At 35.0% G+C, this 121896-nt stretch overlaps 3 protein-coding genes and 1 non-coding gene across 4 annotated transcripts; all 4 read right to left on the bottom strand.

Annotated features, from left to right (window-relative positions):
• Positions 1-13142: 13142 nt before the first annotated feature.
• Positions 13143-55919, bottom strand: LOC138704563 (N-acetylated-alpha-linked acidic dipeptidase 2-like). The gene is made up of 15 exons (XM_069832597.1): positions 55456-55919; positions 48661-48873; positions 38606-38753; positions 37982-38107; positions 36145-36267; positions 34722-34878; positions 33652-33712; positions 31715-31893; positions 29687-29803; positions 27311-27460; positions 25750-25918; positions 24165-24255; positions 22175-22458; positions 17814-17906; positions 13143-15241 (listed from the first exon to the last, which is right to left on the bottom strand). The coding sequence occupies exons 1-15, from the start codon at positions 55638-55640 to the stop codon at positions 15034-15036; spliced, it is 2304 nt and encodes a 767-aa protein (XP_069688698.1). The 5' UTR covers positions 55641-55919; the 3' UTR covers positions 13143-15033.
• Positions 55920-66259: 10340 nt separating this feature from the next.
• On the bottom strand, positions 66260-77042 carry mtTFB2 (mitochondrial transcription factor B2). Its single transcript, XM_069832596.1, has 7 exons — positions 76554-77042; positions 76280-76440; positions 73982-74129; positions 71834-71973; positions 71269-71430; positions 68516-68673; positions 66260-66656 (listed from the first exon to the last, which is right to left on the bottom strand). The coding sequence occupies exons 1-7, from the start codon at positions 76948-76950 to the stop codon at positions 66398-66400; spliced, it is 1425 nt and encodes a 474-aa protein (XP_069688697.1). The 5' UTR covers positions 76951-77042; the 3' UTR covers positions 66260-66397.
• Positions 77043-85792: 8750 nt separating this feature from the next.
• TRNAN-GUU (transfer RNA asparagine (anticodon GUU)) lies at positions 85793-85864 on the bottom strand. Its single transcript has one exon. It is a non-coding gene; the product is annotated as a tRNA-Asn (tRNA).
• Positions 85865-105723: 19859 nt separating this feature from the next.
• LOC138704561 (optic atrophy 3 protein homolog) lies at positions 105724-107514 on the bottom strand. The gene is made up of 2 exons (XM_069832595.1): positions 107191-107514; positions 105724-106803 (listed from the first exon to the last, which is right to left on the bottom strand). The coding sequence occupies exons 1-2, from the start codon at positions 107330-107332 to the stop codon at positions 106241-106243; spliced, it is 705 nt and encodes a 234-aa protein (XP_069688696.1). The 5' UTR covers positions 107333-107514; the 3' UTR covers positions 105724-106240.
• Positions 107515-121896: the final 14382 nt, after the last annotated feature.

Raw genomic sequence — 121896 nt, 5'->3', positions numbered from 1 at the left:
AAAAATCGCAAATGCGAAGGATATTTTTATCACTCTTAAAAATCAGTCGAGTTTGAATCCTCGAATCTTAGTGGCTATGATGATAATTTTTGTCTATGGAGGACAACTAGAAGATACAAGTTTTAAAGAATATTTTATAACCAAAAATTTTGCCACATCATTTAATGAGTATACTTCAATGACGATTCATCCATGGATATTATATCCTACTGTACAGGAGTGAATATTCTTTCGTACCGGTATGCTCTATGTCATTGAAGTAACGAAGACTGTGTTTTGGGAATTTTGGAGAGAGGAAATTATTGTAACTTATTTGAGCAGATAATTAATAATCTTTATGCTCGACCATGCTGAAATGTAGTAATTATACACCTGGTAGCACCCCTTTAATGGACCTCACTAAAGTACACTTATTCATTAAAGTTCAGGTGTTCCACCAATCAGAAAACACCATTGTAGCAACATGAAAGCGCAAGTATTGATTATTCTCGGATATGCAATCGAAAGACAACTAGCAAAACGTCACGAAGGCTGGAAATCCCATACTGTCGCAGAAGGTTATGTTCTGTTACTATAATAATTAGCGTTAATTGTAAATAATATTCAAATAAATTCAATTTGTCATTTCGTTTTTCAATGTCTAAATAAATTTCAAGGTTACACTATTGTGCAAAAGTCTTAGGCAGGTAATAAAAATGGTAAAAAAGAACAAAAATGCCATGAAAAATAAAGTATTTATTACCAAAGTATTTAGAAACACACAAGAAACAATAATATCACACAAAAGAGTCACTGAGTAGGTTCATGACACTAATATATGTGTGACCGCCTTTAGCCAACAATACCTCTGAATTCTCTCAGATATACTTTTTTGCAATTTATGGAAAACTGTGGCAGGAATATTCCTCCATGTTTCCGAAAGCATCTGCCACAGTGTAGCAGCAGACTTTGGCTGCTTTTTTACCTTCTCTCTGCCCAGACAATCCCAAAGACACTCTATACTATTTTAATCTGGACTCTGAGGAGGTCAGTCTAACAAATGAACATCTCCTCGAGCTTGTTTTTGCTGCAAGTAAGTTTTCACTATATTAGCTGTGTGCTTCGGATCATTGTCCTATTGAAAGACAAAATCTCTTGAAATTAATCGCAAACCTGACGGGATTGTATGACGAATCAATATTTGTTTGTATTTAACAGCTGGCAGCTTATCTTCAATTCTTATTAAATCAATCACTCTATTAACCCCATACTTGCATACTACCACCCCCGTGTTTCACAGTTGATTGCAGACATGCCTCCTTTAACCATTCTCCTTTCCTCCGCCTGACATACTGCCTTCGATGACTTCCTAAAATTTCAAATTTTGATTCGTCGCTCCAAAGGACTTGTTTCCATTGATTGGCTCCCCATAGTTTGTGTTCTCTTGCACATGATAATCGCTTTGTCCTATTACCCTTCCGTAAGAAAGGATTTTTTGCAGCAACACGTCCATGGAGACCATTTTTGATGAGTGACCGTTGTACTGTAGATGCATGTACTGTAGTATTACAGTTTTCAGAAAGTTCTGCTGCAAGTTGTGCACTTGAAGCTGCTCTACTTCTCAGGGCTGTCATTTTCAGATATTACTCATCCCTTGCAGTCAATTTCTTGGGCCTGCCAGTCCACTTTCGATCATTTACTGTCCCCAACTGTAGCTTTGTCTTCAAAATTTCCTGTACCGCGCAACGCGATACACCAGTTTGTCGTATAATACTTGCTTGAGAATGATCCTGCTCACTCAAAAAGCAAATTTTATATCTCATTTCAACTGAAATTTTCACCATAGCTGCTTTTTTTCTTGTTCAACCTACCAAGAAGATTCACAGTCTATTACTAACTTCAGTGTTGTTCTATTCTTAAAGAAACACATTCATTTCATTTAGCACACAGTGTGGACTGCAACTTGTTCTGTTTATATGTAATTTGTAAACACAGCACTCAATATACCCCAGCGAGAGTTGTGTGATGGATCTACAGAGGAATGTGGTGTTTCCATGGTTTTACATTAAGCTTGGTTTTGATGACGGAGACGAATTTTTGTACCTATTTCACTATTAAGACTTTATTCTAACTTGTTTTAGACTACTTTCATTCTCAATTCTAAGAACTAGAACACAATATTTACGTACTGCATGAGGTGCCTAAGACTTTTGCACAGTAGTGTATATCAAGATTAATCTTTATTTTACTCTCTAGATTATATCAAGATCAATGACATTTGTTTCTAGGAAAAAAATCAATACTTTCGCATCTGCGCACATCTCACAATTTACGAGATATTGCACAAGGTCAGTTCCGCTCCCCAGTCAGATAAGAATACCAGAATAACATGAATACTTATGAATAATTTCAAGTTAGAAATATGGTCGAGCATAAAAAGTCGCATGAAACTTGCCTATAATGGTAATTAAGACACTCGTATAAAAATTATGAAACTCGCTTGCGCTCGTTTCATAAATCTACTCGCGTCTTAATCACTACCATTATAGGCTCGTTGCATAATGAACTATTTCCGCCAGTCTCAAATTATAAAATATCTCAGGCAGAAGACAGCAATGCTTCTAAACTAATTAAAATGAATTAAAATACCTGGATGATGCTATGTCACTCAATCCAAACATATTTATATGAAATACACTTAAATACAACCATAAGGCACACTAATAAAACATAACATCAATAAACAGTGTCATATACCTACACACTAATGTTCTACACAAGTGTTGTTCAACTGTTTTATTGTGATTTGTGATGTACTGAAAAGAGGCAAAGTATGTGCAAAGGCACAAATGCTTACACAATCGTTGATAAAATGCAGAATCAGAACCAATAAGAAATTATTATATATTTAAATGGAGATATCGTGTCAATATGAAATTATCTTAAGGTAAAGTATGTTTTGGAACATCAAACAATTTGTTTCGTGAACTTATTTTAAAATTATGAAATCACTGTAGGTGATAGTTATGTCTAGAGCACAGACTTGTATGCAAAATGTGTTGCACAACACAATCTGGAGCAAATATTTGTTTCACAGTTAAGTCTTGGTCGACAATTTTATATGCATATTTTCCTATTTCTACAAGGAAGTATGTACTTGTCACTGAGGGAATTCCAACTTTGCTCATGTGGTACGAAGTCCAACTAAATGTGTCGCAACCTTTTTATTTCAGTTTCCTTTACTTCTAAGAAAGACACTAGTGAAATGCTTTGTGTAAAGTGTGGCTTCTTGTTAAAGTAATAAATAAAATTATCTATGTAGCTTGTGTGTGGTGTGGATCTCCTTTGCGTTTGTGTAATTTTAGCATACATCTATGGCTCGTGTTGATGATCTTTCCACTCAAGCAAAAAAGCTCTACTTGACACACAAGTTACATAAATAGCTATTATAGTGTTCTGACGGAATAAACTTCCAAAATATTAGTAATAATGTCAACGTAGTTTAGAATAATATTCCTGACAGAAAATATTACATTTCCATGTTATAATTTTATTCTTAACAGTATAATCTATAAAGCTAGAGACATGTTATAAGAACAAAATTATTATTATTACTATATTACGGACATTAGCAAATCTTATATAATAAACCTCAGTTCATCAATAACCACAGAAAAAATTACTGATAAGAAAAGTAAAACAATACTGATTTACAGGAATGTAAAAGCTCACATGATAACATAACCTTAAAATAAAAGTCGGCATTTTATCTTTAGTCTATTTCCTAATGTATAAGATAGAGATAAATATATTACTTTATCTCTAGATTGTATAATGAAATATTTCTTAAAAATAAATTTTTCAGGTAAGGCCAATAAAGTTTTTACTGTAGGTCACTGACACCAAAAAAACTGTAAGTCTATTTTATTCGTGTTCATTTTTTTTTTTTTTACTTTGGTTAAACCTTTTAGTAACAGATTCTGTAATGTACAAAATTGTTTGACCAAGTTTGTACTACACAATATACAGTATGTATGAGCGAATAAATCAGAGAGTTTAATAACAACAAAAATTACCTTCTTTGCTAATAACAGAATGTACAATAATCTGATTAATGTTCAACATAAAGAAATAATTTGAAATATTCGACTAGAAAATAAGGGATTAGATCAGTGTATGTAAATCATTTTCACTTCAGCAAAGAAACATTTTTTCTCAATTTTTTTCTGATCTTCAAATGAAATTTAACTTATAAAAGTAGGCATTATTTATTCTACTTTGATAACTTCGCTTCTATTTTTAATATGTATGAAAATAAGTTAGGATAAGTTTTGTTACTATAACATCTTCTTGAGGAATAACAATTATGACTCATCATTCTAAATACTGACAAAGAAGGATATTGACCATAAAGAAGACATCCCAATACACTATCTTGTGTTTGGCATATTTTCCCTGGAAACCTACGCTGAGCAATACATGAGTATTAAAATTGTTAATAATCAGAATTTCATTTTCAGTATCGTCACTTTCATGAGGGTTATCAACTTGAGCAGTGATTGGCGATTTGCAGTAAAAAAACAATTCCTAAGAAATCTATGAATAGTAAAGATTGTCTTCAGATGCCACAAATACAGTTGTGAATAGATAAGAAACAATTTATACGAAGTTAGCAAGTTTTACATATTAATTCAGGAATTACCATATTTACTAATGTCACATGAAATATATATGGACCACATAACTTCAAGGAATTGGGGAACTGACCAGTGTTAAGATTTTTCTTTTTCCAAAAAATAACTGTCACACAGTATGAAATTTCGAAAGTAACGAGGCTACACAGATAAAAAATTTCGTATGTACAGAGTTGAGCAAAAACATCTGGTGGTTTCAAACGGAAATAATCAATGAGTCAGCCAATGTATTACAGTACCTGTAAAACATGTTTGTATCCAGAATCTCTTTTTGCAGATATTTTTTTTGTATTAAAAGTTAATTAATACGAAGCAATTTGTATTTTATTTCAGTTTGAAAATGATCACGTTTTTCTGCTCAACTTTGTATTATAGTCTACAGTACCAATATATCAATTTTCTGTTCTTTCTGAATCAAATTCAAAGAATTCATATTCCTCTCAAATAAAATGTAATAATGAATATAATTTTAAGGAAGACAATTAAAAAAGATTAATTCAATATCAGAACTTTGTGACGTTTTTGCAACAAAATAATAAATACAGTATATCGACAGAAGAAATTTCACATGTTTTATAACATTTCATATTTATCATCTTAAATATATTTGAAAATACATTTAATATCCTGATATATTTCTGAGATTTCTCAAAGTAGGGATTATAAAATTTCTTTTACATTTGAACAAGTTATAAATTACATTTCAAAACCTCTCCAAAAATATTATATTTACTCACATATAAGCTGTACCAACATAGAACTAAAGACATAAATAAACTTACAACGGAATTTTCTTCAAAAATATGCCTGTAAGCAGACTTTATAGACGTGTGTTATGAAATACAATAATTGGGCTTTTAAATCTCTGCAAATAACACACTAAACTTATTAATACACAACCAATCTGCAGCATATTCGAGAGGGTACAAATGTAATGACTATGAATTCCTTGCAATACAGTATGATCATCTACGACTTTCCTGGACTTTTGCTTTCCTGGCAGTATGAAGAATTCCAGTTTTGAGATAGGGACACCAATAAGGCGGTATTTAGGCCTATTACTCCCAATAATAGGATGATGAAGATAATAATAATAATAATAATAATAATAATAATAATAATAATAATAATAATAATACTGTGAAAGTTTCTATTGCAAGAGATGTATAAAGTACCACATACAAGCACCAATAACAAAACAATATCTACTATTATAGTAGTATTTAATTGTTACAAAGTATTGAATTCATGGAAGTTTACAAATCTTATCTTGTATAATTTATTAACAGTCATCTGTAGGATCAATAAATAAATCAATCAAAGGACATTATTGAGCATATTGACGCCATGTCGATTTCACAAAACACTTCCACCCTGTTTATCTTTTGCTAGTTCCTACCAGTTGGTAATTCTCATTTCAATTATTCATTCTGAATTTCATCTTTCCATCTACTTCGAGGTCTTTCCAGTAGCCTTCTGTTGTTAAAGGTGTTCATATATATTTGTTTTGCACTGTTGGAGTCATCCATACATATAACACGTCCTGCCCAATTTAATCTTCTGGTCTGTATTACATCTAAAATTGACGGTTGATTATAAAGTTTGTGAATATCATTATTATGTCGAATTTTCCACTTGTTTTCAATTGGGTCAAAAATTGAATCTGTAGGAGTAAAAGTAAATTAAATTATATTTAAAATTATGAAGATCAAGTATGATAGTGTAATGGTTAATACATCTGCCTTGTATTCGAAAAGCCCGGGGATCGTTTCCAACAGCCAGCTAAGTTTATTTGGATTACTGTGTCAAATGCCAGGAAAGTGCCTATTTCAAATGGCCACAACCTGTTTCTTTCACAATCCTGTAACCACTCATTATTACGTAACCCATATGGCACAGGTTGTAGCATGAGTAACAACCAGTGCTATTAAGAAAGGAGAGAGAAAAAAAATGTGTATGAAGTCTCTAATAAACGCACTTCTTATATGTGAGTAAATATGAAAACCCTGCTCCGATGTGTTAGTTCTTTTCCAGTATATAAGAGCTATAGAGCAATCTATGCATAAGTACAATATTTATCTTGCTTTGTATTAAAATCTATCCAAGATCTAATGTAAAGTCTTTGTAGCTGATGTTATGTACGTAAGAGAATAATTTCATTTAACAGCATTTAATAAGAATCAATTCTTATATTTTGTGATATTATTAACAGCACTCGTGTGTTTAATATTTGAAAGCTCTCGTCTTCAATCTTCAGCATGTGCTATTTTGAGAAATGCTGCGATATACCTCAACTATTTCAAATACTTGAAAGTTCCCTTCGTTATTAATAATTACCTCTACACAAAATGGTACATTTCAGCGTTCTATTACCTTTCACTCAATCCTAAATAACAATTACAGCTGCTAAACAATGTCTGTGAAACATGGTCTAACTTTAAATTAAAATAATTTACAATAATGCATCTCATTTTTCTCTAGTGTTTCTTGCTTTATCCTGCTGTGATAGCGGATGTTTAAATTGATATTTTGGCTCGCAAAGCAAGGAACTTCATGGTGCAAGAAACAGCTGGTCAGTAGTTTTGCCTCAGTCGAGGTTCTTTCACGTGGTGTAAAAGTATGACATGTGATTTCTGATTGCAGTACCCCTCCAAAAGAAGTCAAAATTCTTACTTATAGGTTAGTGTGCACCAACTGAGGGCTAAGACTACTTAAGAAGTCAATTGTTGCAAAATAAAAAAAAAAGTGAGAGATTTCAAGATAAATTTATCTGAAAGTTAGTCGAAAAATTATGATCTATGGTACATACTTTTACAATGTCAACTTTTGATTTTTACAAATCTACTGAGCTTGTCTGAGTCAGAATGTGACATCTTGAGATTCAAGTGGAATAGAGTTAAAGATTAAAATAGATTTTTACACACTAGAACAATACGAAATATACAGACACTCATAAACACACCCACATCAAGCAAATCTAGTCTTTCAGGTATAGCTTCCTGTAAAGCAGATTTGAATAATTTCAAGGAAAAATTGTTCCGGGGCCAGGTATCGGTCCCGGGACCTCTGGTTGAACGTACCAGCACTCTACCAACTGAGCTACCCGGGAACTCCACCCAATACCGTCTCAACTTTTCCCTTTATATCCACACAACTCGCGTGGGCTGACGAAATGCCAGAGACCCACATCGAGTGCACACAATCTCTGTGTGACTTGGAATTGTGGTTTCCTGTTAATGTACACAGTGACGTATATATTATGCAAATCTAGTCTTTCAGGTATAGCTCCCACAATTCCAAGTCACACAGAGATTGTGTGCACTCGATGTGGATCTCTGGCGTTTCGTCAGCCCACGCGAGTCGTGTGGATATAAAGGGAAAAGTTGAGATGGTGTTGGGTGGAGTTCCCGGGTAGCTCAGTTGGTAGAGCGCTGGTACGTTCAACCAGAGGTCCCGGGATCGATACCCGGTCCCGGAACAATTTTTCCCTTGAAATTATTCACACCCACATCAAATCCTCAACACACAATTCAATTTCAGAACACACACACTATTTGACTCTACATTACACTACACAAACGTACCCCCACAGGAAATGGAATCAGAAGCACGAAGACCACCCAGTTCTTATGATGGCCCACAAGCCGAACTAGTCAACAAGATAACCTAGTTAATTAACACGTGAAAGTATATATACACTTCATATATATATAAAAGTAGCACTGACACAAAGAAGTTATGGGAATAGAACAAATCGAAGGATCCAATCCATTATGTTTATGATGATTACTATAAAAATAGATTATTTCATCAGTATGGAGTTTTAGTGGCCACTACTTCTGTAATTTTAACTCTTGGTTGGTGCACACTGACAATAGAGGGGATTCTTGGATCAAAATTATATCAAATACTGTCATAAGAAAAGTTTGAAATGGAAGGAAACAATTGAAGGTCAAAACTGCTACGTTTTCAAAAAAATAATTTTCAAGTTGCCTGTTACAACAAAATATGAATAATAAAAATTCATGTACAGTTGAATTCCTCTTAACTGGCACCAAAGAGGCCAGGCTAGTTCTGGGTATGAGATTTTACCAGATAATTGAATAAATATTTAAAAAAATTATCTGTTCGTATTTTATGATGCCAATTGTTGAAACTGCAGCCATGTGAGGCTTATTTCTCAATCACTTCATCATAATTAAATAACATAAAATCTGTATGGACTTTCTTTATTAAAATACATCACACAACACAAATAATACACTAATTTTGGGTGAGAATATTCACTGAATATGAAAGTTCGTGAGAACTTCCTAATGTGACAACACTGACGGTCCAGACTGTGGCAATATTGCAGATTTAAACTTCTTTCTTTTTTTTCCCAACCAAAAGTGTCGTTGTTTTGGTACTGCCTGTTACTTGGGTGCTGGTTAAGAGGGATTTTAATGTAGTACACTTTTTATACAATATATAGTGGTGAGAGACAGACAATATGATCAAGATGTTCTTTATAATAATAATAATAATAATAATAATAATAATAATAATAATAATAATAATAATAATAATAATAATAATAATAATAATAATAAACATAATTTATGGACAGATTAAGAGAATGGCGATACTGCAAGGCAAGCAAAGTGAGTATTTTATGCTGTGATAAATAAGATAAAATATCAGTTTATGACAATCACATAAGAAGAACTCTAATATTGAAGAAAATATGCTTAGAAGCAGTGCTTTTCTTCTGGAGAGAAGGGTGGCAGAACTCTGTGTAGAATATATTATAATGTATGCAGAGATGATTACTGTCCATTGCATGGGGAATTTGTCTTTTTAACCTTCTTTTCGTTCAACTTTAAGATTTTCACCGCCTAAGTTAGACTTCAGAGGAAAATTATGTTAAAACATAATTATTAATACATTTCTCGGTTCTGTTATAAAAAATAAAACAAAGAGGTGCTGAATGCCTTTTGACGCATTCTGTCAGAAAAAAAAGGACTGCTTAAAAGTAAGTCCCAAATGGCAGCATATTCAATATTCTCCTTCATGAAAGTAGAATTCTCAACGCAGATTTTCTGCTGCATTCTATTACTGTTATTTTTCTTTTGTAATGAGAAAACACGTAAATTATGTGGAAAGAGAGGGTTAACTGCTGACTGATATAGCAGAAACCTGATATAACATGGTTGTTGGGGGGGGGGGGGATCATACTTCACTCACATTACTGTATGACTTAACTGCAGTATATCACAAGATAATCTATACAGTTACGAAACTTCTAAATTTATGTTATATTTTTAACCTACCCTCTACAGTAATTGTTTCTTCTGGGCCTCCGCACTCAAGTTATAAATTTATCTTTGACTTTCCGTTCTTCACACAATCAATTATTTTGAGTTTATCTCTCACTAAATAAGTTTTTTTTTTCTGAAACTTCACAGTGCATTGAACTCAAGATTCATAGTACACAAATGTACTGTTCGATTAAGATTAAATAATGTCTGTGGACTAGGGGGTAAGGATTGTTGCCTTCAATCGTTTGCTAGTGATTAGAGAGAGTAAAAATAGAATTCTATTTCAAGACAGTTTCTGAGAAAATAGCCAAAATTGGCTGCTATAGTCAAATCCCTATTGTATATTTATCTGACTTTTCAATATTACGAATTCCATATACTTTACAGAACTATTCAGAATCAAAACATTCAGTCATGCAGAACTACAGCTATTAAGGGGCCAGAAATGGCCTGCCCCTTCTCTCCCAACTGAAGATAGGGTGAGTGATAAATTATAATGCAGAATCGTTCTACGTAGGCTAATTTACTGAATCACTACAAATTAAGAATTTACTATAGTCTCATCGTTCTTATTTCCGGCAGCCAATCACGTTGCAGGTCAGCTACATTTAAACGTGTGGGTCTTGTGATTCGCTGATGACGTTATGCATTTTCTAAGGCTCGATAATACTTAATATAATCGTTGGTGTTCGCAGAAAGCACACGAGGACGTTATTTTCCACTCAATTATTTGCTCAATTACAGTGCCTTTGATTTATTATCTTAGGGCTATACTACACGAACGTTAAAAACATTGCGTTGACAACGTTCTTTTATCGGAACTTGGTTTTTGGTAATATAATCACTTGTATAATTGCATGACTATACTACACAAGCGTTAAAAATGCTGCGTTTGGTTGCGTTGCTTCGACGTTGGGAAGTTTCAACGCAGTGGGGCAATGCCATCTTTTGCAAACGTATTCATACTACATGTGCGTCACCAATGCAACGTCAACAACAGACTGGATATTGTCAAGCAAATGCAGTTTTTACTACCTACTCTTGGTGAGAATGAAACCATTTCGAATATACCTCCACCTAAACAAGAAGACATACCGGATGGTATTATTTCTCAGGCTACTTCGGGTCATGAGAGTAATGTAAAATCAAAACAAAATCGGAACAATCTCTTTGCTCGGCAAGGACAGGAAGAAAAGAAAAATCGGAAAATATTCTAGTAACTGCAACAAGGGATATTACAAATATATTATCAGAGAGCGTGGCCATACAAAGACAAGACAGAGAGAATGACAAGGATGGAAACTAAGCTTTCCTATTATTTTTCAAAATCATGGACAATTTACCTCCAGAGCTTGCAATTGAAGCCCGTTTCAAAGTTGCTGAAGCATTCAGAAACCTGCTTGTTGAGCAACGGGCAACATCAAGAATGTCCCAATTGTCAGATATGTCGCCGTTGAGTGTTACTGCCGATGGTTCAAATGATTCTGAATTCATTGTTAATTTCAGTCAGTACTGATTTCTGCAGCTTGTAATGTTCTTAATTTTCAACATATTATGCATAAAATAAAAATATAATCATTTTATGCAGCTTCTAATGTTCTTAATTTTCAACATATTATGCATAAAATAAATATATAGTCATTACAAATTAAGGCAAATTTTATTACTTACCTTAATGTTATAACCAGCTTTTCGACAGGATGAACTGATTCCCTCATTACAGTATCAGTTTTCCTAATTTTATGAGAAATTAAATTAAAAAGATCATCAAAACTTTTTATTGACATTCTGTAATAGAAAAAAAACTTGTCGGAATACTGTCGGTGATTTTCAAATGCAGTACTGTATAAAACTTTCCTGTCGAATGTCTCTTAATGTTTGCGGGATGAATTCACCATCTCCTTTTCCTCTTTTTTTGAGACAGACTTATAAATGGAACACATAGCAGAGCTACATATGCAACTTGTATAACATCCATTGCAGTTCTGAAACCAAACACAGCGTCACTAACGCAACGTGTAGTTTATACATTTTTCACACGTTACCAACGCCTGTCAACATAACATTTTTAACGTTCGTGTAGTATAGCCTTTAGGAGCTACGACATGATGTTTAACGGTGTGGCAAATAGATTCCTCGTCTGGTAGCTCGGCAACGAAAGAACAAAAATGGCGAACGATACTGCCTACCTATATTTTATAGAGCCTTCACATCCTAAGGCATAAGCAAAGAGAAGGAGTCACGCCGGGAATAACAGCATCGTGACTATAATAATGGTGTTTTTTTTCTTGGGGGCATACTCTTCACCTTATAACCAAATCTGCAGTGGGCCCTATATCAATTCACACTATATCAGGCTTCTACTGTAAGTGATATGGTTCCCAATCTGGAAATATGGAGAGATTCTAAGAAAGTGTCACTAATTATTAACAAAGGTTATAATTAACATTGATTAAATAAATCCCGAAATATGTAGAGATTCTAAAGAAAGTGTCACTAATTATTAACAAAGTTTATATAATTAAAACATGAACTGCTTATCTGCAAATTCAACTAAAATAAAAATATAAGAATTTTCATCAATGGACAGATTTCACGAATATAAAACTTAAACATTATAATAAACAGTGAATTAATTAAATGCACGTTAATATTAAATTGAACAGTGGTAGAAAAAAGTATTAGGAACTTCAAAACACTCAGGAAATAAGAGTTCATTAGTATAGAGAAATGAGTAAAAACAATATCATGTTTGTTTTAAAATTAAAATGTGTACTGAATTGAAAATGTAAATTAAATTTCGTGATGTAAAGTAAATTATTACAGGTACTTTGAAAATATACAATAAAGCAATGGAAAAGCAACTTCCCACCACCAGAATGAGAAAGAGAAAATATTAAAAATAATTATATTAAAGCGTGATAACAATATTTTTCCTTATTATTTTTTAAGTAAATATTGGGTATATCCGTAACTGCTAGAGATTTCACAATGTATTCTGAAAACAGCAGAATAGTTACTTCTGTAACCAATTTTAATTTCCTGGAGGTCTGTTGAATATGACTAGATTTAGGAGACTTCTTTTGTGGTTAAAATCTGTTTGGCAAGTTTTCTCAGAAGTTCGCAGATTTTAACATGAGAAATTGGTTGGTTACTGATACCTTCGATCTTCCTGGACTCTGCTAGTCTGGTAGAGTAGAATTTAATGTCTGATTCAATGTTAAGATTTTTGTGAACAAAACTACAAGTATTGCTGAATTTTTAAAAAATTTGAATTATGTCTTTTTTTGCGTTACATTATATGAATCTGCCCTATTTCGAGATTCAAAATTGTGTTTCTTTTTGGGGTTATGAGAAGAAGTATAAAAACGGTGCAAAAAACTGAAAAAATGCGAACCATTTACATTTTACGAATTTCAAATGGTCATCAAAAAAACAAAGAAAAACAAAAGTTCACTGAATTTGCTGGGACATTAGACAGTGTAAGTACTATGTTAAAAGGAAAATAGACTTCTTTGCTATCATACGAGCCAATCCCTTTTAATTTTTTTTTTTTTAATTCCTTGTTCATAGTGGTTTAATTGGGATTTTTTCCCCCTATTAATTCCGAATAATCGAGAATCAACTACATCTACTATAAAAGGAGACTCAAACCCAAATTAAATATATTTCTTTTGATGACACTGAACTACCAAAAAAACTTTCTTCTGCACATCTATGCGCAAGAAATACATTATTAATATTCTGACTGTGTTATATCATTATGTAATGGTTGCATAAAGATTCAAGTCATGATTTTAAGATATAGCATTTTCATGTCCTGCAATTTGAACCAAAGGACATCATATGATGGCAAGCTTGATAACAATCACCATCAGAGATGTAGCATAACTTGCACACTTTTGAAAAAGCACGATTAAAAGAATTATGAATTGATGGCTATGCTATGAACTTGGGCCCAAAGGCATGCAAATAACTATTACCAGTACATTACCAGGGATGATACAATTTGCAATGGAAAACTTTTCTTAAAAAGTTAAGTCCCCAAATAACTGAGGTACACATCAGAACAAGCTCGAGAACCAGATATAATTTTGGTTAGACTTTCAGTATACCATGAGCATCAACATTTCTATACAGAAATTTCTCTTCTATATTTTTGGTCGAACTGTACACAGAAAGAATATAAAACAGGCATCACGTTAAAGAAACATGATGACTATAGGTAAAAGTGAATAAAATAAACTAATTTTCTTATATGAAAATGGTTTCTTCAGCTGGCTACTCATAATTCCCACATTATACTTCTTTCTCACCATATTCTATGAAAAAATTATCTCACGCTAATAGTTGTTTGTTAAATACTTTTCAATAACTTTTCCAACTAGAAAACTATTTACACCAAGTAAACATATATTTTTAAACAACGAATATATTGTCACACACTAAAAACGAATTTAACGCTTTTTAATGACACTTCTAAATAAAACACTCGTAGTAGCTTAATGCTTATTTTAAAATAACGAATATATTAAACTACAACTTTCAACAATGGGAAGAAAAGCATGATATAAAAAACGTTTCAGTACACGCAATTCTTTTGCATGTTGTTCAGTATTTATAATGAAATATTACTTGCCTCATGTTCGTAATGTTATTTTAATAGTGTGTTTATCAAACCTAGTTTGTAAAAGTTCATAAATAACAGTTTTTAGAAAGTGTACTGTAATTACTACGCAAATAATAATTTATACTGCAGCCCTTGCCAAACAGACAGGAGGCAAATATAGTGATATGTCTTTATGAAATACGCTATCTTACGTGGTATTTTAAGTTATCATTTTCTCATAAAAATTCCAGTAAAAATGCGGTGGATATTCTAAAAAACACACGTCTTCTGCTTTTCCCAAGATATTACATTGTAAAACCCATCTCAAATCTCTCAAATTCACACATTCCATTTTCTTTCTATAAAGTCCTGACTAGAAAATTCAATATAACTCCTCAATATGACAATAATTTTAACACTTCCAGCTTAAAATTTAGTCCGTTTTACTCGATCACAACACAGGTGGTTGGATAGGAATGCCCAAACCATGAGTAGCACTTGAAATGCAATGAACCAAAGATTCTAGGTGAGCCTCAACTTGGGTTCGTACTAATGCACTCAATGGGGAGGCAGACAAGTCGTCCATCAAGTTCTGCAGGGTGGCAAACCCCACTGTGCTATTCACACTTATTGATTCGACAGGTGAAAACACTGCATGCCTGAAAGAGAAAGGAAAACATGTTATAACTTGCAGAATGGAGATATCACTGATCTTTCCCACTGAAGTTTGTGCTCTGAAACAAAAAGGTAGAAAGGGTTTGTAAGCAGATAAAATTATATTTATTCACTAGCCGTACCCGTGCGCTCCGCTGCACCCGTTAGAAATAAATATAAAGTAATTACATAATTAAAATAGGACATTTGATCCAGGGAACATTCGTGTTTGATAGAAGAATAAATCGTTTAGATGTTATTTAATTTAAATTGTATTTAAAAAAATTAAAATGCGATCATTTTGATCCAGAGACATAAACATTATTTTAGGAAATACAGGAAACGAATGCACAGAATAGCCTATCAAATTTTCTGCGCATAAGAAGCTATTTTAATCTCACCTGTCCTGGATTCACTCAGAAGTTACTGTAATAACATTATAGCATTATGTCCATCTAGAGCAATAGTGTCAGAGTTGTAAGCTCCGAAACCGGTTGTGGAGCTAGAGACGTCCAGTCGGAGCGTGAACTTGCTTATGTCTGTGGAAGCACCGGAGCACGCAACGAATAATAGTGTAGCGCTCCGCTCCGTTTAGGCTGTCTGACAACGCTGATCTAGAGAAACTACACTTTTATTTCATTACACCGCCTTAGATGGCGTTGTTATTGCAATTTTAAAACTCATTTATCTCATTAAATATCAGTCCTATCAAAATTTTTCAAAGAATAAAACTTATCGGAAATCATTGTTAAAGAAACTTTTGTTATGTAATATTTTTCATGAAAATTAATAATAAGGGAGATATTTCGATTTATTTAATTCGAGCCCCCTTATAACCCCCCTTTCAAATAAAATATTTTGAATGCCATATAGCCTAAATTCTAAGTTACGACGAACTTAATTTATATTCCAATTTTCATATAAATTGGTTCAGCCATTATCGCATGAAAAGGTAACAAACATCCAGACAGACAGACAGACAGACAGACATACAAACAAAAATGTCAAAAAAGCGATTTTCGGTTTCAGGGTGGTTAATTATATATATTAGGAGCAATTATTTTTGGAAAATCGAAAATTACCAGAAAAATTTCGGCTACAGATTTATTATTAGTATAGATTCATCCATAGCGTTCTGCCCAAGGGCAGGTCTTTCACTGCAAACCCAGCATTCTCCAGTTTTTCCTATTTCTGCCTTCCTCTTAGTCTCCTCTTATGATCCATATATCTTAATGTGGTCTATCATCTGATATATTCTTCTCCCGTTCACCATTCCTTCCAGTGCATCCTTCAGAAGCCAGTTTCTTCTCAATCAGTGACCCAGCCAATTCCTTTTCCTCTTTCTGATCAGTTTCAGCATCATTCTTTCTTCACCCACTCTTTCCAACACAGCTTCGTTACTTATTCTGTCTGTCCATTTCACATGTTCCATCCTTCTCCATATCCACATTTCAAATGCTTCTTTTCTTTTTCTTATTAGCATTACTGTAAAAAGCAAAAGGTTACAAGCTAATAAGAAAAAGAAAATTGTGAAAATAATTTATAAGGATGAAACAGGCCTACAGATGCATTAACCATAATTAAAAATAAAAATTGGGTCAGAAGTGGCTGTCTGTCTGAAATCCTCTTTATACAGAAATAAAGATATTTTGTATGTTGTAAATCTAAGGCAAGAATATACTAGCTTAATTTACCTTTCGAAGTAAGCCATGCTAAGGAATTTTATCACTCTTAAAAATCAATCATTTTCGGCTGGATTTTAATCTTTGAACCTCAGACTACGGGACCGCATTAGGAGCGACGACATAAGAAATCAGTGAGAAGTTGAGGAGATGACCACAGACGTCCAACATTATCAACGTAAATGGAGAAACCACCTTCTTAGGATGCCTGAACATCGTTTACCAAAGAGACTATTGTATTACCATCCACGAGGACGAAGAGATTTAGGCAGACCTCACCGACGTTGGATGGGCCAATTCCATTTGTAGTTCACAGACGGGAAACAACCCAAAACTGTGTACTGGCAGAAGAAGAAGAAGAAGAAGAAGAAGAAGAGGAAGAAGAAGAGGAGGAAGAAGAAGAAGAGGAAGAAGAAGAAGAGGAAGAAGAAGAAGAAGAGGAAGAAGAAGAAGCTCAGACTAAGTGACAAAGTATAGTAACCACTACATAACCGAAGTGATTTTCAGAATATTTTAACAACATTTCTTTTCTAGATGCAAAAATTCCGAGTGTGTAAAAAGTTACACCTGATTTTGAATGCAACCTCACTTTAGGACGGATGATTTTAAATAAATCTCTCTCCCCTTATTTATTTGTTTCAACACCATGGATACTATATTCTAGTCACACTCAACAACAGCTTCAGAAAATAACAACAATACAAATAATACTAATCCCTTTACACAGGATATGCTTGCATGAATAGAAATCGGGCACAACTTTGTACACACCCAGTATATAGCAAATCTTCTTCCAAAAAGAGTTAAATTTAGGGTATCTTGATTTTGCCAGATTACATGTGTAATGTAGTGAAAACAAGCTTTCGAACCCTAAAGATCTACATGCAAGCTTTACCTTGGAGGTGGAGACATGTGAGTGCCGTGGTGATGAAGGAAGGCTCTTTCAAGTCGCAGCTGTTGATCATTCATGATTCTCATTGCAAGAGGTCTTAAAACAAAATAAACAACAGGTTAAATCAATTACACTTCAGACTACTCATCATGTTGGATTACTTACGTGTGTGAACACTTTGGCAGTAAAATTTTATATTCAACACAAACAAGTTCTCTGAGTAATAATAATTCAGATTTATTTACTCACGTCTGTTCTAATAAACACTTAATGTAATTAATATAATATTTCGTTACATGACAACAGTTATTGACCTTTCACTGTAATATGTGCAGTAAATATACACCGAAAAAAAATCGACGGGCAAGTTCAAAAGGGAAACAACTCAAATTTTAAAAGTTTTCGAGAACAATCCAATTAATATAGTCTAATTTCAAACTTATAGTACATATAAAACATCACTAAAAGAATTTGGATTAATTTCAATGATTCTTGGATTTTTCACAGCAGCATGAAGTTTTAAAATGAAAGTTTCTAAAAACTTTAAATTTTGAGTTGTTTACCTTTTCAACTGGCCTGTCAAAATGTAGCAGTACTTTAAAAATTGTTACAAGTAATTTCAAAACACTGGCCAGACATATTACGACTGAAAACAGGATTATGATCAACATTCGTTTGTGTTACGTTTCATTACAGTGAAGTTCACTGAAGTTGAACAAATACAAGCACCGTGTACTTGATTACGGTTAACGTTAAAATGAATTAACGCAAGATGGCGCTCAATCGACATTGCCAAGGTCTAACTTCCACAAATGCAAAGAAACGTACGTTGAACTTCATCCAATCATGAATCAGAAGTGCAGCGACACACTTAATTTATTTTCATCTCTTCTTTCATTGTAGATGCGACTATATTGCTACTGAAATATAAAATAAAATAACAACAACAACAACAATAATAATAATAATGATAATAATAATAATAATCATTCAATTCAAACACTAGACCTAGTGGTCTGTTGCGGTCTCAACAGTCTCATACATAAAATAATATTAATTAAAAATTACATAATATGAGGAATGATCTTTGACTGAATATGTCAGGTCACATGAATATATTTCCTCTATTGGCATAAAACACATTTTTGTTCAAAATTAAACACAATAGGCAGCAAACATGAAAGCATTCATAACACCTAATTCAACAATTGGAGTACCTATACTTGTTTTTTTGAAAGATGGGACATGACAGTTAAGCGGCCGAACTTGGAACTACAGTGCTATGTTGCCAATATGGACTACCACGCTACCAGCTGATGGAAGGTATCAATTGACGTTAAGATGGCTAACGTTAAAACATTCATTGACAATTGACGCGAAGGTAAGAAAACAATACAAAAATCGACAGAGAATCAAAGACGAAACCAGTGGCAGCTTGCGGGTATTGAATTAAGGGGGGCTGCATATAAAAATAAACCAAGCAACTTACTTTATTTAAAGATTAGTTCCATGCGCCTTATCTTGTAAGTTGTGTTTAAATGAGACAGGCTTATGTTAGTAGATTTACTGGCATTTAAAAGAATCCTGCAGACAAAATTCTGGCACACCGGCGACGCTGATATAACCCCTGCAGTTGCGAGTGTCGTTAAATAAACCATAATTTAATTTTTTATATGCAGATTTGAACCTTAGAAATATCTAACTGGTGATGTTGTAGTTGGTTGTGTAATGTATATATACATGATACATCAATAAATGAAAAAAATAACTGAGCCAGTATTGAATTCAGGATATTCAAGAGTACGCACCGGGAAGCTTGCCTCATTTATTGCGATGTTAGGTGTTTCAGATTCCATTATGGTTTGAAGACATTCTAGCAATGGCTCAGTCTTCTCATGAACAACATTTACTGTTCTTATTTTAAATCCATCTTGTTGCCCCAGCTGATGGAATTTTCTTTGAAACACATTAATCTAATACAGACTGTGTGGACTGTGAGAGAAGAAAGCAGGGATACTGGATAAATTAGCAAAAAATAGTCGAGCCTTTGTATTATGTTTAGCGGCTCTTTCCATTAAGATATTCAACTGATGGGCACTTAATTTCACATTTCTCCTGAATTGTTAAGGTACTGAACTGAATAGACTGTAAATATTGCACAGAATTAAACAATGTTGCACTTGTTATACTCACAACATTAAAGAAAATGTATTTAAAACTGCGCGCTACTGACAAACTGCTGCAAATTTTGCAGCGCCTGGAAACTCTGGATTCACAGCAAGGGGCAGCAGGGAGGAGGGATAAAACTAACGTGCACAGCGTCCGAGACGAGACTGGCAGCTCCAGAGGAGGAAGTGGCTTCACCCTATAGTCCTTTTCTCTGGTTTCGCTCTGGCAGCACCAGGGGAGGAAGTGACTTCACTAACGATTGCGTGCATGTCATTGAAAGCGAAATTTTAAAAAAAATTCGAGCCGCTAAATAGAGACTGTATAATAAATGTTTTTCACAACATAAAACGAGACAAGAGCCACAAATGTCTGGGGGTGCTGCAGCTCCGCAGCCCCTCTTCGAAAGCCGCCCCTGGACGAAACGTACCAATGTTAACATTGTGTGCACAATAAATGTCGCCAAGAGAGCTACTAAACACTTGCCATGTGGGAACGGTAAGTTTGGCAACTCAACCGTTCTTACCGTAGCAACAGGCCTATCATGCTATGTGACATTCAGTTGTTTTTCCGATCGCAACGCTTCTGTCATGTCCCATCTTTCAAAAAAACAAGTATAGTCCAGCTATTTAGTAGTATATAGTTTTATTATTATTATTATTATTATTATTATTATTATTATTATTGCTTTATCATTATCGTCATTTTATATTATTCTGTTGTAACATATTTTTGTAATCCCGGTATTTCATTTATGTTGTTTCAAACAAAATTGCCATAAAATTCAATGTTTATCATAAACAGCTGACTGTCCGGTGTGTACATTTCAGTACTCAGTATTCATTGTCATGAATGTCGATCATAATACATAACCTCTGAACGTTCGATAGACGTTCAACATACGGACTAACGCAACATAACATAATGTAAACGAATGCTGATCGTAATCCCAGCCTAAGCAGCTTTCAATGATAGTGGTGGTATATCTTTGAAAAATATTGGAGTGCAAGAGGTCAAATGACTTTATTGTCAAATGCCTGGCATTAGAAAACAACAACATGATAGTGGTGGTGATTTTGAATATTGTGATGGTAGAGGAATGACAGCAGGAGAAGAAAGATGATAAGAAGAAAAAAAAGAAGAAGAGCGAGTCAAAAATGTTTATATTAAGGTGTATTTCACACTGTTAATATAAAATGGATTAAAAAGATTCAGTTCCCAAGTATAATTGAAAGCTCTCACAATAGAGGCCTGTTTGCATCTATGTATTTTACAGGAAATATAATCTAAATTTAACAGAAGAAATACTGAACTCAGAAGTAAACACTGAAATACTGAAACAATTGTCTTTAGAGACAATTAATATTAGGTACCCTCCACAAAACTGGCTTCATTTATACACCGACAGATCCTTGATCTCCAGAGAACAAGGTGCCGGTGCAGGTGTTACATGCTGTCTTTTCTCACTTTATAGATCTCTTGGATATGGAACAACAAGTTTTGATGGTGAAATCATTGCAATAAGTGAAAGTCTCAGGAATCTTCTATGCCACATCAATAAATTTAGGAATGCAGTTATATTATCAGACTCCAAAGCAGCTATTCTAACAATAGTCTCTAAACACACACCTTCATCTCAAACAGCAGAAATAACTAAAATGCTCTCTCAATTAATATCACTCAATAAAAGAATTGTATTCCAATGGATACCATCCCATTGTGGAATCCTGGGAAACGAGAATGCGGATGCTTTAGCAAAGAAGGGCAGCACTGCTACTTACAGACCTGTTACTAAATCTACGTATTACTCTGTGAAGAGATTTATTAAATCTACATACTTAGACTTCAACAAACAAAATTTGATAACTCAATCCCAAGGGAAAATATGGAACTCCCTGCATCAAAATCCACAGTTAATTCCCGATTTACCACGAAAATCGTCTGTAGCTGGATTTAGATTGGCAACAGGCCATGATTGTTTGGCATAGAATTGGAATATATCAGTCCCCTAACTGCCCATTGTGCAACTCAAACCAAGAAATGGATTCGGAACACCTCAAAATCTGTGCTTCAGTGGTTGGCCATGATAATATATTTGAAAAATATTGGAGTGCAAGAGGTCAAATGACTTTATTGTCAAACGCCTGGCATTAGAAAACAACAACAACATTTTACAGGAAATTTTCTCCTATACATACTTTGATTTATCCACAAGCAGCGTCTTTTTTTGGAATGCTTCTGCTGCAATTGTGAAGTTGTGTATAGCATCCTCTAGCTGCAGCAGTGGAAGAGCATTACTCTTTATTTCTTTTTCATACTGCAGTGACACTGAGTTCACAGACTGACTTAGGAATGTGGCATACTGTTTTATATCGAAAGGCACCATAAGACTGTCAGCCAGCAACCACGTCAGCATTGCCCACACTTGAGCTATAGCTCTGTGATACCTGAAGTCGTCATCTACAAATCCACCGTCGTCATTCTGAAATAGTCAAAAAACGCATTTGCTACGAGAAGCAAAAAACTGACAGTACTCAATGTGAAATAACATACGAGGCACATCCAGAAAGTAAGTTTCCCGATTTTTTCCCCTTGAAAGTAAACGTAATTAGCCGTGTCAATTGCACATGCGTAACAGATCTATGACGTATCAATCATATGCCAGCCGGACAGGTCCCGCCTGGTGCCAGTAGCGTGGCAGCAGTGGTCCGAAATGGAAGCTCTTATTCCTTCTCCCGCCGCCTGCGAGGTTCGGTCGGTGATAAAGTTCTTTAATGCACAAAGCATTGCGCCAATTGAAATTCATCAGCAGCTCTGTCAGGTCTATGGGCCGAACATCATGAGTAAGCAGATGGTGCGTCGCTGGTGTAGGCAGTTTTCCGAAGGTCGTCAAAGTGTCCATGATGAAGAGCGCAGTGGGCGAATGTCCCTCATCAATGATGATCGTGTTGAGTTGGTGCGGCAGTGCATCATGGAGAACCGTCGCTTCACGATTACGGAGCTGAGCAGCCATTTTCCGCAGATATCGCGATCCTTGTTGCATGAAATTGTCACTAAGCACCTGCTGTTCAAAAAAGCGTGTGCCAGGTGGGTGCCGAAAAACCTGACACCTGAACACAAAATGCAACGTTTAGGAGCAGCACTGACATTTCTGCTATAGTATCATGATGACGAGGACGAGTTCCTCGACAGGATCGTCACGGGCGATGAGACTTGGATTTCGCACTTCACCCCGGAATCCAAGCAGCACTCAATGCATTGGCAGGATAGTGGATCTCCGGTCAGGACGAAATTCAAACAGATGCTGTCGGTACGGAAAGTGATGTGCACGGTGTTCTGGGACAGGAAGGGCATTCTGCTCATTTACTTCCTTCCAAGAGGTGAAACAGTGAACGCTGACCGTTACTGTGAAACACTGCGAAAATGACGACGTGCCATTCAAAACAAGAGGCGTGGAATGCTTACTGCAGGTGTTGTGCTCCTCCATGACAATGCTCGTCCACATACGGCTCGGCGCACAGCAGCTGTTTTGACGGAATTTGCCTGGGAGTTGTTTCATCATCCACCCCACAGTCCTGATCTTGCTCCCAGCGATTTTCACGTTTTCTTGCACCTCAAGAAATTCCTGTCCTCCGGTGAGCATTTTGGCAACGACGAAGAGCTGAAGACGTATGTCACACGCTGGTTCCATTCACAGGCGGCAGAGTTCTATGACAGAGGGATACAAAAGTTGATCCCATGATACGACAAGTGTCTCAATTCTGATGGTGGCTATATTGAAAAATAGCTGAAACATTGCTGTACCTGTTGCCAATAAATGTTTTCCTGAAAGTGTGTGTTCTTTTTTTTTTTTAAATAGGGAAACTTACTTTCTGGATGCGCCTCGTATTTGCATGTGGAAGGGTGGCAATCGCCAACCTAAAAGATCAGGTGCCACAATTCAACTTGAGATGGATATACTGTATATGTATGTGTCGCAAGAGGGAACAGTTCAAGAATCACTGCTCTACAGACATCACTAAGCACATATTGTAGCATGAAAAGAAACATTGTTTTTTAACATTTTGATTTTTCATAACTATACTCCTCCATGATTACTTCCTCAAATTATTAATGAATAGCAGAATATCGATAAAATTGTGTTGTATTTCTTTAGGAATAGTTTTATTTGTAATCCACGTCACATACCTTTGTACTAGCATAATGAAGATCTATGCTTGGTATGCCAAGATCATATAAAAAGGTCTGGAAATTTCCTTCTCCTTTCACATTGTTAATTCTGAAAGAAAAAGAAGCATTATATTTTGACTACATAATTACAAAGTGTTCATCTAGACTCCCAGCCAGGAACACGAGCATAAGACATACTTGCATAACCAGCATAGACTGCATCATTATCATGTAATCTTCCGCGCATTATTATTCACATAACTTTAGTTAATAATAGCATGCTCACTTACAAATGGCCTTTAGAGAACCTGGAGGTTCATTGCCGCCCTCACATAAGCCCGCCATTGGTCCCTATCCTAAGCAAAATTAATCCAGTCCCTACCATCATATCTCACCTCCCTCAAATCTATTTTAATATTATCCTCCCAACTACGTCTCGGCCTCCCCAAAGGTCTTTTTCCATCAGGCCTTCCAATTAACACCCTATATTGCATTTCTGGATTCGCCCATACATGCTACATGCCCTGCCCATCTCAAACTTCTGGATTTAATGTTCCTAATTATGTTGGGTGAAGAATACAAAGAGAGCAGTTCTGTATTGTGAACTTTTTCCATTGTCCTGTAACTTCATCCCTCTTAGCCCCAAATATTTTCCTAAGAACCTTATTCTCGAACACCCTTAACCTCTGTTCATCTCTCAAAGTGAGAGTCCAAGTTTCACAACAATACAGAACAACCGGTAATGTAACTGTTTAATAAATTCTAACTTTCAACTTTTTTGAGAGCAGAATGGATGACAAAAGCTTCTCAACTTAATAATAACAGAAATTTCTCATATTTATTCTGCATTTGATTTTTTCCCCGACTGTCATTTATATTTGTTACTCCAGCTAGTTATCCCTGAGCTATGGTGGTGGTCTCTACTTTTAGATTTTACGTAACAGATATGAATACTTACCTAACTGAAGACTTGCTTCAGACATTAAAATTTCTGTTACAAAAATGGTAATTCGACATTGAATAATTTAAACAAAATAAATATTCATTCCCCTTGAAATTCCCATTAAAATCAATGTTAAAAATTCACATTTTATTCGAACTTAAGAAGTTTACAATTGTATAATTCGAAGTCAGGAATTCATTGATTTCGACGAAAATAGAGTTCAATCTGGAATCCAAGAGGAAGTCTGAAAGCATTTCGAGCTAGCCTCAAATTCCAACAATTCAAATTCTATTCTTAAACTTCATGATGAATGGGCAAAAAGTGTAACAGAAAAAGGCCGTTGCTACTGTTAACAGATGTTGTCATTGTCCAGTGATTGACTACAGATAAGAGCAATACTATTGTTTACAGCTATATGTCCCTCTCTTCCTTACCCACAAGTCAATAACTTAGAAGAGAACAAGTTTGTGGAAATCTTCATTGTGCATGTAAATTATCATCTGCACTGCTATAATTGTATAAATTTAAAGTTTACATGAATTACTCCTAGACTAGTTTAGAAGAGTCAATGCCTACTTTGTCACATGTGCAATACCGGAAAATCAAATAGCAGGCTAGTAAGTGTAAAAAAATCGAACCTAGGTCTCACATTAAACTTACTGTGGGATTTTGGTATTAAATAGTGAAGGTGAAGTTTTGATCCAAGTGTCATACACGGTGACCAAGCCTTCTTTGGGTGACCTGGTAGCAGGATTTGGCACAAGGGAACTGGCATCAAAAACTGCCTTTGACAGAAGAGGCGTGGCTGCAACACTTAAAGTCCTGTTCCCTGTGAAATGATAAATTTACAACCATGAAACAATGACTTAAAATTAAGCCCGAAAGCAACAAGTCTGTCAAACTTTTAATACTATGGATGAATTTATGGGTGAAAATTGAACTTCTGAACTTTTCATTTTCATTATAAAAGTAATCAATCTGTTGAGCGACATATGTAAGAATGTGGTTATGTACTGTAACATATGTGGCTGCAAAAGGGTATCTGTCGGATACAGGGGGGAGAACCATTAATCCTTCCCATTGAAGGCTTTAAGGAACCAACCTGGACAAATACCCAATGTCCCATCCCTACCTTCCCGTGGTGCAGCTGTCAGTAAGCGTAATTTTACAAGCTGAACTAAAGGGAGGGGCTACTCACCAATTAGCACTGGTCAGCTTGATGAGTTAATGACTGAATTTGGTATAATTTTCCTCTATTCAATACCTAATTCCCTCTTGACCCTCTCCTATCCAGTCCTCTGACTGAACTCTTACTTTCTTCGATCCCGATGGCATTAGAGCATTTGAGGCCTAGGGGTTCATTTCACTTTCCTTCCTCCTCTTTCTACTTTTCTGTTCCTAATGCTGACCTGCTATGGCACTAAAATCGTCCTCCAGTGGCTTAAGGAGGGAAAGCTGGTGATCAACAAGATCTCCCAGCTAGGTCCAATGGACCCGTCGACCAACAGCAGGTGTGGTCCTCCAGACATTCTGGGGGTTGTGTGTGAATGAAGTAGCCACCAAAACGTTAAAATATGGTGTTCACTTAAATCGGCTACAACTTGCCATTTTGTGTGAAATGGATTCGGAACACCTCAAAATCTGTGCTTCAGTGGCTGACCATGATAATATCTTTGAAAAATATTGGAGTACAAGAGGTCAAATGACTTTATTGTCAAACGCCTGGCATTAGAAAACAACAACTGTAACATATGTAGATAGGAATCCAACTAACAATGTAAGAAACAATTATTGTTTCGGAATGCGCAAATGAGAAAATATGTATCATCTTGATGACAATGTTTACTTCATTTCTAGAGCTGATTTGAGAATTTTTTTATTTTTCCTGCTTTTTGGAAAGTTTAAATCACTGTGATTTGCATCAGTAATATTAAAAGTTTCAATTTCAATTTTCCTCTCACTGTATAATTTTTAATTTCATTTTTTCTTGACAATTCTCCTATTGGTTTAAAAAACTCATTTCGATTGCTTTCATCTTATTTGTTGTTAACAATCATAATTGAAAATATGACTAATTTAAATTAATGCATAACTTCTAATTTATTTTGATATTATATTTGATGTGTTTATAATAAATTTCATAATATGTGGACTTAATAATCTGCAGTGAAATTTAAGTGCTTCTTTGACTAACTAAATAAATTTCACGGTGTCCCCTCACCTCTAACAGCAACATCTACACCTAGGTACGCAACAGCCTTCTCTCTCATGATGTAGCCCCAGTCTTCACTGAGGGGGACAGAGCTTGCACTTCCCTGCATGAAGTTGAAGCCCCAGCTGCAGAATACAATCGATCGACGAGGTCTCCATCCTGCAACCACACAATACCAAATCAAGAGTTCCCAATGGAATTAACTGTTTGGCTAGCATCATTGCATTAATTGAAGCGTCGGCTGGAACAACGTTGTAAGTTACAAAATTTTCATTCGGCATGTTTCCATGTAATAATGTTGTACGTCATGTTACCTTGGTATACTCCTTGGCTTGCAACTGTCCATCAATGCATTACGTGAAATTTGTCCACTCAAAAGTTTGCTACCCTATAAGAACAACGTTGTACGTGTACACATTTTTGCAGCTCCTGTAAATTTTACCAAATGTAACTTATAACGTTGTTCCAGCCGACGCTTCAATTATATCATAATTTTCATAATCATTATCCCTTAATAGAGTGAGAGATTGGCTTTCCCAGCAGGAACAACTATTCCACATCCATTACATAATAAAAACTTCATATAATATGACCAGCTATACAAAATGAACATAGGAAAGGTTAAATTATTATTATTATTATTATTATTATTATTATTATTATTATTATTATTATTATTAATATTATCAGTGCTTTTTTTTTCTGGAAAAAAGTTTACCGGAACTCTATCACTTGATCACATTATACAACAAAAACGTAGGTTTAAAAATATTAGACCTACATACCTTATATTACAATAAGTTCCAAATGGAGCTCATCGATTTTAAACATAATGGAAATTTTGCGATTTCGAGCTATATCTTCAAGGATCAATATGGAAGATGACAGCACTAGATTGCATGAGTTACTTTTGCACCAACGATTATCATGAGAAAATGTAAACTTTTGGACTCGGCAGTGGCGGCAATTTTAATTTTCAATTTTGCTTATAAAATATTATATCTCGTTGGAATTTGAAATGGCAAAAAATTTACCGGAACGTGTTCCGGGCCGTTCCGGCTGAAAAAAAGCGCTGATTATTACAATTATTAAAGGAGCAAATCTGCAAGCAGGAAGGTCATGGGTTGGATTCCCAATGGGGTTATGGATTTTCTCCAGTGATCTAATCTCTCTGATCGCATTATGGCCCTGGAATTCACCAGGCTTATCTCTATCAGGTCAATTTCCTCAGGGGTAGAAGTGGCAGACATATAGGACTTAAATCTCTACTGCCATCAATGCCAATTGTCTGTACAGGTGTGAGCTTAACCTCTTGCCACCCTCTAGGCCGATTTGGTCTGTGGTGGGGTTGAATTTATCGTTTATTATTTTTTAACACAACTGAAAGAGCAAAATTTCGTTTTTGCGCATGCATTAAGTCACCCTCTTAACCCTGGCTGTTGCTACCTTGGAAGCCTTTATGAGGATGACTCTTCTTTTACATTATTATTATCATTATTATTATTATTATTATTATTATTAGCTCACTCTCGTGATTTTACACGAACTTTAGTAGACAAATTTGAAGTTCAGTAAATCAGTAAGCTCTATTTTCTGTGCGCTTGCCTACTATGACCCAAATTTGTTTTGCATGTATTCAACCACAGACCTTTCTACATTATTATTATTATTATTATTATTATTATTATTATTATTATTATTATTAAATGTGTCGTTACTTAAGTCCAGACATTTAAGAGCCTCGTGAAGTGTGTCTGGAATTGTACCAGTTGCTCATATTACTACTGGCAAGATTTGCATCTGTTATCTTCCAAACTTAAGCAAGTTCAATTATAAAACAAGTATATTTTCATGTTTTGTTTGTATATATAGACTATAATTGTATTTGTAAATTTAATATTAATTGTAATTATACTTGTAATTATATTCTTAACATTGTAGTTATAATCCCCTGGTAGAGAGGAAGAGAAGGCCTGATGGACTATCTCTACCAGGTTAAATAAATAAATAAATAGATGAGTAAATGAGTGAGTGGGTGGGTGGATGAGTGAGTGAGTAAATAATTTGGTATGTTAGGATTGTTACATGTATCAGAAATATTCCTTTGTTAATTACTGTTCCATCTGTCAATATACTTCTATCCCAGTACACCTTTTGAATAATTTTGTAGTACCTTCTAATGGATCATATTGATAAGTTATTATTATTATTGTTGTTATTTTAGTAACCCAATTTCCACGAGTTTGCAGTAACTGGGACATTAATGGACCAGCCACTACATCACATTTTCTCCATACTCAGAAATTTCTAAACTACACGTGTTTGGAACCACTTTTAATAATAACCCACTGATCAATCGAATGGTAAAGAATGGCAAAGTGTTACCCTGATTTGCGTTCAGCACATTAAAGGCTCGTGCCATCTCCATCATGGACGCTGCAGCACCAACAGTGTCGTCCCCAGAAACAGAGCCGTGACTGCTGCCCAGCAACACATAGCGATCTAAACAACACAGAATAAGGGAATGGTTATGTTTGTGATGATGATTATGATGGTAAGTGACAAGGAGTAGGATGTTGATGATGATAAAGGAGAATTATGATAACAAGGAAGGGTGTTTTTCTCTTTGTGGCCTGACTCCAAGTTCGACATGTATGGTGACTATATTAAATCAACTGCCATTGTACAAGGAGTGCACTCAATTGAGTGACTTGGTGGCCGAGATTCCACAGTAATATGCACTGTTGAGTGAAGAATCTACGTAAATATTAATTTTTTGGTCCTACAGAATATATCTGTTATGGTAACAATGGTTATTGAACTTCTGTGGATTGAACTTCGGCGTAGTTCAGTGGTTAGTGCGCTTGGTACGTAGAACCAAGGACCCGGGTTCGATCCCTGGTGCCAGAGCGAATTTTTCTGCTCTAATAACCATTGTTACCATAACAGATATATTCTGCAGGACCAAAAAAATTAATATTTACGTAGATTCTTCGCCCAATAGTGCATATTACTGTGGAATCCCGGCCACCAAGTCACTCAATTGAGTGCACTCCTTGTATAATGGCAGTTGATATGTCGAACTTAGAGTCAGGCCACAAAGGGAAAAACACTAGAGGAGAGAGATTCGATCCGGTGCTGTGGATTGAACTTCGGCGTAGCTCAGTGGTTAGAGCACTTGGTATGTAGAACCAAGGACCCGAGTTCGATCCCTGACGCCAGAGCGAATTTTTCTCCTCTAATAACCATTGTTATGACATTTTATTTTCAATATAAGGAAGGTTAGCTGTACACATACAGAAATAAAATTTGGAGCTCCCTTATTATATAAGTTTCGCTTACAACACATTGCACATGTGCAGTAAAGTGAACAAGAGTCCCTGTATATATGCTACATGTGGAGAGTCGTATGAAATTGTTGCCTACATATTATAGGTAGACTTCCATCAAGACTTGCTCCAAATTTTAATTCTGTATCTGTATATCCTTAAAAATCCGATATAGGCTTTCCTCCTGATGTGGGTTAATCCGAAAGTAATTTTAACCAAATAATAATAATAATAATAATAATAATAATAATAATAATAATAATAATAATAATAATAATAATGGTTTATTTTAACTAGCAGAGTTAAGGCCATTCGGCCATCTCTTCCACTCAACCAGTATGATAGAAAATTACTACAATGCTATGAATATAACATAATTAACACAATACAATTCAAAGCAATACAATACTACAATACAAGACAATATAATACATAATTAATATAATACAATGACAATTCTTTTCATCTTCACAACACCAATAAAATAATTATATAATAATAATAATAATAATAATAATAATAATAATAATAATAATAATAATAATAATAACAACAGTAATAGTAATTATAGTCATACCTAAATTAAATTATTAAACTCGATCACAATTATAACTTCAATTTGACTGCGCCAGTAAGAAATCGTTTAGACTTTTCTTGAAAGTGGTTATTGTCTGGCAGCCCCTAATCTTCTGAGGTAGAGAATTCCACTCAAGGGGAACTGAGACAGTAAAAGAGGATGAATAGTGGGATGTTCTGTGGGCAGGAATTGCTAGGATTTGGCTCTCCTGTGACCTGGTGTTTAGATTGTGATTGGAGGATAAGTAGTTAAACCGGGAACGAAGATAATTTGGAGTAGAAGTGTGGAGAACTCGAAACAGAAGATACAGCGAATGAAGTGTTCTACGGTTACTAAGTTGCAGCCAGGATAAAGATTTGAACGAGGGTGTAATGTGGTCAACAAACAAAACTAATTGAATACACAGAAACAAAGTTTATTTGTAATATTTTTATTTCATGTGAAACTGTGAAATTATAGTGAATGGTTAAGCTAGATATATATTCTACACATCAAACCTGCTCTTACCTGGTTCGTGACTTCCCCTGATGGCACCCACGACACTGTAATAAGTCTTTCTTACATTAATCATGTTGACTTGAATTCTTAATTCCCAGCCGGTTGTAGAAAATCCTGGGCCAATCTGATAATTAACTTTCAGATTTCCTCTCCAACTATCTGGAGATGGGTCATTTGCTGACATTTCACTAAAACAGAAGCAGAAACACTCTGTTTGACCTCCACACTCCACTTTTCAGCACTGGCGTATTACAGTATGAAAACAGTTGTCCTTATTTTAAATAAAACACAATTTAATAAATTTTTCTGTAATAAAATTTGCTCATGACAGAACAAAAAGCTAAAAAACTTAAATTTCTTATACTACTGGACTTCGGTGCAGAAACGAATGTGAGTGGCACACTTTTGGCACACTTCACAAATGCAAAATAACCACAACTATTGAACTATAGCAAAGTAACTCAGAATATAATACGGGGTTATTCATAAGTTCGGGAAACATTTTAAAATTTAATAACAAATAAAGTACGCAACATATTGTGGCACCCGTCTGGAACATTCTAGTCGTGTCTGGTCGTCTCGGGAGTGTACGCGAGCGTCCAGTGGAAAGGAAGGCGCGGGAAGGCGAGGCTCGAGCTTCAGTGGGCGCTGGGACGCTGTGCGGGGCAAGGAGAAGGAAAACTACGAGATGCTAGTCGCAGTCGCTTTTCTTCCCTCTCATTCCGCACCGCGGCTAGCATCTCGTAGCCTTCTTTCCCCTCACCCCATACCGCGTTTCAGCGCCTGCCAAAGCTCGAGTCTCGTCTCCCCGCACACCATTCAACGACACGGCCAGAATATTCCGCCCTGCCGGTAACTGTCATTCTGATAGAGAGAGAAATCTCCAAGTTTTTTTAATAAGAAAAGTCTGCTCTTAAGGTACGGTCACACATCGCTACTTTTGCAGCGCAACTTTTGTACTGCAGCTGCAAAAGTTGCGTGTTGTGTTCACACGTAAGCCAAAAGTAGCACGCTGCACGCTACTTTTTGTGCTGCGCAACCCGAGTGCTGAAAAAGTTGCAACTGGAGGTTGCGAATCTGTTCACACACAAGGCGCTACTTTTGCAGCCACAGTCATGCTGCAGGTTTCCATCTCCATGTTGACTTCTCAATATACATTTTGTGGTTATGTTCGCATTATTAAGAAACTCATGCGAAAGCTTCCTTATCTATTATTTGCTTTTCTGTCGAATCTAGTATTCAGAAATTGACATTATTTTTACTATAAAGCTTTTAAAAACGCCTATATACTTAAATGATAACCAACAATATATTCACGTAATCAATGTTGGCAACCTCCTGTTTGGAACTACACTACGGAAAATTTAAAAAATAAATTATATCGTCAGCAATTATGCTCAGACTGTGTTGTGTATTTAATAACTGTTACAAATAATTTATTTTCATTACATTTAACATTAAAATATATCCAAACAATAAAAGTATCATTGGCACATTTGGGTGGTAACACTGGTTGCAACCGCAGCAAAAGTTTCAACGAAACTGATATCAAAAATGCTGCGGCTGCAACCCTGAGAACCCTGTTCACACGTCGCTACTTTTAAGCTGCGCGCAGCTTGGAAAAGTAGCGGGCAGCAGGTTCGGCAGCCGCTACTTTTTGGGTTGCACCGTTGTTCACACGTCGCAGTACAAGAGTTGCGCAGTTTTTTGTACTGCAGCATTGCAAAAGTAGTGACATGTGACCGTACCTTTAGTTTTTAAACACATTTTCTAGTACTATATCACATTTCCCCATAAAAGATTTCACTTTTGTTATAAATTAAAATTAAAACAATCTCCTTGTTGGTGAAATTAACTAATTTTCTTATTGATAATTTAATACTTCTCTGGTATCATAGCTCTTAGTGATTTTATTCAAATAAGAAGGACACCATTATTTCACTTACTTCAGTATGAATTCTGCATCCTCAGCACTGAGAGTCTGAACTGGTACACAACTAGTATTGTCTGTAGAGGAGATAAAAATGCATTATTTATTTGTGCGAACAGTCTGTACTCCAAAAGTCCAGTGCAACTTATACAGGATGAACCATAAAGAACGTCATTAATTTCAGGGCATAAAATTACATAGACAAAATAAAATTATGAATATTCAGACATTAGGTATCAGAATTAAAACTAAATCAGAAGCAGAAATACTCCATAAATACAATCAGGAATCACAAGGGAAAAAATGGGCAGAAATAAATAAACTTTGGAAGACATATACCGTCGCGCGGGGTGACTTTGTGCCATGAGGGTGACTTTGTGCCATTCGCGAAAAACGTATGGAAGTATTCTTTAAGACCGTGACAAGGTTTTAAAGTCTACTTCCTTACGTTTAGTAGTCTTTAAAACCATGTGACAGTTTCAAAGACTACTTCCTTACGTTTTTTTATGAAATGTGCGAATGGCACAAAGTCACCCTCATGGCACAAAGTCACCCCGCGCGACGGTAGTCTAAAACCTGGAAAGGAAGTCGTAGCTATTTTCAGGTTGAATACAGGACATGGCTGCCTTGCATCACATCTTTGCAAGATTGGAATTTACAACACAGAAGAATGTCCACTGTGCAAGATAACAGGAACATCAATGAACAAAGAACATCTGCTTCAGCGCACTAAACTGAAGAAAGAAGTGCAGCAGTGCAGAAATCTTAGTGCTATTTACTGGGAGGCAAGAAGCAAAATGGGTTAAATGATCCCAGAAGCAGCCATTGTGAAACAACAACAACAGCAGCAACAGCAACAGCAACAACAACAACATGGCAAAAGAACTCATACGTCGTGAAATGCTTAAAACATAGACGGGGAAAGTATTTAGTATTTTCATCATATTGATTTCTTTCCTTTTCCTTGATTTTTTTTTTTTTTTTGCTGTATATGTTTATAGAATAAGTGAACACTTTAAAATAATTTACTGAACTCTAATAGCATTTATAAGCATTATTAGATTACAACGTTTAATAAAGACTCACTCGATCCTTCTGTGGCTGCATTTCCATGCATGACTTGTAGCAAGCCAAGTTGTGAAGGTGATAAGAAAGGTTTATTCCTTTTCTTGATATCAGGATATTGTTGAGGATCAGCAAACAAGATAACTCCTGCAGCTCCTTTATGCAAACACCTCTGAACCTGGTGGGTCAAATTTAAGTTTAACTATTTTTAAATCATTTGGCAACTATACACATATTTTTTTTTACCTTCCCTTGTACATTTATTTCGTTTTCTTCCCCCGCATTTATTCCAATGCACTTTTTCTCTCAGTTATTTATTTCTCCATACCGACAAAGATACAGGAAAGAACATGCTGCCGAAGATACAAGAAAGAACATAATCTGAATTCTTATAATATCGAAATATGATGAAGTGGGACCATAATGCACTGAGGATGAGGTCAGTGACTATAAATTTGAAGTAATATCTACCAATGAAAAGTCTGACTGTGATGGAAAGCCTACAATGAATACAATTAACTTCATGAACACAAAATATAAGTAAGTTTGGTTCGAATTCATGAGGGGAAGAGGATGGAATTATCCCTCTCATGAAAATGTTTTCACTTGCCTTCCAGAGTATTAATTTTCCTCTCCTGTGGATAAGATTTCCTTCCCATTCTACTACGTTCAGCAGAGAGCAATTTTCATTATTACATAAATTATTTCTTTATATTCGATCATAATTATACATTTAAGTTGTATTTAATATATTGGTACCTGTCAAAGTCCACCATGACTTATAATAGGATTGAAGACAATAAATATAAAAATACCTCAACACATAAATTGAATAATGACAATTGAATAATTACTAATTTTCTCCAAAATCATAGGTGAATTAGATTATGACACCGACTTTTTTAACATGTAAAATGATCTGGCATCTTCTTTATATATTTGTCTAATTTTTTTTCTTACCTTTTCCCTGTCTAAAAGCTTAATTCGAACCTTGTAAACAAGTATGTATGCACTGATTTAATTAAATATTGTGCAAAGCCCAATTACAATGTTTAAGACTAACAAACTAATTTATAAAACATAAACAAGGAAAAGGAAACATACATTTATTAAAAACTGAAACAAAATAGAAATAAGAGAAAGAAAAAAAAAAAAAAGAGAAATTGAAATAAGATGTGAAAGTAGCTTCAAATTAACTAACAACAATATTCTGTAAGAACTGGGGAATTTTTGTGGGATTCAGTATTTGCCCTTGGTATGTAAAATAAATTTCGAAATTTTGTATTAAGCTTAGGTGCATATAATGTTATATAATAAAATAAACCAACACAGTCCAACTTATTGTTAATAATTTTATAAAGAAAGTTTAAAGATTGACAGTCATATAAGATCAATGCAATGTACTATATAATTCAGCCAAGTGCAGATCAATATTGCAACTTACCAATTCTACTGGTGACACCTTTCCTAATCTGGCCAATATAATTGCCTTCTTGACAACAACATTACTCTTCTCCAGAAATTTGAAATCACTTTCTCGACCAAAATTAACATATACAACTGTGCCCTGAAAAGAGTAATAATTTTATATCTTGATTACACAACTTTTAACACTATATCACTTCGGAATATAAAGTATATTGCATTGTTTGCATTGCATATTCCGAAGTAATAATTTATTAGTACATATGCACAATTTAAACAACTCACAATACAAAAGACCTAACAGAAAGTTCACGGTGCTGTACTTGTACAAGAGCACGGCTGTTCATCTACCAAATCATTCACATAATAGGAATGGTAAGCACAATAAGCCTCAGGCTGCAGTGTAAGCCTTCAGGTCTCTCCTTCATACAAGGAAAAAAAATATACGAAGAATTTTTTTGTGTGGCAATAACTCAAGGGCATTGGCTGTTGTTGGTACACCTTATATATTCGTTTGGCATTTTATAAGATTTGTCTGTAATTGATCGTTGGTTTAAACGTCATAATGTGGATGAAGATGAATTCAAAGAATATTTTCCCTTTATCAGTATGGAGACTGAAAATCTCACCGAAGAGGTGGAAGATCTGCTTATTGAGTTTCTGTGTGACACTGCTTGGAAAAACTGCTAAGGAATGACAGCTTTCTGATTTTTGGTTGAAAGTTCATGCAAAACATAAAGCACTCTCAGAACGAGCCTTAAAACATTTAATGACGTTTCCCACAACTTGTGTGAGCAGACGTTTTATACTCTATCGTGTATCAAAAGTGCTAAAAGAAAGAGTAAATTCGGTGACAGACTTGAGGTTAAAGATAACTAACACATCGTAAATATGTTGTTTCCTAATGCCAGGCGTTTGACAATAAAGTCATTTGACCTCTTGTACTCCAATATTTTTCAAAGATATTATCATGACTAGCCACTGAAGCACAGATTTTGAGGTGTTCCGAATCCATTTCTTGGTTTGAGTTGCACAATGGGCAGTTAGGGGACTGATATATTCCAATTCTATGTAGGTGTTTGGCCAAACAGTCATGGTCTGTTGCCAATCTAAATGCAGCTACAGACAATTTGCATGGTAAATCAGGAATTAATATGATGCAGAGAGTTCCACTTTTTCCTTTGAGATTGTGTTATCAAATTTTGTTTGTTAAAGTCTGAGTATGTAGATTTAATAAATCTTTTCATAGAATAATACGTAGGTTTAGTAACAGGTCTGTAAGTAGCAGTGCTGCCCTTCTTTGCTAAAGCATCCGCATTCTAAAATATATAAAGATATTTTAAGCATAAGAAAACAGTTCCATCATCACTGAAGTACTGAAACTTCTAAAAATATACTTTATTTCTTTCCAGTACAAGAATATTATACAAAGAAAGTACTGAAAGTAGAGTACTGTTTTGCTTCACTATTTTTAATATCAACTCTGCTGTAAAATATCAATGAAGGCCTATTTTTTTTTACAGAACAATATTATATTATTTACGTTTCGTTGAATTGAAATATACAGGCAATATTGATTCAATTTTGGAAAATATAACAAACATCACTACTCATATTCACTTAATATTAACCCAAAATCTAACCTACCCATCATTCCATTGACAACTTTGAAAGAGTCCACAAAAATACTATGGAAAGGGGGTCTACGATGCTAATAAAGCTGAGAACCACTGCCATAGAGTACTGACAATACATACAAAAAAAAAACTTCCTTTCCTTCAGACTGATACAGTTCAACCTATTAAAAGAATTCTAACAAACCCACGAATGATTGCACTGAAGAAACAAATCGTTACCTTAACATCTGTGGACACATGGAAACCTTGCATATCTGAATCACTCGAGTAGCTATCATCTGTTGTTCCATGGAGTAACCGACCATTATCATCAACATTATATGCATTTTCATCAACAACTGTAACCTGTAACATAATTTAAGAATAGATGATGTGTAGATAAAAAATTATCCTCACAAGTTTATTATAACAAAAGAAGAGACTTTTCTTCCTATTATTCTTTCCTTCCTCTTTCGTCAACATTATCGTCGTCTTAATCATCACTTATCTTCAAGAACTGGATCCTTTTTAGCACATTCTTGTGAATTCCAGCAGAAAGTGGGAAAAATCTAAAAGTGATTTCTTTATCCATAACGTTTTTTTGTTAAGCTTAGAGGTTCTGAATATTTAATATTTAATTTACTGGTCATCAAAAGTAATCTAAAGCCATTTTGAAAGACATTATTACTTTATTACAACATGGCCATTTAAAACTTTTAAGTTTAGTATAGGGAAATCTGTAATAATCACAGAGAATCCGTTAATAGTTGGTACCTCTGCTAATACATACAGTACACATTTTTATAAACGAAAAAAAGAGAGAGAGAGAGAGACAGACAGACAGAATGAAATATATATACATACCAAATTGGGCTTGTTCTTATCATAATACGAAAATGTGACATCTGTGGGTGTTATGGGAGACACTGAGTCAAAACCCAGATTCAAGAAATGTTGTCGTATTTTAAGAGCCCTGTTTCGTGATTCATTTCTCGAGGAGATGCTGAGAACTCTGAAAGAGAGAATAATACGAAAATGCAAGCTTATGATTACCACTCTGCAATAATTTATAACAGAAAACCAGACATAATGGTGTCAGATGCTCTGAAGGAGTGTTTCTCAATTCCATGAATCACAAAAACAAACACAGGTTCTCATCTCCTGTCTTGTATAATTACACTACAACACATGATAAGATAACCAAATTTAGAAATATATGAAGAATTTTAGAACTTGTCTGTAGGTCAATGAATATTTCATGGTGTAACATTGCGGTTAGGATAAGGGTGTTTGAGAATAAGGTGCTTAGGAAAATATTTGGGACTAAGGGGATGAAGTTAGAGGAGCATGGAGAAAGTTACACAATGTAGAACTGTATGCATTGTATTCTTCACCTGACATAATTAGGAACATTAAATCCAGATGTTTGAGATGCGCAAGGCATGCAGCACGTATTAGCGAATCCAGAAATGCATATAAAGTGTTAGTTGGGAGGCCACAGGGAGAAAATACCTTTGGGGAGACCGAGGCGTAGATGGGAGGATAATATTAAAATGGATTTGAGGGAGGTGGGATATGATGGTAGGGACTGGATTAATCTTACTCAGGATAGGAACTGATGGTGGGCTTATGTGAGGGTGGCAATGAACCTCCAGGTTCCTTAGAAGTCGTAATTAAGTAAGTATAAAGTGCACTTATTGCAGTTAATAGTGAAATAAATGTGTCCGAAACCTGAAAAGTCATTTGTATACCCTGTTAGGACATTTCACGTAAAACAATACAGTGCAATTAGTGAGTAAGTTAATGTTAAGATTTCAGCATATTTTAGAATTGAATTAGCAATTAATTTTGTTGCCAATTTCTGTATCACATTTGCTTGAGGTGTACTGTTAGGGTTGCCAGATTGTACGTTTTTCTGTATTCTTACGTTTTTTTTTTACCTTAAAATATATCTTCTGTAATTTGAGGGTTATATACGTTTTTTCTCCTGTAAGATAATTATTTTCAACATGGAGTCTATCTGGCCTATATGCAGATGTGTATTTTCATAATGCTATGTGTGTTTGCACTGTTTACAGAGATTGTTAAAAAAACTAGATCTGATGACTTGTTAATGGTAATGATCTTACACCTTAAACAATAAACAATCAATTATATGCTGCTAAATCTCTGGGAAGTTCGCATACATCTTCTTTATTTTTTCGAAAATCTTACTTTTTTTCCTAAAACAAATCTAGCAATCCTATGTACTATAAGCAGTAACATGAGCTGCTGCGGACCTCTGGAAAAAGAACTAAACAAGAGACTAGTGAAGTGCTTTGTGTGAAATGTGGCATTGTATGGGGCAGAAACATGGACATTAAGACGAAATGAACAGAAACGACCAGAAGCATTTAAAGTGTGGACATGAAGAAGAAAGAAGTGTGTAAAATGGACAGACAAAATAAGAAATAAAGATGTGCTACGAAGGATGGGTGAAGAAAGAATAATGCTCAAATTAATCAGAAAAAGAAAAATAAATTGGCTGGGTCACTGACTAACAAGAAACTACCTACTGAAGGATGCACTGCAAGGAATGGTGAACAGAAAAAAATTCGGGGCAGAAGAAGATATCAGATGATAAACAATACAAAGATATGGATTGTATGTGGAGACTAAGAGGAAGGCAGAAAATAGGAATGATTGGAGAATGCTGCGTTTGCAGTGAAAAACCTGCCCTTAGGCAGAAAACTATGAATGGATGAATAACTTTAGTAAGCATTTATGCGAGGGCCTTTGCCAGTTAGTGCTGTAATATTGGAAGCATAATTTGGCGGATATTAAGTCAGGTAAATACAGTATATTTCTGTTGTTAGGAAATACAGTAAGAACCAGTGTACTCCGTGCAAGAGCCTACTTGAAAAAATGTTGTATTCTTGAAAGTTGTATTTCTTGAACAATAAGATATGCAGCAGCATCTCCACCAAGTACTATACTGTCATTATTCACTGTGCAATCAGCATCTCTACGAGACTTCAGAAATAACTCTCGATCCAAAGCAAATCTTCCAAGCAACACGCCTGTATAAAGTCAACAAGCATAATATGTAACAAACAAAAGCAAAAATCTAATGAGAAACTCAGTATTTGCCATGTACTGAAAAGGAAAATCTACACTTCATTTTGAGTCATATTTCTGATCACACGCACGCACGCACACACACACACACACGCATGCAATTTTCATTAAATTAACACTCAACAACGAAGCACATTCACAGAACACCAATACAGCATGACGAATTACTGTGACGGAGAGGCTAGCTGTATTTCGCACTGAGCTGTAGTGAATCGATACCCCCTCCCCGGTTCCCCCTCGCGCTTACCAGTCAAGATCGTAGCAGTCGTAACAGAAGCTTCTGCCACAAGCCTCGCACTGAACTCTCCATCCTGGAGTGACTGCCAACAATGAACTTAATATATGGAAGGATCAGAGAGAAACCAAGTGTTGCGATACATTGATATTACGAACTTATAGATCTGCTGTTACTAGGTACTATAGTAACTCAAATGTTTTGGGTAGGCTAAGCCTCAAAAGCCTCTTAACTTGGGAGAAGGCACATAGTGGGGAAAATACCGCACTTTGTTCCAAATCTGCACTACTTTAATGGCAGGAAACCTCTGACCTCCTCACTCTTCCATATCCTTAATTAGTGCCTTGTTGACAATTTGTGCACCTGAAATAATCAAAGTTGTGCTCTATTTCGAACAGATGCTTGTTCTTTTTATAGTGCGGTGTTTTTGATACCGTGTGCTCTCTCATGTTACAACATGAAAATGCATTCTCATGTATCCCAGTAAGGCTCACATTACACTAAATTGGCAATATTGTGATGGCGTGACTTCCCCACTCCATCATAACTTTAGAGCAGTAGTGTCAGAGTTGTAAGCTCCAATACCGGTTGTGGATCTAGATTGGAGCTTGAACTTGCTTATATCTGTGGAAACACCGGAGCACGAAACCAGTCTAGTGGAGCGCTCCGCTCCGTTTAGTCCCTGTCTGACATCGCTGCTTTAGAGCATTATTGACATTTTGTGTACTTGCAACACTCACAGCCATGCACTTATAATTATGTTCTCGTTCTTTCTTTATTATAGGACAATTCTCACATTATATAAATAACAGCTTACTATTCTGTTTTGTATTATTCATAAAATATCGATATATTATTTGTTAATTTTACTAGTTCTGTTAACTTAACTTCCGTAATATTAATTGAATTTATTGCGAAATGTAAAACATGTTATTTCATATTTTCTACATAATATTGTAATATTCATTTCTGCAGAATTTTTCTTTTTGTGTTACTTTATTTTTATAATAGCGCTATGATATTTTCCCCATTTGTATTTGAGATTTAATTTAACCATTGTGTTGTTGCAATTTATTTATTTATTTGTTTATTTATTTATTTGTTTGTTTATTTATTTATTTATTTATTTATTTATTTATTTATGTCTATAACAGAGCAAAGCCACAATTACAATAGACAGTATAAATATTTGCTTAGAACAAAATTAGAGATAACATGAAAAAAGAGATAAAACAGATACAAATGCAAGAAACAAGTGTAAATACAAATGAAAAATGGAAAAAAAAAACAAATAGATACTACCTAAATAAAAGACACAGATGTAGATATAAATGAAAAATACAAAATAAAAATAAATGAAAAATAGATGAATATAGATATCATAATCAAAAGATGTAAAATGTAGCTATAAATGGCAAATTACAGAGTAAGAAATAGATAGCAATAAAAATAGAAAAAGTAAATACTGTAATTAACTTCTGAAACAGAAAAAAATGTAATCAAATGTTTCAAGATTATATTATTAAAAATCTTGTAATGTATAAAATAAAAATAATATCACGAGACAAAATGCTCAAGCAAAAATCAATAAGTTGAGCTTAATAACATATTTTCAGAAGCGCGGTCTTTTTGACTGCATGCGCCTCCTCATGTTATAATGCGTATATGCCTTCTCCCGAGTTCAGAGCTTTGCCACTGAAAGATAATGGTGATTATGATGATGACGAAAATAATAATAATAATAATAATAATAATAATAATAATAATAATAATAATAATAATCCTAGAGATATTTGCTGTAATCTAAGCAAGTAAAAATGTCACAGCAAAACTACATATTATGCACTTATAAATGTGGATGATGGTGGTTGATGTGGAAGTGGTGGTGGTGATGGTGTTGACGACGATAATAGCATACTTGAAAAGAACAACTTAAAGGATCTGAAGAGATATAATGATTCATGAATAAGAAGATATTAAGTAACCATGTAAGCCGCCAATATTACTTCTACTACCGGTACTCTAATACTGCATCACCTCTTAACACTAGAAGTGAAAAAAGGCCGGATGAAATGTATAGCTACCTCCGAGAAGAGTCATGAAACAGATAGATAACACGGCTGAGAAGCACAATTTCTTCGTAACAAACTCACTCTCGTCGCCAAATCCACGAGATGTCTCTATACTGATCACACGATTCATATCTGGCAGCCACTACCCGAGACAACCACGACACACTGATAAAGCACGAGTAGCTTAGGTTCCATTTTACAGAAACGAGGCACTCTGAACTTTTGAAAGGGTCGAAGTGACACAAACAAAACTAAGGTTAATCTTTACTCCCCACTTTTACTGCCAAGCTGCTTCCTTGCCAATTTCGTTCAGCTCTTGCATAAACATCCAATCACAGTTCTCTGCTAAAATTGGATGTAAAATTATCAAACTGAAACAGTCTGCTGTAAACGTCACATACAAGTCGTCATCAGTCTCTACTGTCCTCGCCTCTGGAACCAAGTGTCACAGTTCCAAACAGAGTCGTCATTTCAGCTTTTGCTTGGACAGGAGCCAATATTTTTTTGGAAAGATCTTACAGGGTATATTGCGTGGTGTACTTCCTTCCTATTTCCTCTGAAACGAACTTTTTCCTACACAGCAAACTAGGGTAAACTTGACTATAAAGGGGAGGGAGGGGGGATTAAGCCATAACATCAGACGCACTAAACGTATTTTTAAAGTTCGTTATTTTTTCTTAACTTCTTAGGTACGGTGTTTTTTTATTATTATTTTAAGACATAATACCGTACATATCCAGTTTTAACTTCTTATACTACTGTACTTACAAATATCGCACTCTCAGTAAAATGCTGTTGTATGTCGAAAACCACATATTATTTTCGTAAAATTTTTTCAACACTGTTTTACTGGTTAGAGGCATGAAATTCTAATAATAAAATAGTAAATTATCAAAGGCTTTGAAATCTACTTATTAAAATATTTTTATGTTCGACTATGCCGAAATGTAGTAATTATACACCTGGTAGCAGTCCTTTAATGCATGTCATTAAAGTACACCTATTCATTAAAGTTCAAGTTTTCGATTATTCTCGGATATGCAATCGAAAGACAACGAGGGAAACGTCACGGAGGCTGGAAATCCAATACTGTCGCAGAAGGTTATGTTCTGTAACTATAATAATTAGCGTTAATTGTAAATAATATTCAAATAAATTCAATTTGTCATCTCGTTTTTCAATTCTAAATCAATTTCCAGGTTATATCAAAATTAGTTCATGTTATTCTCTACATTACATCAAGGTCAATGACATTATTGTTCTTCGGAAAAAATCAATACTTTCGCGTCTGCGCACATCTCACAATTCACGAGCTATGCACAAGGTCACTTCCGATCTTCAGTCAGACACAAATAAAATGAATACTTCTGAATAATTTAAAGTTAGAAATATGGTCGAGCATAAAAAGTCGTATGAAACTTGCCTATAATGGTAATTAAGACGCTCGTATGAAAATTATGAAACTCGCTTGCGCTCGTTTCATAAACAAACATACTCGCGTCTTAATTACTATCATTATAGGCTCGTTGCATAATGTACTATTACAGCAGTATTTTACTAGGAAATAGCATATCTTTACAAATCACAATTTTCGAGTTACAACACTATTTAACTGGGAGTGCGATATGTATTTACATGCACTTGCTGTAAATATGACGAAGGTGCGAACAAATGAACACACACAATTTTATTGATAAAGAAATTTTAAATAACAAAAAAAATTGTACTATTATTTACAAACGTTAACAACCACTAGGGTAGGTAATGTCTTGGTTTCATTTGAGCAGTCATTAACTAGCTCGTCTTTTATTTATTAAGCGCTTATACTGTAGAAGTGGAATATTTTAATATTAAAAGCGCAGTTCTAACATTTTTTCCTTTGATAGTACCACTCAATTATTAAGTTTTTTTTTTAAATATGAAAGTGTCGAATAATATAACAGTAGCAGTAGTGGCAAATTCAGGACATTTTCAAGAGGAGAACAAAGCAACATACTTCAAAAAATTTATCTGCTCTCATTATGCTAAAATACCTATAATGTTTGTAATGTTTCGAGGAGGTGCAAGTTGAAAGTTAAATCCATTGAAATAACAAAGAGGCTACATAGCCCATACATATTTAAAATATATAATCTGCACTCAAAATAGCAAATGCTCGTGTTTAGGGCAGTTTCAGTTACATAATATAATACTACAAGTTAAATAATATGATGAATGAATTGTGAAGAAGGGGGAGGAGCAGGCCCTCCTATTGACCCTCTCATAAATCCGCCAGTAACTGTAGCAATAATAGGCCAATAATAATAATAATAATAATAATAATAATAATAATAATAATAATAATAATGATGATGATGATGATGATGATAACAATGATGATGATAATAATAATTTATTTATTATTAATTCGCTTATTTATTTATATTTTTTGTGTTAGACAACAATAGTTGGCCAATAAAAGTCCAGCACAGTGATACGAATTATTTTAATTTACAAAAACTTCCCTCATTAGAGGGCTGTCACATGGACAAAGTGATATATATTTTTGGGGGAGGGGATTTACGATGGTTATTTAGTGTCTGAATGAAATGAAGGTGATAATACCGGTGAAATGAATCCGGGGTCCAGCACCGAAAGTTACCCAGCATTTGCTCGTAATGGGTTGAGGGAAAACCCAGGAAAAAACCTCAACCAGGTAGCTTGCCCTATACAGGATTCGAACACGGGCCACCTGGTTTCACGGTCAGATACACTAATCCTTTCTCCACCAGTCAAAATGATACAGACAACTTGAAAATTTTAAATAACATTACAAAGGTCTAATATAAAAATACAACATTATAGCTCTAATACGTAAAAGAATGTACAAAAAGTAACAGAAATTAAAGAGCATGATTTTCTTTTACACAAAAATATTAAAGTTGTAATGACTACAAATAATAAACCAAATAAGAGTGTTTCACATTAACTGTATAACAGTAAGCATAATACCCAATAAATAGAAAAACAAAGTTCACAATAGTTAATTTATACAAAATAAAAACTATCATAGCCTAAATTCTAATCAGTGATATAGTATGAAATAAAATAATACAAAATAACACAATATAAGTAGAAATTGTTTGCAGATAATAATAATAACAATAATAATAATAATAATAATAATAATAATAATAATAACAACAACAATAATAATAATAATAATAATAATAATAAAATACTAATACTGCCGTGACAATATTAATCTATTTTTCCTGTATCTACATAAAAACTGAGAAAAGGGAGCATACTAATACTGAGCCTGAGTTTTATTTGATTTTAAATTGCGTAGTTCTATAATTCTATGAAAGATGTTGTCTAGTGTTCTATCCTCGAATTTACTGATTTAGATAATATAGTTATTAACATTATGGTCTTTGATATCACTTTCTATACGGAGCCACCCTACCATGAATAGGAGGCCATTGCCCAATAGAGATCCACTGGCTATCTCATATATCTCTTGTGTTTTGAATGATAAAGTTCGGAGAAAACGTATGCCATCCAGTTTCAAACTTATATTTGAATCCTTGTATTTCTCATTCATGTGAATGCAGAGAGCCACAACTATAGGATATAGCATCAGCCGTTGCTGTTCTTACATCATAAGAAGTTATTTTTGGAAGGCGTGTGAACTAAGGAAAAACATCTGTTTTAAGACTGGAGCAGGCGTGGTTGTTTGGAGTTACATAAATACAAACGCATTAAATATTTCATCTACGTTTCCCAACTGTGCTGATTCCAAATTATTATAATTATATTATTCTTAATTTGAATTACACAGTCAGAATTTATCAACTAAACTGATTAATAAGAGTAAATGCATATCAAACTAAGAAAAAGAGCCGATGATAGGAGTACAAAATCAAAAGTGTTAGTGTTCAGATCAACGAACTTGAAGAATTATTAGTTAGCACAAAGCAGGGTTGATAAGGGTAAAAAATGAGACACACAACAGAATGTTGTAAGCAAATACAATCCTAATGTAATCAAAGTAATGTTGAACATCGTTTTCATAATCATTTATAATTTTCCTTCAGTGTAAACATGTTTAAATGCTCCCTGAACAATTAATATAAAAATTATACAGGGTGAGCCGTAAGTAATGTAATTAATTTCAAGGGGTTATTTCTTTGAGATACTACAAACAAAAAAGTTAAATACAACTTTGCTCGTTTCTGCTTCCTTTTCGAGAAAAAAAAATGCTTTATGTGAAACATTTCATAGCATATTTTGGGAAAGCCATTGATTTAATTTCCAATACGCACAGTCAATTTAAGAGAGCAGTGTATTATCATAATAAATGACTGAAAGAATTTTAGTTTTGTCCTTTACATGTGTAGAAATTTGATCCGAATAAATGTAAAATTTTAAAAGTCTTTGCAGAACGAAAAGTTCCATTTGTTCTGATCAAATGTCTGCACATTTAAAGGACGAAACTAAAATTATTACAATAATTTATTATCATGATACAATGCTCTCTTAAACTGACTGGGTATATTGGGAATTAAATCAATGACTTTCCCAAAACACGAAATGAAATGTTTCATATAAAACTATTTTTATCTCGAAAAGGAAGAAAAAACGAGCAGAACTGTATTAAACTTTTTCGTTTGAAATATCTCAAAGAATAACTCTCTGAAATTAATGACATTATTTACAGTTCACCCTGTATAATCATTTAAAAAAGAAAATGAGTATGTATGATAAGAAATTTTGATAAAAAGTTTTCGTACTGTGTCTTCCACCTGAACTATTAAAGGGGTAGTCCCTTCAAACCTGTGTGGTTAGACGTATTGCCATCATATTATTAAAAAAATTAAGTTTTCCTTTGAATGTTTTTTCAGTAATTTTTAATTCTATTTAAAGTAGCGCAACATTTATACTGTACATGAATGCCTAAATTTTTCTGTCACATTTCTATTTCTTGTGGACCGAAATTATTTCAGTAAAAATTTAAATTGTGTTTAGTTTAACACAATAATTATAAAAATGGCTACTGTCTTATTTTTACGCGTCCACATCTGTGGAGTAGCGGTTAGCATGTCTGGCCGCGAAACCAGGTGGCCCGAGTTCGATTCCCAGTCAGGGCAAGTTACCTGGTTGAGGTTTTTTCCGGGGTTTTCCCTCAACCCAATATGAGCAACTGCTGGGTAAGTATCAGTGCTGGACACTGGACTCATTTCATCGGCATTATCACCTTCATCTCATTCAGACGCTAAATAACCTAATCTGTGGATAAAGCGTCGTAAAATAACCTACTAAAAAAAATATTTTTATGCTCTAATTCCCATAGCTCTCTTAGTTATAGAGAGCGAAATTCGTCTTTAAGAAAGTTTTAAGTCTCTGCTTTATATCTCTATTGTTTAAACATTCTTGCAGACAGCATCTAACGACACGACATGTTCTGTTGCATAATTTCTTAACACGAGTTGCTGCAATTTCATTAGTCTTACCCCACAAATTTGCCGATACTTCTGCCAGACAGTTCCTGCAGTAAAGTTGATGCTATCTGTGGATTGGCATCGTGCTCAATTGTCTGCACAAGTTTGTTGTTCTGATCAATGCTTAAAAAGAGAACATAACTGACCACGAATCCAATTACAAAGCAGGTAACTCCTGAGAACATAAGGCTGGTCCAGAAGTCTTGAGACCTGTAGTTCTGTGGCCTGTTGAGGAAAAGAGTAAAATTATTGTTATTATAATAACAACATTATATCAACACGTTTCAAATAACGAATGTCAAACACAAAGATATCCAAATGTCGAATACGTAAGCTCTGGTGTACTAAAAAGAAAAGATATCATTAAATTAAAAGTAATTTAATATCATAAATGTTACAAAGCGATTAAAATAATGACTATATTCAGCAAAGGTTTGTCGGGTTATTCTAAAACTAATGACAGATTTGAATCAGTCAATTTAAAAGAGTAGTGTATTATGAAAATAAATAATTGAAAGAATTTTAGATTTGCCCTTTAAATGTGCAGAAATTTGATCCGAACAAATGTAACTTTTAATTCTGCAATAGTAATATGCGTTACAAGAGCGGTATGTTGACGTTTTCATGTTCGAGGAAAAGATTAAAAAAGCGAAACGTAGTTGAGCTTTTTTAATTTCCGAGAACATGAAAACAAACATACCGCTCGTGTATCGTACATTATTTTGTGCAAAGATCGTTTATTACATACCTGAAAGAGGAATTTCTAATTAGTTGCAATGAAATCTCCATCTTGGTTTCTGTTTAATGACGGCAACTTCGGAAAACCAAAATATCTTTCTTCAACATTGTTGCTATAAAATGTTTTCTGTGTTTACTATACTCCAGCAGGCCGTGATATACGTCTGTCTTTTTTTTTCCCCCAGTCTATAAATGCGAACTTAAAACAAACGGTAAGGTTATGTAATGATTTATTTTTCATTTTAATATTTTAACAATATTATTTATATAACATATTGCAGTAATAACATCGGCATCTGGAATCTTGTTGATTTTTTCACGGCTTTCTTAATGTTACTTGCATCAGGAATGCAATAACTTTTGTGGAGTAGTAGAGTTTACTTAATTTTTGCAAATATTTAAAAACAATAATTAACAGTGCAATTTAGGTGAAATTGCAGTGGCAAGTTTCCAATTTATAATTATTACTATGTTAAACATCTCTAAAAATAATATGTTAAAAGCCTAAAGCAGTAAAATGAATGTAGCGCTTAAGCGGTAAGAAGAGGGAAATTGTTATGTGTATTATGTTGGGAATACTGAATGTGGTATTTCATACTTACCGCGTATTGGTTTTGTGCAGAAAGCAAGCAAATACGCACGATCTCGCACAAAAGAATTTTACAATGTTACATTTGTTTGGATCAAATTTCTATAGGCCTACATTTTAAAGGACAAAACTAAAATTCTTCCAATCATTTATTATCATAAAATGGAGCGTGTGATAAGGGCTCACTTAAATTGACTGAGTATATATTGGGAATTAAATCAATGGCTTTCCCAAAACATTCTATCTGAAATATTATTTCATATAAAACAATTTTTATCCCGAAAAGGAAGCAAAATTGTATTAAACTTTTTTGTTTCAAATATCTCAAAGAATAACCCCCTGACATTAATGACATTACTTACAGTTGCCCTGTATAATATTCTTAGGCCTAGAAAAAAGAGGGAGAAGACTGTTCAATAACCTTCATAAGACACAACAGTCAAAGTAAGGATAAAAGAAGAAATGTCTGAAGGAAGAGAAATAGGGAGAGGAGTACAAGGATGTCCTTTATCACCTACCCAGTTCAACATCTACTTGGAGGATTTAGTAAAAAACAGATTCAGAAACTGGGAGGGGTGATAGTAGGAGGAAGAAGAATAAAGTGCTAAGAATTGCTGGCACTGTTAGCGAAGAAGAGACGATACTAAGGGATATATGTTAGTGAAGCTAATTGACACCTGTGAACAGTATGGAACGAAGATAAATGCATACAAGACGAAGACCATAGTTGTGAGAAGAAAAATAAAAAAGGTAAACGTACGAATACTAAATGCGGCAGCAGAACAAATGGAGTGTACTATAAGCAGTAACATGAGCTGCTGCCAGAAAGTCACGAGGAGAGCAATGACAAAGGAAGTTTTTAATAGAAAAAGGAGCATTTTCTGCGGACCTCTGGAAAAATAATATAATAGTGAAGTGCTTTGTGTGGAGTATGGCATTATATGGAGCAGAAACATGGACATTACGACGAAATGAAGAGAAGCGACTAGAAGCATTTGAAATGTGGATATGGAGAAGAATAGAGCATGTGAAATGGACAGACAGAATAAGAAATGAAGCTGTGTTGGAAAGAGTGGATGATGAAAGAATGATGCTGAAACTGATCAGAAAGAGGAAAAGAAATTGGCTGGGTCATTGGTTGAGAAGAAACTGCCTTTTGAAGGATGCACTGGTGAATGGGAGAAGAGTTCGGGGCAGAAGTAGATATTAGATGATAGAAGACATTATAGGCCTATATACTCGTATATTTTGCCGCGATAATTTTATTTTTCAGTACTAATTTTCCCTTTGGCCGTAATAGTGGGGCAGGGGGAATCTGTAATATTTACGGACTATCCATAACATTTGGCTTTATTGCATACGTAATTGATGTTCCACAAATTTATATAAAACAGATACACATATTATATTACTAACCATACCCGTGGGCTTCGCTGCACTTGTTAGAAATAAATATTAGTTATTGGTATTTTTTATTTTATTTTATTGGCTGTATAAACATCTAGGTTATTTAGCGTCTGAATGATATGAAGGTGATAATGCCGGTGAAATGAGTCCGGGGTCCAACACCGAAAGTTACCCAGCATTTGCTCGTATTGGGTTGAGGGAAAACCCCGGAAAAAACCTCAACCAGGTAACTTGCCCCGACCGGGATTCGAACCCAGGCCACCTGGTTTCGCGGCCAGACGCGCTGACCGTTACTCCACAGGTGTGGACTAGTTATTGGTTTAAATCTAAATACAGTTTTATAATTACGATACTTCATGAATAATAGATTTTTATATGTTGTAAGTCGTTTGCTCCAGAATCACTTCAAAGTTTCTATTTAAAACTATGAATGTAACTGTTATCATCATGCAATACTTTCTCGAGTTGTACAGTCAATTCTACTTTTAAGCTTGATACTATATTAGACCTAATAGACAATTGATCAGCGTCTTACTCTCAGCTGAAAGAAGACTTCCAATTAAGTGATAAGCCTATGCTTGAACTTCAAATGATGGCATAGAACTGACTTTATGTATTTCTTTTGTACCAAATGGTGCCACATGAAGTAAGGTGTTGTACTGTCTTATATTATTGAAAAATTGTGTTGATAATAGATTTACTCTGATATAAGTAAGATTTTAATTCGTAGCCTAAATAATTTTTTATGTTGACCTCACTGTGCATCTCTTTTTTCTTTATTAAGGTTACTTATACACGATTTATCATCTCTGGTCATGTTGCGTGTTAGAATTTGTGGATATACCAGTAAGCCATTTTTACTATTGTTGAGTTCGTGTTTCTATTGTATATTGTAGATGGCTTGTGTTCATGTAACTGATTATAGATTTTGATCGATATTTTTGGTATTGGTGATTGAGGCGGTAATGAATAATGGTATGTAAATTTCCAATTTGGCATTTGCCTTTGTGACCAAGGGAAACCATGAAAATCCCGTCAGATTGATCGACCAAGGCGTTTGAACCCGAGACCTCCTGAATGCGAGTCTCAAATGCTGTCTGAGCCAATTCGCTCGGTTGTGCATCATATAAGTTAAATAAAAAAAATGAAAATGAATATGGTACATAAATATTATTTTAAGAAACATACGAAACGAATGTGGGTAAATTATGAATGAAGGAACGCCATTTCGTGACACTTTGTAAAATGACTCAGCTCCAGTGAGCTCAATGGTAAAATATTAATTTTTACCCCATAATATGTGCTGTATTTGTGGTCCAGGGAAAATACTCATCTTTACGACAAAACACGTAAAAATACTATTATGTTCTGTGGACAAAAATAAATTGAAGTGTATTAAAAATTAGAGTATTTTATTGCGACAGAATATCAAGTTTTCTGTGCATAAGGAGCTATTTTAATCCTACGTCAGTACTCAATTCACTCAGGAGTTACCGTAATGGAATATAACATTACATTCGTCTAGAGTAACTACACTTTCAAATAGTGAAAGAATTATTCAAATCGGTTAAGTAGCTTCTGAGATTATTTCATACAAACACACAAACATTCTCTATACATTAATATTGATAAACATTTATATATTCCATCATAGAATACATATCCGTATAAAAATAGTGTTAAATGAATATCTTCCATTTGTTGTGCAAGGCCGCCTTAAATAGATGCAGTCATTTGTTTTCATTTCATTAACTTATAGCAACTGGAGGCTTGCCGCGCAAAATAGAAATGACTGGAGGCAGAAAATCAGGGAGGCCAAAGCTCGAACTTGAGCCAGTTAGCCATTAGATAGATGGATGGATGGATGGATGGAAAGCCAGCAATGATAAAACGCATTGTTATTTTAAAACTCGTATATCTCATTAAATATTAGTCCCAACAAAAATTTTGCGTAAAATAAAACTTATTGAAAACCATTTTTAAAGAAACTTTTGTAATGTAGCCTAACATTTTTCGTAAAAATTAATAGCGAGATATTTCGACTTATTTAATTCAGGCGACCTTATAATGCCCCTTTTGAATAAAGTATTTGGAATGCCATATAGCCTAAAATCTAAGTTAGAACTAACTTAATTTATATAAGCTTACCAATTTTCATAGAAATCGGTTCAGCCATTATCCAGTCAGACAGAGAAACAGAAATTAAAAAAAAAAAAAAAAAAAAAAAAAAAAATGCGATTTTTGGCCTGAGGATGGTTAATTATACATGTTAACACCAATTATTTTTGGAAAAGCGAAAAACCGGTACAGATTTATTATTAGTATAGGCTAAATTGTAATAATTTCTAATATTATTTTTATTAAATTACGAAACTTGACATTTAAAATTGATTAGATGCGATAATATATCAGTAATTTATTCATAATGAGGCTCTTGGAAGAATCCTATCACTTTAATGCTTTGCTTTAGTCGCTCAATGACACATTTTTCATTACTTGCAACTGTAATGCCTGTAACAATAAGGAACAAGAGATCGTCTACTCTTTTGCCTGGTCAGCAGTACGAATTTTGTTGAATTTACAACGAATTAAAAGTAGAAATAGCTCCATAAAAACTTTGTACTAATTCATTTCCCTTGTAAAATGTTTTTCAGTCGATACTAAAGTCTCATTTGCCAGCATATTCTTAAAAGAAAAAAGAACAAGATGGAAAAGGTCTGATGATTCTTGAAGTTGAGAGCCATTGCGTGTCTTTTTTTTTTTAAATAAAATCCATACAGTATATTGCCACTGTCTAGTAATTACATAGTCACGAAGCTTGAGGTGATTTTTTGTATTTCTCGCGATACAATGCTCCAAGCAGTTAGCAACTGAAAGTACTAGGACCAATAGACTGAACGATAGTAGTGATCCTAGTGCCTAGCAACTATAGTTCAACTGTCATTGGATGCATATTCCCTACATATTGAGCTTCGTGACTGTATGTACTAGACTGTGGTATTACATTATTATTAAAAAGTATATTTTCAGCCACCGGTGTAGCTCAGGCGGTAGAACATTTGCCTGCTGATCCATAGTTACGTCGGGCATGGGTTCGATTCCCTCTTGAGTTGATTACCTGGTTGGGTTTTTTTTCCGAATTTTTCCCCATCCGTAAGGCGAATGTCAGGTGAATCCTCGGCCTCATCTCGCCAAATACTATCTGCTATCACCAATTCCATCGAAGCTAAATAATCAAGTAATTGTTGCAGCGTCGTTAAAGAACCAAGCAAAAAACACATTAAGCTATGATATCTGCTATTCTTTGAATATGGTCATACAGATTTCTCCATTTATCCAACACAGAACAAGATAATAAGGCATAGGATGTAACACATATTATGAAAAGAGGTGAGAGGCGTGAAAATGAGTACAAAGGAAAGTGGAGCAGAAGGAAGTGACAAGGGAGGGGACGAGGAATGTGAGAGGAGATAAAGGAGAGAAGAAGAGTAAAGAGCCATCTATGAGGCAAATTCATCACCGGCTTCTACTAACGCCATTTACTGCTGCTTACATCAACCATTGACGTTTTCGCCATCTACGACCTCCCACTCTCCTCACCATGTGTTTCTCTCACTCTATACATCGCCTTCATCCCACACATCTTATATATTGGGGATACGTGTAGCACTGGTGTAGCATTTCTGGATAATTACCCACGATTAGTATAACCAGAGGTAGGTAGTGAAAATTTAGACCAGAACAATGTAAGATGATTTGGATTTTTTCATACTTCGGCAGTGTCCTTTCCATGCAGATATATTGACCATTTTCCAACCAACAATATTAGACGGACGCAGAATACCCCTATTACGTGGGGTCAGCACAACGCCCGAGCCTCTATAGGGCTTCACATTGCACATTGACAATGATCATCCGGTCATCCATACTCTATAAACAATATTCGCACGATCGACTGTGGCCCACACGAAGTAAAGGCAGTGCGCCTTAGCCGTTGAGTACATCGTAGTCGGATAAGTAATAAGTTAAAATTATACAATAACTAAGATTATACAATTTAAAAAAATTCTTACCTGTATTTCATTCTCGCTAAAACACTTTCCAAAGGGTCATCTTCATCGGTCATTTGGTCTGAATCGTGTACATCATCACCTCCACGTTTCGAATTGTGTAAAGTCATAAGTGGTACAGAAGACATGTCATTATCTTCCTTCAAGCGGTTTGAAATCGTTTTGTATGGCTGGGAAGATTCTTTCATCAGGATAAAATCAACAATACATATGAAAATGCTATTGGAAGTAAAGTACGTAATCAATAGAGACCAATATGTAAACAATAAACAATAATTTATCTATACGTAGACAGCTCCAGTTAAAATGGTCCAATTTAAGATCGAAATTCCCTTTACTATTTCACTAGAGAAATAAAAAGTCACACAAACATTCACAATTATTCATATTTTATGTAAGCACCTTTGACAGAAATTACTTTTTCGGGCAATATGCTACGCACACCTTACATGAACACGTTGATACTCGATAACATTCACTGCATGTTGGATGCTAAGCAGATATTTTTCGAATATACAGTAGGTCAACAATTAACATAGAAAAGCCATACACATGAAATAAGAAGTTTTTTTTTATTTAACTAATTGGGGTGGGGGGAGGGAATTTAAGTATACGGATATTTTACTGACAATTATCTTAAAATACCGGTACTAAAAAGAACAGATTTGTATGTGTTTGTCGAATGCGCATCATCATGCTTACGAAAAGACACTTTTAAGTGCCAGTAATTTATTTTGTGTTCACAAGGTTGGAATTTTGCCTTGCGTCATTCACTCATATGAAGCCTGTTATGCAGACCAATTTACCCAGGGTGCGCCATAGGAGGCTGGTCTACGCTACATCCTAGATGAGATGAGAATTATGGAGATTTGTCAGGATGCCATAGGAGAACCGGAGAGAAAAACCCTGTGTTACCTGGACCACAGGCTTACCCAACAAAAGTTATAAATCAGGGGTACACTGGGGATCGAAGCCGGATCCACAGGATTTATAAGTCCAGCGCTTTACCCACTATAACCTGTTTGTTTGTTTTTTTTTTTAAGATGGTCCATGACATTAGCGCTGCGATCAGAATAACTGAATGTCACATAGCGTGGTAAGCCTGTTGCTATGGTAACAACAGTTGCATTGCCAAACTTACAGTTCCCACATGATGAATGCTCAATTGCTCTCTTGGAGACGTTTATTGTGCACACAATGTTAGCATTGGTATGTTTCATCTCTCATTCTGTTAGCCAGTGGCAGTTCCTCGGGTGAGGAACGCCTTCCTCATATTTTTCTTCTTTTGAAAGTAAATACCAAATAAAATATGTGCCTTGAAATTCAAAGAAGATTTGATAATTTTTAAGTTCACAGCTATAAGAAAACCTTGGTTGATTGAGTTTTAAACTACGTGCACTCATGTGCTGCTAGAAAACTGTGAGAAAGATGAGAGATTCTTTGTGTGGAGGAAAGTCAATCCATTCCTCCTTTACTGTAGTTAGCACACATAAACAACAGCGCACTAGCGGCTAGAGAAAGAAGCAGTTTTAAAGCGAGTAAATGAACGGAGAGGGAGGAGATCCTCCTCTGAATCAGCACATGGGCAGGAAATAGACACAGACTGGTCGTGCAGCAAGCTTGCTACCGCTACCATCTAACAATCTTGCATTCAACCAGACTATAACATATCTAGAGGAGGCACAATGAAAACAGTTTTAACGCAACGCTATGAAAGACATCATATAAACTTTTTTTTTTAAATTATAAATAAAAAATATCATTCATTGCACTTTATATAGGCTACTATTCATGGTTTGAAACTTTCAAGGAGATTTGAAAGTTAAAGTTGGGTTTATATAAAACAAAGAGGAAGTAGTTCTACGTTAGTACCGCAGATCTTTTTTGGCCCCTGAAATTCACTTCCATTCATTGTGTACTAGACAGGGCAACAGCCAAGTTGTCAGTTTTGTACAAATATATTTGAAATTGAAAGTAGGTACTCCAAACTAGATTATTTTTAACATAAAAAATTGGCCACTGGCAACTTTGAACAATAATGGTAGTATGACTTTACAAGAACCGAAATATTCTTCAAAAGCATGTAATACTGAACTTGTAAAATGTACATGTGGCAACACAGACCACGTGGGTGGGTGCAGTGTTCTCGCTTTCCTCAGATTATTTCCCATTCCCATTACCGCGGTTCCAATTACGTGTTAGTAGCTATAGTCTCTTCCAACACGTGTGATGCTGTAGTGTGCTCGAAAAATGCTGCGAGGTGAACTTCCTTGTAATTGTTAATTTGTGCAATTATTCAACAATGAATGGAAGTGTGGAAACATAACACATTTTGAAAAATTTAGGAAACTCAGTTTACAAGAACAGATTATTGCTATACAGAAGGCAAGGTCAACCCCAACACTACCTGGTCTTACATGTATGAATGCTGGCTAATTTGTAGCATGTTTCATTCAAGAAGATGTCATTTCGTCCTGTTACCTTCTTTCCTCCTCTTTAGAAATATGCAGGAGCCACCACTGCTGTCAGCTCTTGTATTTTTTTTTTTTTTTTTTTTTTTTTTTTACCTTCGCGTCAATTGTCAAGAACCGAAGGAACTCAGACTCATTTCGCCATCATAAAATTACACTTCCCCTCTTTCATCATCATTTCCGCTTCTTTCCCATCTTGCTCTGATGTATGTTGTGGGCTGCCACCAAACCATGATATGTGGTCATTAGTTGCAGTGGTAATGCTATGTAACTTGGGTTCTCGGTGTTCCTGGGGCCTAGGATTGAAGGACCGTGGTGATGCCTACATGGAAAAGTTAAGGAATTCTGTAGGCTGTAGGGAAGTTTGGAGCAGTGTTGCCATACCTACTGATTTAGCAGGAGATTTCCTGTTTTTTTCATTGAATCTACTGTTCTACTGATTTTTTTTTTGTCAAAAGTCCGAATTTCTTCTGCCTTTTTGGCATGCTGTAGTCACCTAGTTTTATGCCCGGATTTTCAACTCATTACTTTAGTACACACATATATTGTCACCATGTCTTATTTTTGCATCTTATACACAAGTCATGCAACCAACGTAAGCATGTGATAACAGTCGTCAATTTGCAAAAGGGGTCAAGTCGAAAATGAAGTGTTGGAAAACCGCAAAAACTATAAGTTAAATTAAAATGTTCGTATATTTTTTTTCTAATTAGATCACTATGGATACATACAAACATTCAGGATCCATGAACATTTTAATATTTTAAATCTGTTATGATGTTTTTTTGCGATTTTCCAACACTTCGTTATTTTGGACTTGTCCCCTTTTGCAAATCGACGACAGAATTAAGTTATTTCATTATTGTTTTGGGGACCCGGTGAACAGAGCAAGAACGAAACTTATTCAGTAGTGAAGTTTGTTTCTGACTGTGTGCACGTGAAACAGTGAGAGAGTGAAGTGTAGGTAATGGCATTTTTGTGTTACATATCGTGCACAGTGATCTTTTAAAATGAGTGAAAGTGTCCCAGCAAGAAAGAAAAGTAAATACTCCTAGAATTTTATAAACCAGAGTGGGAAAATGATGAACAGTTTAAAGGATAGTTATGTAAAAGCAAGAAAGATGATAATTTTTCGTCTGTTATAGTCGCAGCTAGTGCAATACTGTATTTAAATACCTTTAAAATAAATCTTGTTGTATCGAAAATATTTTGTGAATACACGAAAAATTCCTGTTTAATATATTAATGCGAAAAATTGTCAATAATACATTATACATATACATACATACAAATGGCTTTTAAGGAACCCGAAGGTTCATTGCCGCCCTCACATAAGCCCGCCAGCGGTCCCTATCCTGTGCAAGATTAATCCAGTCTCTATCATCATACCCCACCTCCCTCAAATCCATTTTAATATTATCCTCCCATCTACGTCTCGGCCTCCCTAAAGGTCTTTTTCCCTCCGGTCTCCCAACTAACACTCTATATGCATTTCTGGATTCGCCCATACGTGCTACATGCCCTGCCCATCTCAAACGTCTGGATTTAATGTTCCTAATTATGTCAGGTGAAGAATACAATGCGTGCAGTTCTGTGTTGTGTAACTTTCTCCATTCTCCTGTAACTTCATCCCGCTTAGCCCCAAATATTTTCCTAAGCACCTTATTCTCAAACACCCTGAACCTATATTCCTCTCTCAGAGTGAGAGTCCAAGTTTCACAACCATACAGAACAACCGGTAATATAACTGTTTTATAAATTCTAACTTTCAGATTTTTGGACAGCAGACTGGATGATAAGAGCTTTTCAACGGAATAATAACACGCATTTCCCATATTTATTCTGCGTTTAATTTCCTCCCGAGTGTCATTTATATTTGTTACTGTTGCTCCAAGATATTTGAATTTTTCCACCTCTTCGAAGGATAAATCTCCAATTTTTATATTTCCATTTCGTACAATATTCTGGTCACGAGACATAATCATATACTTTGTCTTTTCGGCATTTACTTCCAAACCGATCGCTCTACTTGCTTCAAGTAAAATTTCCGTGTTTTCCCTAATCGTTTGTGTATTTTCTCCTAACATATTCACGTCATCCGCATAGACAAGAAGCTTATGTAACCCGTTCAATTCCAAACCCTGCCTGTTATCCTGAACTTTCCTAATGGCATATTCTAGCGCGAAGTTAAAAAGTAAAGGTGACAGTGCATCTCCCTGCTTTAGCCCGCAGTGAATTGGAAAAGCATCAGATAGAAACTGACCTATACGGACTCTGCTGTATGTTTCACTGAGACACATTTTAATTAATCAAACTAGTTTCTTGGGAATACCAAATTCAATAAGAATATCATATAATACTTCCTTCTTAACTGAGTCATATGCCTTTTTGAAATCTATGAATAACTGATGTACTGTACCCTTATACTCCCATTTTTTCTCCATTATCTGTCGAATACAAAAAATCTGATCAATAGTCGATCTATTACGCCGAAAACCGCACTGATGATCCCCAATAATTTCATCTACGTACGGAGTTAATCTTCTCAAAAGAATATTGGACAAAATTTTGTACGATGTCAACAAAAGTGATATTCCTCGAAAGTTACCACAGTTGGTTTTGTCTCCCTTTTTAAAAATAGGTACAATTATGGACTCCTTCCATTGTTCTGGTATAATTTCCTTTTCCCAAATAGCAAGTACAAGTTTATAAATTTCGCTATATAATGCACTTCCACCCTCTTGTATTAATTCTGCTGGAATTTGATCGATACCTGGAGACTTGTACTTTTTCAGATTTTCTATCGCAATTTCGACTTCTGAAAGCGTGGGTTCGGGTATAAATGGCTCAGCAGTTTGTATTTCAATTTCGTCCCGATCATTTCTATTTGGCCTATGTACATTTAGTAGTTGCGCAAAATAGTTTTTCCATCTGTTTAGGATTGATGGAGAATCTGCAAGCAAATCACCATTCTCATCCTTGATCACGTTTACCCTTGACTGATATCCGTTCTTAAATTCTTTTATACCCTTATATAAATCTCGAATGTATTTATTCTTACTATTTGTTTCTACCTCATTCAGTTTTTCCTTCAAGTAATCTCTCTTTTTATTCCTAAGTGTACGACTTGCTTCCCGTCTTTCATTGAAATAATTATCTCTCTTCTCCTCAACTGGATCCTGTAAGAATTTCAATTTTGCCTGTTTCCTTCTTTCTACTACCATGCAACAATCTTCATCAAACCACGGTTTCTTTTTCTTAGTTTCATAATAACCTATGCTCTGCTCAGCTGCAATTTTGATACTATCTCTGATATTTTCCCACACACTATTAACATCTAATTCTTTCTCAACTTCGTCGGAACTTTCTAAAGTGGCAAACCTATTCGAAATTTCGACCTGATAATTTTGCTTAGCTTCCTCGTCCTTTAATTTCAAAATATTGAATTTAGTAATATTAACTTGTTGCTCTACTCGCTTGGCTACTGACAATCTTTCTCTTAATTCTCCAATCACCAAATAATGGTCAGAATTACAGTCTGCTCGAATATCTACTATACTAGTATGTCTCCGTTTATCTATCAAGATGTGATCTATTTGGTTGTGTGTCAATCCATCTGGAGAAGTCCAAGTATATTTATGTATATCCTTATGGGGGAATGTTGTACTTTTGACAATTAAATTTTTCGATGTGGCAAAGTTGACTAATCTAACTCCATTGTCACTACTAATTGCATGTAGGCTCTCTTTTCCAATAGTTGGTCTAAAAATATCCTCCCGTCCTACTTTAGCATTGAAATCCCCCAATAAAATTTTCATGTGATATCTAGGGAACTGATCAAAAGTATGTTCCAATTCCTCATAGAAGCTATTCTTTATATGGTCGTCTTTCTCTTCTGTAGGGGCGTGAGCATTTATAACTATGATGTCGCACTATCTACCCTTAAGTACTAAATATGATAACCTGTCACTGATAAATTCGACCTTTTTTACTGCTGATTTTATTCTTTTATGAACAAAGAATCCTGTTCCTAATTGGTGATTATTGTTTCCTTCCCCATAATACAACAAGTAATCTCCTATTTGTGATATGCCATTCCCATCTAACCTAACCTCCTGTACTCCTACGAAGTCTATTCTATATCTAGCTAGTTCTTTTGCTACTAATGTTACCCCTCCTGTTCTATAAAGACTAGTTACGTTCCAAGTGCCAAATCTCAAAACCTTATTCCTTTGCTGTGGTCGTGCCAGAGAATCAGTCCTATTCCGAGGCTTATTATAGGGATACGTAACAAGCTGTTTTTTACGGTGATGGGTTGTTAGCCCTTCGCCCAACCCCCAAGCTGGAGGACCACCCCATATCGGCTGTCCACGACTGCTTATTCAATATATTCGCAGCTACCCTCCATATCTGGAGGCCGTCTCCTCTATCCGCAACCGTCAATAATACATTACCGTGTAAAAACAAAATTCATGACTTAGTTACATATGCTGAGTAGAGATGGCAGTAATTACATTTAGCAAAATTGTTCAATTTAATTGGTTATGAAAGTGCTATATAGTAATACAACAGTATCATCTTTCTTACAGTACACTGTTTTGTAATTAACATTATAATACAAAGAGAAAATTCACGTTTAATTAATCTACTGTAATCTGTTTTTTTTTTTCTCGATGATTTTCACCTGATTTTCGTGAGTAGGTCGTGGCAACACTGGTTTGGAGGTGGCCCACAGAGGAATCTGTAGAACTGGGACCTTAGGGAATGCACACCATTCCATTCTGGGCCTACTCAAGCAACCTATGTGCAAGGGCTGTCTCCAGCCCATATCCTCCCCTCACATATTGTATCTTCTTATATATCTACGTAACACTATTCACATTTTAATTTGTTGAACTGTAATTAAATTTTATCTTGTTTATTTTTGTTTTACGTTAGCTGCTATCTGCCACTGTGGCTCTGTGAATAGCATACGTGGTTTGGTTACCCATGATGTGATTTTTTTTTTTCGTGAACTTAATATACTCGAAATGGAAATACTGGTATCCGTACATTCTGATGCAATTTCAGCAGCTTTCTTTACAGTACAGCTCATGTACTCCCCCACGCTTCCTACAGAGTTGCACATGAGATCAGATGAGTCTACTTACGAATTATAGGGGAATGGGTTAGATTTTGCCGTGAACTCAGTACACACACTACCGACCTTCCCTTCTACTCCTACCCTCTCCACAGAAACGTTTCCGTACTGCACATCGCGAGTGTCTTGACAAAATGCATGAGCTGTAAGTCACCAAGTTTTCTTTAACAATTGTATATTACAAATATATAGAGTACTAAGCACGTGATTTTACTTTCTGGCACCCAATATTTTCCATTGATTTTTACAATAAGTAAAACGTATTGTAAATTTATTTAACTCACAACAATGAAATTTTATTCCTCACAACAATAATTCCTTTCTACAATTCGCCTTAAACGCTCTCGTCAACAATTGGATTTTCACTCAACACAGTATTCGTTATAGCACTCCACTGATGACAATGACAATTTACTTGGACTAGTACGAACAACAATGAACTGTTAATCTTAACTAATATTTACAAAGCACTATTTACAAATCAGAACTATCAGTTCTCAGTTCACAGTTCTTCTATCTCAGTCACTCGAGTTCACAGTATCTCGAACCACAGACCTTCAGAGACAGTTCACTGTACTCGAACTCAGGTCCCTCCAACTGCGGTCCACTGCACTCGAACTCAGGCCTTCGGATGCTGACGCAGATGCGGACGCACACTCGAGTCGAACTCCGGCACACAAGTCTGGCTTGCTTGCTCTGGCTTACTCACTGACTGAATAACTGAAAACTACTCGAGTTCGCTGGCGCTTCTTCTTTTATAGCAAAATCATAGTTGCGAGAAATTTCTACAGGTGTGTAGAGAATTATCTGGATATCTCCACTTCGACGCACTTCTGGAAGAGTCGGGAAAGTCCGTTCCCCATTCACTGCGTTAGGTAGCAGCTGCGCGCACAGCCTCCCCTCGCGTGTAGGCCCCTTTCCCCACTACTCTCCGTCGCGCGCCGTCCCTCCGTGCTCCGCGCGATCTGCTTTCTTGCGGGACGCTGGTCGTGAGTTCGAATCTCATGTCGCTGTCACAGTATCTAGATACTTTAGATCTAATAAAGTTTGGAATTAACAAATGAAAAAATATAAATTTCAGCACAAACTTAAAATAAAACAAATTACAAGTGCGTCCTTTAGGAATCTTCACAAATTAAATAATTGACTGTAAAAATTTTAAGTGTTTCAAATGAACAATTTTTCCTTCTTTCTAAAACAATACATTTTCTTCTTTCCTAATAATATGTTTGCTGCCAAATTCTTCTATTGTAGCACTCTTTCCAACCGCCTAGCTTTGTTTTGTTTTCACGTGTTCACTGAACAGCAGACCTGAACTAAGTAGTGATGGATGATGTCAAGCCACAGTATAGAGAACATACAGTAAAGACACCTAAGCCATTTCGTGGGAACAAATTCTGAGTGCGCATGTCACGAAACTGGGTGTATTACCTGGAAACTCCACCAGATGGATCTCCATCTACGACAGGCTGGCATAATTTAATATTAACTGAAAACCTTCATTACTCATCTTTTAACAATTTTAAAGACATGAGGCAAAGGAATGGCAATATAACCATAATAATAATTACTTCCGTATGCAATCATCATGAAAATATTCACTAATTGACGCTAACGTTCAAGTCACTGTTTGAGGCTTCTGTTGGTAAAAGTGATCCAAGTATTGTCGGACCATCGGATCTGTGCCCCTTCAGCACTGTCGTCATTCTTGGAAAAGTTAACGCCTGTACTCACTCCATTCCACCCACTTTCCTCCCACCACGTTAAACAGCAGGCCACGAACCTTGCCGAATAGGGATGTTGCCAAACTTCCATCAAACGGTGTCATAAATAACTGGTCCTCCATGCTATAATATTATTTCTTTCAATCAAAATACATCTTGTATTTCTACATTTTTTAAACCTAAATCCCATGTCTCGAATCACTTTCCGTAGTTTTTCTCTCCAACCTTGGAACTTATTACTTTTCTCGCAAGCTTCAGTAATTTCTTCGATGTTGAAACTTCTTTCTGAACGGCATAAAATTCTTGTATCTTTCTTCTTAAAATACATCGGTTCATATCATCTACAATAATTAAAAGTTCCCTTGGTCTGTTCTTCTCTGGCGATTCTAGCTTTTCATCTCCTGCACAGACTCCCTCTCTCCTGATTTTCTTTATTAGGAGTTCTGACCTGTCTATATAAATTACATAAAATGTTGTATTATTAGTATTAGTTAAGTAAGTAATTTTTATACATAATCAATTGAAATAAAATAAGCCTCACCTGTGATATCAGTTGCTTTTTCGTTGCCTGATTTATAGGAAACAGATATTGACCTGTTTGTTTCTCTTCATCGTAAAATGCTATTACGTACTTGCTTAATAATATTTCTTTCGCCACTCCGTGCTACAGTATTCACGTTGAGTTGGCAACACTGGACTACAAGTGCAAATATTGTAAACTGTTCCGCAAGAAGGCCAAAATTGTGAGTAGTGGGGGACAGAAAGGGAGAGAGATAGAAAAGAGAGAGATAGGAATGCAGGGAGAGAAATGAATTACCGAGGCTGAGAAGGAATTAGGGTTCAGTTCGCATATCTTACGGGGGCACAGATGCGATGGTTCGACTATACAACATAATACATCATGGCGTCCGTTGCGGTGAAGTGCGAACATGAACGTCAACAATGGATATAAGTATTTTGACTTCCTAGCGACATAATATTAATGATAGATAATATAAATACAAGATTATTCGTATTACTGACCAATAAAATAAATAAATAAATATTTTACTAATATTTTGATAGTGGTTTGATACTAGCGACATAGTTGGATTCATTGAGAACTAGACCTTACTGAGCTTGAATTTAGTACCAACAACATCAAAGGTGCCAACAAGAGTTGTCCCTACTGATTCTTCTTATACTGTGGTCAAGCTATTTTCCGTGCATACTTACACTGCTGTGGGTTGCTTGGAAGTTTTAGGTAACCAAATACAGGACTCTACTTATAATAAACATTTGAAATTAATGTTGTGATTACAAAAAAAGGGAGGGGAGGAGGGAGATGGGATAGAGGAGGAGAGGGGAGAGAGAGAGAGAGGGGGGAGAGAGAGTGAGAGATATATCTAGTAATGAAATGTTTAATCTAATCTTTTCTGATTCTTTCATTTCCCCACAGATGGCTTGTGGTGGAGAATGTGCGATAGTGGTTTAGCGTTTTTGTACAAATACTCTTTTGATCTTTTCTGATGTTGACATAAATGTCAATGACCTTTTAAAAGTTAAAGTAAAAGTTAAAATACATATTGTCTGTGCTATGTAGTAACAAAGCAATTTATCACAAACACAAACTATGAATCTATTTCATCTTCAACTACAGGCACTTCCTCCTCTTCCTCGTCTGATTCCTTCCCTATGTCATCACTGCCAGGTTCCATCTTCATGAAGATGGTCTCCATGGAGGCAAGGAATGGACACACGGGAAATTCAGGCCAGCTGACGAATTTACGAAAGATTGACAGAATTTCCTTAGGAGTCAGTTCACCAAACTGTGTGTGGATGGTCATTCCCCCTGTAATGATTCTAGGTCCACAGCCAGGTATCCACTTCCTGTACCAACACACAATATCGTAAAAGTACTTCAACAGTGATACAAGTCTAATTATCTCCTCTTCCAGAAGAGAAATAAAACTGGGGATTTATTTATTGCATAAACATACATTTCGGAAAACGTATTATGTGTCTTTCACGTGTTAAATTTTACATTACCTCGTTAACATGTTTCAGCCTGTTATAGGGGTGTGTTTGTGTAGTGTAATGTGGAGTCGAAGAGCGTATGGTGTGTGTTCTGAAACTGAGTTATGAGTTGAGAATTTCATTTGGATGTGTTTTTGTGTGTCTGTATATTTCGTATTGTTCTAGAGTATTTAGTTTCTAGCTTTTTGGTTGAATATTAGAATTTCCATGTCTGTGTTGATGTCTCTGTAGGTGTGGTTAGCATTTGTGATGTGTTCTGCATATGTGGAAGTGTTTTGTAGTTTTGTTATGGCTGTGATGTGTTCTTTGTAACGTGTTTGAAATGATCTGCCTGTCTGTCCTATGTAAAAGTTGTTGCATTTGTATACGCCTGTGTGGTTGTATTTGTTTGTTTGTGTTGTTTGTGTGATGAGATGCTTTTGTAGAGTATTATTGTTCTGTATGCGATGTTGTAATTTAATTTCTTGAATGAGGTTGCAATCTTGTGTGTGTTTTTGTTTTCGTATATTAGTGTGATGTATTTTTTGTGTTCTTGTGTTCGTGTTGTATTCTTATGCTTTTTGTGATTATGTATTATCTTTCTTATTACGTTGTCTATTATGTTGGAGTTGTATCCGTTTTCTTGTGCTATGTATTTGACTGTGTTAAGCTCTTCTTTGTAGTCATGTTGGTTCATTGGTATGTTGAGTAGTCTGTGTACCATTCATTGTTCGGAATGCAGCTTGTTTGTGTTGTGTTGGGTGATTGGACTCTTTGACTCCACATTACAGTACACAAACACACCCCCACAGGAAACACAAACAAAAGACGCCAAGACCAGCAACAACCATTTCTGAAGATGCCCGATAACAGGCTGAAACATATTAATAATAATAATAATAATAATAATAATAATAATAATAATAATTCTTTATTTATACTGGCAGAGTTAAGGCCATAGGGCCTTCTCTTACACTCTACCAGGACACAAAGTATACAAGCAGTTAAAATTTAACAAAAAGTTAAAGAACAGAATACTAACATATTAAAAATAATAATAATAATAATAATAATAATAATAATAATAATAATAATAATAATAATAATAACAGCATAATAAAATCGACACTAAACAACATGAAAATAATACCATAATAGAAAAAAAAGAAAGTAAAATACATTGGAATATAGTGAAAGTAACTCATTTAGTATAAATGGTTAATATGGAAAAACGTAAGGAAGAATATATCAAAATGGAATGTAATGAAATAATAATAAAAAAGAAAAGAAATACGAAAATTAAATAAAATTCACGATAAAAAGGCTATGATAATAAATTCATCGACTGATAAAGAGAACAAAAAGGGGAAAGGAAGGAAAAAGAAATATATAGCCTATATTTTTACAAAACTATGGCAGAGAAAAGGGCTTATAACTGAAAGGAATCTAATTCAAAAAGTGCAATTTCAATTTATTTTTTAAACTAGACAATGTCCGACATGTAAAATTTAACACTAGAAAGACACATAATACATTTTCCGAAGTGATATAGTGTTAAAAGTTGTGTAGTCTAGATGTATAACATACATTTGTTACAATGAAGATGATGATATAGTGCAAGAGTGATTATTAGAGCACATAAGGCATTCTGCTTGGACAATTCTACATGCTGCAACTCTAATAAAACTATAACTTAGTAAGTACATGCTCATCAATCACAAATGAAAACTTACTCTAACTGAGGAATTACTCTGTTTTTTCGACTCATCATATTATGTCGAACAAAATACCACAGAGATGGTAATTGATCCACTGGAACTACAGATTTAAAAAAATCGTGTCTTGGTACAATCTTCACGAGATACAAAACATCTGGATCAATACTACGCATCTGAAACAAATTAAACATGTCTCAAACACCAATGATTTCACTCATATTTCATAGATAGGAAACAGAAAGTCGAAATCAATACCACTATGAAATCTGCCTCGACATGGGGAACTAATAATAATGAAAGTCTACAATGGTCAATTTTAGATCTCCTACTCTTTCTACTGTTCGTAAATGATCTTGCCCCCCTGATAAAAGATGTAGGTCATCCCATATTATTTACAGATGACACAAGTATTGTATAATTCCAATGGATTCCAATCTTCAACAGAGGCAACTCTCCTCAAAATATGTGATTAGTTCTCAGCTAATAAATTAGTACAGGTATTAAATTGTAACAAAACTAACATAATCCAATTTAAATCCTGCTTAAATTCAACCTCGCAAATTTCAGGCGCAATAATTAACAACAGGTTCCTAACAGAAAGAACAACAACCAAATTCCTTGGCTCAGTGGCGACTCCTGCGTATTTCTTAAGAGGAGGAAAGAAATTAACAGCACGAAATGACACCTTCTTGAATGAAACATGCTACAAATTAGCCTACATGCATACATGTAAGACCAGGTAGTGTTGGGGTTTGCCTTCCCTTCTGTATAGCAATAATTTGTTCTTGTAAACTGAATTTCCTAAATTTTCCAAAATATATTATGTTTTCACTTCCATTCATTGTTGAATAATTGCACAAATTAACAATTACAAGGAAATTCACAACCTCACAACATTTTTCGAGCACACTACAGCATGTATTGGAAGAGATTATGGCTACTAACAAGTAATTGGAACTGTTTTACGGAAATGGGAATGGGAAATAATCTGTTAGGAAAGCGAGAACACTGCACCCACCCACGTGGTCTGTGTTGCCACATATACATTTTACAAGTTCAGTATCACATGCTTTTGAAGAACGTCAGTTCTTGTAAAGTCATACTACCATTATTGTTCAAAGCTGCCGGTGGCCGATTAATTTTTTATGTTAAAATAATGCAGTTTGGAGTACCTACTTTCAATTTCAAATATATTTATACAAAACTGACAACTTGGCTGTTGCCCTGTCTAGCAGACAATGAATGGAAGTGAATTTCAGGGGCCAAAGAGATCTATGATACTAACGTAGAACTACTTCCTCTTTGTTTTATATAAACCCAACTTTAACTTTCAAATATCCTTGAAAGTTTGAATCCATGAATAGTAGCCTGTATAAAGTGCAATGAATAATATTTTTGATTCATAATTTCGAAAAAAAAAAAAAGCTTATATGGTGTCTTTTATAGCTTTGTGTTAAAACTGTTTTTATTGTGCCTCCTCCTAGATGTGTTATAGTATGGTTGAATGCAACATCGTTAGATGGCAGCGGTAGCGAGCTTGCTGCATGACCAGTCGGTTTCTATTTCCCGCCCATGCGCTGATTCAGAGGAAGATCTCCTCCCTCTCCGTTCATTTACTTGCTTTAAAACTCTGCTTCTTTCTCTGGTCGCTAGCACTCTGTTGTCTATGTGTGTTACCTACAGTAAAGGAGGAATGGATTGGCTTTCCTCCACACAAACAATCTCGCAGCCTTCTCACAGTTTTCCAGCAGCACATGAGTGCGAGTGGTTTAAAACTCGATCAACAGAGGTTTTCTTATAGCTGTAAACTTAAAAATTATCGAATCTTCCTCGAATTTCAAGGCACATATTTTATTTGGTATTTACTTTCAAAAGAAGAAAAATGTGAGGAGGACATTCCTCCCTTCCCTCTCCCGAGGAACTGCCACTGCCTTGGCTTAAAAAACGATAATATGTTAAATTGGAAAAATCATATTAAAGTAATTACCCCCAAACTAAATTTATTATGTTTTGCTATTAGATCTATGCAAGAGATAGTTGTTGTTGTTGTTGTTGTTTTCTAATGTCAGGCGTTTGACAATAGTCATTTGAGCTTTTGCAGTTCAATATTTTTCAAAAATATTACCATGGTCGGCCACTGAAGCACAGATTTTGAGGTGTTCCGAATCCATTTCTTGGTTTGAGTTGTACAATGGGCAGTTAGGGGACTGATATATTCCAAATGCAAGTGACAGTAAATATAAATACCGGTACCTTAAAAACAATATACTTTGCATACTACCACTCGGTAATGAGTTTTGGAATAATATTGTGAGGAAATTTTACAAATACTGGTAGTAACAGTACATTTTAAAGTTTCATCTTACTGTGAAAAATCGAAGTAGGTATCATTGAAATTACTCCAAATTCTGTTAATGATGTTTCTTATAATTCTATAAGTTTAAATTTGAATGATCTTAATTGAGTTTTTCACTGCATTATGAAACTTTAAAATTACAGTTATTTCAAAACATTGTATTATTGAGCTGCTTCCCTTTCAAACTTGCCCGTCGAATTACCTTATCCATGTTTATTGTCAGTCATCACACTCTGGATAATCGAAACTCTACTGAGAAATTAAAATTTTTATGGCTCTGAAAATTATTTGTAATGACTTTTACGATAATGTCCATTTGTGAATAATTTACTTTTCAACAAATTTTACTACTGGCACAAACAAGATCCATACAACATTGACATAAATTATAACAGAACTGATATACACTCACCTTTGTCAACTTAGACCGCTTTTTAATGGATGGTATATTTTCCCAGGGCAAAAAAGCCTTTCTTGGAAGTTTATCAAGCAAAGACCATTGAAATGTTAGTTGAAAAAGTACACTAATATACCTGTAAAGGAAGTTGCCATCTGAAGGTTTACAGGTTAGGTACTGAAACAACAAAACAGGAACTGAGTCAGTATAATGACAATGAAGAACGTAATGTGAAATATGGATATTTTTTCTTTATTATTATTTATAAACTATGAAATTGCATGCACGAACACACACACAATTCATCAGTGACAGATAATTCAGTGAAAGACTTAGAAACAGCACAGTCTACTATATATAGTCACGAAGCTTGAGTTTTGAGGGTGCTAGAAACAACAGACTGTGACGGTACTATTTTGCATTGCCTGTAATGAGGCGATATTAACGATCCTAGTGGTGAGCAACTATCTAATGTTTGCATATTTACTACATATTGAGCTTCGCGACTATATATACTAGACTGTGGGAACAGATTTAATGGCACATAGAAACCAATGACAGCCCACATACTGATACTCACAAAATACAACTGAGGTGACATAAGCAAGTAAAGCTCAGGTCTTCCATACGAAAAGAGTCCCGCCTGAAATGTGTGACTTCGGATTAAATATTTGATAAATGTCTGTGAAGGCACAACACCAATAATTTTCACTACAGGATCTGCAACACAAATTTAAAAAAAAAATGTACTAAAATATGAACGAAGTAGATTTTAATGGATTTTAAATTAACTATGATTCTAATAACAACATTTTTGGCACTTAAATTAATTACTGATTAATTTTATTGTACTAGGTATGTACAGTTTATCTTGCCTTATTTCAGTCTATAACCAAATATGGAATATTAGGATGGGGTACTTATGAAACTAACCTTAATCCACTAGATTTATTACAGAGAAGAATAATTAAAATATGTCTAAAAAAAAAAAACCTACTGATTATCTACCGAAAATTTGTATTTTGAATTTGAAGTCTTGAAAATACATAAAATTTATATCAATGCACTATTACATTTTATACATAAAAATTAAATCTATTTCCGATCATATACCTACTCACAAACATAAAACTAAAGGCATGGATACAATACATTTGCTTGAATCCAAGTGTTTAACGAGCACTGCTTTCAACCATAGTACTAATATCAGCCCTGGAATTTATAATAAATTAATAAAGAAATACCCACATCTATTTACCTCCAACAGTTTGAAATTTAAGAATGTATGTAACCTAAGCAATTTGTTATGAGTAATTATTAATTTTTAGATATTATTTTATTATAATTTATGCATGTAAATTTATTATGTATTGAATCCTTCCCTGAGCACAAGAACACATTCTTTCAGGGGAGTGCTGGAATTTTGTTAATTTACAATTTCTTTGCATTGTATTTTTCTGAAATAAACTATTATTATTATCCATTTTGAATCTTGCGTACACCACTTTTAACACTTGAATATAATTAATTGATGAACTAGTGGACTTACTCGTGTTAAATATGTAATATTTGTCCGGCTTGCAGCTGTTTCAATGCTTCACGCACCATCATCAGAGCCTACTAGATCGCGGCGTCATCTCGAACTTCTCTGCCTGTTAGGAGGGTGTGTTTTATTGTTGGAAGGTGTTGAAGTGTGGAGTCGAATAGTGTGTGTGTACTGAAATTGATCTGTGCGTTGAGGATTTGATCGGGGTGTAGACAACATCATAAGGAAGACAAAACAAAAACTTAACAAACACAAAAATACACAAAACACAACACAAACACAAGAACACAAGACATACATCACACTAACATATGAAAACAAAAGCACACATAAGATCGCATCTTCATTCAGAAAACAGAAATACAACATAACATACAGAACAGAAAACACACTACAAAGACATCTCAACACACAAAAAACACAAACAAATAAATACGACCACACAGGTGTATACAAACTCAAATGTAATAGTTGCGACAAGTTCTACATAGGACAGACAGGCAGATCATTCCAAACACGCTACAAAGAACACGTTAAAGCTATAACCAGAGGACACAATACATCTACATACGCCGATCACATAACCAATACTAACCATACATACAATAACATAAATACGGACATGGAAATCCTACACACACAACCCAAGAACCAAAAACTCAACACACTAGAACAATACGAAATATACAAACACACTAAAACACACCCCGATCAAATCCTCAACACACAGATCAATTTCAGTACACACACACTATTCGACTCCACACTTCAACACCTTCCAACAATAAAACACACCCTCCTAACAGGCAGATAAGTTCGAGATGACGCCGCGATCTAGTAGGCTCTGATGATGGTGCGTGAAGCACTGAAACAGCTGTAAGCCGGACAAATATTACATATTTAACACGAGTAAGTCCACTAGTTCATCAATTAATTATATTATTATTATTATTATTATTATTATTATTATTATTATTAATGTATCAACAATAATATACCACTCCAAACAGACAGTCGATAGTAGTGAAATGATCTCGAAGTTAAAGTGACTATCAGTAAAATTTAAGATTACAAAAACAATTCTAAATATGGGTTATAAACTCATACATATGATCATAAGAAAAAAGCCTTACTGTACGGTACATAAAAACAGTTGCTATGAGAGAAATAAACAATAACAACCATCTGTCCAGTCTGCTTTGGGCACTTCTTGAAAAAGAGTTTGTATTCTAGAGCCGCCATCTACATTATCTAGATAAGTCATCTTTCCCAATGCAAATATATCCATCTTAATATCTTTAACTCGTTCTGGAAATGCATTTTTCAAATCCTGTAAACATAACAGAAAGCACAATTTAAAATGCATGTTTATAATAGCACTCTTCAACGAAAATGCAATAGACTCAACAGAGAAAGCAAACAAAATTATAAGTACCGGTGATAGCTGACTTACAGTAACTTTAAATAATGTCTTATCGGTACTTATATGCTTTATTTACAATATTAATTATAATCATGATGTTTGAGAAAGTATAACAGTAATGGAAAATGATAAATTGAAGCATTTCCTACAAATACTTTGGAATTTCTTTACAATTGCGCTACCAAAAAAAAGTAGAATGTATTTATGTACTTGGCTTTTAGTCGACTCATACAGATCGTAAACAAAGGACAAACTAAGCAGAGACGCCAATTTCGCACTGGAATGTGATCAGTGGCGGCGAGGCAGGATTGCACGTAAGCTTTTTGGCAGGGACATATACAGATAGAATTCCAGCTTTCGTAAGGTCGAGTAAGTTATCAGTGACAAGTTAGGTTAGTTCAGGCTTTTGATATGCCTTGCACATACACATTCAGGTCGGTAAGTTGGTATGGATAAAAATCAGCTTTCCTTTGGTAGCAGAATTGTAAAGATTTGCCAACATTTTAATTACAGCTGAATTTCAATTACAACGACATCGATTTATATGACGGCTTGTCTGCAACAACAAATATTCTGTGATACCTATGATTAATTCCTCATAAGACACGTGTTTTACTGCCTTAGCCTACTTAATACAACATACATTAATGCATCTACCTAGCATATAACATCATTGCCATCCTTTATTTTCAATGTAATTTTCCAATAACCAGGATTATTTTAAGGTTTCAGCACACACTTGTCTTTAAGAAGTGTATCTATGCATCCAGTTAAGTTCCCAGCTGTTAAAGTCTGCATTAGTAAATTGTACCAGCACAATTAGGCTACCGGTATCTATATATTTCAGTTACAGTAGTACAGCAGACTTGTAGGTCGTGAATTTGGTCTGGTTAAATTTACATTTGAAATGACTTGGGAAAAGAGAACCAAAACTATTAATGTATGCCTAGTTGAAAGCAGTGGATTAAGATCAATGCCTAACACATGAAGTGTTACTTAAATAGTTTAAGGAAATTTCCAATGCCATCATACCGAAATCTCTCCTGAAAATTTGTATAAGGACAAATACTGTCAAGAAAAACTTATTTATTTAATATTAACTGCCAATATAATAAACTTGACATTAAAATTAGAGACTTCGTATAACATAAATTCGGACAAGGTGCCATACAGGGGCAATATTAGTGAAAGATTAAAGCGTGATGAAGAATGTATATCAGTGACAAGTTGGGTTTTATAAAAGGTGTATATTAGAGAAAGATTAGGAGTTTTTGAAGGGTGTAGGCTATATTAGCAGAAATTAGTGTTGTGTGATGAAGTATAGCGTTTTTCTTCGTAAAGACTTGTTCACAATAAACCAGGAACGGAAACGAGAACAGAAATAATGTTAAAATAAAATGTATTTAAGTGTGAGCATTCACAATAGTTATGCTCACATTTAAATACATTTTAACAATATTTCCGTTCTCGTTGTCGTTTCCGTTACCGGTTTATTGTGAACCAGTCTTTAGATGTGATGTAGCATGTGACATGACGTTTGAATTTCCGCCGAAGTTTGTATTAATTTCAAGGCATGTTTTCGTTACGCTTATCCTAATCTACAGATCAGGATTATGGAATATAGAAGTGAAAATTGGTGATTCGATATCAGCAAGGTAAGTAACATATATTACAGGTAATAATAGAGTAAGAGTATAATGTAAAAATTAAGTTAATTAGGTAGTAGGAGTAGAGAAGTGAAGTACGGAAAAAGGAGGGGAAAAGTGAGACTAAGAGAGAGGGAATGGAAGGAAAGAATGTAAGGAAAAGCGCGTTTATTTAAATTTTTCGACGCAAAAGTGGGAGATTTTAGGAGCGCGCCAAATATCGTAATACTCTAGACCTTATTTGTTTTTTTCTTTTTTCTAGAAAATGGGTAATCTCTCTGTAATATCATGTGGAGTATTTCATTATTATAGTATGTAGGCTAGTATCTGTATTTTCTTAGTGCCATTCCATCACTGCCCCTGTATGGTACCGCGCCTAATAATTCATTAGGCGCACGACATTACATTTACCTTCATTTGTTGACTGAAAGATGGAGAGGGTTCACAGACGCACAATCTTTGGACACCTGCATTGAGTAGGTGTTTAGATATCAATCCGAGGCCAGGATTGGCCTCATATACGGGAACTCCTCCTTTCACTACATCTTGTCCAATTAATTCGACAAGTTTGTCTGAAAAAAAAAATGTAAGATAGGCCTATAATACGACTTGTAAAAGGTCCACAAATCTGAGAGCTTGCTTCACAGTATTTAATAGTCTACGTAAATCAACTACAATAACTCACTCGCAACATCGCTATCTATAGCATAAAAAGCATCTGGCTTCGCTCTTTTGCGCTTCAGAAGCTTTTCTGGTAAATGATTCAAAAGTGATTTGAGTGAAGGTTTAGAATTCATATAATCCAGAATCTCTGTTGAGGATGTATTAGAAGGTTTCGTTTTACGACTTTCACTTGCTATACGTTTCTTCTTTATTGTTTTGGCACCTTCTGTATCATTGTGCACGACATTCGTCTGTGTTTCTGTCCGTGTAGAATAGTTTCTACCCATCAAAAAAGATCCCAATATCCTGTACCTGTCACTGGTACTTGTAGGTACTACATTTAATTGCCGGAGTAAAACCTTTATCACACTGTAACTGCTATGTGGAGACACATTTTTCGTAAATATTTTTATACACATTGTGCAAGTAAATGGGTAAAAATGTATAGCATTACGACCTGAAATGCTGTTCACCGATCACACACCTCCGCCATTCAAATTGAAACGCAATGATGCAGTCAACTGTTCATACTTCAGCTGATATAACTTCTTTCTTTTGTTTCATGTCAGCTATATTGCGAAAACAGCGGCAATATGAATGCAGTTATATTGCTGTAACTTAGTGTTGACAGTAAAATTGTATTATACTAATTAAGTTATGTATATTATTACGTTTTAAGAAACAGAAAATACATAAAAAAATGAATGAACAACCACATCTGGTTACCACATATTCATTCAAAGATAGAGATTATTTGATAAAGATGAGAGTCATTGAAGGAAACTCACTAGAATTGAGTATTACTGATAAATATACAACAGAAGATTGGCAGTGTAGCTATGATGCATCTTGTTAGTCCTATATAAATTTTATTAGCTAATAAGTTACATAATATATTAGAGTTTTTTTTCCTTGGTATTTGGATTATTCCACATCATTTCATTGCAATAACGTGGTAAAAAAAAAAAAGCAGGGGGCTCTACCTCTATGCCATTCACGTGTCTTCATGGCAAGTTTTTCTGCTTCATTGCTATATTACTTTGATGCACTGAAATATAAACTATTGAAAAATGATTTTCAGAATCTGTATTGGAAAATGCAATTTTTACACTGTTACTTTGAGTTTTATACGTACATGCATAGCATTTGAAACACTTGATGAATTTTTTACCATATTCATGTTCATAAAATAATCTAACCCTTTAAACGCTTAGGCTATTGTAAAGCTTCTAAGTAAGTAATGGTGAAATTCAGAGACACTTTTCTCTTAAATGCTATTCTGCTGTTAAACGATCACTGAAGAAGTTAAGGAGATTCAAATCTCGATTTTGACCATTTTACTTTAACATATAACATGTCTTCAACCATCTCTATGAAGATAGAGCATGGCTACTAAAAAGTTTGTTTACAATACAGGATTTTTTTCCTTTGCAGATATAGAGACTCTAACACACAAAACAGGAAACTACAAGAAATTTGATATATTCGTAACAATGTTAAAATCAGGACTGTTAAAGGTATATTATCATCTAATTATATGTATGTGGTGTGTAATTATGATTTACATTTACATTCAGAATAAGCCTACTGTAATCATTTATACAATAAACTTCTTTTGATTGGAGTATAGACAAGTGAATGCATCACTCTGGACTTACTAACTTACGATGATCTCGAACAGTTACGAAGTCGGCGAGCCATGGGACGAGCCTTCTGCACTCCTCGTACAGTTCAATCAAACAATCTGTCGCAGAATTCAAGCCGCCGATATCTTATTCTTACATACACGGTTGAATTTGACAGGTAATGTATAACACTGTATTAAATACAGTGCGTCCCAGCGAATGTTTCCGTTGTTTGTCAGCCGACCAGCAGTAGCCCCCCCCCCCCACTACTGCCGCTGCTTGCATCTGCGTATTCATGACACTTCCTGGTTTAAAACTTGCGTACTATGTTATATTAATAACATTCGGTAGCCTATAGTCCCGTTGCTCTAATTTCCGGCAGCCAATCGCGTTGCAGGTCGGCTACATTTAAACGTGTGCATCTTGTGATTTGCTGATTCATTTCTGAAGGCTCGCTAAATACTTACTATAATTGCCCGCCATTTTAGCTCTTTCGTTGGCGTTCGCAGAAAGCACACGAAGACGTTATTTGCCGCTCAATTATTTGCTGAATTACATTGCGTTTGATTTATTATCATAGGAGCTACGACATGATAATGTTTAACGGTGTGACAAATAGATTCCTCGCATGGTAGCTCGGCAACGTAAGAACAAAAATGGCGAACGATACTACCTATCTAGACTTCATAGAGCTTTCACTTTCTAAGACGTAAGCAAAGAGGCGGAGTCACGCTGGAAATAACAGCGTCGGGACTATACCTTCGCAGAGTAACTGCTGAAAGTATTGTCCATCTTGTGTGATACATAATTCACATCACATAATTCTCAGAACATCTTTCATTAAACCCATTTACTAGAGAGACCAGGAAATTTACGTCTAAAGCTTTCTCTTGTTCTGTCACATGATTTATTTTTCTGTACGTACGTTTTCATAATATGTACAGATCCAGAAACAAAATTTGGGCTACCTGAATTTTGTTTTTGGGTCTGTACATGCACAGTACTGAATATGTAAGGCGTGTAGTTGCAAATTAAGATACATTATTTTTTTTAAATATAAAAGACATTCAATCAAATAGAAACGTTCTAACAATAGATCCAGAATTAAAATTAATGTTATATTCCATATCTTCATATGATTCTACAACTGCTAGAGCACTGTTATGCTCCAAAGCCAGATACATCACATGGATTTGTATGATGAAAGAATAGTATTGGTTGCAAATCCTTGGTTCCTTGCAAACGTTTTTCATATTTCATATCTTCATATGATTCTACAACTGCTATAGCACTGTTATGCTCCAAAGCCAGATACATCACATGGATTTGTATGATGAAAGAATAGTATTGGTTGCAAATCCTTGGTTTCTTGCAAATGTTTTTCATATTTCATATCTTCATATGATTCTACAACTGCTAGAGCACTGTTATGCTCCAAAGCCAGATACATCACATGGATTTGTATGATGAAAGAATAGTATTGGTTGCAAATCCTTGGTTCCTTGCAAACGTTTTTCATATTTCATATCTTCATATGATTCTACAACTGCTGGAGCACTGTTATGCTCCAAAGCCGCCAGATACATCACATGGATTTGTATGATGAAAGAATAGTATTGGTTGCAAATCCTTGGTTCCTTGCAAACGTTTTTCATATTTAATATCTTCATATGATTCTACAACTGCTATAGCACTGTTATGCTCCAAAGGCAGATATATCACATGGATTTGTATGATGAAAGAATAGTATTGGTTGCAAATCCTTAGTTCCTTGCAAATGTTTTTCATATTTAATATCTTCATATGATTCTACAACTGCTAGAACACTGTTATGCTCCAAAGCGAGATACATCACATGGATTTGTAAGATGAAAGAATAGTATTGGTTGCAAATCCTTAGTTCCTTGCAAATGTTTTTCATATTTCATATCTTCATATGATTCTACAACTGCTATAGCACTGTTATGCTCCAAAGCCAGATACATCACATGGATTTGTATGATGAAAGAATAGTATTGGTTGCAAATCCTTGGTTCCTTGCAAACTTTTTTCATATTTCATATCTTCATATGATTCTACAACTGCTATAGCACTGTTATGCTCCAAAGCCAGATACATAACATGAATTTGTAAGATGAAAGAATAGTATTGGTTGCAAATCCTTGGTTCCTTGCAAACGTTTTTCATATTTCATATCTTCATATGATTCTACAACTGCTAGAGCACTGTTATGCTCCAAAGCCAGATACATCACATGGATTTGTATGATGAAAGAATAGTATTGGTTGCAAATCCTTAGTTCCTTGCAAATGTTTTTCATATTTAATATCTTCATATGATTCTACAACTGTTATAGCACTGTTATGCTCCAAAGCCAGATACATCACATGGATTTGTAAGATGAAAGAATAGTATTGGTTGCAAATCCTTGGTTCCTTGCAAACGTTTTTCATATTTAATATCTTCATATGATTCTACAACTGCTAGAGCACTGTTATGCTCCAAAGCCAGATACATCACATGGATTTGTATGATGAAAGAATAGTATTGGTTGCAAATCCTTAGTTCCTTGCAAACGTTTTTCCTTCATACTGAAAAATTATGTTTTAGTGATGTATTTGATTTTGCAACTAATGCCTCATGTAACCATTGCAAAATACAACTTAATAAAGTGCACATCTTAATCTTAACTGAGTCATTGCACACCTTTACTGGCTGTTAAGGACAGACTACAGACTGACACAGCTAATTTCAGGGGACGAGGATTCACCAACCATGCAGCATTCAAGTGGTGGCATATCGTAAATATTTTTTATACACATTGACCAAGTAAATGGGTAAAAATGTATATCATTACGACATGAGATGCTATTCACCAATCACACTCCTCCGCCATTCAAATTCAAACGCAAAATTCTAGTGGACATTTTGTCTCCTTCAGATCACTGTAGCAGTGCTTGGGCTCCATAAACTGTCAGCGATCATTCATCTCATGCGGAAACCTATTAAAACAGAAGCACAGCCTAGTATATACAGTCACGAAGCTCAATATGTAATAAATATGCATCCATAGATAGTTGCTAACCACTAGGATCGCTACTACCGCCTCATTACAGACAATGCGAGATAGTACCTGCACAGTCTATTGTTCCTAGCAACCTCAACAACTCAAGCTTCGTGACTGTATATACTAGACTGTGACAGAAGTAAAAACGCTCTTAAAACTTTCCTCTCCTGAAGTTTGCTGCTCTATGTAGGTAAACTGCAGTCTACTTAGCCTGTGGGTAAATCTGTCTCTGAATAAATGTAACTTAATAAATGGATTTGAGGGAGTGGGATATGATGGTAGGGACTGGATTAATCTTGCTCAGGATAGGGACTGATGGCGGGTTTATGTGAGGGCGGCAATGAACCTCTGGGTTCCTTAAAAGCCATAAGTAAATAATAATAATAATAATAATAATAATAATAATAATAATAATAATAATAATAATAATAATAATAATAGTAATAATAGTAATAATAATAATAATAATAATAATAATAATAATAATAATAATAATGGTAATTACAATGGTCGGCCTCATGAATTATTTAATTTCCTCTTTTCAGGATACATTATCCTCTGCCATTGGACTACTGTGGTCCACCTGATCCTCAGATTCTACAAACAACAATTCGACGACTAGAAGGAGAAGTAGCACGTCTGCAGGAACAACTAAAACAGTCAAGTGGACTAAAACGTACTCAAACCAACTCACAGATCACACAATTAGAGAGAAGGTTAATGTAACCAACTATTATTGGCATTAAGAAATGATTTCTCAATTCTTATTGAGGACATATTGTGTTTGGAGACTATATAGAAAGATTAATATGTTTAGATGGCGCATGCAAGCACATTTCTTAACACTGGGGTAGAAAGGCCGATAGTCCACACTACAGCAATCACAATTTAGTGCAACCAGCATTCAGGACATGTAACAAGATGGAGATCAGGGTTCAGTTTCAGTAGAATTACAAAATATGGTTACCTACTTTGATAGATGAATTTAATCTTTAATTGTTGTATACCAGTATTAATAACTTCTAATTCACCATCTTAGTAAGCAGAGTGTTCTACTACTGTAAGGTCAAAGGCAAAAAAGATCACAATAAATACTTGCTCCAGCAATATTATTATTCATCATTCATTAACTTTATAACTCTTTACTGTGTTAACATTAGAAAATTACCTGGCTGACTAGTTTCGAAGTGATGTTTTTCATTTTCCAAAGTCTAGTGAAGGTCCTGCGCTATCTTCTGGTTTCCTGTTGTGATGGGTTGTGTTTATGATTGTATCAAAAAGGATGTCTTTTGAATTTGAGTTGAGTTTTCAGGATGTGTGTTTTTGTATGTTTGTGCAGGGTTGTTTCCGATCTCTGATTATGTTTATGAATTTGATTTGCGTTTTCAGGATGTGTGTTTTAGTATGTTTGTGCAGGGTTGTTTCCGATCTCTGGTTGTGTTTATGATTGTGTCAAAAAGGATGTGTGTTTTGAATTTGAGTTGAGTTTTCAGGATGTGTGTTTTTGTATGTTTGTGCAGGGTTGTTTCCGATCTCTGATTATGTTTATGAATTTGATTTGCGTTTTCAGGATGTGTGTTTTAGTATGTTTGTGCAGGGTTGTTTCCGATCTCTGGTTGTGTTTATGATTGTGTCAAAAAGGATGTGTGTTTTGAATTTGAGTTGAGTTTTCAGGATGTGTGTTTTTGTATGTTTGTGCAGGGTTGTTTCCGATCTCTGATAATGAATCTGAATGACATCATGTCACACAGACAGCTGTATTGCGGCGAGAGGTGACAGACCAGTAGTGAGTGATTTCATAATCAGAATGCACGGTGCATCACAGTAGCAATGCCCAAGAAAATCGAGCCTTTTTGGGAGGGGTACATAACAACCCTTTCCGACGCCAAGTACAGTTACGTGAAAATCATAGGAGCCTGCAAAACATGTGGTTTCGTTATTACCAAGAAAGGCATCTTGTGTGCAGAAATTCTGAAGAAAATCGAGCCTTTTCGGGAGGAGTACATTACAACCCTTTCCAATGCCAAGTACAGTTAAGTGAAAATAAAATAATCCTGCAATAAACGAGGTTTCGTTATTTCCAAGAAAGGCATCTTCTGTGTACTTAATAAGACTGGCAAAGCTCGAATGGGATTAATTCCAAAATGGAAAAAGCAAGCAGATCCACCCCCCCCCCCCGTCACAAGTCGCCTCACCCCACGAGATGATACAAATTAATTTCATTCGAGCTTTACCAATCTTATTAAGTACACAGAAGATGCCTTTCTTGGAAATAACGAAACCTCGTTTATTGCAGGCTTATTTTATTTTCACTTAACTGTACTTGGCATTGGAAAGGGTCGTAATGTACCCCTCCCGAAAAGACTCGATTTTCTTCGGAACTTCTGCTATGAGTTGCCGTGCACTTTGACTATGAGATCACTCACTACTGGTCTGTTACTTCGTGCCACAGTTCAGCTGTCGTGTGACTCCTGACGCATATGACGTCATTCAAATTCGTTATCAGAGATCGAAAACAACTCTGTATATTTCATATTGTTCTAGAGTGTCAAGTTTCTGGTTTTTGACTGGATGTGCAGTATTTTCATGTCAGTGTCTATGTTGCTGTAGTTGTGATTGGAGTTTGTGATGTGTTCTTCGTAGGTTGAATTGTTGTGTAGTTTGGTTATGGCTGTGATATGTTCCTTTTAAGGTGTTTGAAATGATCTTCTAGTCTGTCCAATGTAGAAGTTGTACAGATGATAGTGAGGGACCTTCACTAGGCTTTGGAAAATGAAACTAGTCAGCAAGGTACCGGTAATTTCCTCACGACTTCTACTTTGGACAGGCTGGAAGATCATTTCAAACCCATTACAAGAAACATATCACAGCCTTAACCAAACTACACAACAATTCAACCTACGCAGAACATATCACGAACTCCAGTCACAACTACAGCAACATAGACACTGACATGAAAATACTAAATATCCAGCCAAGAGAAGCAGAAACTTGACACTCTAGAACAATATGAAATATACAAACGTACAAAAACACATCCCTAACATATCCTGAACACTCAAATAAATTTCAAAATACATACCCTTTTCGACACAATCATGAACACACCTCACCACAACAGGAAACCAGAAGATAGTGCGGGGACCTTCACTGAGTTATAAAATTAATCAGTACTGGTAACTATTGTAAGTGTGAAAAGTGTACCTATATAGAACAATGAAGAATTTTGTTGTGTTGCAAAGATCCGTGTAAATGTGTAATCACTCTGATTTTGAATGTTATATATCTTTGGTTTCTAATGCTAGTAATTTCATTATACATCTTGATTACACAACTTTTAACACTGTATCACTTCGGAATATGTATGATAAGAACTTTGTGTTAAATATTAACGTACCTTGTTAACATGTTTCGACCTATTTTCGGTCATCTTCGAAACTGGTCGTTGTTGGTCTTGGCGCCTCTTGTTTCCTGTGTGGGTGCGTTCGTAGTGTAGAGTCAAAGAGTGTATGTGTTTTGAAATTGAGTTGTGTGTTGAGAATATCGTTGGGGTGTGTTTTCGTGTGTCTGTATATTTCATATTGTTCTAGTGTGTTGAATAATTTCATTATTTATGTATATGTAAATAAAAAAATATAGGTCCTAACTACTTAATTTTCCGTGATTTACTTACTTCGTAAAATCTGAGACTTCACTGCCCATATTCTTGAAAACGTCCTCCTGTGGTATTTATTAACAATTTCCAGTTTATCATTTGAACTGCTGTACCATGTTTAAAAATGAGGGGCATCTGACGTCCTGTGAATAAATTGCAAGGGACAGGGGACACATCTTAAACACAGGACTGTTCCTTAAAATCGAGAACATTTGGTAATCTTTGTTTGCACACAATTATTCCATATTTCTGTTCAATATAACCCAGATTTTTAAATCAGATATTGCTCTTATCTAATTTCGAGTTGAAACAAGACTATTCTATTGTTTTATCTGAACTTTGGCCTACTATGTCTTTATGTTCCATTAATTTATGCCTCACTCGATCTGTTTTACCAGAGACTAGCACGCATACCTACCACTTCTTATATTATATTACAGGATAGAAGAGTTGACAGAAGAGAATAGAGTCCTTAATCAAGAACTTCAGTATTTTAAAAGAAGCACTAAACAGAATGCGCATTCCAAGGGATTGATTATCTTGCAGAACACTGTTAGAACATTAGAGGAAACCGTACAACATGAACGGTCAAGTTTTCAAAAAGTAATACGACGATTAAGAGAAGATAAAATGAAGTTAATAAAGCAGGTAAAATATATATATATATATATATATATATATATATATATATATAATTTTTTTTTCGTTTCAAGTAAAATTGACGATGAACTTCGTACAGCAGGTCACAAAGACAGGCATTTTAAAAGCGAGTCTTATTCATGATCATTTTTTCAGCCACAACTAGGCTCTGTTGTTTAGAGTAGACCTGATGATGGAACATATAAAAGCAAATCTAGTCTTTCAGGTGAAGCTCCCTGTAAAGCAGATTTGAATAATTCCAAGGGAAAAAATTGTTCCGGGGCCGGGTATCGAACCCGGGACCTCTGGTTGAACAGACCAGCGCTCTACCACTGAGCTACCCGGGAACTCCACCCGACACCGTCTCAAATCTGCTTTACAGGGAGCTTCACCTGAAAGACTAGATTTGCATAATATATACGTCACTGTGTACGTTAACAGAAAACCACAATTCCAAGTCACACAGAGATTGTGTGCACTCATTGTGGGTCTCTGGCATTTCGTCAGCCCACGCGAGTTGTGTGGATATAAAGGGAAAAGTTGAGACGGTGTCGGGTGGAGTTCCTGGGTAGCTCAGTGGTAGAGCGCTGGTACGTTCAACCAGATGTCCCAGGTTCGATACCCGGCCCCGGAACAATTTTTCCCTTGGAATTATTCATATAAAAGCAGTTCCAGAATGCTGGAAATTTATGTTCCAGCACATGGAATTCTCTACAGGGTGGAAGGTAAGGTGGTACATTAATTGACAGGAGCCATAGAAGTCCTTATTTAGAGTAAGTTTTGTCAAATAAAAAAAATTATAGGACTTTCGGATAGTGAGATAATTACAAGAGTTTCTAAAGCACTGACGGTAATTGCAAGATGTCTCAACGCCGCATAAGTAGCACCCCACACCCCATGCAGTCAGCGACTTGAAGGGGGTGGGTTATGTTCAACTACCTTTCACCGTGTATCTTGCAGCAGGTGAGGGGAGGACGGTAGCAAACAAATGTACTGAGCTTCGGTGCAATACTTCGCGAGCTAATCTGGGGATAAATCTTCGCACAAAAATGACCTACGTAAACTCCGGATAGGGACGTAACTGTTATTTGTTTAGTTTGTGTAATTTAATGTCAGAAAATGTAAATTAATAACCCGAATGAACAAAATAGCTCGTGTCCGGGTGCAGTTCAACATTGAATGCAGAAATATCAATTTACAATGCACTAACAATTCAATACTAAGTATGGCGTAATAATTTTAATGTAAGTAAGAAATACGTACAGCAATAACAAGAAATAACGTGAAAATCAGGAAATTATGTCCAAATTAGTGAAAACACTTAGGATTGAAGTTTCAGTTACAATTAATGAAAAAATAAAACTGATGTAACTTTGTGAACAAGATGTAATTAACATTGCAGTTTGTTGTTTTACAAATCACCAATTCTGGGCGTTAATAATGAAATAAAGAATAATAAACTCTGTAAACCACATTCCACTCACATCTTACAGGTACTGTTCAAAATGTCCACCATCAGCGTGCGTGCAGCTTTCACATCTTCTTGTCCAATTATGACGAACTCTGGCCAGAACTTCTTCACTGTTCCGAATTTCTTCCGCGGCCTGCATCATGTCTAAGTACTTACAATTTGTGAACTCTGGCATCTCGTAGTTTTGAAATAAACTAAACTGTATCGCTGTACGTCCAACTTCACACAAATGCAATGTAAACATCACAACAGCTGATCAGTTGCGAGTACTAGGCAAACTGTCTGCCGTCCGGACAGCGATGCCAGATTTTTAGACCTTCTGTACATGACCCGACAATCAATGTTTCCATTGTTTCTTCAATCGATTAATTCGAAATCTGTGAATTTTCTAATTAAAATACTGCTGCAATGTGAACATAATAAACGTTCTCTTCGTTGTTATGCAAGAAATTAAACCGTATTTTAAACAGTATTCGTAAAATTCGCTATCAAAATGTTGGCATAAAAGTATTATTTCTTCAAAAACCTCGCAAAATGGTATTATACTTTTTTGTTCGTTATATTTCAAGGAATCACATCCTACAATTAATGTACTACCTTACCTTCCACCCTGTATAGGTTAAATTTGTGACCTCTTATGTGTTCTTAAATCTAGCAAAAACAGCTCGTCAATATCAGTAAAAGTATACGAGATATTTAAGGTGGTAGTTTCAAGTGCATCACCCTACTGTATAAAGAAACTTTCTTGGTACTTTATTAGAATATTGGGGGGCAACAATTTCTTGTATTACTTCATAAGATTTGTTTATCAAAGGTTGAAGAGCTTACTAAAAGTGAAAGAAGTTTGAAGATAAGAATGCAAAGCATGTTGAAAAAAAGTACAAGTGGAAGGAGATCAGGGACATCGCGAAGATTTGGAGACAGTCAGCTACCACAGTCTTCTCGACATCCTGGCGATGGGCTGGGCAGTCCTGGTCTCAGAGCAGAGCAGTGCAGAAGTAAGACACAACCCCCTTCACCTTCATGGCATGCTAAACCTTGCAAGTATGTTGTTGTAGTTTCCACTATACATTTATCGTATTAATTCTACAATAATTTCAATGTAAAACTATAGAGAAAAGAAAATAAATTTACCATAGGAAAAGCCTACAGAAAGACAGAGAAAGAAACAGTTTAGAAATTATTGTACGGCACAGTAAAACTTCATTTATATGTTTTTATGGAACTCTGAAGAAAAAACGCATAAGTGAGAAAATATATAAATAATTGATTAAATGGCGATCTTACTCGTGTTAATTGTGTAAGCATGTGCGGCTTACAGCTGTTTCGGTGCTTCTTCACACCATCCTCAGAGCCTACTAGATCTCGGCGTCATCTCGAACTTCGCTGCCTGTTGTGTGGGTGCGTTCGATTGTTGAAAAGTGTTGAAATGTGGTGTCAAATAGTGTGTGTGTTCTGAAATTGATCTGGATGTGTTTTGTGTGTCTGTATATTTCATATTGTTCTAGTGTGTTTGGTTTTTGGGTTGTATGTGTAGGATTTCCATGTCTGTATTTATATTATTGTATGTGTGGTTAGCATTAGTTATGTGTTCGGAGGACACAATACATCTACATATGCCGAACACATAACTAATGCTAACCACACATACAGTAACATAAATACAGACATGTGTGGTTAGCATTAGTTATGTGTTCGGCATATGTAGATGTATTGTGTCCTCCGAACACATAACTAATGCTAACCACTCATACAATAACATAAATACAGACATGGAAATCCTACACATACAACCCAAAAACCAAACACACTAGAACAATATGAAATATACAGACACTAAAACACACCCTGATCAAATTCTCAACACACAGATCAATTTCAGAACACACACACTATTTGACACACATTTCAACACTTTTCAACAATCGACAGCACCCACACAACAGGCAGCGAAGTTCGAGATGACACAGAGATCTAGTAGGCTCTGAGGATGGTGTGAAGAAGCACCAAAACAGCTGTAAGCCGCACATGCTTACACAATTAACACGAGTAAGATCGCCATTTAATCAATTATCTATATTAAAGTGTTAAAAGTAGTGTACAAAAGATTCAACATGGAGAAAATATATAACTGAAATGACATTTAATAACATCTAAAATAGCATTTGAAGACTATATGGCGAGAACAAGTCAAGTCAATTTAGTAAAATTTTCACAAGAAAAATTTAGTAGGCCTACAGATCCATTATTTAGACCTGACAGCTTAGCGATGCGAAAGAGGGGAAGTAATAGGAATAGTGGGGGGAACTCCAGAGTAGAGATAAGAGTGAGCGGTCAGTAAAGAAATGCAGTACAGCTTAACTGTACTGGAAACACACCACTGTATCACATGGCGTGATATCTGATCACTCTGAATGCAAGCGACTGACTAACCTGAACATCCCTTGGCATAACTTAATGAACTCACCTGACCCAGGCACACATTGTCAGCGACTGTCAGGACTAAATAATTGTATTGTACTTCACAGTTAACCATCTTTGAGTCTACATATAATACGGTACTCAAATTTATAACACATGTTCTTGAAGAATGTAAGTTCATCATCATCATCATCATCATCATCATCATCATCACCACCACCATCATCATCGTCATCGTATCCTTCACGTGTTAGACCCTAGTGGATCCATTATGGTCTTCCGAAATTTTTCCTTCCTCTTGGTACTAGGCAAGAATTTGTCTAGGCCATCTAGTGTGTAAATTTACTTGTATAAAATCTTTGCTGATGAGACATAACACTGGCTGATAAATTACATTTCCAACTCCAATCAAAACACTTTAGGCTGACTTATTGACTTACATTGTTCTTTCAGTGTGATCTTCATTTAATAACAAGTAATTATTTTACAAAAAAAAATTAAGTTATTTTGGACTGCTTGCTTCTAAGGAATAAACCATGTCCTCATATTGTGATAACTTTTCCAGAATTCATTCAGTTACATCATAGTATACTGTATTACAAAATGTCTCTCTGTTTTTATAGCAGTACCGGTAACAGTGTCATTAGAGGACACACAACTGGTGGAGGAAAGCATGGGCAGCTTTGAATTTCCACGAATTTCCAAGTGGGCTGCATCTTAACACTGAACAGTGCTGTATTTTCGCATTCTTACATTTTCACTACACACTTAATTTCGAGAAAAATTTATTTAGAACATATAAATGACGATTCTTAACTCCTGGGGTTTTTAAGATACGATAGTATAAGTGTAGAAACCGTTTAACCGAAATAATGGAAAGTAGCTATAGGAATTTTACCAGGACTTTAGAAAAAAATACATAAGTGTGAAACGTATGAAAGAAGTTCTACTGTACTAACCTTGTAGTTAAGTGATGATTTGTAGACAAGTGAATCTACAGAGCAACTAAAAAGTATGGTACACTGCTTGTATCTCTCCTATGTTTAATTTTACGAAGAAACTAAAGGTGTGCAAAGAAGTCTGGCTTCTTAAATGGCACCATGCACTTATTTTTCCATTTTTGCATTCTTCAGGTCTCAAAACGTACAAAATAAATATTTTGTATAAAGTAGAAAAAAAAAAACACACACACACACGCACGCACGCACGCACACACACACACACACACACACACACACACACACACACACACACACACACACACACACACACACACACACACACACACACACACACAGTAATGGATCAGAAAATGAATATGCACCAACGAAATTCACTACAATATTAATACAATGTGTAGGCCTACAATTTAAAGAAAAGAAATAAAAACATTAAAAACAATTTAATAGTGTTCTACATTGTGTCACGTGTTGATATCAGTTCACAGAAAGTGTTCAAAATGGCCCTCATTCACTGCTAAACAATGTTTTGTAAATGGTTTAATGTTTTCATCAACACTGTTCGATTGGTCTGTTGTAGCTCATCCCTAATTCTTCGTTTTAATCCTTTCAGGTCTCTGGTCCTGGTAGACCCTTCACTTCAAATAGCCTCACAAGAAAATTCTGAGTTGAGATACGGAGATCATGGGGGCCATTCAATACTTCTTCTTCTGTCTATCATTAGTATTTCAATTCATCCTCTTAAGAACCTCTGTCATTCAATTGTTTTTTTTTGTTAGGTTTTGTGTTATCTGTGAATATTTAATTCATGGCTCCCTTATTCTCCAGTGATAAACTGACATACTGAAGCAATTCTCTTTGTCATACACAGACACAGGTATCATAAGTTTGAGGACATTTTTACAAAATAATATAAATGTAATAGTAAAAAAATATGGTTTTGAACGTTTTGAGACCTGAAGAATTCAAAAATGGAAAAATAGGTACATGATGTCATTTAAAAAAATCAGACTCTGTGGCACACCTCTTATACACGAAAAAGAAAAAAAAAAAAACAGGTTTTGAAAAAACGTGTTCAAAATATTCCTTTTTTTCACCCTCTGTAACTTTTATACACAGAGTTTGTTCCTAAAATTAAAAATAAGAAAGTTAAAAGTAGTAATCTACAATTTTTACTCTATATAATGTGATAATATATAAATTAATTTTAAATTTTGTCCATCTACCTAAGTGATACTCAGTATTCTTAATGCATTTCCATACGAAGTAGGTATGTCATAGACTGAAATAATGATAGCATCATCATCATCATTATTTTCATTTAATTACTCTAGTTGTCCACTGTGATACTTTCGTATGTATATAATTTTGCTCCTAATGGACTGAGTTATCATTATGGAAAATTTCAAAAGGATCATGTACCGGTACCTTAAGTTTGGAAAATGAAGTTTCTAGAAGAAAAAATTATTTAAGAAACTACTCACAATGGAGTGACTTACGCAGACTTCCATTTAAGAGCCAGAAAGTACATTTTAAAATGGCAGCATATGCACAATCTGTATACCCGTACACTCGAAAATCTCTCTTCACTACATATCTAATATAACTGCATTAAAATTTAAACAACAGTTCGTAATATTTTTATTGTTCTGTTTCTCTTTTAAGTGTTTTTATTAACTGATGCCTATTTTTCCGGATTAGATTTTAGTTTTGAATAAAATAATGAGAGTGAAGTTTTTTTAATTATGGTTTATTTAACGACGCTCGCAACTGCAGAAGTTATATCAGTGTCACCAGTGTGCCGGAATTTTGTCCCGGAGGAGTTTTTTTACATGCCAGTAAATCTACTGACATGAGCCTATCACATTTAAACACACTTAAATGCCATCGACCTTGGCCGTAATCGAACCCGCAACCTCGAGCGCTAGAAGGTCTGCGCTATACCGCCTATGCTACCGAGGACGACGAGAGAGAGAGAGAGAGAGAGAGAAGTTATAGTTTTAAACTTGCAGTAATTTTCAAGATGTTGTTATGCTGTATGAGTTAACAGCCGCAATGGAAGCAGGCAAATGTGCAAAATAATTTTGTAAGTACTAAAAAAATATATATACTGCAATATGGTATTAATTTCAGGTCGTCTAATATAAAACCGCTAGATGAGCTGCAGTGCCATATTACACAGAGTCATAACGTAGACTTTCAACACCTTTCTGCAAGAAACCAACACTACAGAAGCAGTTCAGGTAAGCTTGACTACATGTCAAATATGAAGAAAACCTAATTATAAATATTGTATCTTCTGCGGACCTCTGGAAAAAGAATTAAAAGGTTAGTGAAGTGTTTTGCGTGGCATTGCATAGGACAGAAGCATGGACATTATGACGAAGTGAAGAGAAATGCCTGGAAGTATTTGAACTGTGGATATGGAGAAGAATGGAGCATATGAAATGGACAAAGTAAGAAATGAAGCTGTGCTAGAAAGAGTGGATATTAGTTAATCGGCGATTATATGCAATGAAGGGGGAAAAAACTGGCCACTCTACCCCATAATCTCCTGGCCTAGTTGCCGTATGAGTAATGCCTTATTGGTGTCACTTATGAGGTTCAAACCTGTCTTTGGACAGTTGACTAAACAACAACAACAATAATAATAATAATAATAATAATAATCATCATCATCATCATCATCATCATCACCACTTAAAGAATGTGTTTGACTGAAGTATAACACAAAGTCTAGCTTACAGCTACAGTAGCATGCAAATTAATCCGAACACGACATATTTTTACATTTTCTGTCATTGTTGGCCTCACAGCTGCTCATACCGCTTTAATTGACATATGTAGTACGTGTAATTCCATTGTTGAAGGTCTGTCGTTATTATTTTTTTTATAATATGTACATTTTGCCTGTCGTTTTATACTTATAAGCATTTCAGTTGTGTTGAAGACTTAATACTGCAATCCTGTGTACATTCTGTCGTCTTCACAAATGGATACAACTCCACGAAAACGGTCTAAAATTATAACATTAGCAGAGCATTCTTCTATGACACAGAGGCAAATTGCTGCAGAATGTCACATCGGTTTGGCTATTGTTAATTCGATCATAAAACGATACAGGGAGACTGGATCCATCACACCCCAGAAAAAAGGAAACTGTGGCCGGAAAAGGAAGACTTCACCTGTAGATGATCGTTTAATTATCAGGAAAAGTAAACTAAATCCTAGACTAACTGCTGTCGACTTAACCCGCGAGTTAATGGCTACCACTGGGGCGAATATTCACGTCACAACAGTGCGGCGTAGGCTTTTGGAAGCTGGACGAAGGGCTTGTAAGCCTATTAAGAAGCAACTGCTAACCCCTGTTATGTGCAAAAAACGCTTAATGTGGGCAAAATTACATCAACACTGGACAGTGAATGACTGGAAGAATGTACTTTTTTCCGATGAGTCTCATTTCGAGGTCCACGGCCATCGTGTTTCTTACGTACGGAAAGGATCCGAAAAAGTAACAGCAGCTCATCTCCAACAAGCACCCAAATATCCCCCTAAAGCAATGTTTTGGGGTTGTTTTACACATGAAGGGCCTGGAGCATTAATACCTGTCAAGGGAATGATGAATTCTGACAAATATATTCACTTATTGGAAAACAGAATCGTACCCCAGCTGCAAAAATCATTTCCGGATGGCAAAGGTGTGTTCCAACAAGACCTGGCACCATGCCATACGTCTCGAAAAACTACAGAATTCTTCAACAAGAAGAATATTCAGGTACTCCCCTGGCCAGGCAACTCACCCGACATCAACCCCATTGAGAACTTGTGGTCAATTTGCAAAAGAAGAATGCAAAAAATGGATTGTTCTACAAAGGAGATGATGATTTCTGCCCTCATTGGTGTATGGTTTCGCAATGAAGAAATGAAGAATATTTGTGGGAAATTAGTGGAATCCATGCCACATCGTCTCAGAGCTGTTATTAGGAACAAGGGAGGCCACATAGATTTCTGAGGTATGTCTTAGATCCTTTTTTTTTTATCCCGTTTGAGTGTTTTTGCATAAGTAATTACGTTGTTCGGATTAATTTGCAAGCTACTGTATGTTGCCAGACATAGTGAAGGTGTGATAGTAGCAGTGTGAGGCAATTTAAAAATCTGTTAATTCACAACTCGTATGGAAAGACTGACTGCCCACCAAGCAAGAACAAGAAGTGTGGTTATAAAGATAACAGCTTGTCATAATAATAGTAACTAGTCATAACTAGTCAAAGCTGAAATGAGGGTTCCCAGACGCCATATTACGCAGTTCATACTGTGAAGCTTAAACATAATCTTTCGGCACAGAACTTTTAGTATGGTTAAGTACTTATTATTTTTGTATAAATTACTGCAGTGCTTCACAAATAACATTCACTGTCGCTTTTACAGAATCCAGTGTGGGTAGTAGAAAGCACACTATTCTCAAGTATAGCAAACTGCCTACAGATGTAATCCAAACAATTGCTGGCAAGCACTTCCAAGAGAACTTCATACAGCCACCGACGAGTAGAGGAAGAACCAGAGAGAGGAACAGGACAAAGACTAGAAGCGTATCGGGCAGTTCTGCAGGCTCAAATGCTGCAAAAATCAAATCCACGAGAAGGAGTAGTGGCAGCAGGCATAGTTCCCTCAGTTCCTCGGCCTCCTGTTGTCGTCACAGCGGCGGATCTGACGCCCATGATACTCAACCCAAACAACAATGTCGAAAGAATACAAGTATGTACAATGTATCGAAAATTGCATGGATACTCATTTGAAGTAAACGTACAAGAAATTTAATTTGGTAAATTAGGAATATGATAAGACTTTGTGTTAAATTCTAATGTACCTTGTTTACATGTTTCGTCCTATTTATGGGTCATCCTCATGTAAACAAGGTACGTTAGAATTTAACACAAAAAAGTCTTATCATACATATTCCGAAGTGATAGTGTTAAAAGTTGTGTAATCAAGATGTATTGGTAAATTCTTTGATTTGCTCCTTCTGAGATATCTAACTCAAAATGCCTCCATCTTTAATATATTAAAACTACTTTTATACTTTTCGCACTTATATATTTTTCACACTTATTCGTTTTCTTTTCCTGAGGTACCTGTAAAATTTCTATACATTCCATGTCAATTTATTTCATATATGTTTTTCGTTTTTTTACGCTTATACGATCATATTTTAAACCCTAGAAGATATAAAATGTCATCTGTACATTCTGAATGAATTCTGTTCGAAATTAAGTTTGCCGTGAAAAAGTAAGAAAGTGAAAATAGAGTATGTTCATTGTTAAGGTGAGGCCCTCTTTGAAATTGTGGAAATTCGAAGCAGCTTCAGTAAACCCAGTAAATGCGAGTGGGAGAATCAATTCAGAGAGGGAAGAAAGGGAACATTTTAAACAATGCTGATCCGATGTAGATTTGATGTACAATCTTAGAAAAAAAGTTTTGTCGTAATTTGTTATTTTTCACTGTAACAACATAAATATGTTTCATTAAGCCTCAAGGCATTTATTGCATATATTTTATTGTATAATGTTACTCTTTGTCTATGGCAACCTGTAGTGATTACAGGAAGAAACAATAAATAATAATAATAATAAATAATCCCAGATAGGATGCAGTGCGCATAATTCGAGGTCTAGCGACCTGGTTCACAAGATAATGACTAGTTGAGTTAATAAAATTAGTTTTGTTTCATTGTATGTCTGATCATCCGCACTGCCTCCTTTCTGGTACTTATAAAATATCTACGTGACAAAACTTTTTTCTAAGACTGTACTTGGCTGGGGGTTGGGCGAGGGGCTAACAACCCATCACCATAAAAAAATAGCTTGTTACGAATCCCTACAATAAGGGTGTTTGAGAATAAGATTCTTAGAAAAATATTTGGGGCTAAGAGGGAAGAAGTTACAGGAGAATGGAGAAAGTTACACAGCGCAGAACTTCACGCATTGTACATATTCTTCACCTGACATAATTAGGAACATTAAATCCAGACGTTTGAGATGGGCAGGGCATGTAGCACGTATGGGCGAATCTAGAAATGCATATAGCGTGTTAGTTGGGAGGCCGGAGGGAAAAAGACCTTTGGGGAGGCCAAGACATAGATGGGAGGATAATATTAAAATGGACTGGAGGGAGATGGGATATGATGATAGAGAGTGGATTAATCTTGCACAGGATAGGGACCAATGGCGGGCTTATGTGAGGGCGGCAATGAACCTTCGGGTTCCTTAAAAGCCAGTAAGTAAGTACATGGGTGGAAGATTAGTTTAACAGATCACCAATGGTTGCAGTGCTGACTAAAATGATTCTCCTCCCCATAACAAAATAAAACAAATATAAAAAGAAGCCAATCAACCATTACTGAATTTGTGTGATGTTGTTACAGATGTGAGAATTAACATGAGCGACTTGGAAAGAAGAATTCATGCACTCCAGAAAGTTCTTAAAGAAGGACTGCAAATAAAGTGAACTATCTTCACACTACAATCGTCGATTATTTTTACTAAGGGAACATAACTGTTGCTTTTTTAAAGAACGTATTTTATCAATTGACAGACCTCTTGGTAAAGAATCCAGAGAATGAATTATTTCAGGAAATGTTAATATCAGACGTGTTAGGGTGTGTATTATGTCCAGATAATATTGATATAAATGGCAAAATTTGTGAATAAATCTTACAATTGTAGAGAAGTTGCAGACATCTCTGAGATAAAATCATTTTTGTAAAAGCAATTCAATTTTAACTGCATTTCTCATAATTTGTAACTTTTCTGTATATTTTAACTCAGAGTTTAAGAATCTGATATTTAAAATGTAGGAGTCATATTAATCTTTGTGATATATATAATGGTATGTTCGCTTCTTTTCATGCTTCTCAAATATAAGGAACACATTTTTATTTTGGATATACACTTTTAATCTTAATGTGCATTATCCAGCATTTATTGAAATGATTAAACTTAAGCATGATAACATTTCTTAATACTGAGTGTATGTGTATATGGATTTACAAAATATTGTAAGACCTTTATATTGTATATCTTTTTTATTTCATATTAAAGTCATACGACTTTCTTTATTCTTTCATATTTAAGACAAATCGATATATATTATAGTAAATATGAAGTACAGTGCCTTTTGCTGTCGAGTCAGTCGCCCATTGCATGGTGGCTGGCCATAGCAACTGTTGATAACCGAGCTCCCGGCACTGCGGCCAACTTGAATCCCCTCCTCTTTGTAGGAGAGCGGGAGTCATTCAGTCAGTCTCACAGCAGTTTTGTTTCAGCGTGGTCGTGCTTTAAAGTGCTTCATATGAAATGTGATTTCTGTATTAGTGCTGTGCTGTAGAATACATAATGCCAAGACATACTTACACATTACAATAGTAATATACGTTACAAGAGCGGTATGTTGACGTTTTCATGGTCGAGGAAAAGATTGAAAAAGCGAAACGTAGTCGAGCTTTTTTAATTTCCGAGAACATGAAAACAAACATACCGCTCGTGTATCGTACATTATTTTGTGCGAAGATCGTTTATTACATACTTGAAAGACCAATTTCTAATTAGTTGCAATGAAATCTCCATGTTGGTTTCCATTTAATGACGGCAACTTCGGAAAACCAAAATATCTTTCTTCAACATTGTTGCTATAAAATGTTTTATGTGTTTACTATACTCCAGCAGGCCGTGATATACGTCTGTCTTTTTTTTCCCCAGTCTATAAATGCGAACTTAAAACAAACGGTAAGGTTATGTAATGATTTATTTTTCATTTTAATATTTTAACAATATTATTTATATAACATATTGCAGTAATAACATCTGCATCTGGAATCTTGTTGATTTTTTCACGGCTTCCTTAATGTTACTTGTATCAGGAATGCAATAAGTTTCGTGGAGTAGTAGACTTTACTTAATTTTTGCAAATATTTAAAAACAATAATTAACATTGCAATTTAGGTGAAATTGCAGTGGTAAGTTTCCAATTTATAATTATTACTATGTTAAACGTCTCTAAAATTAATATGTTAAAAGCCTAAAGCAGTAAAATGAATGTCGCGCTTAAGCGGTAAGAAGAGGGAAACTGTTATGTGTGTTACGTTGGGAATACTGAATGTGGTATTTCACACTTACCGCGTATTGGTTCTGTACGGAAAACAAGCAAATATGCACGATCTCACACAAAAGAATTTTTGTGTATTATTCATATGTGTTAACAAATTCTTGCAAGGAAATGGGGTCTATTCTTAATAAGAAGCGAAAGGTAAATAAACGTGTGCTTACTGAGGAGAAACTAGACGAAGTGGGAGAAAGATTAGAACATACTCCACAGAAATCCCTCTGATGGCTTGCACAGGAAACTGAAATTTCGATGACCTAAGCATGGCGAGCTACCAAACTCTTAAAATTGAAACCATACAAGCTCACTGTTGTTCATGAATTGTTGCCACGTGATCTTGAAAAAAGGTTAAATTTTTGTACTGGTAACTGGATTTTGCAAAATGTTCATGATGGAGTAATTGACCCACCCTTAATTTTATTTTCTGACGAAGCATGGTTCCATTTACATGGGCATGTGTCCATTCAGAATGACAGGTACTGGAGCACAGATAAACCCAATTTTATACACGAAACTCCCTTACATGATGAGATCAGGTTTTGGTGTGCAGTAAATTAATATAGGGTTATTTTTTTAAACTACCATTAATGCTCAGAGATACAGGGATGACATATTCACATCATTCTTTAACAGTTAACTGACACTGAATGTCAATCAGGGTATTTCCAACAAGACTCTGCCATGGCGCATACAGCTGACGAGACGTTAAATTTAATTCAGGAAATTTTAGAAGCTAGGATCATTAGTAAAGAATTGTGGCCGCCACGATCCTCTGATTTAACGGTTTGCGACTTTTATCTATGGGGGCACTTGAAAAATAAAGTGTATGCAACGAACCCCCACACATTAGAAGAATTGAAAGCAAGTATCAGACATGAAACTGACTCTATTTCGGAAGATAAATTAATATGTGTAAATGCACATTTCCTAAAAAGATACCAAAACTCAGCTCTTAAGATTATGCCTAGGAGTACCAAAAACCACGTCATCTGTTGCCCTAGAAATTGAATGTAATATTCAACCACTCAGACACTATATATTACAAAAGGATCTAAAAATACATTTAAAATTGCAAGCCTCATCCAGATCTCAGATATTCTTCAAACTGTCAAATGATATCCTGTGTAATTTCTATAAAATAAAAAAAAGAAGAAATACCAATCTATATCACAGACACACTCATTGCTAAAACTCCAGTTGTGAACGAAATTCCTCCATGGAAATGGGTGATTCCAGAAAATAGCATACAAATTCCAGGAAATCATTCCAAAAATGATCCTCCATACATTCTTAAGTTAGATTCCATGGAACTACTCTGCAGTACATATAAGGATCACCTTCAAATTTATACAGATGGATCTCTAAATCCTAATAATGGGACATCAGGAGCAGGGTATTATATTCCAAAATATCAAGAAAGTTATTTCATACCATGTTCATCCTCCTCCAGTCTTGACACTGAATTAAGAGCTATTGATGCTGCTCTTCAGTGTGTTACTCAAATTTCTGAAAAATCTATTTGCATACTTACTGACTCCAACGGGGCTATATTTAATATAATTAAATATGTACCAAACCTATATGCACATAGAATTATTCCAATTCAGAAACAACTAAGTAAACTAAAACAACTTCAAAAGGAAATAACATTTCAATGGATACCTAGTCATTGTGGCATACCTGGAAACAAGAAAGTCGATAATATTGCAAAACAGACATGTTTGCAACCAAGACCTCTTCAAGTGATATCTCTATCCAATGCTTTTTCTTCAGTAAAGTCTCATTTTACAAACCTATGGATCAACAAAGGAAAAATTTTACAGTCTGTACAAAAGAAACCAAATGACCTGGAAATGTACAAAAACTTGCTCAGACATGTTCAAACATTTTTAACAAGAGTCAGAACAGGTCACATTATCACTCAATTGTACCTACACCGATTTCACATTTCTGATAATCCTACTTGTCTGTGGTGTAATAATCATGATGAAGATCTGGAACACATTCTTCTATACTGTCCATCCATAAACCACAAAAGAAGTAAATTAAAATCATCAGTACCAGTTGCAGAAGACACAGCCCTGCAGTATATATTGACTACACCCCACCTCTGGCTACTAGCAACAGGCAATGAACACCGATCAAAATACCCCTCATTTCTCGTGAAAAACAACAACTGAAAAGACTGCAGTGGACTTTATGTTGTCAGCAAACAGCTGGATACATTAAGAAGATTGAAAAAGATACCAAAAATGTGTGAAGGAGGACAACATTTCCAACATCTCATGTTATAAGGTACGTGATTATTTTTCTTTGTAATTTTACTCAATTGTACATGGTCATTTTCATAGTATATTTGTACTGAATTGGCTGCGGGGGGTAACATCGGTTGCTATCGCTGGCCACTGTACAGTGGGATTTGCCGGGAACTGGGCTATCATCGATTGCTATCACCGGCCATCATGCAACTGGGTACTCGACAGCGAAAGGCATTGCAGAAAAAATTTGCCTGAAACTTGTCTCTGATGCTAAATGATTCAGCAGAATTATTGCCTTCAAACTTTTCATTCCATCAAATTTTCTGATGGCACACACTTTCGATAGCAAAGAGGGTGATGTTTGCTGTAAGGAAACCACTCTGCTGACGAACACTGAACAATCATTGCCAACACTGTTTGCTTGGCAATCATCGTGGCAGAACCATAGCTTAAATTTGTAGGAGCGGGGCTGCTGCTGGGCAGTGCATCTTCTGTGTAGTGTTGTGACGTTATACAGGCGAAATTACATTGCTGAGAAGCTTTTTGCTACAAAATATGCCCAAATCAGACACTCAACAAATGACAATGTGGCATGAAAGAAAGTGTGCAAATGAACCACTGAAAATTGAGCTAAAAAGTAGGTTGGAATGAGTGCGAGAATGTAGGACAAGGAAAAAGGCATTTTCTAACCTCTCTCTTCTGCAGTTCAGTTTGAAGTGTCGACAATTTCATGAATGTTCCTACACCGTTAACAATCAACAAGCCTAAGCAATGACTACAATGTGATCAAGTTTAATAATTTAATTTAATTTAGGTATGACTATCATTACTATTACTATTATTATTATTATTACATAATTATTTTATTGGTGTTGTGAAGATGAAAAGAATTGTCACTGTATTATATTTGTATTATATTGTCTTGTATTGCTTTGAATTGTATTGTATTATGTTATATTCATAGCATTGTAGTAATTTTCTATCATACTGGTTGAGTGGAAGAGAAGGCCGAATGGCCTTAACTCTGCCAGTTAAAATAAACCATTATTATTATTATTATTATTATTATTATTATTATTATTACATAATTATTTTATTGGTGTTGTGAAGATGAAAAGAATTGTCATTGTATTATATTAATTTGTATTATATTGTCTTGTATTGTAATATTGTATTGCTTTGAATTGTATTGTATTAATTATGTTATATTCATAGCATTGTAGTAATTTTCTATCATACTGGTTGAGTGGAAGAAAAGGCCGAATGGCCTTAACTCTGCCAGTTAAAATAAACCATTATTATTATTATTATTATTATTATTATTATTATTATTATTATAATGCCTGATCAAGCTGGTGCTAGTGATTAAAAGTTAAATCGTAGTTCATCATATGAGCATTTTAAATAAAAGTGCACATTATTTATAAATTTCTTTTCAAATATATAAACAATTTTCATGTCTTATTTTAGCTATCGTAAATCAATTGCTTCACTTTTAAATTCTACAGAGAATTGAGTATAAAAGTTTTAAATTAACCCTAATTTATCATCTCTCATTGCACTAACATTTTAAAAGCTACTCTACGCATTTACTTACAGCTTAAGATCTTTCAATTCTGACATTCAGAGAGACTGCATTTTTAATTTTAATAACAGGTGTTTTGTCCAAGTGTTCCCCTCTAGGAGGAACATGCTTCACTGCACAACGAGGGACTTTAAATCTATGTTAGTTGATTGTTGATATCTTCAAGTAGGCCTCCTCCACAAAAATTATGGAGTAATAATTTACAAGTTACAAATAAAACATCTTGTAAAAGAAAGGAGTTGTATTTTTCTGCCTCACAAAATGATATACAAGGCTTGTATTATTATCTAATAAATTCATTATTTGTTACATTCCAAATAAAATCATTAAACTCACACAAGAAAACTTTCAGCATTATAAATTCCGTTATGAAACAATCACTTGTTCAAAAGCATATACGAATTAAAATTTATAAAACTCTTGCCTAACCAGTTCTGTCTTATAGATGCGAGGCATGGACAATTAGAGCATCAGACTTCTGACTGTTGCAGAAATGAAATTCATGAGGCTTACAGCAAGAGTAACAAAAACGGATAAAAGAAATACTAAAAGAACTTCAAATAGAATCAGTTCTATAATATATATACAATCAAAGGCAAAAACCAAATCTGCAATATTTATCTCATGGAATAAGATCTATTAGTCACCCAGCAAAGACCATAACAAACCATTTGGTCTAACACGTTTGGAAGATGATATTGTTATAAGTGACGTCATAACTAACTTATTTACATTTTAAAATAATTGAAAGTGTTTTGTGAATCTTTGTAGAATGATGAATAAGCAAAAAGTGTGGTTAGTAATTGATGTCTGAAAATATATCTGTGTGTGTGTGTGTGTGTGTGTGAAAATTCTAAGTAATATCATATCGTGTTATAGTTTTTTGCTGAAAACTCAGAGTAATAAATTTTTTATTGAAATATGAGGCAAATCTCATAAAATTCATTACCACTTTCACTATTATTTGTGCATTCGAAGTGGCAGCTCAAGGTCAAGCAATGGACTGCATTTTCCACTCGTACTTACCCCTATCCTGGACTATTCTCCTCAACTAAAGTCAGCTGGGACAGCCGGAATTACCAGTGCTTCAGTTCACAGCTTTCAGTGACTCGTGCATGGTTTGTATGTTTGAACGTGACCTTAATCTACCAGTTCGAAATGCACAGATAATAGGCCACAAAGTTATTCACTCAGAATTTAAGAATATTAAACATGGAGTTTGCAGGTCCATTATTGTGTCTAGCTTATATTAATGACTTAGCCTCAATCATAAATAATTTATCCAAAGCAATCTTATTTACAGATGATACAAGTGTGATTATCTCAAGCGAACAAAACGATCACTTTATAAACACTTCTAATAGTGTTAAATCTAATGAATGAATGGTTTAGAGGAAATAAACTAGAATGCCCCAAAGCCAACTCCTGGATCGCCTCTAAAAAGTGTCTTTCGTCCTCGGAATACATCAATGCCATCAAGATGTCTTGCAACGTCACCGCAGTGAGATCTGTCACTGGCAGAACCTTCAGTACTACCCGTTGTCGCCATCCCGGCTGCAGCGAGACTGAAACACTTGGCCACGTACTGGGGTTCTGTAAGAAGGGAGAGCTACTGCGTAACAACAGACACCATCGTGCCCGTACAGCAATTGCCAACCTGCTAAGAAACAGAGGATGGGAAGTGTACGAGGAGATTCATTGTGTGTCTGAAGATGTTTCTCATAGAAGGGTGGATATAATTGCCATCAATAGAAAAACTCGGAAAGCGATGATCTTAGACCCTATGCTTTGCTTTGAACGAGGCACGAATCAGGCATTGCAGATAAATTATGACAAGCGAGCTAAATATGTACCTTGTCTTCCATACCTCAGTGAAAAATATGGCATTTCGCTTTACAACTGGGATGTTGCAGGCTTACTATTTGGAGCGAGGAGTTGTTTACCAAAATTTACATGTAATATTCTTAAATCCTTTAAAATTCCCTTTTATGAGGTTCAGAAGATTGTAATGGAAATTCTGAAGGCCTCTCTTCAAACTTTACACTATCATCTATATATTAACACGTAAATTTTTGTTTTAATGTACAAATCTAATCCATATTTTGCCCGTTTCATTTCCCTTTATCTTTTATGTTTGTTAATTCCGGATCCCAGTGGTCAACCTCACTTGAGGACGGATGATTTTAAATCTTAGTAGTGTTGATAAAACTAGTGTAATCATTTTTTTTACTAATGGCGGATATTTGGCTGCTCGTCAGTGTAATTAATTAATTGTGTTCAGTTTTCCTTCATTATTAGATAAAATGGAACAAATCTCAAAGAATCTCTAAGCACCAAATTATTGTCTGAAAATAGATAATCACTGAACTGGAAAACACATACAAAATATATTACTTCTAAATTGAGATCTAATTGTTATGCATCAAGATCCTTACCTTCTACAGGCAATATAAACACACTTAAAATGGAATATTTTCATTCTGTAATTAAATATGGATTAACATTATGGACTAACTCATTAGAAGCTAAACATATTTTTGTTTCACAAAAGAAAGCTATAAGGATAATGACAGATGTGCGTAAAATGGAATCATGAACAAAGCTTTTCCAACATTCTTTCCCCGGAGATGCTTTATGTTGAAACCAAGCTACTAATCAAAAAATTCATAATTTTAATACAAGAGACAAATCAGATCTCCATCTATCTTCTGTTAGACTAAGCTGTTATGAGAAAGGAGTTCACTATGCATGTATTACAGCCTTCAGTGCACTGCCTAATATCTTAAAGCTTTGAAGGACCAAGAGAAAGAGTTCAGAACATGTGTTATTGTAACTTGTATCTAATTACGGTTGAAAATACGTCTTTTTCAATACAGTTCAGACAAGTTACTAACAGAGACTGACAATGCAAAGTGCCAGTAGAATAATTAGTAGAAAAGCTTAGTCTAAACAATTAACAAGGAGAAACCACGCATTGTGTCTTGCAGGGCTGAGAGCAGCCATGTCAAGTATGGGTATTTCTAACCTTTAAACGTGGTGTAATAGTGACTTAGAATCTCTTTTAAATGTATCCCTGCATGCGATTCTGTACGCAGAAGGTCTCTTAGACTTTTCAGAGGATACAATACCCCATTGCTTGACTTCTCTGACGAAGCGACGAACTAGGAAAACTCAAAGCACTGCCTGTAAAAAAATAACCTTGTGGCTTGGGCAAAATGTTGATACCTTAAGTTTGACTCATTCTGTATCATGGTACGACACACACTTATTAAAATGTGTGAAATGTCTCCTCACACATATCCACAGCTAATAAAAATCTCGACTATATCCCTGGAAGAAAAAAAAAAAACAACTGTTCTCGTAAGTGTTTAATGTCATAATTCTGTAACAAACAAAATAATAAATTGCTTCCAAAGTTTTGTGTAAGATTAAAAAAAATTCGAAGAACATTACATTGTAAACTGCTGAATAACAATGAAAATTGGTACATAAATAGTAACTGTAAAATTAATTACAAAACATTCTCAGTTTGTGTATTATCACATTCATATGCTTGCTACACTGTAAAGACAAATCTAAAGCTTGTCATTTCCTTACCAACGAAGAGTTATTTACAAAATATACAAACGTATGTAGCACTCCTTATTGTAGCCCTTCCCTGATTCATCCTATACATTTATTTAAGTATCTGTGTTGTTAATAAAGATAGCATACAATAAAACCCTACAGTAATTCCTCACGGGATGAAAACATTCCATTTGCTGCCTCTATTTGAGGGTGTCACCTACGCTATCTACTTTTATCTTCATATTTCTTCCTAATTAGAAGTCTTTATTTTTGATCTACTGTATAAATAACGAAAACAATCACAGTTATGATTCAGATATGTGATACGGTCTTCCTCTTACTTCATATTCAAAATAATCTAAAGCATTCAAAATTACTCCGCCGTTTCTGCACTTAACACTGTTAAATGAAGGTTTTGGATTAGATGTTCCGCCTTCATCTTTGTCTGGCACTGGAAGTAAAGGAAGGCGACTTTGTGGAGAGGGTGGAGTTGGAGGGTTTGGAGGGGGAGGAGAATCCCTTCGTCCCATCCAAGGTTTGTGGATGACTCGGCCTTGGAGGTCATTCACAGCCCTCATCAATTCTCTTATCTGTGCATCCTGCTTTTCACTTTGGAAGTACAAGTCTTCGAGAATCATATTTAGCCTCTGTATTTCCTCTTGACGAGCATCTTCCTTGGCTTTATCTTTCCTCACTTGCCTCGAGTACTCTGAATAAAGAACCCCAACTGCAATCATAAAAATGAGACCTTCGCCGATAAGATTGGCTCCCAGTTCAATTGCCATTGCCTCATTCAGTGGTGGTATGTTAACTGGCTTCCCGAGGTTTAGTATCCACATCTTGCATTGCACTTCACACCAATTATAAACTGTAACAATAAACATAATCGGTAACTGTACGAAAATGTCTGTGTTAATACGGAAGTATATCTTACTTCAGAATTTGACATCCAAAATAGATACATGAACACTAATGTAACTTTACACATCAAGAAACAGATTGGCATCGAGAATTATTAATACAACAAACTTAGAAATTGTACTCCATATACGACGTATAAACAAACCACAAATTTATTAGCTTTACATATTTTATAGTCAATCATACCGTGATACCCATCAAATAATGATACGGTATCGGGGCGGTAATCATTAATCGTATTGTTAGAATTATTACTAGTTTTGAAACTTTATTTCCTCTTTGTACAATTTGTTGCATATGAACCTAACCTATAACCAAACTAATGATTACTTACACTGAGCAGGAGGCATACATACATATTGTCTAAAAAATGGATAATTTTTTGCTCTTCTGATGAGCATATTTGCAATGGGTTTGCTCACTTGTCTTATCAGCAAAGATCCGAGCTTCGCAATAGGAAAAGCACCCACCACCATTCTTTATTTCAAAATTCCAGACTGACTGCCGACATATTACGTGGAAAGACTAGGCGATAATCACGAATTTGGTTTAATTAATTTTCGCTGATACGAGGTGCATCTTTAATTTTAGATTTAAACGAGATCGAATAGTAGATCAAGTATTAATATACATTAAATGTTGTGTGATGTACAAAATAAATCGATGCGGTAAGAATCAAGCACCAGGCCACATAATGTATTATGCGATCATCTGTACTTTTTAACAGGGTTGCCAGATTGGGCGAAAAGTCGCGAATTGGATTAACTCCGAAGCCCTGTTTGCGACTGATTTTTACTTCAGGCGATTTGCGAATTTTTGGGTTATAAGAAATTTTGGCGAGCGAAATTTGGGCGGTTGTCATTTTCTTTATTATCACTTTCTTTTCCTTTTTTAATATCCCCACTCCGTCACTTATCTGAGGAAACTCCAGTGCATAGACTATAAAAAATAGATGCAGTGCAAGTTGCAACTTGAGTTTAATTAATCAGGGGCCATCGGGGCCATGCCCCAGCAATTTCCTTTTCGCATTTAAAATGCATAAATTTTGTTCAGGACAGTGTACTGGATTCATAAATGTTTCAGTAAATTTCATAACATGGCGCAATGTGTGTCAGTAAAATGTCAAAGACATTAAATATTGTGAGCTTGGTCCCGCGTCAAAGGGCCCCTACAACTTGAATCACTTTAGCGCTCAACTGCCATGGTGCGAAGTATGCAATGTTCGCTATCGACGGAGATTCACGAAGTGTTACGAAGTTACCTTCACGAATATAAGCCACCGGGGTAGCTCAGTCGGCTAGGCACTTGCCTGCCGATCCGGAGTTGCGTTTGGGCGCGGGTTCGATTCTCGCTTGGGCCAGATTATCTGGTTGGGTTTTTCCGATGCAAGTATCAGGTAATCTATGGCGAATCCTGGGCCTCATCTCGTCAAATATCATCTCGCTATCACCAATCCCATCGACGCTAAATAACCTCGTAGTTGATACAGCGTCGTTAAATAACCAAGTAAAATAAAGTCACGAGTATGATGCTTCTCGTTGGGGCCCGACGAGCCTGGCCCGCCTGCTGAACGGAAGCGACAGTCGCAGTTATTTGTTGTACTGTTTAGTTCTAGAAGTGTCCGTGTGAACTTTGAATAGTGCATGCTAGCGAATTGTGAAAACATAAATAAAGTGGACTGCCTATTAAAACATAGTTTTTTTTTTTCGTTCAAATTAGAAGATAAACTTGAAGTTAAACAACTAGGCACACCTAATAGCTTCAATTTTACACAGGCGGATGGTATGAAAAGGAGAACTTTCTTCAACTCGTGGTTTACAAAGAAGTCCTGGCTAATTGTGACGAAAAACAAAGTTTATTTTGTTTCTATTGTCTATTACCTGATTCACACGGAGATAGTTTACAGGAGTCAAGTGTTGAAAGCCTCTAAACTTGACAACATGTTTGTGATCACACGGAGACACTAAACTTGAAACAATGGTTCACATTTCACACATAAAAAACGCGCGCTGAATGTTGTATGCTTGGAGGTACAATGTTTTAAGTTTTTTTTTGTTTTTTTTTTTCTTTTTTTTTTACGAACCACTTCTACATTAATATTATGGACATCTTGTTATTTAAGTTTCGTAACAAGTTTCTGAAATAATTCCCTCTTGTTTAATTTTAATTTTTATTATCATTGAAGTATTTCTCGTGCTGTATTATTCAACGGAAGATCGTAGCTTATATCTCTTGCAATTCTAAAAATGTTACTGTATTTTTATTTATTTATTTATTTATTTATTTATTTATTTATTTATTATGACTTATGGAAAAGTACACACGCTAGATGCCCATCAAAGCACCTTCTTCACATAAATATACACGAAGAATTTAACTTATAATTTATTATTGATAATGATTCTTTCACATGAGAAGCAGTTATAAAATAGGTATATGCAACTCATTAGCAACAGAAATAAAAGAAATAAAAACATGAAAGAGACGTAGCTTATAATTATTCAGCATTTACAAAAAAAATTAATACTGCCAAAACAAGGGAAAAGTTGTGATTTTTTTTTTCGATTTACTTTTATTGGGTTATTTTACGACGCTGTATCAACATCTCAGGTTATTTAGCGTCTGAATGAAATAAAGGTGATAATGCCGGTGAAATGAGTCCGGGGTCCAGCACCGAAAGTTACCCAGCATTTGCTCGTATTGGGTTGAGGGGAAACCTCGGAAAAAAACCTCAACCAGGTAACTTGCCCCGACCGGGATTCGAACCCAGGCCACCTGGTTTCGCGGCCAGACGCGCTGACCGTTACTCCACAGGTGTGGACTTTTTTTTCGATCTAGATCTACCAAATCTATTCTATGACACACACACACACACACACACACACACATACACACACACACTAAGTAAGTAACTTAGTGGTACTGTACTAAGTAAGTAACTTTAGGATACGAAACTAAATAAGTAGCCATATTAGCACAAACAATATCAGGGTAAGGATAATCATTTTGTGACAAAGGTCAACTTACGCATGTAGTATTACTTATAGTACCCGTAGTAATGGAACATGCAGGTAAAAAAAAAACACAAAAAAACACACGCACACACACACACACACACACGAGTATATTTGAAGGGATATAAACTGGAATTAGTTTGAGTATTTCAGCGGAATCGGTATTATTTTGTTCTTAATTTTCTAAGAAATATCATCGAGTAAGTCGTTCTTCTGTCATTGAACGTATCGAAACCAAAAATTAATCTGAATAATCCTAGTAGTTGGGATCTGGAATTGACAAGGTATTTTGAATATCTTATAATCTAGGAACCAAAGGAATTTATTCTGTATAACTCGATAGAATGAACGTTGTTTTTGCAACGAGGATTCCAAATTATTGTAGCACATTCCACTTGCTTCTAACCACGTGTAGGCCTAACCTAAAAACAGGTGGTTGCTTGAATAGTTTCGAATTACAAATCCAGAATTAGTAATTGTTAAAATGTGGAGTTTGAAAGTTAAATTAATCTCAGTTCGATACCTAAATTAATTAGCTATTAATTTAAACAATAACACACTATCCACAATATCTGCTTGCAAGTTGCTACTTGCTATAAGTTAGCATTCAGGAAAAAGTTGAAAATTATACAGATTCTGAAACATTGGAAGGGTTATGAAGCTATTAACTTGTAAAGGAGTAACATTAATATTTTATATACAGAATACAATATCTAACAAGATAATTTTGACTGCAGAAGACTAAAAGAGGGTCAATGACTTTAAAATCCCATTTGGTATAAATCGGAAACTCATATTATGAATCAAGTTAGAGGTTTTCAAGTTTTAAACAAAGTTAATAACTTTAAAATTCCATTTTATTCGCATCTAACAGCATCAGTGCAGTAGGAACTACGTGAAAGACAAAGATAGTAATACTTCACTAGTGCGGGTTGCATACTTTTCTGCCGGCCTCACCCAGCAGCTCATGGAAGGCGTTCCAGTTATGAAGCATATATTTCAATTTCTCCCGCAGAACTCCTGAGGTAGTAGCACATGCCATTATCTTTCCGCTCTGGTATTTCAATTGTTAACATTAATTTTCTAAATGACGTTTGGATTAACAGTACATGTGTGAGAATCAAGTTCAAGTGTGACATGTGTATAGTTTGTGTGTCTTATATTTTAAATTCTGAAAATGAGTACCAATAAAGCAATGAGACTGCGATCCTTTACTTGCAGCGGAAAACTTAAAGTTATTAAAGATGCGGTGGAACATGGAAATCGTTCTACAACCCGTAACTTTGATATACTGTAAGTGAAAGTTGCACCCTGGGTTCAAATCTTGGAATCCGCCAATCTGATCGCGATTTTAGTGGTTTCCTCGAAGAGAAATAATTGGATAAAAGTTAGAGTGGTTCCCATTTCCACCGCAATAAATATACAATTATTGAGAGATCAGTGTTCCGAAGTGAATTGTAATGAAAGTCTATAAACAGCAGTTAAAAAGTCACTACATTCCTTATTATCAATAGAGAAAGTTTCATTTTTGTCGCTAGAGGGTGCTGAAAAAGTCGCTAAATACTTATTTAAGCAACAGGAAAGTTAAAAGAAATTGTCGCTAAAAACGATTAAAAATCACCAGATTTAGCGACTTTGTCGCGTCGCTAAATTGGCAACACTGGAGACGCGACACCCAAATCCATAGTTGTACACAGTGGCCGGAAGATGGCAGAGAAATAGAAACCCATCAACAATGTACCATTCCTAACAGACAGTTGCGAAATACTTCACAGTTAAAGCGACTATAAAAATAAAACCTAAATAAAAAGTAGATCTATGTGATGTATTGTAACAACATGAAACAAATCGTTGGAGAAATTGAAAACTCCCAACTCGGGTTAAATACGTTGAAAGAAGTAGAAGAATTCTTAATATTTAACGTGAAACGTTTATGCTCGAGTGTCAGATGAATAAAATATTAGGCCTACGGTAATATGAACATGTGACGTCACTTGTTTAACAACGCATCAGGCTCTTGCATTGATGGTGCTTGCGGAATAGACTTACTTTCTTGCATGAACTATATTGATTTCTCTTACATAGACTCATACTAGCAACTCTTCAACAAAGCAAATAAGATGAGACACAGTAATACAAACAAATAATGAATGAATAAATAAATAAATAAATAAATAAATAAATAAATAAATAAATAAATAAATAACTAAATAAATAAATACATATATGAATAACTGAATGAATAAATGAATGAACAAGCATACAAGTAATCAATATTAATCAAATAAATAAACAAACAGAGACAGACATATAAATAAATAATTAAAACACATAAACAAAGAAACAAATAAACAAACAAAACAAACGAACAACTAAATACATGAATAAATAACTGAATGAATGAATAAATTAATAAACGAATTAACAAATAAATGAACAAGTATACAAGTGAACAAGTAAACAAGTAATCAATATTAAGCATTCAAACAAACAAACAAACAAACAAACAAACAAACAAACAAACAAACAAACAGAGACATATAAATAAGTAAGTAAATAAATAAATACCTAAGTAAATAAACAAACAAATAAACAAAATACACAAAACAAACAAACAAATAAATGAATACATAACTGAATGAATAAATCAATAAACGAGTGAACAAATAAATGAACACGTATACAAGTAAACAATACGTAAACAAGTAATCAAACAGACAGATAAATAAATAAATACAAATAAAATAATATAACTATGTTTTACCTGATATAATTTCATTGTATTTCTTCTATTATTATTTTGATATTCATCACTTTACTTTTGCTTACATATATTTCATATAATTTTATTGTACTTATATTATTATGTCTTGTATTGTTATTTTGATATTCATCACTTTAATTTTGTTTATATATATATTTGATATAATTTAGTCGTACTTCTTATATTATTATTTCTTGTATTATTATTTTGATATTTTATCACTTTACTTTTGCTTATATATATTTGATTACTTAAATTAAATAATAAAATAATTATTTTAGTGTAGGCTTAAACTTGTAATATCACTTTTTAATTATTCAATGTAAACTCCACTCCCGGCCACAATCTTTTGCTTCATCGGGAGTGCCAACCAAAAGTGTACCATTATTATGTTATGTTTTATTTACCGACGTTCGGAACTGCCGAGGTTATATCAGCGTCGCCGGTGTGCCGGAATTTTGTCCCGCAGGAGTTCTTTTACATGTCAGTAAATCTACTTCACATAATCCCAACAGTCCCAGCTTCAGTGCTAGTACGTACGAAACCTTCAACCAGACCGTAAAATGTGAACAAGCCCTAGCCTGTTTCCCCTCCGTCCATCACTCCGATATCTGTCAATCTGTATCTACTCCAACGGGACCTGAAATTCGAAGTCTATACTAGTTTTTTTGAAAGATGGGACATGACAGTTAAGCGGTCGAGCTAAGGTAAGAAAAGAATACAAAAATCGACAGAGAATCAAAGACGAAACGTACCAATACTAACATTGTGTGCACAATAAATGTCCCCAAGAGAGCAATTGCACTCGCCACGTGGAAACTGTAAAGGTACGGTCACACGTCGCTACTTTTGCTGCGCAAAGTTTGTACTGCAGCTGCAAAAGTTGCGTGTCGTGTTCACACGTAAGTCAAAAGTAGCGCGCTGCACGCTACTTTTCGTGCTGCGCAACCCGAGTGCAGCAAAGTTGCAACTGCAGGTTGCGAGTCTGTTCACACACAAGGCGCTACTTTTGCAGCCGCAGTCATGCTGCAGGTTTCCATCTCCGTGTTGACTTCTCAATATACATTTTGTGGTTATGTTCGCATTATTAATAAACTCATGCGAAAGTTTACTTACCTATTATTTGCTTTTCTGTCCTAACCAAGCCCCTACAGTCTCGGCTGCGCGAAACGAGGAAACCGGGGCAAATTGAACGCTGCGCTTGCCGCCATATTGTTGGAGAGCAGACAAATAATAGCAGTGCGTAGATCACTCAATTTAACGCTGTGATGATCTAAAATTGACATATTATGGCCATTTTCGACGTTTAACGTAAAATTAGGACGAAATAAACATATTCAAAGTTTCATTGATATGTGTTAGAACATTAAAGAAAAGAAAATATGTATGCAGCAATTTATAGAAAACATATTGATACATCCATAAATAGGCCTACACAATACACATTATAGATTGTATAATTTTACGATAATCAGCAAATTGTTAGGTTTCAGAGAATCTAAAATTATATTAACATATTAACTCTTAGATCACAAGACATAAATATATGCACCTTGATTACACAAGTTCTTGTTATAATCAAATTCCTAAGTGAAATAAATATGCGATAATCAGTATAGACTTGTTAAGTTTTAGAGAATCAAAAATAAATTATATTACCGGTACTTTTAGACCACAGGACATAGGTAATCTGGCAAAATATAATATGCGAAGGTAGCCAAATTACATTGAATTCATTCTTCAATTAATAAAGGGAATGCTATCAATTATAAAAAGTATCGGTACCTAATACATTGCAAACAATAGGTAACGTGAAGACCTAAAAACTAAACAATCACTTTATGCAAGATAAAAAAACACATACTTTTTATGTGTGGATTTTTTACATATTGTATTTTTATTTTAAATAAATAAAATAGATATATTATCATTGCTTGCGGAGTGATGGTACATAATTTTTATGCACATGTGCAATATCAATAAGATGCCATTCCTTGCTTTTGTTAATAAAATATATCCGGCAAAATGTAAAAGAGTTATTTATAGGTGAACTCTGAATCATAAATTCACAAAGGAGGCTTAGCTATTATAGCTATTTATTTATTTATTTATTTATTATCTGTATATTTATTTATCCATATATGGATCTTGAATGAAAGTTTATTATCTTGCAGATAAATTCATTTACATAATAAAAACAAAAAGTTATCTTTCCACTAATGTTTTAACATCTGAACATCTAAATAATTCACTCAGTGGGATTTCTCTACAGTCTGATATACCTGTACTAATACTGTAGTATTCTTTATTGTCGTAAACTACTGATTGATTTTTAATGATATTGATATTGTAACAACAGAGATAATATTATATCGTACCTTTTGCAAATAGCTTGGAAAATTAAACAGGGATGGTATTATCGCCGCGCTCTAATGGTTAACATTCGGCAGGTCTTTGAGCGGCCTCATGCGTTCGGCAGGTCTTTGAAATTTAATTGTATTATTGTTTTCAATTTCTTGTGTCGCCGCTCCAATCACTCGCCTCAATTTCAATAATGCAACCAATAAGCTGCTTCAATTATTATTAAATGACACTTACTTGTCTAATCCACGTAGACTAAACCCGAGGTTGCAATGTCTTGTGCTGAGGACGAACATTAAGGTATGTGATTAAAAATTATTATTAAAGAGTTATTATTAAGAGTTAAGAAAGCCAACGTACTCGTATATGAAATAATAATAATAATAATAATAATAATAATAGCCATTTAACAATATAACAAACTAGTGCTTATTCTTATCGAGAAAGTAGACGTGACAACGTGACGCTTAGAGTGAAACCTACAGAGCAACAATCGGTCGGCAAAATTATTTTTTTAAACCACACCGCACGTTATTGTATGATGCCGACATGTTAAGCATGAGTCCGCGGCGATAATATATCATCTTTCAAAATTATATTGCCATTACTTTCACACTATTCACTAAAAACACCCGAGACAAAACAAAGGACAAGTATGACAATCGTTTTTACCGCTCTATTTCTACCAGTAGCATGGCGGCGTAAACATGCGCAGACTGGTTTCAATTTTGGACAGCACACCAGCGCTCTGTGTGAGTCTAGTATACTATTATAACGTCTTTGGTCCTAACTAGTATTCAGAAATTGGCATTATTTACTATAAAGCTTTTAAAAACGCCTATATACTTAAATGATAACCAACAGCATATTCACGTAATCAATGTTGGCAACCCTCCTGTTTGGCCACGCTACGAAAAATTAAAAAAAAAAAAAAAAAAAATTATATCGTCAACAAATATGCTCAGACTATGTTGTGCATTTAATAACTGTTACAAATAATTTATTTTCATCACATCTAACATTAAAATACATCCAAACAATAAAAGTATCATTGGCACATTTGGGTGGCAACACTGGTCGCAACCGCAGCAAAAGTTTAAACAAAACCGATATCAAAAATGCTGCGGCTGCAACCCTCAGAACTCTGTTCACACGTCGCTACTTTTAAGCTGCGCGCAGCATGAAAAAGTAGCGGGCAGCAGGTTCGGCAGCCGCTACTTTTCGGGTTGCACCGTTGTTCACACGTCGCAGTACGAGAGTTGCGCAGTTTTTTGTACTGCAGCGCTGCAAAAGTAGCGACGTGTGACCGTACCTTGGCAACTCAACCGTTGTTACCATAGTAACAGGCCTACCACGCTATGTGACATTCAGTTGTTTTTCCGATCGCAATGCTCCTATCATGTCCCATCTTAAAAAAAAAAAAAACAAGTATAGTTATGAGACAGTATCTGTACCATAGGGAATCGAACCATCGCAGCTCTAGTATTGACATCTATGGTTGCTTCGATAAATAAGAAAGCGGGAAAAATGAACGATGTAACACGGAAGTAGGCCTACATGAAAATAAATTGTACCGATTTTTTGTTAGATACGTGGGAATTCATTAGCAGTGCAACTTTGCAAGTCCATTCGTCTTCCAGGTGACCGTGACAAAGTCACGGCCCACTGAACTGAGTTACACAGATGAACACACACGTCGCATTACAACAAAGTGACAGAACGCAGCTTGACGGCATGACCCGCACAAATCGATATCACAACGCTAATTAAGCTGCTTTCGCTATGCAATCGATTGGTCGTCACAAAGGGAATCGATATAACAGCAAAAAACAAAACTGTTGGTACCACCAGTATGCAAGGTTGTGGAATATTTGATGGAAAATTCATGCTCTAATTGCATTTAGTCTCTCAGGCGTTGTTTGTGGAAGTAAAAGATATCAACTAGATTAAACAATTATTTACGTAACAACATTAGCACCATATTAAAATGTTCAGAACATCACAGCCACTTCGTAGCAAAGCCATATTGTATTTTTGGTTGAGGGAAAATAGCCGTATTTTAGAAAAACACTCATAAAAAATCCTATGCTGTATCAGGGATATATCAGCACATAGAATAGGTCTATGTCATCCAGTTTCGACAATGAAACTACAGTTGTGTTGATTTGAATTGTTTATGTTTGTTTCGGTTTACAAATTGAGAGTATGGATCTATGACAAGAAAAATGTAAGCATGTATAATATTATTTCTCTTCATATGCAGCGACTATCCGAAATTAGTCCCAGCTCACAAAAAATTTTTCTCTATGGTTCACCCAAAATGTGTCGTACGTGTCTATTATCATTTTAATATTGCAGAACTCTCGATTAAAAATCACACGAGTAGTAGCACAGGTCTGTAGCTGCTTTCGATGCCGAGATATTACAGAGAGCGGCCGCGCGGCACGGCACGGCTAATTTTATACTTGAACGTCAGTGTACCTATTAGAGACAGGCAAACTGTCGATCAGGCTTGTCCATGACTGTTTACGTCCGTGAGCGGGCTTACGCTTCGTATCGTTCGCCCACCTGCAACCTTCCCTCTCAAGCAGGCAGGCAGTGTGGTTGCACGTGACTCCCAAACAGTCCGACGAGTGACCCGAAAGGACTGTTGGGTTCCGCCGACCTGCGCCAGACTGAGCTGCTTTCAGATGCGTGATAAATATCTACAAAGTCATTCAAACCTGACAAGAAGCCTATAGATATAGACAAACTACTGAAAACTTAATTTGTTGTCTTCTGGAACGTACCGTTAATAAAGACAAAGAAAACTATTTCTCGTCAACATAATATCCATTAAATGCCAACAGTTATTATAAATTACTTGCACTTTCCTTTTCATCGTAGTAATATACATTTAATGGAAACCATTCTAACTTTCCGCTTCATAAATAAAAAGAAATTTGTCCCTCAGAAGTTAAATAGCAAATCAATATTCTGAAGAACGAAAAACTTTTACACGTTTTACAGGTATTCATGAGGCTTTTAATTGTTGATAAGGAAAAAGTTAAAATGAAATATTTTTCTATAATAGTTGTTGATATTCATAATAATTGTTACCAATAGCTTTTCAACATATTCCCTTCCCTTCCCTTCCCTTCCCTTCCCTTCCCTTCCCTTCCCTTCCCTTCCCTTCCCTTCCCTTCCCTTCTCAATTAGTCACAAGTTACGAAATGTTACTATTTTGTTGAGTCAGGTGCACCTTGCAGAAATATGAAATGTATAATATTGTCTTATTACTTTATGAATTCTGTAGCGCAATAAATCGTAAACCTGTGTTTCTTTAATCAAGAATTATCTGCCGTGTTGGACCATAAGATAAAGATTTTTTTATATGACTAAATAGCCAACGAACTTAGATTTCAAACTAATACTGTTTCATCTTAACCAGCGCAGACTGGCTTCCGTGAATGCAAGTCACTCTACCTTATAATACGAGCAAACAGGCAGGCTTTCTTGGGTCCCGCCTGGACTGAACCTATAAAACCCGGGCTCAATGGGTTCAGGCTAAAAGTTAACTTGCTTTGTAGCGTCACCGGAACCCAAGCCTGACGGCAAGCAGGTACGGGCGTGATTCTTGTCTGATTTGCCGGTCTCTAGTACCTATATGAAACCAAATTGCTGATACAGTATGTTCAACCGTTATAAAGATACAAACATGGCATTTCGCCTTTGGTTTCTTACGACCTAAAGAATCTGCTCTTAAAATTAATGCAGTTATACCAGGGTTTAAGTCGCATTTTCCTACTCGACTTCTAAAAATGCAACAAACTTTGAATGTAAATGTGCAAAAATGCGACAACCACATTGGACTTCAGAAACGAAGATGGTAATGGAGAAAATGAAATCAGAACTAATCTGAATTTAAATGAAATACTAATGGCATGGACAATGTTCAAAAAGGTATTGAGCAATAGATGTCCAGGAATTAACTTCAAAGAGTTGGTGGACTTCATGTAAGTTAAGAGAACAATTTCTTCCAAATATGTATTTTATGTCTTTCTCGTGTTAAATTTTACCCTACCCGATTAACATGTTTCGGCCTGCTATTTCTGCAGAACTGCAGTTCTGAAGATGGCCAATAGCAGGCCGAAACATGTTAACCAAGTACGGTAGAATTTAACACGAGAAAGACAAATAATACATATTCCGAAGTGATATAGTGTTAAAAGTTGTGTAATCAAGATGTATAATTTCTTCCAATTGACTTATATAATTCCATCGCATACTGTAAATTGTGAGAGATAATTTAGTTGCATGAATCTTGTAAAAACTGGAATTAGAAACCGCCTTCTAGTAAAAAGAGTTAGCACTCTGCTAACAATAAATCTTGAAGGGCCTACTAGTGAAGAATTTCAATGTTTAGAGTGTCCATAAAATAACGTATTTTAATGTGATGTAAATTCAGCAGTAATTGATTTTTAACACACCTACGTGTAATGATTTACTTACGTAAGTATATCTAGAGTGTGATAAGATGGATTGAAAGTAATAAAACTCCAAAAAACAAATTACATGACTTTCTGTTTCTGCATACTTTATTAATTTTATCTTTCTGCACAATTAGTTCTAATATAGCGCAATCATTTCGCAAATAGCACATCATTTTTCATTTGTTCATTTTTGTGACAATTATTTATTTTCTAGCTTAAACCCTGAGTTACACCCTTCATTCTTCATATTTACACAATTGGAAACAAGTCTGAATTTCATATACAGTAGAACTTGGTTATAGCGACCTCGATTTGTGCGACACCTCGCCTATAACGTCAAATATTCCGTGGTCCCAACTAATTCCCCATAAGACAAATGCTTTCCTACCTTGCTTAATACAACAAACGTATATGCGTCTACCTCGCATATAACGTCATTTTCAACCTCAGCTTGGAATACAATTTTCTAAGAACCAAAGTATTTTTCTGAAATCTGGAAAATCCTTTACTGTTCCCTTCTATCATAGACCTCTGGAATGCAGGCAGATTCCCCAACCCATTGTAACCTGCCCGAATTCATGCGGTATTAATGATACCTGCATGCGGTCAGTTTCGACAGGACGTTTTCACTAAGTGCACGCATTTTAACGCAGTATGGCCACTAAAAGAAGTGAGTGACACTTTAGAAGCCATTAGAATTGTGAACATTTCTATGAAGCTAGAGGAGGGAGTATGAAGCTAGGGGAGGGAGCAGTGAAATTGCAACTGAAATAATGAACATAGAATTTAATTTAGAAAGTGTATATTGGGCAAGTAGGAGACAACAGAGTAAAATGAATGATTACTTCACTCCTCAGTAAATAAGTTTGGTGAGTAATGAACAAACTGTTTTAATACAGAATACTGTATTTATAATTGTACGTGTATTTTATTGTGTTCATGGTAGGCTTAAAAGTGAATACATAAATCTAAAATAAGCCTAATTATCTTTATTATTTTTCATTTTCCACCTCACTAGACTGATAATATGAATCTCGGTTACTACGACACTCGTTTATAACAACATAATTTTCAAGGTCCCTTGGATGTCGTTATAACCAAGTTCTACTGTATAAATACTGAATTTGAAGGATTTAGAGAAATTTCTATGATGGACAATAATATGATTTAAGCAAGAGAAGATGTTTTGAAAACTTAGAAGTGGAAGGCAAGGAGACATGGGGGCTATCTCAATTCAAGACGACATGAAGTTTTCCAAGGCAACTGAGTTAGCCAGGAGGGAAGTTTGTTGCATCAAGTTAGAAACATGTCATTACTGTGAAAACTTTATTTGCTCCAAAGTTAAAGTGAGTTTTCTACTAAGTGCATCAAATATTGATGCATATAGTTTTCAAAACATTTGGTTTAAGTTCCCTGGGGAAATTACGTGAAAATCTCATTCTTTAACACACCGTGACATGTGAGATTTTTATGGCTTTACTGTGGCAACATTCATGTTCGGCGACGCTGGGATTACCTGAGGAACATTTCTTTATGAACTCTTAGCCAAAAGCTTAGTCTTGGGATAACGAGTGGGACTCGTGATTAGTGACTGTGATCGGTCGTGAGTTCGATCGCTGCTTGGACCGATTATCTGGTTTGATTCTCCCTTAAATGCTAATGTTAGATGATAGCGTGGGAAATTCTCGATATCATCTCGCCAAATACCACCTCGCTATCACCAAGTCCAACGATGCTAAATAACCTAGTAGTTGATACACTGTCGTTAAGTAACCGTTACAAGTTTATCAACTTTTTCCTTACTTTAGATGCGCAATCTTAATTTTTTTTTTTTTTTGTGCTTAAGGCGATGTGCTACTGAAAATAGTCGAATTTTGGCAAATTTCATCTTTTTTTTCGCGTATGGTTTCATAAAAACTGTGTCTCAGTATCTTAATTATAAGTATACTTTTATTGGTATAATTGGTAGAAGTTTGTTAATGTACGAGTTATGTGCAACCAAAACTTCAAATTTAATTCTACTGTTTCAGGGGTGAGCTAAAATTTTATCTGTGTATACCTGTACTATATTTTAAGTTACAAGTAATAAATAAATGAATAAATGAATAAATGAGTAAATAAATGAGTAAATAAATAAATAAATAAATAAATAAATGAGTAAATGAGTAAATAAATGAATAAATAAATAAATAAATAAATAAATAAATAAAATAAATCAAATAAATAAAATAAAATAAATAAAATAGAATAAAATAAAATAAATAAAATAAATAAATAAATAAATAAATAAAATAAATAAATAAAATAAATAAATAAATAAATAAAATAAATAAATAAATAAATAAAATAAATAAATAAAATAAAATAAATAAATAAATAAATAAAATAAATAAATAAATAAATAAAATAAAGTAAATAAATAAATAAAT

Source organism: Periplaneta americana, chromosome 8 (assembly GCF_040183065.1).
Source record: "Periplaneta americana isolate PAMFEO1 chromosome 8, P.americana_PAMFEO1_priV1, whole genome shotgun sequence".
In the NCBI taxonomy this organism is placed as follows: domain Eukaryota; kingdom Metazoa; phylum Arthropoda; class Insecta; order Blattodea; family Blattidae; genus Periplaneta; species Periplaneta americana.
Note: the sequence above shows the minus strand (reverse complement) of the source record. Positions and strands in the feature narration are given on the sequence as shown.

Excerpts from the sequence above, each read along its gene's own strand:
- LOC138704563 (XM_069832597.1), bottom strand. The coding sequence starts at position 55,640 with ATGAAAGAATCTTCCCAGCCATACAAAACGATTTCAAACCGCTTGAAG. Across the intron at positions 33,713-34,721 it reads TGCAGCCACAGAAGGATCGA|ACAATACTAGTTGTGTACCA; the intron begins GTGAGTCTTTAT and ends TCTCCTCTACAG. Across the intron at positions 29,804-31,714 it reads CAGGGGAAGTCACGAACCAG|ATCGCTATGTGTTGCTGGGC; the intron begins GTAAGAGCAGGT and ends TGTGTTGTTTAG.
- mtTFB2 (XM_069832596.1), bottom strand. The coding sequence starts at position 76,950 with ATGTGTATAAAAATATTTACGAAAAATGTGTCTCCACATAGCAGTTAC. Across the intron at positions 74,130-76,279 it reads CTTTCAGTCAACAAATGAAG|GATTTGAAAAATGCATTTCC; the intron begins GTAAATGTAATG and ends TTATGTTTACAG. Across the intron at positions 68,674-71,268 it reads AGCGGTCTAAGTTGACAAAG|ATGCGTAGTATTGATCCAGA; the intron begins GTGAGTGTATAT and ends AATTTGTTTCAG.
- LOC138704561 (XM_069832595.1), bottom strand. The coding sequence starts at position 107,332 with ATGGTGGTGGGTGCTTTTCCTATTGCGAAGCTCGGATCTTTGCTGATA. Across the intron at positions 106,804-107,190 it reads ATGTATGCCTCCTGCTCAGT|TTTATAATTGGTGTGAAGTG; the intron begins GTAAGTAATCAT and ends TTATTGTTACAG.